At 41.1% G+C, this 138,091-nt stretch overlaps 8 protein-coding genes and 1 non-coding gene across 23 annotated transcripts in view; 4 read left to right on the forward strand and 5 right to left on the reverse strand.

Moving 5' to 3' along the window:
• LOC125760852 (proton-coupled amino acid transporter-like protein pathetic) overlaps window positions 1-7,383 on the reverse strand; it is a 17,016-nt gene extending 9,633 nt beyond the window's left edge. The window contains exon 1 of one of the 2 annotated variants that reach the window (XM_049421395.1): window positions 7,120-7,383. Coding sequence is in view for 1 of the 2 variants with exons in the window: in XM_049421393.1 (XP_049277350.1) it covers window positions 1,165-1,218 (54 nt within the window). In the remaining variant the exon portion in view is untranslated. Of the gene's footprint in view, window positions 1-1,164; window positions 1,935-7,119 lie in introns of those variants that run through there. The other variant, XM_049421393.1, reaches the window with a different exon arrangement.
• A 4,593-nt stretch (window positions 7,384-11,976) lies between these two features.
• On the forward strand, window positions 11,977-25,755 carry LOC125760853 (proton-coupled amino acid transporter-like protein CG1139). Its single transcript, XM_049421396.1, has 8 exons — window positions 11,977-13,235; window positions 23,186-23,254; window positions 23,344-23,742; window positions 23,821-23,989; window positions 24,101-24,292; window positions 24,359-24,537; window positions 24,608-24,783; window positions 24,850-25,755. The coding sequence occupies exons 2-8, from the start codon at window positions 23,196-23,198 to the stop codon at window positions 25,101-25,103; spliced, it is 1,428 nt and encodes a 475-aa protein (XP_049277353.1). The 5' UTR covers window positions 11,977-13,235; window positions 23,186-23,195; the 3' UTR covers window positions 25,104-25,755.
• A 1,330-nt stretch (window positions 25,756-27,085) lies between these two features.
• Window positions 27,086-35,287, forward strand: LOC125760854 (proton-coupled amino acid transporter-like protein CG1139). 3 transcript variants are annotated; one of them, XM_049421398.1, is made up of 9 exons: window positions 27,086-27,283; window positions 32,561-32,782; window positions 32,862-33,134; window positions 33,211-33,295; window positions 33,372-33,513; window positions 33,584-33,714; window positions 33,782-33,960; window positions 34,041-34,216; window positions 34,290-35,287. In XM_049421398.1, exons 2-9 carry the CDS (start codon window positions 32,646-32,648, stop codon window positions 34,529-34,531), a joined length of 1,365 nt encoding a protein of 454 aa, XP_049277355.1. In that variant the 5' UTR covers window positions 27,086-27,283; window positions 32,561-32,645; the 3' UTR covers window positions 34,532-35,287. The 3 variants fall into 3 exon arrangements, with proteins under 3 accessions (XP_049277355.1, XP_049277356.1, XP_049277354.1); XM_049421399.1 differs by lacking the exon at window positions 27,086-27,283 and adding an exon at window positions 28,655-29,059; XM_049421397.1 differs by lacking the exon at window positions 27,086-27,283 and adding an exon at window positions 29,560-29,732.
• A 54-nt stretch (window positions 35,288-35,341) lies between these two features.
• On the reverse strand, window positions 35,342-51,490 carry LOC125760850 (nocturnin). 9 transcript variants are annotated; one of them, XM_049421389.1, is made up of 7 exons: window positions 51,049-51,490; window positions 39,979-40,138; window positions 37,592-37,824; window positions 37,442-37,507; window positions 37,214-37,335; window positions 36,413-37,132; window positions 35,342-36,336 (listed from the first exon to the last, which is right to left on the reverse strand). In XM_049421389.1, the coding sequence occupies exons 2-7, from the start codon at window positions 40,047-40,049 to the stop codon at window positions 36,166-36,168; spliced, it is 1,383 nt and encodes a 460-aa protein (XP_049277346.1). In that variant the 5' UTR covers window positions 40,050-40,138; window positions 51,049-51,490; the 3' UTR covers window positions 35,342-36,165. The 9 variants fall into 9 exon arrangements, with proteins under 9 accessions (XP_049277346.1, XP_049277341.1, XP_049277343.1 ...); XM_049421384.1 differs by lacking the exons at window positions 39,979-40,138; window positions 51,049-51,490 and adding exons at window positions 37,956-38,341; window positions 39,546-39,677; XM_049421386.1 differs by lacking the exons at window positions 39,979-40,138; window positions 51,049-51,490 and adding exons at window positions 37,956-38,341; window positions 39,407-39,665.
• Window positions 44,276-44,347, reverse strand: Trnap-agg (transfer RNA proline (anticodon AGG)). Its single transcript has one exon. It is a non-coding gene; the product is annotated as a tRNA-Pro (tRNA).
• Window positions 51,491-52,582: 1,092 nt separating the features above from the next.
• Window positions 52,583-53,707, reverse strand: LOC125760861 (m-AAA protease-interacting protein 1, mitochondrial). The gene is made up of 3 exons (XM_049421406.1): window positions 53,257-53,707; window positions 52,904-53,199; window positions 52,583-52,841 (listed from the first exon to the last, which is right to left on the reverse strand). Exons 1-3 carry the CDS (start codon window positions 53,680-53,682, stop codon window positions 52,706-52,708), a joined length of 858 nt encoding a protein of 285 aa, XP_049277363.1. The 5' UTR covers window positions 53,683-53,707; the 3' UTR covers window positions 52,583-52,705.
• A 1,678-nt stretch (window positions 53,708-55,385) lies between these two features.
• Window positions 55,386-68,592, reverse strand: LOC125760862 (homeobox protein 13-like). Of its 2 annotated transcripts, none has more exons than XM_049421407.1 (4): window positions 67,089-68,592; window positions 64,783-65,217; window positions 56,903-57,017; window positions 55,386-56,727 (listed from the first exon to the last, which is right to left on the reverse strand). In XM_049421407.1, exons 2-4 carry the CDS (start codon window positions 64,828-64,830, stop codon window positions 56,165-56,167), a joined length of 726 nt encoding a protein of 241 aa, XP_049277364.1. In that variant the 5' UTR covers window positions 64,831-65,217; window positions 67,089-68,592; the 3' UTR covers window positions 55,386-56,164. The 2 variants fall into 2 exon arrangements, with proteins under 2 accessions (XP_049277364.1, XP_049277365.1); XM_049421408.1 differs by having other exon boundaries at window positions 55,386-56,735.
• Window positions 68,593-88,057: 19,465 nt separating this feature from the next.
• On the forward strand, window positions 88,058-106,979 carry LOC125760846 (photoreceptor-specific nuclear receptor-like). Of its 3 annotated transcripts, XM_049421378.1 has the most exons (11): window positions 88,058-89,732; window positions 91,598-91,729; window positions 91,810-92,038; window positions 96,288-96,391; window positions 101,083-101,197; window positions 101,363-101,937; window positions 104,270-104,370; window positions 105,228-105,338; window positions 105,408-105,557; window positions 105,633-105,797; window positions 105,864-106,979. In XM_049421378.1, exons 1-11 carry the CDS (start codon window positions 89,666-89,668, stop codon window positions 106,044-106,046), a joined length of 1,932 nt encoding a protein of 643 aa, XP_049277335.1. In that variant the 5' UTR covers window positions 88,058-89,665; the 3' UTR covers window positions 106,047-106,979. The 3 variants fall into 3 exon arrangements, with proteins under 3 accessions (XP_049277335.1, XP_049277333.1, XP_049277334.1); XM_049421376.1 differs by having other exon boundaries at window positions 105,408-105,797; XM_049421377.1 differs by having other exon boundaries at window positions 91,598-91,726; window positions 105,408-105,797.
• Window positions 106,980-121,354: 14,375 nt separating this feature from the next.
• On the forward strand, window positions 121,355-125,864 carry LOC125760858 (uncharacterized). Its single transcript, XM_049421403.1, has 2 exons — window positions 121,355-121,816; window positions 124,244-125,864. Exon 2 carries the CDS (start codon window positions 124,626-124,628, stop codon window positions 125,847-125,849), a length of 1,224 nt encoding a protein of 407 aa, XP_049277360.1. The 5' UTR covers window positions 121,355-121,816; window positions 124,244-124,625; the 3' UTR covers window positions 125,850-125,864.
• The last annotated feature ends 12,227 nt before the right edge of the window (window positions 125,865-138,091 follow it).

Raw genomic sequence — 138,091 nt, forward strand, 5'->3', positions numbered from 1 at the left:
ATCTGTAACATGGTTCGATTATTGAAGAGGTTTATCAGTGTTCAATCAATCGATTCTGCTCGATAAGGAATGTGGGCCGCAATGTACAATCATGCACGCGTAGACACGTGCTATGTACGATGCATTGATTCTTATCTATCAAGCGGTGTGACATTTTCTTGTGCTTCACCCAACAGTGCGGAAATGCGTGGAATTCGCCTACTAATGATATCACCGGAAGTGCCCTTCCCAGCGTTGCAAGGTAATCGTATCATTTGAGTCAGTTGGCAATTCTTCCACAGTTATTTTGATCGCACAAAAGCTAAGGAAAAAAAAAGTTGAGTTTGGTTCTGATTTTTTGTTGCAACATTATTGCAGCTAAGTACTGTGGATAAGATACGCATCAGTAAGCGCAATCACCACTGGAACCGGTAATGAAGTTTTATGATTCATCAACAGTGGGAAGTAATTGAAGTTCCCTGTCTCACTAAGGTTGCTAATTGAATTTCCAAACTAAGCTTTGACACTTTTCCTAATGCCACGTATTCCGCTCTCTGGAAGGAGTGGCAAGTTTCCAGCCTACAAAGCTCCCAACAGCTCCATCAAATGAAAAAAAAAACCAACAGCGTTTCACTAAGCAGCGGCAACCGGTGATCGTAGAGTGCAAAACTTTTACCTTGCCGAAGCCACTCGTAGGTGACATCGGTTCCCTAGCATTTATGCATATTCAGAACTAGCTGCGGTCGAAACTCGTGTCGAGTTTCCTGCAATAATCGTCTAAGTTAGCGCGAAGCGCCCTTGGGTGAGGTAGTTCAAACAATTTAAACAAACATACGCTTCACTGCGCGACCCTTTCCACGTGATCTTGGGGGAACTGATGGAAGTGTACGATGATCAAGCCTTCGTCGATGAGTATCTTATTTTACAATTTCTTCGAACTGGAGTCACACCGATCGGGTAAGTCGGGTAATGCAACCACTATGAACAATGAGTGCGTTAAGTCGCTCACTTGCGATATATAAACTTCTAGTTCTAGTAATAGGGTTTTCCGCACCATATCGCCACTGTTTACACTTATCAGCTTCCAACCAACACCTGAGCTCACAAATAAACATCATTTTACTGCGCACCATTAAAAAAATAGCGTGGAATTTTAAACATTTCAATACATTCGCTGCTACTTACGGTATACTCCAGATGCTGCACCCGGCCGGGAGTTTTCTTCTTGTAATTATCCATGGTTCTCGCTTATATCCGTGTGCGATCTTTGCCGTCGTCCGTCAAAAGATCAACTGTCACCGTGTAGACTCACGGTCAAAATAACCGTATCCTGCAACACGATGCTACCGATCGAGTGTTCAAATCTTCTCACCACAGACCGGCTACACTCGCGACGCTAAAAACGGATATATCGCACAAATGATCGTGGCCTTTCTCGTGCTCACTTGCAACCTGTCACGGCCGGCTAAACTTTCTTTTCCTCTACCAACGGTTTGTTCCCCGCGGTGTCGTTGCGCCTTGGTTCTCTCGGATGTGTGATTTGGGTGGCACGTATTTTCGGTTAATGTCGAATTTTTCCCCCCCTTTTTGGTGCAGGAAATGGTACACGTTTTCTTGCTTTTAGCCGTTTAATTTTCCACAATATTGTTATTATCTAGCGTAACGCTTCACGCCACAGCGCGGTCGTTCATAGGCGCGGTTTATTGCGATTCGAAGTTGCGCGACTTGCGGATTTCCTTTGCTTATAGCGGCAGTGTGCGTCCGTGTTCGACGATGTTTCGCTGTACAATGGGATGCCGGGCACAGTTAGCAGCCCCTTTAGAGTCGAGCGACCCTGTGTGCGTTTGGGGAGAACAATCCGACACTCGTCGCGTTTGCGCGCCAGGTAGGGTGGACGTTAGTTCGCGTCGCTCGAAAGAGAACGTTCCGTCAAGTATATACAAGAGATAGTGAGAAAATGGCGTATACTAGAAAAGCATCCGTTCCGTGAGTGGGTGAAAATGTTTCACTAATCACCATCTGGTTTGGTGAAACATTTTTGCATGTAAAATGAGCGGAATTTTTATTTAAATGGTTGCATCAAACATGTTAACGGAAAACTTCACTTCTGGAACATTCGGTAGGAATGCCTCGGAGCGTTCTGCAGATTTGAACATTTCCCTTTTGAGCGATGTTCATTATGAATCTCTTTCTTATTTTGCTATTCGTAAACATTCCCCTCCGTAGGCACATGTAACCCACCGTTAAGCGGTTCGTCGGTTGATGTGTTTTGGTTTTCTCTTCGGTTCTTGTTTCCCTTCAGGTCTATTGAATTATGCTTATTTACAACTTTTGGATATATTTCGATCACATTTCCAGTTAGATAAATTAACAATCTTAAATATGCAATAAATTTGACTAACTTTTAAGAAATACGAAAATTGTATTTTACATCAAATGTCTATCGAATAGTTGTTAAGACGCGCTCAACCCGACGAGCAGATCAAGAAGAAGAAGAACAAGATATAAAAATCATTTCTTAGTTTAAGATATCTACAAAATATGTGGTTACTAATGGACCCACAAAGAAACACTACAATACATTCACATATGCCTTGCTATCTAGATAAGATACTCTTCTCGGTCAACTCTCAACTAGATAAGTGACAAGAAATAGTGTCTATTATCTTGGTCAAATATTGCACCAGCTGAAATAATAAGAATGATATATTTTCTTTTCATGAGTCATTTCTACCTATTTCTGCATACGTTATGATGATGATAATGCACAAGTAAAATGAAGAGACACATTTTATTCATATTTATTCATTTACCGGCTGAATTCTGATCGGTTTACACTTAGAAGAAATCCAACAAAATGACCTGACGATGGTAAAAAGACGATCTTCTTCGCACCATTGCTTTCGCCTCTGCATCCGTTCACGGTTTCAAAATTGCAAAAAAAGGCTCAAATTTTGTCCATCCGCTAGCCTTTCCCCACGTTTCGATCGTTTCGTGTGACGGTGCAGCTAGACCAGTTCTTTTTTGCAACGAACAACACATCGGTAATAGCCGCAAAATAAATGCATACCTTGTGTTCGGACATAATAGCGATGGCAGAGCTACGGCAAGATGTGATTGCTCGCCGAAAAGATTGGAGGGTTGGTAGGCACGGCAGGGAAGCTAAACATTAACCAGCGATGTCTAGCTTTTGTGCGAGAGATCGCAACACCTGAGGAGAAAGAAGGGTTCGATACTGGTTGAAACCAGTTTTCATGCTGCCAGTTTCTGTTCCACATTCTTACTTTTCTTAGGTACGTTCGGTAGGTTTCGGCATGGCATCTTCACGTCAAAGCAAGTCCTTCATTCAACCGACCAAGGAGCAGGTGGTGATGAGGGCCAGTGTCAACGGGGGTTCGACAAAAAAAAGCACCAACGGTTTCGTATGCGCTCTTTTCCACCACTACTGCTTTGGGCACGATATTTTGGCTTCAGATTCGCACGGTGAACCGCGGTGGAGCCTCAGGCCTGGGAACGAAACAGTGGAAAATTCCCAAAACATCGCACCGTGGTGAGCGTGTGCCGCCAGGTTGATTGTACTCTTGGGCTGTCCGGAAAGAAAGGGAAGCTTTTGATGCTTGAAAGACGCTTTGATACGTCGATACGGGATGGCGCTAATGTCCGGTGATCAACACTATTGGACGATTGATTTGAATGTTTAGTCTTTTTGGGCGATCCACTTACACCGAAATTCATCATCAATCTATGGAAGTGAATTTGGTGCCAAAATGGCCATCAGCTTCAAGCTTCTTCATTTAGAATCGTTTTAGGAAAGTTTTTATGTCTACTTTCTTGTGTGGTCTTTAAACCAGCAAATCACAGCACAGCATCAGTTCCACCAAGACGACACTGGCTTCGGTACCAAAGGTCGCTGCTGACCAATGCGTACAGCTTGATTGGCAATCAATTGGCCGCCGGCAAATCGGACTGCTTCGAACTGGCGCCGGTTTAAGGCGGATGGAAATTGGCTGAGTGAACTGGAGGAGATCAAATCTGCTGCGAAGCGCTAGTCACGATCAATTTGTTCAATTGAGTTGCACTGGCTATTGACGCGTATCAACCGTGTATTGCTCGCAGATCACTCTCGTGCATATGAGAGTTGTAGCATCCAACATCGTGTTTCGTTTGTATGTAATTTAATACGGAGATTTAGTTAGTTCTACTGATTTTTAATAAAACTTAAACATGTTTCATTTTTTGTGTACTCTTCAACTCTTGTTCCATTTGTTATTTTGTTTGTATTTTTTAAATTATACTAAAATCATAAATAAAATGACGGAAATGCATTTTTCAAGGATGTGAGGAATAGGTTGGTAAAAAGTTCGAACTTCATTCTTACTCAAATACACAAATTTCCAATTAGCTCGCTCTTTCGTCTGATGCTAACGCATTGGCAACTTATTACACCTCACGACTGCGTACCTACGTTAGCATAAATTCATTCATGCAATTCCTGCGTCGTAAGCACAATTTCCTTGCCACGCGCATAACAGATCTTGTGTGGTTTGTCACACGCATCGTTTGCATATCTTGAAGTGCATCGATCACATTTTAAATGGCGCTAAGTTGCAAGAAACACCGAGCACTATGTATTGAGCAGAAACTTTCCATGACGTCATTGTTCGTTAAAAATGCTCCAACGAAGTTGAGCTGAGGTTTCATACTGCACCGGTTACTTTCGGTACACCCGGCACCATCCACTACTACTGCCACTGCCACTTTCGGTTTGTACAAATCTCTGCCAACGTGTGGAACCGGCATCGTCGTGCAAAGTGTCGTTTAATGTGACGCGACAATATTTCTATTTGAACAAAACGCCGAAGCTTATACGGAGAGCGAGAGAGAATCGTTGTAACAGACACCGTGCGCTTAATGAGGGTGTGTCGTAAAGTCTCTTTGGTTTTGTAAGAACAGCTCAAAAATGTATTTTCTCTCTAAAACATATAAAAACGAAAATACAACAATTTTTATCTTATGATTGAAATGCAAAAAGTGCATAGAATATGTTAATCATAATCAACAATGTAATTATGGTAAAAACAAAAACTTTAACTCAGTAACATACTCAGTTTAACAGCGGAACGGTTATCCGAACAGTTGAACAGCTTTGAAATGGTGCCAACATTTACCTCTCATATCGGTCCAATACTAGATCATGAATGAACTCATGCCATGCGGGTTGATTTCTAAATTGAGAAACACTGACATCGCACAGTAGGTATCTTAGCATGGTTTAGTGGACGAATTATGTTTTTATGGTTTATACTTTTACGTACTACCATCATGGGTAAAAGTTTTATTAGTCGATCTAGGTTTGAATTTAGATATTAGAAACATTAGAATTTAGATCAAGACAAGATTGTTGCATTGAATTTTTGTTCTTGCGGTAGACTTGTGTCTACCAATCTGGATAATAATAAAAACTCTGTTGGACCAACTATGAACTGAATGATAAAGTCATTCACTTTACATACAAGACTTATGTATTTATAAAATTTGAAGAATACATAATGGTGTAATTTTGATTGAACTATGGTTCCAAATCAAGAAGCGATTTCAACACCAAATAGATATGTTACTAAGATGTTTGATGTCTGCCTGATTTCAACTTTAGATGGTTTGGAATAGATAAGCGACAAAATTTTAAAGCAGAAACAGGTTTAGGTTACTTATTTAGTAAATGGATTTTATTCTATTTATCAGGACCAATTAGCTCGACTGTGCTATTTGAATCCTAGGCCCGCATTGACACAAATCATGGCCAAATCTTTTGTGCTATCCTCAATCATAATTAATTACTTAATCCTTTATTCTCTCTAATTTATAATTGTTCTTCCTTATCCCACTCTTATTCACAAGTTTAAATAATTAAGATTAGACTTAGTTTTCTCTTGGCTCGTGATTCATCGGACTTCTTTCTTTAAAATACAATTTTGTTTATGTTTTCTTAAGTTTTATATTATCGCACCTGATATCCAATTTTCTCTGAAGGAAAAAAATATTACAGTGCAAACAGTATGTCCGCAAAACAAAAACTTAGTGAGAAGAGTCCACATTTGTCCACTTCAATAGAGAAAAACCATTTCTAAACTAATAGTAATGTTGAGAACTAATGAATCCTTGGTTTAAAGGACTGCTTTGAATGTTGAATAATAGCGGTACTTGTTTTCATGCCACAGTTTAGGTAACAAATTGAATTGTCCCACAAGGTAAGTATTGGTAAGTAAGGTTTATACGGTTACATATTAAAAATGAGACGGTTACATATTAACCAACGAATGACCAATGAAACCAGACCAATAACCATGTTTCGAACATAAGTAAATACATTAAGAAACTATGTCATTAACTGTCATTCAACACAAGTTTTTGAGAAAAAGAAAACAGAAAACAGAATAATTCTTTACAAAGGTATAATTGTACATATGAACACGCAAGTACACATAAGCTCATTATTGAATTGCTTAATGAACGTTTAAGCAACGTTCTGTATTTGTCTTCTCTCAGGGTGTCACTGAGCAAATAAGGCTCGATTACTTCACGCAACACATCACCATCAGTAACAAGTTGGCCATAATATTTACGGTACCCGGTTTCGAACAAGAACCCAAAATTTGTTCAGTACTTTTCCACTTAACTCGGCAATGGCCCACTAACCTTGCATCTAACCGATAGCAACCTCTGAAGATCCAACACTATGTATACACTCAAAGCGCTTACGATTCGGGCTGGCGCAGCTACAGCGCTACACGCCATACTGTCTGCTAGCACGACATCGCGTCTCGCAAAGGCAACCCGCAGCGACCCAAGGACTAGTTCATGATCACCCAGATTGATGAGGGTTCTAACAATTCACCATAGCGGGAACAACAACAGATGGAGATGCTCGAACGGTAAGAAATCATTCAAATACAACAAATAAAAACGATCTTCTAAAATACTGTTTCGTTCCTCTTCACGTAGAATCAACATTCTCATCCTACAACCTTCGCTAGTGCCTCTACCCGATGTGGTAATCAAACTGCTGATGTTTCGCTGATTTTGGTTGAAAAACACTTTAATTTGCATTTTATCCATCGACACCAAGCTTAAGATACTTACCTTGGGACGATCTGATGATCGCGGCTTCGAAACGACTTAATCTCTGGTACCCTTTCACTGAAACTGGTTGAAATCCAAACTTTTTCGACGTCGACACAATATTAAACTTCACTAAAAGGGTAATTTATCAGCTATTTTACACTTTAACAACACACTTATCCTTACGTCGAAAGGACGACTAATCAGCAAAACAACCCATTCGGCGAAATGCCTGTCGATGTATAATGAATGTCCCGTGAGGAGAAATGTCTGAAACGGTACGCTGTCGAGGCTCGACTGAACGACCACTTTAGAGGTCCGTCCCATGTTCGGCAACCGCTTGTCCTGTGTTCGTGTGTTCTGTCAAGCGGTAGGGGTAGCTGAAAATTTATGCACAACATACCGCCAATACCACTCTTCGCCCAGAACCTTCACATCAACACCAACTTTCGGCGTGTGGTGCAAAAACCAGCAACATGAGATCCGATTGTGAGATTGTCGGTTTTATTTTTTTATCACTATCTTTTGGTGTGTGGTGTTTGCAACTCACCTAAAGCGTGAAATTTGATCACATAGTGCCTCTGGGTACTAGAGCGAACCGATTTCCAACCAGCATCTATCGCGATCCGTGATCCTCTCTGCTACTCATCTGTTTGCTGTAAACCATTTGGTATTGGTGGAACATCATTTCGATGATCATAAAGTTTCCGAATGCCGATGACCCGCCGAACCGACTTCCATCTTGAACAACCCTGCAACAAAGCATGGAGTGAATAATTTTGGACGGTTATTGTTTACCTTCAAGTGCAAACGGCCTATTGACGTGGGATCGCACCCATTCGAACAAGGGTGTTCGTGTTGGTTTGATCGCATTATACTCAGTTTGAACGATGAGCAACAGTTGGAGAACATCGACAGAATGGAACGGTGATGAGAAAGGGTACGATCACATTCGTTGTGTTTTATGAATGAAATCGCATGCTGCCTAGGGCGCGCATTGTATCCAGCATCGGGTCGTGTACTTTCACCCTGCACAATCAATTTCAATCTGTGCTAGTTGACATTTATTGCGCCGTTTTGTGCGCGGATCTGGCAAATTTTGGCAGAACGCTTTTGTCTATTGAATTAGGTGAAAATCATAGCACGAAATGTATGGCACTAGGCGTATTCGCAACGGTTTCATTAAAAACTAGAATGATGTTTCCTTTAACATCATTTTAATTCAATTACTTGGCAAATAAATTGCTGACGAATGGAATAGTATTAATAAAAATTACAGCTTCATATCCGAAACATGACGTCAAGCTGATCCAATTTAAGTGATTAATTTAAATGTGACCATACATTGGAATGTCAAAAATCAGTAATATATTAGGATTATGGTTATTTTTTTTCACTCTTTTTTGAGCTAGTAAATTTAATGAAATCTAAATACCTATCATCAAATAAAAAAAACAATAAAGAAAACGTTTATGAAACTACTACTCTTCTAACCGTCCGATCATAATTAAGGTAGATTACACTACCACTATCAATACTCATTTATTTCCAATTATTCGCACATGATGAAGCATTTTAGGGGAAGATTGAATATATTCCAACATTCCGATGACGGAAGTAATGTCAACAAATGGCCTTTGATTATCAATTCAATCAGTACACTTCAACAATGAGATCGCCCCCGCCATGTTGGTGTACAACAGTGGGGAAACAATCTGCATATTGTATTCGGTAGAACTTGCATTACAACAATAATAATGGTAATAAAATTTATTCAAACCGCGAGCACCAAATCAGCTGATCTGTACCTTGCTGAGGCACAGCTGCCTTAGCACCCAGCAACCGTCAACAGGTAAATTATCAGCGTTCGCATATGCAAATACCTCCTGCCAAGTGCCAGCCAGACACACGTATACAGGGCGGGGTGCGTTTTGTTGAGATTCTCGTAAATCGCCAGATCTAGTCGTCGATCGTGAACCGTCGCCCCCGCCATAGTCAAACGGTTGCGATTTGGTGATTTGAAATTTAAATTTTAAATTGCCACTAAAAGCCACGAGTCACTTGCATACGACTACGGGTGTTCTACAGTGGTGTGTCCGTAGATCGGGCAATATTCCGGTACCGGGGCGAGATTGGATTAGCTCGTAAATGTTGCCATCAAATGGGTGAGGTCTAGTTTTTGTCAGCTACACTAGATAAGACTCCCGTGGATGCGGTTTCCACGAACGCTTAGATTTATTTTCCATGTTAGAAAGTATGAGAATTACCTTTGGACGGGTTCTAGCGAGAAACGGTCTACCTCCAAACATGCAATTAACGACCTTACTATACTATTTTGCACATCAAGCAAACTTGCACGCTAGTATCAGCAGCATCAGCAAATACGGCTACATCCATTCGCTTATAGCTTCTCTAGTCAGCAGGTGGTCCACAGCATGCGATGCGAGTGGTTGTCTATTGTTTCCCGGAGTACAAATGCACACATGTGCATTTCGAATTCCGGGACGGACGGGCGACTAAAACAAGCGCTAAGACCATTGAACAACATCCGGTTGGCGAAGTGCCACGCCGGGCAACATTACTGCTGCTTGAATTGAACCTGATTCCGGTAAAATGCGAAATTGCCCTTGCGTACATTACGCTAACAAGATAAAGGTATTCAAATCTGTAGTTGGAACTGTGCGACTATGAAGATCGAAGCTACCACGGGAACGGGCGAATGTGATCATCGCGAAGGACAAAGCTGGAAGTCAAATCCATTTGTACTTTCAAGGATGTTGTGAGCTGATTTAAAGAAAGACATAAACGACAAGCGAAACAACGATCCAGTGGGTACATGGGAGGTGATCCTGTTCGTTTCCAAAAACATACATATGCTCTCATGTTCACACCAAATGTATATTTAATCAAAATCCCACCAACTGCGTGGTAGGATTGATACGGCCTCAAGATTAGCGCACTTATAGTCAATTGAGAGAAATACTTTCGCCTTTTGAGCTTCGGACTCTGGTTGACTTCGCGGCATTGTGGAGGATATTTTTGGAACACACTTGACAGTTTTATTACGACGATCTTGTTTTTCGGCAATTGAGTAATAATGTTCTCCGTAACCATATGTGTTCGTAATACTTATTTTAAAGTTTGTTTAGCCTTGATTCTCGAGCTAAACCTACAAACGTTCAACAAAGTAAGAAGTAGAAAAGGGACTTGCGTTTGCTTTCCACTTCCTTTCCTATCATTCATTTAGTGCACGTGATTTGGAACCGGTGCTGTAGCTTCCTTACACGTTATTAGTCGTAAAACGAAAATGTTACCTGCTGTCCACGCGGACCGGATATTAATTATCCTCCACCAACTCCATGATGTCATGATCGACAAACGCAATTGCCTCCATTGCCAGCGCCAATGTCCGTAAGTACGCTACGTAATGTGTTGCATGCTATGGTTATAGAAAAGGGGAAGAAGAGAGGATGCCCCATGTAAAATGCAAATTCCAATCACATGGCATGGATTCGTCAAAGCGAGAATTTTATTCATTTTGTCGTTACCCTTGGCCTGCGTACATGGAACACCACGTTGTCCAGGTCGGTACATTGTCTTTGATATTCGGATGTCCTCACCAGCGTTGAAGTGATGCGTGTGGCCTTTATCATCCTACTAATATTACAATTCCACCGAAAGATCTACTCAAGGACAATGAAGATCATCAGCAGATATCCTTGATGTTGAAGGAGGGTAAATTAAATGATTTCATAGTAATATACCGATGTTATCCGAAAAGACCGGTTCCTAGTATTCATCCCTTGAACTTAATTTCGTACTTTCAATCTTCTTCAGATTACCTGTGTAACCAAAATGATCATCTGTCAGATAATGAAGGAGACATATCAAGGGCTTTGTGGCAAGGGGTACAATATGTATAGGTGAAGGTTATAACAATCAAGCGAATTATTCTATCTTTGTTGCATAACATAATTGAATAACTGTTGATTTTATTGATGAGAATGAACTGATGCCACATATATTTTGAGTTGAGACCCTATTGTAAGCGAACTATTTGCAGTGCGTAAATTAAATAAATAAATTATATATTTTTCTTCTTCTGAAATCGATGAAGTAAACGCGGAATACAAATAACTTCCATAACCGTAAACATACTTCTGATGAAAATTGCAATTATGGGTGTTGAGCACTCCTCTTGAAATTTTCCATCAAAATGAACTACTCGAGTGATTATTGATCTGATTGATCTGAACTGTGAAGTGATTTTATCTAAGGTGAAAAACAAGACGGCTTGGCTTTCAGCGTCACTAACCTGCAGAAATCTCGCAAAACAACGCGCTTCATACACATGTCAAGTACACGTTACCTTACAATTGCTTACAACAGCTACTTGATGACCATGCGGACTGATGGACCGCAGTAGGGCCCATATCTTATCACGTTGAGTGGCGTTGAGAAATGGAGACGAAAAGAAAATGAAATGAAGAAAAACAAACCAAGAAACAGAACATTGAACAACATTCTCGGATCCAAATTATCCTCTCCACCTTTTGCCAGTTTACGGTTGCCAGCATCGAAGGTTTCAAGCGGCATGACGCTCTCACCGAAATGGAATGCAATTTTCGCCCATACCAAATTTGCATCTTTTTCGCTAATTTACCACGTGCATGTTTTTTTTTACCTCGTCCATCCACGATAGAGCCTTCAAGTGGAAGTGATCTCTCTTACTCGCTCGTAAGTTTACTCTCATGAGGTCGAGCGTGCTCACCGTCTCTTTTACGCTCCACCGCGGTGGACCAAGAGCAACATTAGTAGTATTGGTACAGGTCGTACGAGATACCGCACAGCAGCAGCAGTAGGAGCAGCAGCAGCATCAGCATCAACCGCGCGGTTTAGTAGCATTCGCTTTTCGGACTTTGCAGGTTTTAGTTGATCGTCTTCCATCGCTCCGATCAGTCGTCGTCAGTGCCGCGTTAGTTGGTTCGTGCTTGCGTTCACAAGTCGAAGACCTCGAGCCATTCTCGCATCTAGCACCGGTGCGTGTGCTTTTGGCATTTTATCCGTCCTTTTCGACTGTGAGAAGGCGATCAGGTGACAAGCATTCTTTCACAAAGCGATCAACATCTTCAAGCGGAGCTTAAAACAGGATACAGTGGCAATACTGCGTGCCTGCTTTGTGGGCGTTCGTGCTCCTGTTTGCCTTGCCAACATTAGCCTGACGGAACGATCGAATTAGACTGCATTTGTGACGGAGCACAACGATTTTTACCCAATTTCGGATCAGTCTCAGCCTGCTGGTGAACTAGCGCTTTAGCGATAGTAAAAACCGACGCTTAAGAAAGCAAACAAACCGATCAACTCGAAAGTGTAAACGGTTGGCGCTTCGTACGGATCAACCGCACAGTGTATCCTGAACGGGGATCTATTTTCGGCTAGCTCGGAACAATTTTAAAGTGATCGTACTTGTTTTTCTGTTGTGTTTAGACTGTTTTTTGGCATACGAGTTTGTGTCACTGTCCGTATCACAGTGCGTCAGTGTCAATGTCGGTGACGATTCAAACGAGGACTATTTCTTGTCACTTGACCAACGCCACCAAAACTACCACCAGCAGCCTCTTTCTCGGCGGCACCAGTCACGCTTCGAACGTGACACAGCTCGTGAGCGCATTTCTAGCAACGATTGTTTAAATCAAATATTTATTCCTCTGCGCTGAGGGGAAAGAGCAAAGAAGCAACAAAAGAAGAAAAAAAAGATCAACCAAACCACGCACCCGGATCCATCTAACAGGCGTCTAATATTTTTTATGAGGAAAAAATACAGGCAAAAAAGTAATTTAAAACATCCGCCAAACGGAAAGCGTAAAGTCGTGCAGTGAAGTGTATCGAATATTTTACCGTATGTGCGAGTGGTAGTGATAGCAATTTTACTACAAAGTAGCAACAGTAGCAGCAGTAGCGAGAGCAGCAGATTGCAAGGCAGCTTTTTTTATTTTAAATTAGTAGTTCAACTTTGCTTTGACACTCGACGACCGCCAAAATTGTTGAGGAGCCTCCAAGCGTGTTGGTGCACCACACTCTCCCTCGACGCATTGTATCATCGCAAGTAACTGAAGCGCAACCAAGAAGACAACCAGGTAAGTCACCACCGGAGACGACAGTGTTCCGCAGCAAAAGAATCGTCGATGGAGCTTCCCTCCAAATGCGACGACGACGACGAGGTTCGTTGATCAAAATCCGTGCCCGTAGGTGTTGATGATGACAATCATGATGTTGATGTGTTGGTTGGTGAATTTACGTCCAACGATAATATTGCAGCAGTTGGCTAGCGACCTCTGTGTTGGGGGTTGGGGATGGTAGCGTCCGATGGTGGATGGATGCGTGTCATTTTATGTAAATGCAATTCAACTTCCGATACTAGAAACCGTATCGTTCGTTTTGTACGGCAACAGTCAATCCGCAGAAAGCTATTACATCAACAATATAAACACCGGTTGCCAGCAGCGGTTGTTCTAGCGCTCTTGTACCGGAGGCATTTGGTGAATTGATACGGGTAGATTGGGGTTAGTTCAGCAAAACCGCATCCGACAATCCGATTGTGACGTTGAAGTGTTAAACATTGTTGTTACACACAGCAGCAACGATAGGAAGTGGTAATGATCGATTTTTTTATCGAACTGAAGCTGATCATTTCCTCATGCAGTTGATAGTGAATTATGGCTTGCAAACTGCAAAAATATTTAGCTTTGTGGAAAAAACAACGCAATCATTATTTTGCAGCTAGTAAAACGTGTGAAGTTGACATATTATTTGCTCACTTTTTTCTACCTACCAAGTTATTCAGGTTCTTTTTTGTTGTTGAAAAATGCCCTCTACGCGAAAAATGCTTTCAATGTGGGAATTATGAAAAAAGTGGTGGAACAAACAAAAAAGTGGAAAAAACAAATGTTAGCTAAACCAATTGCAATGCGGTCGATACGCGTGATAAATCATTCATGTTGCCATCGTTCGGCCATAAACAAACAATTTTATTATACTGTTTTGATCGCGAAAAACTATTCCAAAAATATTCTAACAGAAATGTTTTCCCCCACGCTACCGGTACCATTTTGGGAACTAATGTTATTTATAGACCTTTAACTGCAAAATCTTTACACCATCTTTACTGGCAGTGAGCAACGCGTCGATCACTGCTTCACGCCCAACGTTTGACGCAAATGAGTATTGCAAGAATAACAAATCGCTTCTCGCCAAAAAAGCGAACAGAGCTCGACCTGATACGGGGGAACCCGGTAAACCAACAACGAGTTGGCATTGCTTTAACACCGGACAGAATGCGGGAAATAAAGGGAAATGATCCGCTCGGAAGCAACAAGAAGAATGTTGAAAGATCAGGTAGAGATTTCGGACCAAAACAACCCTTAAAAACAAGTAAAAACAAACCCCACTCTTGCATCAATGACGCTCCACACTTTAAGCGATGGTATTGTTTCCCAAAGTTTCCACCATCCCACCCTGATCCTTCCCGTCTCGTTCGCTGAAGCAACCATACAGCAAAGGTGTCGTGTTTGCGTTGACAGTTAGGAGGAGAGACCTTGTCGAGCGTGATCGCAATACAAATGACAGCCCGAACTACTCTGAGCGCCGAAAGCTTTCGCATCAAGATCGAGGTCGATCGGACGGCACGGCCAACGGCCGGGAATTCCCCCTTTAGCGAATGTCCTGAACAAGAGAGAGGGTACGCGTGATTTGGATCGCTAACAAACCCTCCGATACTCGCGATTGATCATACCAACATTGACGTATTGTTAAAAGGTGACTAAGATCACGTGAAGCATGGTCACGAAAACAGTGAGCACATTTTGGTAATTGTGATTATAATTAAATCCTTTCATTCACTCACACACCGTGCCAGTTGATCTCAGAATAAAAGAAGCGCGTGCCAACGGATAGAAGAGATTCCTACTCGGTACCAAAACACAACAAACCATTATTGGGCAAAGTTCCACCGCGTGTATGATCACATCTTGCCACCAAACAAACAACCGGTTGAAATTCTTTGCGAGTGATTTGCGATAAAGAGAAGTAAACATGTGTTTGGGCGTATGATTGATGATTTGCATGATATGCTGATCGTACATTTCTTCTTTGTAACACAAACACACAGAAAAGTTTGGAGATACTTCAAGGATAATCGACTTCTGTACCAACGCAGAAGAAGTATGAAGTGTGATGCAGTCACTCTTACAAAATCTGGCTTTTGTATGATCTTAAAAATGGTCAAGGTAAGCCCTTCTTGGTGAACGAATATTGGTCTTCATTTGGGCAACTCGACTGTTGTCCATGCCAGTGTCTAAAAGCTCCATATTTTCGGTTCTAACACCCAAGCCCAGAAGTGTCAGTCATTGTATGTAAACCAACATCCACCTACCATACGCGCCTTCCTTTCAGTACCTACCTCGTTCGCAACCAGACGGAAATACCCCGAAGTAAACTCGTTTCCACTAGTATCTCGATCCGCCTCTCGATACGCCTATGGTCTGGGAATTACCGGGGCAAGGTCAAAACAGCTATCCTAGGCTTTGGCGGGTGACCGGCTTTGGCAAGCTTCCCACCGTAGCCACTTACCCTTTTTTGCAACGCAGCGAACCAACGCTAACAAAGCCGACCACGCGACTAATGCCGCTGCGGTAAGACAATCCCTAAAGATATGTGGTGCCAGCGAGTGTGGTGGATTATCACTTTTTTACGAGAAGAAAGTGTGCGGCTCATTTGCAACCTGTATGTACTTTTGGTTGGTTTAAAGTTTGTTTTCGACGCAACTTGTACAATGCCATCTAATTGCGTCAAATATTGAGGAAAACTGATTGTCTACTGTAATGAAATTTCGCGCTACGAAGATGACGTATTTGGAAGGCAATAAAAAGCAAGACATTTACTATAAAATTGTGTCAGATGCTACACCCATAAAATATTCAACCAAGGGTTGTTTTCATCGTAAGGCCAACTGGTGGTATGGTTTAATGGATAAACGCCGTAATTTATTGACCTTTTTACTTTCGATAGTCTTTTTGTAATGTTTAAAAAACCTATCTAAAGTAATAAAAATTACCAAAAAACAGAACTAGCAATGTCATGTTTTTGGAGCGAAGTTTTGTGTTCAAGGAATGAAGGAATATTATACGCCTCCATTAAAGTGTTGCCGATACTGCACAATGCGAAATCGAATCCTTTACGATCCTTTTTGGGCATTGATCTTACTGCTGCTTGGCTTATCGCTACGAAATGAAAGTCCCCGAAAATGTGCCCTCTCCATGTAACGTCTTTTGACTGGGGATGGCTTAAAACCGCGAGCGGCACAATAATTGACAGGGTGTTTGGTGTTTATAACCAGTAAACCCGTTTCGATCGTCTGTGTGGTTGATCATGCTGCAAAACAGCTTATTAGCGTTAATTTCGCCCCGCCTCTACATACCTGGATCGTTTCCTTCGTTTGTCAATAAATGAGATTCGTCCATTTCGATCGGCTGCACGGTTGCGATCGATGAACACTGAACAAATTTTAGGCGTAGATGGGCAGCTACAAGTGAGGGTGCCCATCATCACATTCTGGTATTTGTATTAAGAGCTGCTATGAGGGAACCAGTTTCGAGGGATTTCCACAGATCCATTCTTCTAAGGATTTTCCCGCGAGTGGTCTCTTATTTAGTTAACAATTTTATTATTTTCATAAAATCGTACAACGTGCGTATTTTGAAGATAATAAAAAGTCAATGTTTACTAACTATCTTGACCAGCAAAATGTAGTAACAGCAACTTATTTTTCTCCATTGTTTGGAGATAACAATCTGGTAATGCTTGTCCACTAGTAGTCAACATTAAAAGACAAAAAGGTCAACTTTTATAGACCTTGCGTGTGATGAGTGTTTTGTTGTTGTTTTGAAGATCAGTTCGAGTGCTTCTCTTCATCCAGGAAGTGGAAGCATCCAACCAGTAACGTAGGGTGTTGCAGACGTCGGACCAAACTGGTTGGCCGGTTAACCTTGGGCTTTTGGAAAACATTCCCCTTCGGATGGCGGCCGGATCTTCAGATTGCATGCAAGCGAACCCTGAACGTGATGCTAATATCTTAGAACCTGGGATAGCCTTCACACAGGCACCAACACCAAAAGCATGGCGAAGCGGTGGCGAATGTCATGTCCGAATGTCGAATCTGCGCCATTGGGAGATAAAGCACACACAGCAGACATAATGCTGAAGACATGCACCATGCCATGTTCGTGTGATGCCTTCACACAAGCCAAGCTCATCAATCAGCTCTCCAACTTATGGAAGTGCCTGCAGAGCCAGAGGCGACTCTGTGTGTTGGTACACAAATTAAAAGCACGTGAAGACAGCTTTATATCACCCAAAGAAAGAGGTGTGGTTCTTGTTCTGAAAAACGAAACGAAGGCGAAAAAAGTTTATATTTATCTGTTTTTGATAATGAAATTTATATACTTTCATTATAATAAGTTTTAAGATTTCTTTTTTATTTTACATTAACGATCAACCACAATATTTATTATGCTTTGCGAGAGGTAATATTTTACTTCAACCTTTTCATATGTCGTACTCGTCGGGTACATTCTGTTGTTTGAAAAACCGGCACCAACTTGTTTACACTATCAGGGCACTCGTTGCATTTTGTTCCTTTTTTCAGTAAATAGAAATGTTTGATATCGATTATTTTACAATTTCACATATTCCATACAAACTTTATGCTAAAAATCCACATTCAATATTTTATATTAAGTTTTTTAAATATTTTTTTTCAATTCCACAAAACAAAATTGCTACTGCTGTCGACTTGATAGCTTCTTTCATGATCGGTTCATAATTTCTTACCCTCATTTTTCATCGCAACACCCTCGGGTGGCGCGTGAATGCTGCCAATTTTGTAGTTGATATCTTGATCCACTGACTACCATATTTCCACACTGGTTTCGGCTGCACTCACTGACGCCGGTATGATCGTACGATGCACTTCTTCAGTTTAAGCAGCAAAAAAAAAACTTGCCACAAATCTTACCGTTGATGTTGATTTTCCCACACACAGTGCCACGTTCGGCACACCATGGGACTGCCATCAGAGGTCTGGCATTAAAATGAACTACGAAAACTGCGACGCAAAAAGCAAAACCCTAAAGTATCCTCTCTCCCTCACTGTCTCCTTTTTTTCCCCTCCATAACCGTACCTTCCATCATCCTGAAGCGGGAAAGGAAAGGACGAATGAAAAAAGGAAGAGAAAACAGCGCATCAGCTCAATAAAAATTATTTCCCCGTTTCAGCGAGCCAAACTTTTGTGTAGTGCCATTCACAAAGCCAAATTCTTAGCTGTTTATTATTTGCCAAACATGTTGAATTTTATTGACTTTATTTTAGTTAATTTTCATCATGTTTGGCAAGGCAGGGATTTGAAAGCAGCGATACATTTATTACCACTAGGGGTGAGCGGGAAGATAATCTAGCGACGAAACAGATCATTCGTTAACGATCGTTAGCTCTGCTAAGAAACTGGTCTATAAATGTGCTTTTCTAGCACTTTCCTAGTGCTACTCAAGCGTATGTTGATGGAAATGAGATTCCTTGACTATGAAAATACAGTTTTAATTATAGAATATTTTTAAACAAATTTAATTTAGTTATAGCGACGTGTGTTACAAATTACCCTAACTATCATAGAAGTTTAGTTCTTCAATCTTTGACAAAGGAAATTGTGATGATGTTTTTCTTTTGTTTTTCGGCACTCCATGGCATGTTCTTCCGCTAATAGCGTACCCTGAAGCGATATTACATTTTTTCACAAAACCACACGCACCCGAACTCAAATACACACCCTTACCAAAAACAAAATCTCCCAAAAAAAACATCAACGTCCGTTACGTACGCTTGCGCTGATGATCAGCTGCAGGTGCCTTTTCAATTTGCTCGTTCACGATCGTTTCAATCTGGTTTCAACTGGTTTTTTCAAAGTTGGCTCGCTCGTGAATATTTATGATCATCGCACCACAAACACCCCGTCCTTCTTCGGTCTGCGGCACATAAAGACTTTCGGCAAGCGATTGATCATATCACCAACCGTTTGTGGATAGGGGAGGGAAAATGTTTTTGGCTGGCGAAAGTAATGGCGCAGCACAGGTATTTCCCGGCTGCCAGCAGCTTTTATTTGCGCAATTTTAAGCATCTTTGTGGTGTTTGAAGAATGGTTTGATTTTTTCTTTTTTATTGTGAACAGATATTCTACACTCTTGAAGAAAACGGTGGGTTACTCTTGAATAACACGCCAAAATGTATTGATTCTAGCATCACACCTTTTCGTCAAGCTTTGGCAAACTGAAAAAAAAACAACTGCGCATACGCAATCTGGTACACTTTTTGCTCTCTCGAGTTACCGGATCTGCGTATGCTAATTAGTGACCATTCGCATCGAGCTGCAAAACCGTCCGTTCGTCGTGAGCCTTGAGCTGATTGGCGAGAACTTGCAGATGATTATTAGTCATGAACGGCAATGTAGTAAAGATGCCAGAAGAAAGGGAGCACAGTCGGTACCGAAGGCGTATGACTGAAGGTGGCTCAAATTTGGCGCAAAGCGAAAAAAGTTTATAACGCAACAACTCCTAAACTACAAGAAATTGGTGCAACCGGCGAAGGCTTACGAAGGTGTCGAGTGCAGGCGCCATAAAAAAGGCAAACCAAGTGTTGCTACATTGTTGCATTTTGCGGTCATGATTTTTCGCACTATATAGGTACACTATTTGCTGTAGTAAAGTTATGTCCAAATTTTTTGCAAACAAAAACTGGTAGTGACCTTCAGCTTTGGCAGTAGGTGAAAGTAGCATTTGGTTTTTGTGGATTTGTCATAACAGTTAATTCACGTGATTTTGTTTTCAAATTATTTTTTTTTTACACTTCTCTCTTTTAAAAATCTCAACAAGCAAAAAATGAATTAGCGATTTATCTACTACAAAAAAGTGCCTCACATATCGCTTCTGCTACAATTATTTGTTCACCTTTGTTTGCGTTGATGTGCTATGATATGATGCGCAATGCATGCCTTTATCACGTGCAACAACTGTCCGGGACCAATCCAGTGTTAAGCGTAGATAAACAATCGTTTCAAGCTACCGTATCGGTAAGGCAAATAAAAATGTTCACAGCAAGAGTAATCTCATCGCACGATTGCACCACATTCCGTATGCTAAGCGTGCCATTTCGGAAAGAACAATTTTAATTCATATCTTTACAACAAAACCTATGCGAGTTTGCATATTCGAAGAACGAAATGAAATTTGCATCCTCTTTTGTTCTTGAACCATTTGCATGAGAAAAGTTTGTCCTCTTACGTGCAGTGCAATGCACCATCTCAATCACACCGCAACGGGGGACATTTTTCATGGCCCAATGTCAATGTCACAACGGGCAGCGACAAATGTGAGCGATCGTTACATTACCGGTAGCATTAGATTGCAGTAATTAAGCAAACGAACGTTCTTCCCCGCTTTAAATGGTGTCGTCGCGTGTAGAACGGCACATGTCGTTGCGTATGGGGCAACTTCTGCTGCATTGAATCAGCTGTGCCGAAGCTTCCTGTCCTGTCCCGGTATTTTGTAGTGGAATGCATAATGAAGCGCAGCAGTGCAGTTGGTCGTGATTATTCAATTGTTTAGCAACCGAAAGCGTGGCCAGGGATCGTGCGGCACGATGTCATCTGCCCCAGCGTCTTGCTGTCTAGGAACGGTAGCGAATTGATGGTGGGAGTTCACCACATACCAGCGCCTTGATTGGAGAACCCCTGATAACCTGAATAATGACAGGATGCATCGGTAGAATTATGAGCGATCAGTGCAATTGAGTTAGTCGGAACGTTGCTCTGGTTCGGTTGTCGAAGGTCGGCTAAACGGATAAAACAGCAGTTCCTGCTTGACTGGCACCGGACCGCCACGTGTTCGCCCGATCGTGATCGTATTTCTATCGCACGCATAGGGTGGTCACTTTTATTATCATCGCAAATGAATTGTTCCACCAAGGGTTGGAACCCGTTCTGAGCTAGTAACTGTTTCCTAGACGTTACCTTTTTCGATACAAATTAACTCGAAACAGTCGAACCTGTCCAGGTCTGATGCAGTTCGAACCCATGTTCCGACGTCGAATTATTGCCATTCTAAAACATTGTTCGGTGGAAATCTTTTTGAACCGGTTCTATGCCGGCTTCTAGGCCGATCCGGATCTATCGGAGCAAACCAGATTGGATTAGCGACGTGCGACTATAAATCATTAATCGTGTGCTCTCGATTTCTATGCCTCCGCCCAATCCGGTTAACCTTCAGACGGGGCGACATGTCAATACTAAACTGCTATTTTACTCCGATGAAGATATACACACCAGAATGGCAGGCATTGTTATTATAGTTTTTTGTTTGATTCTCTATTTACCTACTGATAATGCTATTGACCTACGCAGCATCCGTTCGAAAACAGCACCATCATTGATGGCGATGGTCACAAAGCCAAAAATGACAGCTGTATCATTCATACAAGCTTACCAAACAGGGGTAAAATAGATAAAACACGACAGCTATGTATTCACCCCCTCATGGTATCTGGTTTTCAGTGATAACATCTATCACAGAATAACAACAAACAATATAAAAGATGCGAATGTTTGAATATGCCAGCATTTTTAGATTACCGTGATTGTTATCTGTTTTTAGAGACGTAATAAAGTAATACAATCGTTAACTTCATTCTTAACCGCCTTTTCAATTGTAATTTTATTTATCAAACACATAAGCTTTATGAACCATTTTAATTTATGAACCATGAGAAAATTGTACATCTCATATCTTATAATATGGCGTGATAAGGCAATGTGAAGAGGGTAGCTCTTGACAGATTATCGATTAGAATGTTATACTAGGCCAAGCAAATAAATAATAACAAATAATAATCTCATGAAGAAATGATCCAACCATTTCAAATTTAATCTCGTTATGAATGTGATACTTTGTCCTTTGTCGGAAAATTCTTTATTATCTATGCATAGTGAATTTTGTATTTATATTTCATTGGTACGATGTAATATTAAAGATAGGACCCCTTTAACGGAATAAAATTGAGCTTTTTTTACATAATTGGGGCTATCAATTTAAATAAGACATTGAGTGCCATTATTCGTAAGAATTCGTCCGGAAGAATATATTGTACCTTGTTCACTGCTATTGGAAACAAATAATTTATTGTGAGTAAACCATTAATGAGAAATGGTAAAATTGAACAAATAAAAAGTAATGTATTCTACTAAGAAAATGTAATATCGCGCATAAGAAATTTCCTTAAAGAGAAACAGGAGAAATTTGAATATTTTAGTTTTTTTGGCTAATAACGTGAAAGACATTTCTTCAGCTTCAGAGGCTGACAATACGGCCGAAGCCGTAATAATTAATTATAAATAAATAAAAATAAACGTGAAAGACTTCTATGAGAGTGACATTACGAAACCAATAAAAAAACACCTCTGTATATTTCACCACTTATTTCTCAATTTCGATATATTTCACTAACGTCAAACAAGTCCAAAAATAGTTTCCAATTGCATACAATAATAATGGATTTATTTTTCTTCATTCAATTTTTTCCTGAGAGTACTCTTAATTTTTACGTCGAAAGAACAAGTATACACGGCACTCATTTTTTTTTAATCTATTTACTATTGTAATAAATATTGCAAGCCAGCTTTGTACTATGTGCTACTTAGACTACAAACAATAATATGTACAATATTTGCCATGCACCTTAGCAAGGTGTTAAAACCACAATGCTTCAGGTCCAAATTTCTCAGAGTTTATTTTTGTTATTAGTAAGAAACACAGCTTATTTGTGGAGATAAAAATTCCGTCTTTTGTCAAATATCCCATCGTTTTGCCAGTGCAATTCATCAGCATTCCCCTCATTCATTAGTTCCAACCCGACCCCGATAATAAGCGATAATCAGCCTTCACCAACGATGCTAATTAGGTTCTGCTCTTGTTGCATTTATTTTTGCAGCCCTTTAACGATGACGGTTGATAAAGGCCACACCAATACCGCGTTCGTCGGTGACGAAGCAATCAATGGGTATGTGTTGCACAATCGGTCAAAGGTGATCGTAGTTTGGTACTGACAAAACGTGTTCCTTTGTTCTTTGTGGCCCGCTTGTTTTGCAGTAAGAAACCAACCCAGGCGAAGACTATCGATCCCAACATGTACACGTTGGAGATCCAGGAGAAGAAACCCGGACTAGAGACGGAGTATGATCCGTACCAGCATCGACACGTTGAGCATCCGACGACAAACAATGAGACGCTGATTCATCTGCTGAAGGGTTCGCTCGGTACTGGCATCCTTGCCATGCCGAACGCCTTCCATCATGCCGGCTGGACAGTTGGTGTGGTCGGTACGTTGCTGATTGGGTTACTCTGTACCTACTGTATACACTTGCTGATTAAAGCGGAGCACGAGTTGTGCAAGCGGAAACGAGTACCGAGCCTGAACTATCCGGCCGTTACCCAAACTGCACTACTCGAAGGACCGGAAGCGCTAAAACCTTTATCCAAAGTTATCATGTAAGTTGTAGCGATGTTTTAGCTGAAGTTGCTTTCTACATTTAATAAATTGTTCCCTTTCCACCATCTATCTTGCAGCCACATAGTCAACGTGTTCCTGCTCATCTACCAGCTCGGTACTTGTTGCGTGTACGTTGTGTTTGTGTCGTCTAACATTAAGGCCATTGCTGACTACTACACCGAGACAGACACTGATGTGCGGTTGTACATGCTGATCATTCTCTTACCGCTCATTCTGATCAACTGGGTATGTAACCAGACTGGCAAGAGTCGGCTCTTTTGTTGTACTAAAAGCTGTACTAATTCCATCGTACGTTCGTTCGCCTTTTGACTGTTACCGGTTCTCCCCATTGTGTAGGTTAGGAATCTGAAATTCTTGGCACCATTCTCGACGATAGCTAATTTTGTCACGCTCGTCTCGTTCGGCATCATCCTGTACTACATCTTCCGCGAGCCTATCTCGTTCGAGAATCGCGACAAAGTCGGCACAATGAGCGGTTTCGCGCTCTTCTTCGGCACTGTGCTATTTGCTTTGGAAGCTATCGGTGTGGTAAGTAACCCGCGTGGTGGGCTGTGATGTTCGGCAATATAGTTACACGTGACTTATCGTTTGTAGATACTGCCATTGGAAAATGAGATGAAAACTCCGAAAAAGTTCGGCGGTAACTTCGGTGTGCTGAACAAGGCCATGATCCTGATCGTCACTTTGTACGTTGGTATGGGCTTTTTCGGATATTTGAACTATGGCTCAGCTATAAAGGGATCGATTACGCTAAATCTGCCTGAGGAAGAAATGTAAGTAGTCTGAATCATCATTGTACTTGCGATCAGTAGAATTATTAATGCTTTTGTTTTCATCACACAGTTTGGCACAGTGCGTGAAGGGAATGTTAGCCTTTGCCATCTACATCACCCACGGACTGGCGTGTTACGTCGCGATAGATATTACCTGGAACGACTACTTGAAGAAGAACTTGGGTGATTCTCCACGAAGCGTCTTTTATGAGTACATCGCACGAACTGTGCTAGTGTTAATCACATGTATGTATAAGGATAATTTTAGTACACAACAGATGTACTCATCTAATGCACTTCTTCTAATTACAGTCCTGTTAGCCGTGGCCATTCCCAACCTGGAACTCTTCATTTCCCTGTTCGGAGCCCTGTGCCTTTCGGCCCTGGGCATTGCATTCCCTGCGTTGATTCAAACCTGCACGTACTGGCATCATCGGCAGGGTATGGCGAAGGTGTGGATGGTTGCGAAGAACAGCGTTATTGGTGTGGTAGCCATACTGGGGCTAGTGATCGGAACGTCGACCAGCATGATCGAAATCATTCACACCTTCGGGCACGACGATTGAGGCTTGCGCTGGCTGTGTGCGTTACCAATCAACAAGCAGCAAAAATCAACATCCGCAACTAATATGAAGTATTGATTCGCCATCTTTTCACTCCATCATTACAAATAAGTATTATTCGACACGTAAACAGCGCACCTGGCGACAGAGAGAAAGTGCACTTTTGAGGGAGGACAATGTCTGTGTGTGTGAGGAGAATGTGTGGGAGAGAGAAAGAGACAGGGTGAAACATTTGGAAAGAAAGGGAAGAAGATAATTGATAAAGCCATAACCATTCCTATGCGAAATGCGTTGAGAAGTCAAAGCGTTAGGTGTAGCTGTCGAACTACTACCATGCTGCTCCTGATCTCCTGATCTTGATGTGAAGGGTGATGCCTACCGGCCTGCCCATCCATTCACCGTCAGCTGTTCAATCATTTCTGTCATATGTGCTTTTGTTTTAAGGTGTTCTTGCACATTCATTCGATGTTCCCTATGATCGCAACGATCGCAACTGTGAAGCGGTGGTTAAAGCACATGAAGCCCACCAGGACGAACATATCTATCTTGTAAGACTAGCTAAGCTAAGCGAAATAATGAAACGGAAATTTGAAAAGTTGTGTACATAGCGTAAGTGAAGCTGCAATAAACTAGTATTTTAAAGAAACACAAGAAATTACTATTATGGAGCGATGTATGCTCTTGTTTTATGTTTTTCTTTTTCATCTACAAATCGCATCTCGAAAGCTTATTTGTATATCTTACGTAGTTAATATATAACTTCAACCTCCTAAAAAATTGTGATTACAATCAATTATTTGTGGAGTAAATTTGTGGAGTAAATAATTTGATTACAGAATTTGCACACAATTTTTGCCTTGTTTTTGTAGAATAGTAGCGCATTTTTTTTATCTTATAGCCATGCACAATTCCTATTTGTTTAAATCCATAGTGTCTTCGTAATATGCTGTTAAAATGTTGCCTCAAAGACTTATAATTTCAACAAATACTAGATCTTCGTCATTAACAAACAATTGATCAACACGGAAAATATCGAGTATTGAGTACCGAGTTGAAGAATGAATAAACTAAAAAAATTAAGTAAAACAAAAAAAAAATAGCTGAAACACCTATACGACTATTACTCGCCCTTCGCAATTAATTTAAGGAGCAATAAAAACTACAACACAATTCAAAAAGCAGTCATTATAAAATATGAACAAATTTCTAGTGTAAAATATTGTGTTTTTTGAATACTTAATAATAAGTCAATTTATTTAGTATATTTATGTTTTTTTTTATACCAATCAGGTATCGTTCGTAATTTTGAATCAAATTACAAATCCATTCAAATATTCATGACTTATAGTATTCTGTTAATCGTTAAACAAAATAAATATAATTCATAATTTATAACAAGTAGCAATAAAAACACTTGTTGCAAAATACATTTATGATTAATTACAACGAAATAACAAAGTGGAATAATCATGCAGTTGTATCACTTTAAACAATAAATATACATTACAACAATAAATAATATAATACGGCCAGGCCGTTCTACATGAAAAACAAAAAAACCAATAAATGTATAGTGGAAGTCTAACAAAATATTCAATTAATTTTTTAATAAACCATGCCAGTTTTACGTGATTACGCATGTACGTAACAGAAATGTCGTTACGAAAAAATAATGATTACGCCTGTGTGTAGGCAATCGAAGAGCATATCTGACGAGCATTACTCGAATGGATAACTTTATTGCAGTTGCAAATAATTTATATTTTGCACATTTCATAACGCTATTATTGCACCGAAATTTGATATCAAAATCACTCATTCATGCTAACGATATTAATTTTATATTTTGCATATTAATTTTAAAAATTACAAGAACATATTCATAATTATGGCAACCACTGTGTATTGCGAGGATTAGTGTAAGTGTGTGCGTGATGTTGCTGCCTCTTGCAACCGACCGAAACACGTCGAACGAATGAGCGCAAAGTACCAGAGTCAGTCAGTTTACGAACGACCAGGCGTCCGCTTCAAGCGACGCCATCATTTTCTGTGCGGCTGTACAGCGAAGCGTTGGTGACCGGAAAAGGATACATACGCGGATAGTTTTTAGTGCTGTTTTTTCTCATTCCCTCACCGGGACGGACTGCACTTGAAGCTTCCGGGTCGAAACGACCGTGCGAGGGGTGTGTATTTTACGTTTATTTGTTTCGATCCTTACTTTCTTCGTTAAGCACGCGTGCTTTATGGTGTTTTCATGCTGTAAGGGCTTGACTCGGTGTATTCGCCACGCAGTTTCATCAATGCCGTGGGTGCAATGCTCGGCAGTATTGTGTGAACGGCAAATGGGAAACGACGGTTAGTTTGTGATGGGGGCTGCCGTGCTGCAAGGACTTTGGCACGTTTGACACGTTACATAATTTCCAACTGCATTTGCGATGCATTCCGGTGCTTTTTTTACCTTCTTTTTAGCTGTCTAGTCGTACCCTAACACAGCGAGCGTATTTTACCTAACTAGAATGGGTGGAAGGTAAGCGCGCAGAATTCACGTGAATGAAAAGATGGCAGAAAATATATATAGATTAATCTCTGGGACGGTTGTGCGGTCCGTGCGGGACAATCCCACGCTAGATTGGTCAGGTATGTGGTGAAAAATCGGTCACTGTATGAAGAAACATGGGCCTGAGTGTGAAACGGAGCAGAAATATGTTGCAAAATCTAGTTTCCCCCCTGGATGTGGGTGGACACTGTTGGGTTAGACACGGAACTGGATGTTGGAGGGAAGGCTTCATTCTCGTAAATCAGCGGATAAAAAAACAGATAGCACGTGAAGTGAAAATCCGATGGGAGGGTGAATTGTATGTACACCTTCTTATGTCTGCGCAAGGAAGACTCACCAATACCAACATCATTCGAGGCAGATGAGTACGAGATGCTATCCCCGCCACGGGATGTGAGGACGAAAGATATGACGCCTTTTTTGTTGTTGTTTGTGTGAGCTCGGGCGGGAAATCAAATAAACATCACGAGGCACAAGGCCTGTTTCGTTCGTTTGTTGCTTCCAAGCTGCAAACCTTGATGGCAATTTAATTTGTCCTTCGTTTTTCGCCATTGTTTTGTCATACTCTGGTGTCGGAAGAATGTGGGCACGGCAACAATGTTTTAATTGGACAGGAGACAATGAAATAATTTTTCAATTAATAAAAACACACAATTTCGCACAGATTAACAAATTACATCAATTGTTGTTTGCGGTGTGATAGCAAAATGGACTGTTTTTTAGTGTTGGTGAAAATATAAAACATTTTTTTATGTTTGTGTTTGTTACCGTTTTGTTGAAAAGTACAATCCGAGTAGGCTTTGCATTTAAATGTCAAATGTATTTTCAAACTTTTATTGATTGGCTGATTTTTCCCTCTCGGAGCGGAACATTTTTTAGAATTTTATAGTGAAAAATAAAATATTAAACAGTTTTATACAACTAACAAGTTACAACAGAATCAACAAAATACAAAGGAATTAAAGAATTTCATGAAGGTTTATAACATCAACATTCAATCGATACTGAGCACAGTGTTCTGATTCGAAGGGGAAATTTGTCCTGACATGATTAGAAGCACAACCACTAGTCGAACAAAACATTTACCCAAACGGTACGTGCACCATACAAAGTTTAAACAAAAGGGCACCACTCTAGGGTCGCCATGTATTCTGGCAAACATCTTCAAGGTTGCATTGACTGACGGGAAGTAAATACACCTTGCTGTTGGTGCTGAACAAGAGAATCAACAAGTACCTAGTGCAGATATCGTATCCCATCTCTCGGAAAACTCAAGTGTACGAAAAACACCACATAAACACGAAACGGAAAAGAACCATTTTACAGGGAAAAGTTTTGAAACCGAACCATTGCAACTAAAAATAGTTCATACTTCTCGGCTCAATTGAAGGAATTATTGACGGTATGTAGAGCATCAATCACCCATCAACTTTTGAGGTTTTCGATAGTACCAACGGCTGTCGCCCTGGCGTACAGTGCAACGCACGTGCAGTCCTATTTGTCGTCGTGCGGCAATTGAGTTACAATCTACAACTATCGTTTCGCGCATAATCAATGACGTACAGTGAGCAGAAGAAATTGAAACCAACTGCTTGTGCTTACGGTGAGCCGCGCGCTGAGAAGACAATTGCAATAAGGGCACAATAATTTCGTTCAATTTACATTCACTACCATCACCTATCACTATCGTCACCAACCAGTGGGCCAACGCGGTCAGCATCCAGTCTCGCATCCCATCCTTCGACCCTTTGGAGGCACGGCTCGCGGTTGCGATTAAACAGACGCGCGCTTGTTGCCACTTCGACCATCGCGTGTTAAAAACGTCATTCAACCACATCCATCCTTCCACCAGCACTGCTAACGTTGCAGCTTCGTCAGCGCGTCGGGACCGTTCTTATAACGATCCGGGCCATACGTTTGTCGTACTGTGCTCAGATGGCTAACGACCGTCGTCGTAAGCGGAAGTGAAGCAATATCGCAGCTGGATTTGAATCGTCCGTTGCAGTGTGAAGTGTTAGTGTCCAAGTGTTCATCTAGTGAATCGTCGAGGGATTGGCGACGCGATTCCTTTATTGGTGCGTTGTACGTTAGCTGCCTAAAGTGATTGCATCGTGTTGCTAGTGTTGGAGTTTCACAGTGCCTCATAGATTATGGCATACTTTAATGGGACTTTAAAATTGCATATTTTTTGGTTTAATTGAAATAAAATACCGCTACAGGTGTCAGGTGAAGCAGGAATTTTATACTTTATGGCTGTTCTGGGCTATATATTCATGGAGTATTGCTTGGAACTTATAATTTTAAGCCATGCTTTGCTAATACAATGAACAGTACTCAATAGTTGTTCATGTTAGTTGATTTTAGTTGATGAAAGTCAGCGCATAAAAATACCATGTTGTTAAAAATTAAAGAACAATGCAACCACTTTTTGTTAATGTAAAAAATCAAAAAATATCCTCCCTTACCTAACGTGATACAATGTACATATATGCAAAGGGCATCTCATCTCTGGTACAACTACACAAAGTATCAACTTACAGCATTCGACACACCCCAACTTCTACGGAACGAAAGCACGGCGTGTATCCAAGAGGGGTCAATTTCTTTTAACAATGTTTCGAGTTTGATAATCCCCAGTTTGATCTCCCATCGGGCCACCGTCCCCCCTGAATAGGTGGAATGGTTTTAGCAAATCAAATAGCAGATCGCTGACATTGGAGCTAATTTTGGCACTGATGACATTAGAGCTGCTTTGCTTTTGTTACTATCTCCCAGCTTCCTCCTTCCCCCTTGCTCCCATCCCTTTCCCCTTTTTCATACTTTCAATCTCACTTACCTTACCCCGCGGGTAGTTGGTTAATCTATTTCAATTAGCGTCAATATTCGAGCCGGCTTTACTATCCGCTCGGTAGTTGTACCGTCAAGCGGGAAAGTGTTTTAGTGCCTGTCGGTGGTCAGTTAGTAACGGTTGCCAAAAATCACAGTAACATATGTGAGTAGTGCAAGTGCCGCTGTACCGCTGTAGCGAAGAATCTTTGCACCGATGACCTAATCGATCTACCCCGTTGCCCGGGTGCGCAGGGTTAATGCATCTTTTTAGTTTGAAATGATTTACTTTGAATTTGTTGATCCATACCACAGTTTACGATGTTTTCTACGTTACAGGTTGGAATGTTTATTGCTCTCGTGGTTATCGTAGTGAGGTCAATATGGATAAATATTTAGCACTCCAATGTTTCTCCTACGTGCAGTGGCCAAATAGATTAGTGATAGTGGCGGAGATGATCTTTACTTGACCTGATCGGTACCAAATATCATCTGCACCGTTCTCCCATGTGGGAGAATCGCCGTTAAGAGTAATTATAATAGAGAAAAACAAGAAATGATAAAGGTCACATCAGATTGTTAAAATACAATGAAATGTGTTCAACTTTCAACCAAATGGGAAAATGATTCTGGAAGAACTAGATCTGGTCGAATGAATCATTTTCATTAAGAGGAAGTGCGTTTAAATAACAGCTGTTGCGCAATTTGCAATTTCTACTATTTGGCGGCAGGTGCAGGATTCATTCTTTTGTAAATTAATCCGTTATTAATTGTACCTTTAAGATATCGAAGAATCCTTGTCGCATCTTTACAATGGTCTTCTAGGAAACGGATGCAGGAAACTGATCTGAGATGTTATCATTAAATAAGTTAAGCAACCAATAATTTCCATATACGGCTTAGTCAGATTTTGTTCGGTTTCCTGCTTCTACTACTGTAAACGACTTGGTTCGAATGGAATAGACGACGGCTTACACTGTTCCATTCCGAAAAGTTTCAATACAGCATGGACATATGTACTTCTTCTGATTCAGCTTCATAGTTCCGGATTCCTGATATTAGTATACGAGGCCAGTACAGCTTAGACCACACGAAAGATTGCATCTGTAAGGTTATGCGGACATGCAAACTATTCAAGGAGTTGAATGAATCTTCACGAGAATCTCTCTCTGCGGAAATTTTTGAGGTCAATCAATCAGCTATCGCCATCGCTAAGTCAGATAATTCGTCACACAAGCATACTCATACTAGCATACTAAAAAGACACAAGCATACTGACGTGAAGTTGGATTTTATGGAGCAGACCGTTCAAGAGGAAAAGGTGACTCTGAGTTACCTACATCCTGACTACGAATCAACCTTCTGCCATCTCAACCAAGGGTCTCTCTTATGCATCTTTTACTCAGCATCGAGCCCTCATGGGACTTCAAAAGCTACAGATATGTTTGCGGAGTAGCGTAAAAGTACAATTAAATTCAACTCTATAGTAGGCTATAGTAGGCAATTATTCAACTCTATAGTAGGCTGTAAAACAACAACTGAGGTGTGAAGCTCGATAGAATACAGTCAGTCAAAATCTTTGTAGTTCAGTGTATAGAACCTGTTGCTTCTTTGCACCTTATATACATTACTTTTACACCGACCGTGATTGTAAAGGCTCACGAAAAAGAAGAATGCTACTCTGGCGGTCGCTAAGTACCGGGAAATAGATTTTAATTACCAAACTGTCGTCTTCATATGTGGCTTCTTGCATAAAATAATAACATGCACATTTCTTTACGAGTGTTGCACCCACGTGTCATAAATTAACAAGTTGTCCCCGTGGGTCAAAATATGAAACATTGCAATGAAGACCACATTGAGCACTCGCTACGGTTTATTATCATCCACCAATTCGTTTTTCGTCACGTGAGCTGCCGTAGTATGCAAGCGTGTAGGAATCACAATGTAAAAAATGCTTCTTCGTGTAATCGAGCGAGATACAACAAAAATATTTAATCAAAAAAAGACTACCAAACCAAACAAACGAGCTGCAATTGAGTTCACTTAACGCTGACTGATTTGTGTTCAATTGCAGTGAACTCTTACGGTGAGAGGTAGGTACTTCGAATAGTGAGCGAGTGCAGAACAGTGCATCCCGTGCACCACCCATCCCACCCAAGATGAGCAGCCCCACCGGTGGAAGTCCCTCGAAGAAGGGCACAAGCGTGGACATGCAAATATTCGCTTCCAATGGCAATACGATCGTAGACGAGAGTTATGATCCTCATCTGCACCGAAACCGACCACACCCGACGACGTGAGTACTCGTGATGGAAGCCGACCGAGTCTCTTGTCTGCATCACTGCGTCACGTACTTTTAACGCCTTTTATTACAGTAACTTTGAAACGTTGGTCCACCTGCTGAAGGGATCGCTCGGAACGGGCATTCTTGCGATGCCGCAAGCGTTCTACAATGCGGGTTACATCTCCGGTTTCGTCAACACGATCCTGATCGGCATCCTCTGTACGTACTGCTTGCACGTGCTCGTTCAGGCGCAGTACGCTCTGTGCAAGCGCCATCGGGTACCGATTCTTACCTACCCCATCTCGATGAAGATTGCACTCGAGGAGGGCCCGGCATGTTTACGACCCTTCGCTCCATACGCTGTGTAAGTGTTACTGTGTGCTGTGTGGTGTGGAGTGTTATACGTTGCTCATCTCTTGACGTTCCACATTACATTCCAGCGTTATCGTCGATGGCTTCATGATCGTCTATCAGCTCGGTATCTGCTGCGTGTACATAGTGTTTGTAGCGACCAACATTAAGCAGGTATGTATGAGAAGGATCTTACACAGCGTAGTCAGATTTTCATAGGAGTCCGTTTGATGTTGTCCATTCCCTGCAGTTGGTTGACTACTATTGGCTGGAGCTAGATGTGAAAATCCACTGCTTGATACTTCTTGTACCACTGATAGGGATCAATATGATACGCAATCTTAAGGTCCTGGCACCGTTCTCAACATTGGCCAACTTGATCACCTTCGTCGGTTAGTACGCCTAGAATAGCCTTAACCTGCAGCATATCAACCTAAAGTAATTATTACATCCTATTCACAGGTATTGGTTTGATATTGGCCTACATTCTGGATGACATCCCACCGATCTCCGAACGTCAGCCAATAGCTGAGTTGGGCAAATTTCCACTCTTCTTCGGTACGACACTGTTTGCACTGGAAGCAGTAGGAGTGGTAAGTCTTGAAGAACTTTTACGTCACGTGTGAGTTTTCCATTGATGGTTTCTCCTCAACCTTATAGATTATAGCACTGGAAAACAATATGGCTACACCGAAATCGTTTGGCGGTACTTGCGGAGTACTTAACGTAGGTATGGTAGTGATTGTCTTCCTTTACGCCGGTATGGGATTCTTGGGCTACCTGAAGTATGGTGCTGAATCGGCGGGCAGTATAACACTCAACTTGCCACAGGAGGAAATGTAAATATGGGCTTCTAATCATTTTTCCGTTTCCAGTGTGTTAAATGTTCCAAACTATTTCCTATTTTTTCCCTTCTTAGTATGTCCCAATCGATAAGAATTCTGTTCGCCATTGCCATCTTCATCTCGTACGGTTTGCAGTGTTACGTACCGGTCGATATTATCTGGAATGTTTATCTGGTGGAGAAGTACCGTGATTCAAACAACAAGCTGGTATATGAAATGTTGGTTCGAATTGTTGTCGTCATTATGACTTGTGAGTAGAAAAAGGGTTTTCGTAGGGGTTCGAAACCTAATGCTTTAAATGGTGTTTTTTTTTGCTGTTACAGTCCTGCTGGCCGTTGCCATTCCTCGTCTGGGACTGTTCATCTCGTTGTTCGGTGCATTCTGTTTGTCCGCGCTGGGCATTGCTTTCCCTGCAATTATGGAGATCTGTGTGCTGTGGCCCGACAAGCTCGGTCCCGGTAAAATTACACTCTGGAAGGACATCATATTGATCCTCTTCGGCATCATCGGTCTGGTAGCTGGAACATACACGAGCGTGCGGGATATTATTCTTAGTTTCATGTAACGCGTCCTATGAATACACCTGCACAGAAAGGGGTTATATGTCACAACACAGGAAGCTCTTTGGTTAGACCCAGATCGCAGAAAGTCGCTATGAAAGCGAACAACTTACAGGAAAAACTACCAGCAACCAACATAAACTATTTATAGCAATCTTTCCTAGCTAAGACGGTTGTGCACTAAGCTTCCTTAGATGAGGGCATTCCCAATGCCATCGCGTTACGAATGAACGGCAGTGAAGTTCCTTTTTGCTGACTGGCCTGGCTCTTGCTGGAAATTCGTACGCTGGTAAAGAAAGAAAATTTATGACATATCATTTGTAGATTTGTAAAACAAATACTCAACTTACTAATTGTTAGCATTAATTAGCGACTCATCAGCCAAAGACAAGCGGCAGATAAGCGCAAAAAAAGGTTCTTTTGTGTAGTAGGGCAGATGAAATTCTGTTTTTCCTTCTCAAGTTTTGTTTTTCTACCAAAAACAAAAACCGCAAAGCAACCTCAAACGATGGGAAGATGATGATAAAGCCTATTTTGGAGTAGATTTAGATTTGCATATAAACGCCAAGCGTTACGCACACGCGTTATCCGTAGAGCCGGTGATACAGATAGCTTTGTACAATCACTCACAACGCACCACTACGGTTACAGTTTATAGCAGCGGAAGTATTCGGTTGAACAAACTCTACTATGCATGTGTGTATGCTTTTACGCGGTGCTGGTGCACCACCCAACAATAAAGGATATATTCACGCGACCAAGCACGGCTCGGCGATGGGTACGTGGTAGGAAAGAACAACAGCAGACAGGAGAAATTATGTTTACGTTTTATTATAAATAGATTATTACCGTTACACACTACTAGGTCAGCATCCGTCTCCACTGCTAAGTGATATGAAAATATAATTTTCTTCCGCCTCTATTACAATCTTCTCAACGTGCTCGTCATCGTATGGAAATTAGTATTCTGCACCTAATGCTACTACATCTGTGTTATAAATATACGGATAATTTGTACACCAATTTCATCCCCGGCCATGCCAAAGATCGAAAGTGGAGTTATTTTTAATTCATTGTTTTGCTGTCGTTTTACGTATTCCAATGTGTCTCGTTGCGAGGCTACGCGGTAACCTCGATCAATAGAGGGTTTTTTTTCTTTGTCGTTTGCACTTTTATGTTTTTTGTTTGCGTCTGAGAGCAACCAGAACTCAACAACGAAACCAATCTGAACTGGCTACACATTTGTTATGGCAAAAGAAATACGAGTTAATGGTACAATAAAAAGGAAAGTTCAATGCAAAGAAAAACGGAACCAAAGAAAAAACGCATTATATCGATTGTACCTAAATCCTACCCTGCCTGTTTGCTTAATTCTGTGTCTGACACCTGTTATGCACTGCATTGTTTACACGATCACAGTAGCTATCACAAAAATAAAACTAAAAGCACTTAACTAAATGACCACTCACACGCACACACTTTAGGTAATTCCATAGTTAAATGGAGACTGTCGCTATCTGACGGCATAGTGGCTTTAAATGGAAGAAATCCATAAAACCGATTGCCCACACCGGTACTAGTGCTCTTGCTGCTTGCCATTTTCCTTCTTATACCATATCGCTGGAAGTACTGCTCAGAACTAAAGCTGATGATTCGGTATCGAGTTGGAATCGCCCGATTGACTATCATCCGTTGCGGGCTTTAATTCAATGTCACATATGAGCGAAAAATGATCGGAAGGATATTGGAAGCTTGGAGTGCGATCGACGCCGATTTCTTCACCGGAAGGGAACATTAGACAATTTTTTACCTGTAATTGATTTGAAACCGAGAAAAACGAATATTACTTTCACTGTACTACTTCCACCTGAAGCCGTATTTCTTACCTTTAGCTTTTCCTTTGTATAAAACACATAATCGATCGTATGACATACTTCACCCTCTTCCCGAATTTTCCACGTGGTGTACGGTGGTTCGTATGCGGCCGACTGTTCCGCTTTCGTCCTGACACCATTGGAAAGTCCACATTCGTCGTTGATACTGTGCGCTGATCCAATACTGCTACGGCTATACCGCTCATCCGGTTTCGTATTTAGTGCGTTCTGATTGTTCTCGTCCTGCGATTCCTCGGCCAGCAGGTCCGAATACGCACTAGCCAATCCGAGGGGTTTATAGTTTAGCACCGTACTATAGATCGGTTCGATCGGTTCAGCATTAAAGTCGCCGCACAGAATTACTGGCCGATTTTCCGCAATACCATCGATAAAGTATAGCAGATCCTTGCCCTGCTCATTGCGCAGTTTCGACAGCAATGCACCTTTTCGTGCCTTCAGATGTGTAGTGGTCACACAAATTTCTTGGCGCGTATCACGCGTTCTCAAAACAGCCGCTATCGCTACCTGATTACTTTGTACGCGCCATACCTCCAGCACGCGGGTAAAATGGTTAACCATCTCTAGTCGATCCTTTTTGTAAAACACGGCACACCCGTCCGGACCATTGTTACCATTGATGTACAGACAGGGCGAGTCCGGTTTGGGGAAGAACACGCCTTCGTAGTTTTGTGTGCTGAGTATCTTTTGCAGAAATTTAAAGTGATCCACTTCCTAAACAACAAGAAAATAAACAAATGAACCGTTACTCAGTACCGTGGCTAGCGTTTGGAAATGGTTCTCGTCTAACCGTACCTGCAGACAGATGATGTCAGGATCGTTTTGTACAATTTCCTCAATAAGCTGATATCGTCTACAATCCCACGTCAGTGCTTCCAACGGGCACCGTACGAATCCGTCATTGTGCATACCGAGCGCTACAAAAAAAAGCAAATCAACCGATTGCGTCAATCAACACCGCCAACAGTTCAGAAAGAAGATCAGTTTAAGCTCCGTTTTGAGGTGGAGGATCACCTTGCTTACTTTGTGAGAGCATGTTCCATTGGAATATTCGTAGCTGTGAAGCGATCAGTGATGGTTCGCTGCATGCTGAAAACGAAAGAGAAGCTTCAATTAGATCCACTTGCCATTTCCCTTTGGCAATAATCATTCGCAGGCATGGTTCTCACTTACTCTTGGATATAGAATCTAGGTGGAGCATTTTGAACCCATCTGTAAGATCGGTCCTGTTTATGTGATCGACTGGTTTCAGAAATTTGCGCTTAACCAGCGGTGGTCTATCGTCACCACGTGCTATTCGGCAGTAATCGACGAGATCCGGTACGGACATACCATCGGTAATTTCCAGCTTATCATCCTGATAGTCCACGTTTTTGATTTGGGGAGCGGACGTGAATGAGCCCATTCTGTGTGAGAGTGAAAAAAGAAATAAACGTTACACTTTATAATACTGTAAATCTTACGCCTATACACTGTTAATTTAATGATGGGTGTTCAACAAAACATATAACTACAGTGCGTGGTAAGCGCCCACTACCTTTGCAGCATCACCCGCTGTAGATGACTTTTCTTCAGTGCCCCATTCATTGGCACACCTCCACGGACGGAGGATGGCTTTTCGGTAAGATGAATGTCACTGTCCGTATCTAACATCCTTTGCGATTAATGCGAAACGTCCGAATTCTCCGACAACCAAACCGGCACTAACCGTACGATCGCACTGCTAGACGAACACGTACCAAACACGGTTCTGGATGATCTATGATAGCGTGCGCGCATATTCTACCTTACAGCAAACAGAGTGGGAGTGGGAGGTGGTGTTGCTTGCCGATCTATGTAGATCCTCCAGTAAGATGCGCTAGTAATATAATTCAGTGACCCCCGTTTAAATGATACTACGGTTATCACGATTCGGGAGACTTTCTATGAAAAAAGGTAAACAACATCTTTTGCTTAAAATATGCAAATAATTATCGCCAACGCCACGACGTCTACAACAGGCGCGCAGACGAATCGATAACTGTTTGTATGAATACATCCGATTCCGGTTTGCAGGCAACTAATAGTTAGCTGGGCTATCGTTACCGTTGAAAATAGACAAACAGTTTCCTATTTTTACAAACATCTTCTAAACGAACAGATTTGATTTTTAAGCTTAAGTTTAAGTTGATTTCTGAATTTTCGCGCTTCATACACATTGGGTGGGGTGTGCCAAAATGTGATAATTTTGCAAATTAACAACCAGACGTAAAAGCAGGTTGTGTTTTAAAAATCCTACCCAGTGAAAGCGTTGGATCGTGTTGATCACGATCGTGAAAATTGACCAAAATTAACCATGTAAATAAACCGAATACAAGTACATCCACACAATTCAATGTGCTGTTTTCTGCATGGTAAAATATCAAAAAATTAAATAACAAGAATGGTTGTATAATAAATAAGGTTTGGAAACACAGATAAAATATTTCGTGAGAAAAGGTTTCTCATAGTAAAGCGAATATAAAATACTCATAAAATTGGCAGGACCAACAGAATTCGAAGGTCAAGGCAAAACAACCGACCCAGGCCAGAGAGTGTGTGGGAGTGTGTTTTTTTAAGGTGAGCTGTAAACAACATTTACTTGCGCTGGTGCAATTATAGTTCCATGTTTGATCGATGAAATGTTAGTTTTAGGATGAATATGAAACTAAGTTCTAACTTTTAACAGGGATCGTGAGATACAGCGATTTGATCGTCTGTTGTATCGTAACTCGTAAACGAATTTGCAACAAAACAACGGCTGATTACAACATTCGTTACGGCTGGTATGAAGTAAAGCTGAACCTTTATTTGGCACACAGAAAAAATAAACCTTTCCCAAAGTTCTACGCAATCAGTGGCAGGCGTTGTCCTGCGTGTCCTTACAATGTCCGCTATTACATCGAAACTGCACAAACTGCGTAGTGGAACAGTGGAACTGTTTCGAGACGACAAAAACAAAAAACTAACAACCCAAACAATCAAGCCACAATCACACTTCGGAGATGGAGCTCCGTTCCGTGGAGTATTCGCAACAAGCACACCGATTTCACCAACATGAACTTTATTTTGATTTTTAAGTAAACGTCGATAGTGATTATTATTGCACCTTTTCCTATTCCACAAGTACGCACACACACGCACGACAGTAGTCAACACACGGCCGATCTTCCTTCTCATCGAGCTACGAACCGAGTTGACCGTGTTTCTGCACCGCAAGAAGAATCCGATGTGCTGCTTTGACACAGCTCATGTTTACATCATCCGCTTGAACGATGCGATTGACGGCGGACGAACGAAGCCGAAGTTTGACAGTTGCATAGCAATGGAAACATTTCAAACTTTCGCCCCAGGCGAACCGGTACGATTCGAATGCTAAATGCCGTTGATTTCGCTCAAGTCATAAATACACACGCAAACACGAAGGATTACACGCAACCACGAGAAAAGCTATTGATAATAAATGTTCCGTCCGAATTTCACTCTAAATGTAAAACGTTTAACTTCCTAAAACAATCACTTTAGTATGTCCTAACAATTACCTTGGAATGAGGAGCAAATTTTTGAAACGCTTCGTCGTAAATACCCAAGTCGTTCGAACGAGAAGATCCATTCTGGCGGGAGATGAGCGACGTTTTTATACTCTATGTGAGTCGCGTTCGCTTTAATTGATTTTGTTTCTTCTCGTTTATTTGCAGCGTGCTGTTTACGGAAAGTAATGTAACGTTAATCTATGAAAACCACAAAATTTGTAAAGTTAATTTAAAAACGTAACAATAAGCATGTATGTGAACCAATAGTGACGAAAACATTTGTCTCGCGTTAACGTATGTACAATAACAAGATAGCAATTTTTACAAGATCAGATCAATCTAGTATAAAGACACAGCAGTTTAATTTGTACTCATTACGATCTGCATTTTATGCAACCATTTTGGAAAGGAATAATTCTTCTTGGTATTGCCATTACAATACATCCTCAGGCGAGTAAATTTTTAATAAAATTTTGTTTTGTTATGTTATTACATATTAATGTGAATAAAACTTGTATTTACAGAATATACTGTTCATTCTTTACCTAAGCATCGTAGAAGTGGCAATCGAAAAACACTTTTTTTAGTTTACTCCAAAATAAATTACTACCTAAGATTCTTTGCAATGATCATTACTACTACCTCTAGGAAGCAACCCCAATGTACAATAAAACGTTCCGCTATTAACATTAGGAATACTCCAAACACCTGTTCTACTTCCGCAGCTTCCGGAAAAGCATGCGGACGGTAGTAGCACAAATGTTGCTACAGGATCATGTCAATGCCCCGACCGTCCACTGAACCTTCACATTTATTCGGATCGATCATTAAGTCGCGTGTAGTGTTGTCCATCAAACAGATGACATCGGTCATCAACGATCACCCAGTGCACGAAAGTGAATGGTTTGCTAAATGGGAAATACACACAACATCTAACGAATATGTTTCCAAAAGTAATCAATCGTACACTAGAGCGGCACATAATGACGCAATATCGACCGAAAGGGAATTCCAAATTTTTGATTGCAGTGCAGGCCATTGGAACGTGCGCGAAACGACCGGAACTGGAGCGATGTTGTGCTTGCCTAATAATCCCGTCCGTTATGATACATGGATCACCGGTGTTAGTAGCACGATCGGCACCTGTTTGAAAGGTAGGGGTTATGACCTAGGTCACGACCTGAAGATCGCAATCACGAACCTACGAACGAATGGTTTAGTGCGTCAAACTGTGAAGGGCTATGCAATGCGGTGGTGCACCAAAACGCAATGGCGTGCCAGGGCGCCATACGGATATGTGTAAGGGGAAGCACAAGTACGTTCGTACTCGTGAAGCATACAGCCAGGCTTCGGAACCGGTTTTTGTGTCGTACTGATCGATTTAAACTGCTTCGGTTCAAATACAATTTTTTTATCAGTATATCACAAGTGGTTATTTAGGCACAATGATACAACTCAACAAAAGAAAAAAAGCCTAACTTTTGAATGCTTAATCATTGTCCATTGTCATGTTTGGTCCATTTGGTGATGAAGTTTTCAAATTTATTTTATAAATATTTATTTTACTTATTTAAACAATTAAATTGTGACCTTCTGTGTTATAAAGAAAATTATGAATTTAATAAGTGACTGCCTAGTTAAGAGCACTTTCCATCGAAACGTGCACGAATATTTTCGGGATGGTAATTAGGGTTTAAAAATAACTCAAGGTACGACATAGAAAATGCACCATGAGCAATTGCCCGGTCCGGTTTCGCCGATTGCATCCCATCCAGCCATTTCAAGGACCGCTCTGTGATCGTGCGAACATGGGCATAGTTGTAATTTATTTTTATGACCACGAGTAACACATTTCGGAAGAATGGTCGACTGTGTCCGCTGGCTGGAGGCAAGCGATCTTGCAAAATATCGTCAAGGTTGCGGGCGACCAATCCGCCCTGCTCTAACTGTAATTTGCATCTCCCATTCCGCTTCCGTAACGGACACTACTGCACCTTTCACCCTTCGTTTTCGCAGCGTTACAGGTACATGCACCGAGACGCGTTGCCGCTCGTAGCAGCGCTCGGTGATGCATCGATCCGATCGGTGCATTTCTTCCGTGGATGCATTTTTGATTAACGATCGTGGTATGAGTGTACCGTTATAGATCGGGAAATCAATGCCTTGAGCTGTGGAAGGGGGGAAAACGTGGTAAATTCTCGTACAGTACCGTCTCCTACTTCCCGATCCCGATCTTCAGTCACGATTGAATGTTCGATCTTCAGCCACGATTGAATGTTCGATCTAATGCTTCCATATGGCTAAAAGTTCTTTCTAACATCAGTCAGAGGCATAACGGTCGAAACGCGATGGTAAACAATGTTGGTTGTGCGTCGTGTTCTATTCTAATCAAAACCACACAAAGCGTAATAAATTCTATTCGCCCAAGACGGAAGCGATGGATTCAAACTTCGCTGCCAAAGGGGTAGAAAAGATATAATTTTTTTTTGTTCTACTGGTAACGGTTGTGTCTATCTTCCATTTTGATCTGAACCCTTGGTCAACGTGCATCGTCGAAGTCATCTAACGCAGGTGACCTTCAAATTGACCGATTCCCAGTTGTTTACGCAAAGATACGAACCTCCGTGGGATCTTGGTCGCGATCGAAGAAGTAGCAAACACGTGTTCAGGGTCCAATATCTGCAAGAGCATGCAAAATAGTAGGAACCACTCCTTACTAAAAGACCCTTTTAAGTAAAAAGCTTCCCGCCAATGACTCGTCACAAAGCTTCCTTACAAGACGCACAAAAAGCTCCTCGGTGAGAGCAAAGGACGGAAAACGGAAGAACCCAATCGTATGGAAGAGTATCCCGAAATGACTAAGGTAAAGTTAACAACATTAGTCAGCGTGCCAGGAAGAAAACCTTGCCAGTAGCAAAGGTTTTGCGTCTTGGACTGAAAGACGTCGATTGTTTGTTGAGAATCGGGACAAAACAAGAAACAAGAAAAAAAACCTTCCCTCTCTTGTTGTTTTGTTTCAAAACGATAAAAAATTATAATGAAACCGCCGGTGGTTGAGATATAAATAACAAAAAGATTTAAATGAATGTTCATCACAATGGTCAACGGTAAACACAACCAAATAAATCAATTAAACTAATCGCCAAGCTGAACAGCCTCGATACGATAAATGGCTGGTAGAATGGGTAGCGCGTTAATATATTATATCCGATGCTTTTATTAACAACCTGCTGCATGATGTCATTTTTATTGTGTTTTGTTTTGTGTTCGGTAAAAGCTCCTTATTACTTTTTAGCTCACGAAAATGAAAAGACTGGTAAACAGTGTCAATTCTGCCGGTAGAAAGAAACATTCATTCAACGATCGTGTGACTTTAGCGCCGGAAAGGTTAATGATCTTGATCAAAATATTAGCCCAAACAATGATGTCCGATTAGCGCGCCCTCTAGTACAGGTCAAGATTTGCATAAATCCTATTGCGTCTTATGTTTGTCACCCTTCTGGACCTGTTTGTTTGGAATTTGTTTACAGGTTTTCTGCTTCACCTAATTCCAACCTAATCCGGTTAGGGGCCTATTTCTGGAAGCATTCTATTCCCTTTTCCAACACACCCACCTACCCACCTTGTGGAAGTATTGCAAATGAAATGATAATGATAAAAACAAACAACCGAAATATTGCAGAAATATTCCCATACCATACGAATACCATTACCATTCCATTCTAATTAAAATGCCATTACAGTAATAATTCTATCAAACAAATCTAACACGTACTATGACGACGAAGAGGACACAGCAGCACGGTTTGTTTATAACTTTCGGGACCTTTCAACTTGACGGTGGGTTTTTTTTCTATGATAAATAATTAATTTTAGTTTGTTTTATTTTTGGAAGCTTCTTGAAAACACCGAAAGACGTCATTTGGTTGTAAGATTGTGCCTGCAAATCGTAATGCACGGTCGACTGAGTAGTACAAAAGAATTAATGATTCGAATCAATCATATCCTAGGATGGGTGAGTAAATTCATCGTATGGTGTATATTCTAGCAACGCTTAAATTCTTCTATGCTCCAAAAAATGTAACCGCGTTAAACCTAATATGAAGCAGAATAGAATCATAAGCAATACTGTTCACGGTTGGTTGCCGGTGTTTGTCGATTGGTGACGATGTTAGTCAGCGAGACCGCATAAAAATATCGTTTTCAACAAGTAGAAAATAAATGTAGCGACGCAGTTGTTGCGAAACGTGACAAATCACAGCACAAAGGCAATAAAAAACAGCGACAAAAAAGCATCGGGAAAGGTGGGCTCGTCCGGGATTTGAACCCGGGACCTCTCGCACCCTAAGCGAAAATCATACCCCTAGACCAACGAGCCCGTTGAATGACCCGCTGCATAACGCCGTACTGTTGCTACGCGGCTGTCGCACATGCGCTTACTTCGCTGTGGGTGAATGTGAAGCACAAAACATAAAGGCAATAGTGCGCGCTTGCCGATGTGCTTGTCAGGAATCTTTATGCTGCAATTCGTTCGTTATAGCGCATTAAGCCATTACACGAATTACAGTTACACAATGGAAAACGGGGTACATAAAATATAATGAGAACAAAACGCATCTGCGAGGATGGGTGAGTTAATCTTTCACCTTCCATCAATCGCACTAATCCGTCGTACAAACTGTTAGCAATCTAACGACACATCTTTTATCAACAAAGCACGGAAAATACCCAACTTCCCTTTCATGAAATGAGTCCCCACGCACGGTGACGTCGTTTTGTCTTTGTACCGTTTCCTTACAAAACTGTTTCTCGCTGATGGCAAAATGCCGTTTAATCATTCGCTTTTTATTACCAAGCGGATGTGCACATCATTGCCACCGACGACGAGACAAACGATTGGCATCAGCACTCCAGAAGTACATGGAAAGCACCTTCACACTTGACAATCTCTCTCATGCGGCAGTTCTAAGCAAAAAGGGTAAGAATGGCTACAGGGTCGCACATTTCTTTGCTGGTTTATTTCCCTTTCTCTTTGTGGATTTGATCACATTGCCACAATTATTGCTGGTAACTGATCACCACCGTAGTCTGTGGTATCAGTCGGGGAGGCACCTGTCCGATTTGTCTCAAAAACACTGCTGCCCTTGGTTATACGTACCTTACCAAGTACATGAGTAGTTGTCGAGGCGGAATACAATCCAATTCGTCGATCGGTCCGGTACTTTCGGGCGGGTACGGCTCACCGAAACTGCCCTCCATTTCCAGCTTCCTTGCTGCCAGCCGTCTGTTGGCCGCGACCGGCGTCATCATAGACGCCTCGAAGATGGCCAACTTTCGCTTAAAGTACGCACGTGTATCTTTTTCACTGGCGAACCGGCTCAGGTCGATTTCGTCGTCATCGTTTCTCGCCTCACCGTGCGTACCGGTAGCGCTTGGGTGTGCACGATGGGTCGCCAGGACCGCACCATCGGGGAACGAGTCTTTGCGACAGTTGCCACGAAGGAAACCGACCGAACCGTCTGGCAGCATCCGCGAGATGGTGCCCATTTTCTCCGTCAGAGCCTTCGGGCCAAACCGGCCCACTGGGAGCAGATCCATCACGTTCGCGTGATCGGTTATTGGTGATCGAAGTAAATGTAGTTACCGATAAAACAAAATCTCAACACTCTATTCACTTTACCCAACCGATCACAGTACTGTCAATCAGTGTTTTCGGTGTCCTGAACAAGCAAGAAGGAAGGAAAGAAATAACTTTTCTTGCTCCAGTTTCACTTCAATTAGTCACGTCTTTTCCACCGGTTTGTTTGAAAAATGTTTTTCGTTATTGGATTACGCACGCGATTTGCTTTTCGATCGAATGCGAAGTGGTTCGCATGTGATGTTCGCTAAACGACGGCCCACAAGTGACTGGCAGCAGTGTGAGCACTATCCAACGAACACGATCTAGCGCGATCTACGTTTTGCCGGTCTTCTTATGTGGCCCCGCGTCCGTGCGGGGATATCTAGCTTACACGCGTACTTTTTGTTTTGCTCACTGTGCAGTGTGGAGTGTTTGTTGCTGCTGATGTTGTTCGCCGTAGTATTTCGGACTCGGTTCGAAAAGAAGTGGGACGCGTACAGGTCTTCTCGGGCCAATGGACGCGAACTGTAAGGGGGCAGCAGAATAACCGGCCGCCCAGATGTTTCGTTTCTCGGGCGCACGATACTTTCCCAAGATCAAGGTCGTTTCTTGGTTAACGCGACACGGTAAATCGTGGTTCCGGTCGTTTCGCCATACGCCGAAAATAAAGAGAAAAAATAACGCGCGCACACCAAACGTGGAAGGATGGCAAATTTACACGATTTTCACTCACGGAACGTTTGTTTACGATCGTCCACTAGAGATACTTTAAATTATTCGTTCTTTACTGGTGCATTTTTCTATTCTAAATGATATATTTCTCGATGGAACCGAGTCCCTATTTGCTACAAACTGCTGCTTTTTGCACTTGATCGTATTTAATTGATTCGATATTGCATCAAGATTCACCTTACGTCACACGAAATAAAACCCACGGCACGACAAGGCACGAATTCAATAATCGATGTTGTAACGAATGCAGGTTCGCTATGAATGTTTGTTTGTTCTTTTTATTGGCGACACATCGGCCAATCTTCGTCACGATCCCGGGCGTTTGCAATTCTGGTCCACCGATCAGGTCCCGATTTCAGTGAGGGGCCCGCTTCGATCAATCACGATAAGTGCATTAGGTCGCATTAGTCACCACAAGGAGTTATGATTATACAATGGCTCCACTAATGAATTACGATTGTTGAGTGACGATCAACTGTCAATCAACATGCGCTAAGAATTCCTCAAGGGAAAGAATTTTTGTATTCCTTCCAAAGTTAGTCGTTTCTAATTGCGATCAACTGTCCACTGCTTTGAACAGTTTCAACTTGTTCACTACTTTGAAAATGTTTTAACATCCAACTTTAATACTGTAGCTTCTTTATACCTTTACAAACAATGCTCCAATAATGAAATGTTTAAGGGTTGCACTTTGTTCGAGACACGACTCTAAATTACTTCCTAAGCGTGGGCACTACCTTTATGTACTGGTCTCAATTATTTTAACACAACGTTCTCCAGTCGCTAGAAGAACATCAAGTTCTAAGCTATCTGAGCAACTAAACGAGTTTGGCGCGCGCGCTTAATAAAAGCGGAAGAAATTAAAAGACAAAAAAACGTGCAACACAGCACGTTTGCTTCCACTTGTTCAACTTAACGTCTCACTTTGGCTAAGAAGCTTCTACGAGTTCGACTAATATAGGAAAGAGAGACACACACGAGATATTGCTCGACAACTGAACTATGATACTGAACGCACATACGGTGCAAACCATTGATTTTATCCATGTTTGTGATCAGCGATCCATGGCAAGTTTGAGGAAGAAATGTACAAGAGCACAGAGGAGCTGCAAACTCCTGGGATGCTGTTTTTGAAACGTTTGTAGTAAAGAGTGATCTAGGACTGTGTGAGAAAAAAAGAGATACACAAAACCCACGGTATAGGACCGGAACACAGGTGTAAAAAACTGAATATCGTTTTGTACAGATTATGCCTCGGGAATGAGAAGATGGGTTGGGGTTGAGATGTAAAAGGGTGCATGTATAATTTGCGACATAAGTTGTTTACAGGATCGTGCTTGGATCATGATCGAGTCAGGATAAACTAATTAAATTCTAATGCGTTCTACCGGTGGTTTTGTGTGAATTAAAATACCCAAGTATTCTCACGCAGTTGAGCAGTGGTCGTCTACCATGTAAAAATAAAAAAAGTCCTGGTCTGGGTCGTTATGTCATTGTCCCAATTCGTTACAAATGTTGAAAACAAGCTAAATCGCATAATAGAATCGCCATAAACACCTACCCCAATGCGTCCAACTGACAATAACATTCACCCGCTATCTGTTCCCCAAACCACCGCCAAGTTATTCCACAATTACTCGGGTTTCGGGCAAACGTAAACAACGTGGCCCTGTAATGGCCCTTTAGCGGCATATACTAGAAAAAACTAGTAGCCGCTTGAAGCCGGCTGTTATGCTTATCACCGGCATGAGCTGGCACAGTAGACGACGTTTTGACTCGCGCATTAAATGCTGATTGGAGCTGATCTTCGATGCTCCCTTTAGAAGAGTAGGAAAAGTCCCAATCAAAATGCACCAAAACAACAAAGTATGGCGACAGAGTATAACACAGAGTAACCTTCTTTTTGAGGATGTGCCATGAGTTCTGCAGATTGATCCATCGTACAAAGGAAATTTATCAAATGTGGTAGCTCCCAGACCGATGGCGCTAAAGAAGGGACTACAGTTATCAATCTTTGGGGAAACAAAACGGTAATTCCAGCGAGGAAGGTCTGAACCGTTCCACAATGGCGCAAGCATTATGAATCAGGTCACGTTTTTCACGTTGTCCGTATGTCTACCTTCATTGTTCGTCAGCGGTTGGAGCGGTTGGGTCGATTTGATAAAAGTGAGCGCTCCGTCACGATTATGCTTAATCACTTGCGCACGTTAGCGTTTTCTGTGCTACACAGTGGCAAATGTTGACGATACTACCGTACATCAACAGCCTGCTAGTAGAAGCACATAAGTCTTTTTCACCTTGAAACGAATCAACCCCTAGGGATCTCTTCTTCGGGAGCTATTCCCTTTGCAAGTAACTTGCGTACAAGCCGTGTGCAATGCTGATGGCACCATCTTTCCAATTCCATTGGACACTTAAAATCCTTGTTATCGGGCACGTTGAATCATGCCTGGATTAAAGCAGCACGATCACATTTCGTGTCCTGGGCTGTTTGACGAAACACCGTCACGACAGGAGACAAAGATCGTTCGCGATCTTCCCGATCTGTAGTGCCTTTCATTTGACCGTTCCATCGATTGGATGCGTAGTAATCAGCAAACAGAGTTAAAGTGAAACCATTTTTTTCTCTACTCGACCTGAAGAGACGTCCTGAGAAGATTACACACGATTAAGCCGAGAACGTTGCTTATCTTTAAGGTGTTCTGTTTTTGCTTTCAGGTTGAAGGTATAAAGAAGGTACATATATGCTCCATCATTTACTTCAACTGCCAGACAGACTGTAAGAGCTGTTGAAATGTTACTTCACTACGTAAATGACTCACTAATGAGGGGCACAGAAACAACCGAATCATTTTAGCGATGATTATGCACGTCTCCTTCGCGGTGAAAAGAGTACATATCCATAGTTTGGCTGGGCATCCATAGCATGGGCTGAGCAAAAACAAACAAAAAAAACCGTCTAAAGTAGTATAAAAACTTTATAAAATTAATAATTTTCTTTCGTATCGTGATTGAGCTACTGTTTAGCCAATCAGTAGCAAGGTGTTGAGAGAACACACATTAAACAATTAAACGCCTTGCAATTACACACGGCACTGCCGATTAATTATCGCGACGCATCTTCTTACAACTGATGCCGTTTGAACCGGTTCGCGACAAGCGATGCAAAGAAACTGGCCAGACGGTTAAGTGTGCGATAAATTGCAGCCTGACGTTCATTATTCCGATCGGTTCGTCTTTCTTTCCAACACAGTTCGCGTACACGCAAACACGCGCGGGTGATGAATCGTTTTCCGCCTTCTCGCATCTGATCGTGTTCCAAGAGGAAGGAGTGCAATTCGCTGCCGGGTCAAAGAAGGTGTGACTATATCGTTGGGATGCATGCAAGTTGGTTGAACTTCCTGCTTAATCGGTTAGTTAACGTTGCTGTTACTAATTGCATCAAGGTCAACGGGAGAAGGTGTTTGTACAGGAGAAAATACTCTTCGATTGGAGTGGTAAGTGACTGGTGTAATGAATATGGGATGTAGAGTTCAATGTGCATTTACTTGCTTTTGTGGCGAATGTTTTTCAATTTAAACCAATGTATTCGCATGGACGACGATTCTATACAGTTGTACAGTGTTTGGCCCAATGTCCGGTTTTTAAAGATAACCTCTCGGACCGGTAATGGTCAACCGAACCCACAACAAACGGTGATAAGCTGCACCGTAAGCGAACGTCCTTGGGAGTAACTTTTGGATGGTTTGTTTTGGCAAATGCGTTTCCTTGAACTGCGTTTCATTCACATCCCATCAAGTGCTTGCAAGGGTTTACAGGCAAGATCGTTTTATTAAGCGTTGATTGATTTCAAGTTGATCATACTTCCAGAAACAGGCTTGAGGCAGTCATTAATTACGGAAATCATTGTAACTCAGTTGTTAAGGGTACTTTAGTCTAGGCTAGAAGTTCCGCGCGCTAATTCTCGTGACATGAGGACACGATTACGATCGGATCAATGCGTTCCTTTAGCTCTACAACAAAAAATGTAATGTAGTGATTGAGCTACTTGCTCGAGACGAGAGCACTATCCGAAAAAGGAAACTTGACCTGCTTGTTGATGAAGTCAGTTCAGACTCAATTCACTTCCACTTTACCGATATTTACTCATCGATACAGGTTATCGACGCTTTGCAGGTCGAATCGAAGTGAGACTTTAGTTTCGAAAACGCTTGATCACTTTTTATCCTTTAAGCGCAAAGTTTCAGCTCCAAATTTCTATTTCTTCCCGTGTACATCGTTTTTTTTTCTCGCAAGATTATGTTAAACAATTGACGAAAGCTTGGTACGTATAGAGCGGTTCCTGTCCGGTTACATTTGCACGGCAATCTGGCTAATGGGAAAACAGATAAGTAATGCAGAATCATTGCCAAACTGATCGCACGAAAATGAAATCCCGACATTTTCGTCAGTTATAACCGGTTCAAACTACTTTGCGATCCTCTCTGTTGGTACACGACTCGCGCCAAGCATTTTGATAAGCGCGGTTCGTCGGTCGACATTATCAGTGGGCTTTTACAAGCCTCAAATAAACACAAGTACCCTATACAGAGAATCGACACATTCGCAAGTCGTACGCCGTGTGTGAAAACAATGGCATATCCTTGGTTCAACAACGCGGTCTGTCACGTTTGGTTCACATGGGTGCTAATTGCTCAGCGAGATTTGAAAACTGGTACACAACTTACCTGATGGCTTTGCTGGGCTTCAGAGAAATGATCCTGTCATTATCAAATGATGGTGATTGATCAGAACACACTGGTGAAGATTTATTGCAGCAAGATTGTAGCTGCTGCTAAAATTATCACACTTCAAGCGTCAATTGGTTGATATCACCTTGACTCATTGATCTTTCGACTTTGTTCCCGAAGTTTCATTGGTTCTGACAGACGATGGTACTATTTGTATCTTTAAGTTTAATTAACCACAAATTGCACACACACTAGTCACTACGCACAATCTGCCGGTTTCGGTAGCTAAAATGAGCCGCGATGCTGCGGAACCGCACAACCGCTCGGTACGAGGCGTTTGAACGAATTGAAACAGCCCGGCCGGTACTGGGCTCGTTCCAACCAGGGAGGACCCACGGCTTGCTTCTTATCAGCTGCAGAGAGGAACATTATCACCGATCAGTGTGGTCGAGAGAATATACAGCTGATGTTAATGGTATTTGTCCTATGTAAGCTCGCGGAAGACATAATCAGTGTGGTTGTTTTTTTTTTTGCAACGATCCATCACAGCACTTTCCATTACAGCTGTCCCTCGGACAAAAATGCTAGTGCAAAAATCATTTCACTACGACTAGCGTAATGTTAGAAGTAGAATGATGTTCCTCTCCCATCCACTTGTATTGGTATCAGGACCGTGCTTAAATAAAAAAAGAAAGTATATAATGTTACATACGCCACCAGACGCGTGTCGTTAGTGGGTCACACATTGCAAAGATTGTGTGAATTGCTGCTGTGTTGTAATCATGTTTAGAAATGTTTGTCCTTGCTGTAGTCTTTCAAGAGCTTCCAGCGGTCTTCTTCAGTCACGATCTTTGCGCATGAGAAAGCGTGTGATGATATATATTTACTATACGCAGCTCGCTAATGATTACAATCACTAAAAGTGGCAACAATTGCAAGATAATGTACTACGAGTTTTGTACGCGGAACTGGGCCATACTGTGTATATGCATCGGTCGACAGGTGAAGTTTCTGATAGGGGTAATCTAGCCAGACAGCGTAAGTAAATGATGCAAGAACCGACTTGTCCGGCTAGTCCGACTTGCAATTCAATGAACCGCAAATGCACTTGCAACAGAAGTAATTGAGTAAAACTGTTACTAATAAAGCTGAACATCTGTTGTTCTTCGAGGTCCGCTACTCTAGCTTTCAAAGAGCAGTCCTTGGACTTGGGTAGCGGTGTGATAAGAATAACCATGCATTACTCTGCTCCCGGATGGGTTTGATGAACTCTGTGACTGTTCTAGGTCACGAAGATAAGTTACAGTCAAAATTATTCAACACAAAATCTATTTTGTTCAACATATAGATAAACGGAAATTCACTAGCAATGTTCAATCACTTTACATGTTACGAAGCTAGATGGAGCCAGTTCAACCTTCTGCTGGACAAATCATTTGGACAGTTATCACAACATCGTCTTTAATTTCTCATCAGAGATAACACTCGAATGGTCACTTATCACTTCGTTTTTTTGCTTCACTAATCATCCTCAGAGGGGACATAAACATTTGTCTTCTTTATTGTTTCTACATGCAGGATGCATTTGCGGCGCTGGTTCCCATCGTAATCCTGGTTGAGGTGTTTTGTGGTGTATATGGACCGATCGGTACGGTCATTCTTCAACGTAGTCACTTGGCTTGAAATGGTTCACTACGTTGACAGTCCAATCCGAGTCGACGCCTTTGGTAAATTCCTTGATAAATCGATAATTGCAGATGCTTATTTTGTCCCGGAACTCTGGAAGGACGCTGTGCAAGATAACAATGAACAATAGTTTAAATATGTATGTTAGAAAAGCAAGCTTCCTTACCCCACGTTCAGCGGCACTGTTTCCCCACGTTCTATCATCCCTTTAAGACCTCTTAGCACGTGAAAAACCATTGTAATTTCGACGAACCGTTTCTGACTATCATCGTTCGATTCGTCAAACATCACACCGACTTGATAGGGAAACGAGAAGTATACATCTTCTTTGTCCACTTGTACGTCATATCGTTCGGCAACGGACATTTTAGAAATCGACTGCTTTAGATCGGCTATTGCGGCCCGGTCAACCAATCCTTCTAGTTGTTTTACTTCTCCGCCGGCAAGCGATGAAGATACGACCTGTAAGTTTTTATGACCATTAAGTTTCGTGTAAGTTATGATCGGACACAAACATACCTGCAATGCTTGTTTCGCTCCCAAAATGAAATCGGGAAGCGCAAACTCGCGGTCAAAGTACGGTTTGATAATGAAGTGAACCATTATCCAGTTCCGGATGGTTTTTATCACCGAAGGCCACACCAGTTGCGGGAAATCCATTAGCATAAGAGGCTTACGCATCCGTTGCCGGGAAGACTGTTCATCGGTGGAATTCCATCGCGCTTGCACAATGTTGTGATTGTTGTTTACCACTGACGAGCCGCTGAGAACACCTTTCGTGCCTGGAGACCACACGGCCGTTGTACGTTGAACATATGTGCCACATAGCGGCAAATTGATTCCTACAACTATGTGACTATTTGCAGTGCTGTGAAAGCGCGTAAAATTATTAAAACTTCGGGTAAATAGCTTTAACTTTACCGCACCACTTCTAACAACAAACATTGTCGATAACAAATAGCAAGAAAACGCTTAGTACATGTCATTTTAGAGAAACGCTTCAAATGTCAATTCCACGCTCGACAGCGGATTTGTGCTAAAAATGTTTTTTGATTTGAAAAAGTCGTTAAATATTCTTTTTCTGTAAGGTTAGCCAGATTGTATTGGCTGATGTACTGTAGTTTGCTTAAAAAAATATATGTGATTTGATCGTAGATTTTTTAGCCGAATAAATAAATCCAAAGGATTGTGGATAAATATTTTTTTAAAGTTCATCAGTTATTTTACTCGCAACAATTGATATTTAGTAGCATCAACAGAATTTTTTCAATCGTGGTACTCTTTTGATTAGTTTTGATCTATGCAAATTGATATCTGATAATTATGAAAATCTAAATCGGTACATAGCTGCTTCCAAACAGGCTAATTATTATAATCGTGACGGGGCGATGCGACTACTAAATCGCTACTAAATTCTATCAGGTCTATCTCCGGAGCATTCGATCATTTTGAATCGAGAAATATGTTTTTACTACTACCAAATATGCATTTTCTAATCAAATTGGGACAGCCCGCTGGTTTACAGGTAACAGCATTTGAAGTGTATTACCAGATCTTATCAAAACCAATTCCCTAACTGCAAGACAAATTTAAAAGACCGCCTGTAATACCATAGACCAGGGCTCTCCAAACTACGGCCCGAGTGATCCCGAGATTGGCCCTCAGTGGCTATTACACTCAAAGCGGCCCGCCATCTAAAATGTACTGCATCTTGGTCCGTTTGGAGGCTCCTGCCATAGACCATAGCAGATCGTAGGACCGTTAACAGATCATAAAGACAACAAATGAGGTTGAAATGGTTAATTCTAGTCGAAGTAAAAAAAACTGCATTTTAACTAATTTATTGTTGTTGCAATGTTTGTTTTTACAATCAATTGAATTAGTAATAGTCTAAAATCCTGGAAAAAATATAATTTAATTAAAAGATTTGAAGCATTGTGGTATTTTCGTTAATTATATAAAATCAACCATGACATTTCTTTCATAATTTGATCTTTACTTTTTTTTAATATACAATTATCAGTGTGGTGTAATGGATCGCGATATTCTCGAAAATCATGGATAGATCTTCAGTATATACTATTCTACACTGCTGAATGTTATTTTGTTTTTGATATATTTCTCTAGGTTTTATGAATTTTTTATAGTCTCATTTCAATTATACTATTTGAAGCATACCATTGAACTGTAAAAATATAAGAGGTTTTCTCTAATTTGAACTTTACAATTCAAACAATGTAATTTTCATTAATAGTACAAATCAAAACATTGAAGTGACTCCTAAAATACATTGCAGACTAAGTAAAGAGCATTTTTTTCCATCACCCTTCCGCACCATTTTTTCTAACGGTCAGAGCTGCGAACGTGACGGAAACTCCAGTGAAGTTCAACGATTAAATAATTGCCCTTGGAAATTCTCCTGTTGCGCGTTCTGGAGAATATTGTACCGCAGAAATAAAAAAGGGTTTGTGTTGTCATTTTTTTACAATCCCTGAAGTGTGACACCGGATCAAACTTTGGACGATGGAGGGTTTTCGGATGCGTTTTGCGATAATCCTTTTGAGAGTTGAAATTGCACATCTGAGATTTTCACGAACAACAAGCAAACTCCGGGAATGATTGATGAAGAGAATGATACGCCTGATGAAGGGTCACGTTAAACCATCAATTAGAAATTGAATAAAAGGCAGTTAGCATTAATTGTTTTAATATATTTATTCACGATTTTTAAACAGTTGAACTTAAGTGACATAACTTAATCTTGAATACTTTCATATCCATTACTGGACACTGATTAATTTCTTTTATTTAAGCTACCATTCCGAATTACAGATGTAATTCACATTCTGAAGGGATATGATCATAACTTTCATCATAATTGTCAAACGCACTCGGACGAATCAGGACAAAACAACATTGGCAATGCCATAATCCTCCGGTATCCTTTTTCCAGACGACGGAATCATTTAGCATAACAGCATAATGATTTACCAACTCTACCCTTGCTTGTATACTGAAACTCACTGAACTTCCAGTCTATCTCTGACCACACTGTCTCCCTATTTACCCTTTTATGTAAAGGGATCGCACGACCCCGACACATTTCGTAGCCTCCTATGAAACTATGACTCGCCCTACAATACCAACTCCCAAACCAACTAGTCCCGACGACCATTCCAGCAAATGGTACGAGGAACAATTATTTATGCGATATTAAACCACCCCGAGAAAGTGACAAATAGTTATTTTATGTCCTCTGGGGTAACTCTTCGGCACCTCGTGGCATCCGACGGTTTCGCCGTGTGGTACCGATTCTCATTAGTCAAATTAATTTTACCGAAAATCGAAGCTTTCCTATGAGCCTGTATGCTATTTCTCCACACAATGGTTCTCGATCAACCAAGTAATCGATTAAATTATGATTATATCATTTTATGACTTTCTCTCGAGTTCCCGATGGATGGAATGCGGATGGAAGGATGCTGATTGCGCAACAGTCAATTGTGATTAAAAGTGATAAAAGTTCCATCAAACAAATGGTGGGACAACCACCTGTTCCGAGTCCATTCGCTGACGTCCCGTGGGCAGGTGAACCTCCTCCACTAGGTGACTGATCGCCGGCCATCGAATGGTTAGAGGACGATGTCGTATTGAGGTTCTCGGTCGAACCGGACGAAGGGTTTTTGTTGTTGTTGCTATCACCACTGCTGCTGTTCATCGGAACGACGGTGTCTCGGTCTCGATCGGAGCCATTTCCAGCCGAATGCATCAAACCGGACGTTCCGTTGTGTCCCTGCATACCGACACCGTTGAGATTCATGCCTAGACCATGCATAGCGGCATGATGTGGATGGTGAGGATGGTGGTGTGGTAGACTATTTACCAGCGAGGACACCTGGCTGTGATGGTGCAGAAATTGACTGGTCGGTAAGGCGGGTGTTGGCAAGATACTAGGACCGTAGCGGGACGGTGAAAGCAGTGCCAACGAAACTGGAGGCCTATTGGATGAGAATGGAAACGTTTTCATTTAGTTGAGTAAAAGGAATGCGTTGTTGCACGAAAGTAAAAGTAAATTACAAAAACTGGGTAATAATACTTCAAATAATCTCACAAGGACGTGGATAAGAAATCGAAATCGTATGAATTTCTATCAGGCAACACTCACCCAAACACTCCGACGGCAACGGCTGCTTCTCGCAAGGCCCGACCCTGCTCCATATCCCGCAGAGCTTCCGGCCGGATTGTTGCTGTATTTCGTGGTTGACGCTCATTTTGCACAGCTGAAACGAAATAAAAGGACACACATTAGGGACGAGATAACGTGGGAAACTTCTAACTTTATCGCTAAATGGAAGGCATGATCATCCACGCAGTTTGACACCCCTTTCATCACCTCTCCAGAAGATGTGGAAGGTCAGAATCACTTTTATGCATAATTAATGTCGCCATTTTACACCCGCGGGCGTGTGTTTTGGCCAGGCGTTTACGTTAGCGGAGGCATTTGGCACTCAACGGGATCTACATTGCTCCTCATTACCATTAGTACTTGGTCCGTGAAATCTTTTTTTAAACCCCGACACAACTTCATGATCTTGCCATATTCACACCTCATAAGTGTCCACATACGACCATAAAACGGCACGTGTCATAGACACAAGCTTCGGGACAGCAGGAGATCGTGCCCAAAACGGTGGTTAAATTATCCACAAACCCAAAAGAAACCACTAACCCGACCGTTTTATGCAAACGACCTCTCACGGATGCACCTCCACCCGTTTTTGGGAACCGATCTTTTGACATGATTGCTCATACAACCCGCAAACACCTCGCGCACGTACAACGAAATGCCATGCGGCGATGTCTTGTTAGCTTAGCCCTCCTCCAACTCTCTCTCGTCACATCAAAAGACAAACCAATTTGTTACACAAAAATAATTAGAACATTGTTCACGTCATTCCCTCCAGAAAGGCGCAGCGAACGCGTGCCAACGCTTTGTCCCAGCCACAAGAACCTGTGGCATCAGTGGCCTTGGTCGACGATGGCCGTCGATGGTGCTTGTTATGGATGCTTTACTGAAAATCGAAAGTATGAGATCATTTGAATAAACATACATACAAAACTGTTCGCCCTACAAAGGGGGGCGTTTGAGTAAAGCATGAGGAGTGGAGGAGGCAAGGCCAGTTATGACAGTTTGCCTAACCTAGTGCGCTGAGGGAGGATTAAAGAACATAAAACAGTAAAGTTAGTAGCAGGTGGTGCCGGTGGTTACCAAATACGTCAATAATTCCTTTCATCTGCTGCTTCAAACTCCCTACGATGCATTGTATTGCTTTTGTTGTGAGGGTGAAAAAGAGAGAGAAAGAAACAGATACAAATACGAAAGTAGCTCAGTTGTGATAAGAATTTGGCTCAAAATGAACAACAATTAACGTTACAGACTTTGATCTTTATCTTAATAGTTCCAAAATCAGCTGATCCTATATTTATCATATATGAATTACTATTATTTACATGACAAAAAGTTGTTTTGCAATTTCACACAACTTATAATCAATCCTTTCCTTTAATTGTGCAAAAATTCGGTATATTAGATGATGTTCCAGAAGCAACAAGTATATTTCGTTTTAAATTTCATGCCTCGATTATAACGCTTTCCCATCAACAGGTGTTTCGTACTAAGAACACATTCTTTCTTGCATAAGAATCTTTAAAATATCCTTAAGGAAGCTTTCATCCCTTACGATGGAAAAGAACCGTGCCCAGACCGTGCGCCATTCTCGCGTCATAATCTTTTTCGATTGTTTTCTGGTCGACCTACTATAAGCCGAGCTCCAACATTTTATTTTTCGTCAGGCCTTGTTGATGGATCATTTGCAAGTTCTAAAAACGTAATTTGTAATGTGTATTTAATAACAAGCAAAACGTAGCTAAGTGTTATTTGGTTGACAAAGTACGCTTTTCTTCTTTTCACGCTTCATATTGGTTCAGCTTTACTACAGAAGAATTGAAACTGTGCCTGAGTGACTCGACGATGAGTACGTGCGAGTTTTGTGCCTCATTTGCGTGTGCCGTGAGCGTAATCAGTCGACATTGCCGCTCGACTTTGATGGTACTATTAATGAGCAAACTGATGGACCCCCGGGGGCACCTTGTGAGCTTGTTTCAACATGGTACGACCTTCGGTTAGCAGCTACACGAGGACGAAACCGGGCACGTGTCTTGTAAAGTTTACATTACCCCAAGTGTGGAAACGAAACAACACATAGCCACACTCGAAATTAACACTCCGGAACGGGTGTGATGATGGCGGACATCCTCAAACAATGTTGATCATCTCTAATCACAGCATGAAACAAGTTTTTGCTTTGACGTACGGTTACAATTTTTGCATTTGCTTGTGTATAACTCTATTCAAACAAACACCGTGTCATGTCCGCAGTATTTCTAACGGGGCAGCTTTTGATTGAACCAACGGGGACCATAAGAAAACGTGGATTAGAACTCTCTAATCAAGTTTTGTGTTCTACCGTTGTCTGTTTTTTGTGTTAGTCAAATCCATGCTACTGCATGTATTTCTTTGTTATTTTGGCGTAATTTCCTTGGTGTACGGTTTGTTTCGCATCAGTCACCTGTTTTTTTATGCTGCTGTTGCAAATATTACTCACGGACACCTGCAGAAGTGTTTTTATGAAGCTATAGATGAGCTTGAAAAAAATCCCACCATTTTAGTCTCTCAATTTGTAGCATAACAACGTAACACAATTGTCAGAAAATTTTATTTCAACCATTCTTTGAAACGAATACAGACCAATTATCGGAAACGGATGCGCTATGTATTTTAGTTTCTGGATGGATAGCTTAAATTAGAGCTTGAATTGGGTAACGTTGCTTTAATATGGGGACTTAACACCGTACGATTGTAGTATGGAATAGGAGCCTCAAAATGGTCCAAAACATTTTGCATTTGGAAAACTGAAAAGCATCATAATTAAATTGCCATATCTAGAGTTCTTAGGCACACTAAATACACCACATTCAAGAGCTATTCAACGACGAACATGGGCAGAAAATTGCAGAAAAGCTCAAATATTTAAGATTTTTTTCATTCGTAAGAAACGGTCAACTGGAGCTGTCGATATTTTCTAGCCATTTTTCGTAAAAAACGTCCCTTATTAAAGAGAGCAGCGAGTTTGATGTAGAAAATAAAATGATTACATTCAAATAATATTATCACGAATACTATATTTTACAAATGAATATAATACTTCATGAATTATATGTAAATCAAAATATAAGAATTGTGGATTTATTTCAAGTCTTATAATTTTAGCATCAGCTCCATTATCAGATATTGTGTTTTTTAATTTCTTATGTATTATCATGACTTCCTACGCAAATATCTAATAAATATATAGATAAACATAATAATACATGCTTGTTGCAATTGATAATACTATTATTGCGTATGTTTTTACTATAAAAAAGGGAATGATAACAAAAAAATCACAGCTTAGGTCTACAAATGAAAACATTCATAATTTTTTTTTTTTTTTTTTGCTCGGTTAGAACGGCCTGGCCGTATCAAGACTTATTTTACCACGTAGCAGGATAGTCAGTCCATGCTACGGGGAGACGGTCCGGATGGGATTTGAACCCGGTCCCTGCCGTGTGGACGGGCGCCGTTTTTCACATGCACCACCGGGCCCCGCCCCAACATTCATAAATTGTTGCAGGAATTTCTGTAAAAAGAATTCGAGATCTTCACATCTTTCCAAATCCTTTCAGCCTTTAATAGCGAAGGTGGAGAAAGATGAGCAGCTTCTGGACGAAAATAAGTGACCACTATAAAGTATTAAATCGTCATATAACAACATTCGATTAAAAGCAACATAAGCATGAATACTCAATCATTAAAGCAACGTGTTCCAGAACGACCTTGCTGAACACCTTTCGTGACATATGTGACCCCGTGACGCGACTCTGAGATCTTCGTGTTAAAGCCACAAGCTCAATCAAACTCATAGCCACCAAGCGTGCAGCGATTATAGCCCTTCCAGGGAACACACAGAGTAAATGCAAAGCTACGTACCTATTCGAATCTATTCTCTCTGACAACTACCCTCTGGTCCGTTTGGTGTTCTTCCTTTTCCATTCCAAATGAACAGAATTACAAGTACTCTCTCAGAGTTCCTCCGTACCGCAAAAGAACGTTTAATACCGGATCAACTCTTTGCATTTTGGTGGCCCTGGCATTTGTAGCATCGGTAAGCCCTACAACGTCCCTTTGAAAAATCGAATCATCACTCCTCCAAATCAACGCACACCCTGGGATTCTGGAGTCTTCTAAATCTCATTAGATAGAATGCCGCTGAAAGGGAGTTGTTAATTGAAATTGAAGTGTTCGTATGCGTTCACTCTTACTGTCTAATGCTCCACTCGGAAGGGACGGACGACAAAAATGGAGGACTCACGCCAACCAGGCAAAGTTCAATGTGCCAAAGTGGAAAAGCGAAAACGCAATTTTCATTCCAATAAATTGAATTCAACGAACACTGCTCGATCCTAGTGAACATCAAACCAAAGCACAGACGAAGGCCCCAACTGATGCGTTGCCATTTTGGATAGGATTAAGTGGTGGCCGGTGTGGCGATGTGCAAAAGAGGAAACAAATGCGATGGAGATCTGGCCTCTACCGGTCATGAAATTTTCGATCCCTGCCGTTCGACTGTTTGAGATGGCAAAATGGTGGATACCGTACGGTAAGGCAGAATGGTTGCAACAACAAACAATGAAACAATATTTAATCCGTACATTTGATGGCGCACTGCTATTGACTTTTCGAACCTCAATTCCTTCACGTGAACAAAACATATTGCAATTTAATGTGATTCACTTGACGCTGACAATTTTATTAAAAAGTAACTAATTTTACTTTGCAATATTTCTTTACGAGAGCTTTTTAATACATACTAAGTAAATTTAAAAAAATCAATACGGATGATTGAAAAATCTTATCAAAAATGTACAAACTCAATTATTAAAATATTATTCATAGATGCACAACATGAATTCAATTAAAGGTGAAATATTTTTCTATCGCTCAATTAGTAAAATAAACAATTTAACGAGTATTCATAATGCAAATGAAAGAAAGCAGGACAGTACAAAATACATCAACGATTTAGTAATCTAAGAAAAAGAATCATTCTAAATGATGTTTATATCAACTGAATGTTATCTCTCCTTAATCATTTCATTTCAATTTCTTTCATTGCCGTTAGCAGTAAAAAGCGTTTAATTCTCTCATCAACTCAAGAAAATGAAAAATTAGCCAGAGGGTGAACATCAGATATGTTTGACCACGGTAAAAAAATATCCATTTTGGTTCGTATCTGGTCTATGTAGCATATTTTCAACAACACTCAAACCGATTTCATAGATTCCATAGAATTCCATAGAATTCCATAGATTCCATAGAAAAAAATAATTTATCAAAATTATCCGTGATACGGGTAGAATAATTTCTGATATCGTCTTATAACGATTCAACAGCTAGAAGCGAATAAAAAATACACTCCCATGGTTTGATTTACTTCTTTGATCTTGTTCGTCAAATCTGACGTTTTATACACAAAAGTGTAGAATAAATCACCTTTTCATAACCATGTTCTTTCATGGAGAAATAACCCCGGCGAAGGCACGTTCTTGTCAGACCGACCATTGACCAACAGCGAATATTTGCGTTGAGAAGGTACGCATACAAACCAAAACCGCTCCTGCAGTCTAATGGCTCCCCAACGGATTTATCTCGACACTGACAAATCAACTTCAGCTAGTACCAACCATGCCGTCCATCGACTACATTTTGAATCCTTTCCAATCATTTGTCTCGCTCCGACCCGACTCTCACTCTTGACAGTATCAATCTACCGACTCGATCTACAACTACATATCTATAGCCGAAACGCATGCTCAGCACAGCACAAATATCAAAATGTTGAATCAAAATTTATGTCCACTCTGCCTTCTCTATCCCACTGCTCCCCAGAGTTAGGCATGGATTACAGTGGGATTACGGGTTTGTATGATTTATGGATCCAAAGCTCCGAAAAATGATAATGTTCTTGCTGGAAGCCCAATTCCCTGGACGATTCTCGCTCTACCAAGGCTCAGGTGGAAAAGTCCATCGAGTTTATGTGACACTAGAACATGAAACAGATTACACGTCAGGTCGGGCTACGTCGGAAGCTATCATCTCCTGCTTTCCGTACGCGATGATAAAATGGAACCACGCTTTCCCGCTTTTTATGTTGCCCCATAAATCTGCTCCAGATGCGCTGAGCGAAACCCTTCGACAGGGGTAGAAGACATGGAGTACCGCCATTTGCTTCCGAAATTGGAAACTTTGCAATAATGGCAGTTGGGAAAACTCCGCTGCCATCTTCCAAATACACCGTTTTGGGAAATTGTGTCTTATCATTTTATCTTCACTTTTTGCCATCATGGTTGTCGTGAAGCTCAAAAGAACTTTGGCTCCCGGGAGTTTCGGGAATTTCGAGACCCATAAAGCTTTGGAAAAATATAACAAAAATGAGGAGTTAGAAGGAGAAAGCTTTGGGATTTTTTAAAAGAAAACACCTCCAACCATATGTTTGATTACAAACTTTCCTACCATCGTGAACTTCGCCAGGCTACCAGAGCTATGTAAAACCATAAAATATCAATTAATCATAACACCATTTAGTGGCGGGGTAATCGTCTAATGCAAACGCCCTTCGATCTTTCGGTCTAAAAACTGGTTCCCTTTCACGCCTCGCACAGTTCTACCAGCGAAGCGGAAACCAACCTGACAGAAGGCAGAAGCCTCAATGCCTCAAAGGATCAGTGATGAATCCTTGCACAAATCCTACACCAACTGGTGCTAGTTTACACCCGAAAAGATACAGGGACTTTTTGCGTGATGGTCTTCCCTTTATTAAATATGCCACACAATTTTCACGCTGGTCATTGTCAATCGTACCCAAGAGTAAAGTGCATTAACTTCACCACGCATCCGGCGGCATCATCCCGGACACAATTGAATGGTAACATCTGATCGATTTCCGCCTAATCTGTCGTCTACCGGGAACAACCGGGAAACTATTGCTACTTCAACAACGCAACCCGACCTGTACAGAGTAGAACAAGCTGCGCGTTTGCGAGGGGTGCCGGGTGAATTGTTGATTAATTAGAATTTAATTTATTGAGTGGCACTCTCGCACTAGCGCTACCGACAACAACCAAAGCGCACCCCTGCTGCAACTCCTATCCGACCAGTCATCAGTCACGCCAACTTGGCGGTGTGCATTGATTCCGCGAGGGGTTTCTACGTTAAACTGATACGGGGATTAAGTTGTAGTATTTCGGACGCACTTCGAAATCTGCCACCAATATTCGTGAGTCCTTTCCGTTGCGTTGAGGTGAGCAATAATAACAGGGGAAAAAACATAACGTGGATCTCATTTCTATTCACCCAACTAGTTCTACGACAAGGGTGCTTCTCGTAGAGGGAATGGTAAATATTTACCAGATTTTGCTTGCTCGACGCGACCTCGCTTGAAGGCATTAGCTGGAGGGACCACACTGTGTCGCTTTTCCTCCTTTGTTTGATTCGATTGTTATCGGGTAACGAGGAGGTGTTTTGATCGGAAAGCTATTATTCTATTTACCAAGGAAATCGGGTTGGTTTGTTGTCTTACGAAAGCACCAACATCAAATATGATGGATGTCAACATAACAAACGCGTGTCGGGATTAGGGCCACGAATTGTTTGCGTTTCACGGAGTCTGATGTTATGGATTGTCTTTTTTTCCATAATGATGGAATAAATTTATGACAACATGGCTTAGCCTTACATATCCATACAATAACAAAAGCTATTTCAAAGGATCAATTAGATACAACATATATTAAACTTGTTCTACTTCTTAACACGACTGGTCTCACAGTGGCCATTTTTTAGAATGACATTATTGAATTTTTTAAATTAAATGCTTATCTACTTACCGATAAATTAATTTTCTTCGAACACTGCGCTTGAAGAACCCCGAGCATCCATTACAAGCCAATATGCCATAGTGTTTTCCAGAGCTGGTATCTCCGCATACTACGCATATCAGACCGAGATTCTGAGCTTTCCTGGCTGAGGAACTCGAACTTTCGTTCACATGCTGTGGAGGCCATGTAAAAGTCGATTTTGAGGCGAATAACACGAAATGGGTGAGCTCCGATGAGGACGAGAATGAGAATCAAAACAACATTGAAAATGATGAACATAACCATATCAATTGACACCACATACAATCTTACCACCTTTTCCGGACATTCCATTCTCAATGCGAGCTAATCCTCCGTGAGTAGCATCATCAATGCCGAATGATCGACCTCCATCATCCTTCTCAAGCTTATCGTAGAAATCCGCAATGGAACCTTTACTGAATCCTGCAACGAAAGCCATTCGGTAATGATCGCGATCAGTACCTTTGTCTCGCATGAACAACATCGCTCTTCCTCGCTAACCATATTGTCACGCCCCATGTATCCTTGATTATCATCTCTCAACGTATGTTTGTCCAAATACCTCTACTCCTTTCCTTCCAGCTATACCATTGACCTCGACACATCACCTCCAACCTACATCGGCTAAACAACCATCTTGCTCGACTCAATAAACAGCGGATCGGTCGGTGAACAAACATTCATATCTCGCATACCCTGACGCTACTTCACGTACTGATGCGTTGTAACACCACACCGAAACATCTTCCGCTACGAATAAGAAATTAACTACTGTTTGTTCAGCGGCCAATACTCAAACAGAGACGGTTACTTTGTAGCAGTGTTTTACGTGGCTTCTCGAAACGTCTCATTATTTGAGGTCCATTTTGACTCTTCTTAACTAATTTTCAAACCAATTTTGTGTCCTGCATCGTCTGCTATGTTCATTTGATTTAATGTAGACCTTACTCTATCCCCTAAACCCTAAGGACCCTAAACACTTACCTATCCTTATCTGGGAGGAAACGTTACTGCCATTACCGAGTATCTAATGCTAATCAATTATGTCTGCAATCAAGCGGATGCTAACATCATTTCTTTCACGTCTGATAAGCACTGAGGCTACCATTTTGATTTCAACACTTCACTTCACGTCATATCATCACTAGCTTAACGAGAATTTCAAATTTGCAACTCATCTTTAAAACAGCTGTAACAACAAACCCATCGTTCGTATTCAAAAGGCCTATCATCCAGTTTCGATGAGACGAATAATGCCACCAAGAAGAATTAACATCCTGCTCACTGGCGAGACTGTTAAAACACACAACACATGACCATCTTTTTTGTTTTGTTTTAATTTCGCAGCCAGAGTGACAGTACAGTGCGTGCAATACTGTTCCAACAATATTTAATCACGCATCAGATTGATAAGCGCTGATTCAACAAAGATCCATGAGAGCGAGTAAACCCCCAAAGGCCTTTATTTCGAAATTCTTAAGGCACGAGGCATCTTTGAACACCTCCAAATACTTCCAACAACTGTATCAATACACTGTTGGATGATAGCAGCTAGGTGGATTTGCTTGTTGTCATCTCTTTGCCATGACAGTTGGTAACAGTGTGCCCCCCGATTACAAATGGAATGGTTGGGACTACAATTTGGAGGTTATGCCATCATAATTTTACCTACTTTTGTACTTTTAAGTTTTTATCTATGAGGTTTGTAAGCTCCGAGCAAATGGGTCATTCATTTGATTAAACATACAGCTCTTTCATGTCAGTTAGCTTAAATCTCATTTGCTTAAAAAAATATCGATTTATGTTAGCTATCATGTGTTATGAGTTATGAAAATTAAATTTTAATATTTATTAAACAAATCTTCTTACAATATCTGCTGCATTAATTTATTTTTTTATACAATATAAGAGATTTTGAATTTTTTGATATGTTTGTATTACACCTATATCTTTTCATGTTCAATTGTTTGAACATAGTTTCTTTTTCCTATGTATTTAAATTCTTGTTTTCAAACTTTTTCTCTCGCTTTCTGTTTTCTTGCCCTTCCGACCTTGCCTGATTGTGACTGGTTTTACATGAATTACTATTTGTATTACTTATTCTAATAAATGATGTTTTTACTTCGGTACTTCGGTACTATTTTCTAAACGAAAATTAAATTGGAGAAATTTATCTTATCGAAGCTTTACACATGCATTTATTTTAATATTAAACTTTATTAATTTAATAGCATAATAGCATAATAGCAAGCATAAGAATGGCTTGGCTGATATCCTTTTACTAGTTCACTTACCACTCTTGTTATCTTGCAGTACGGTCGAGCTGTCCATATTACCGTTTTTCTTGCTGAACCGAAACATTCAAAACCACTTGCACAAAACCTCTGTTCAGTAGGATGTACTACTATTAGCATCACATTGACTCTTGACGTGCAGGATTAGTCCGGTCTCGTTCGCGGTTCTATGCTATCATCAGGCGTTGAAGAATCAAACCCTCAACAGTATGCAACTTCACGAGTGTATTCGCTAATAGTCTATTGCCTATTGCGAATTCGACCAGACCATACAAGACAATGCCAAATCCAAATCGAAGGGCTTAGTGACACTTCCCACTATCAGCCGTACATTCGTTTATTGCACTGATTTTCCAAATGTTCTTTGTTCGTCCACAAAAAAGCACACCACACAAGATGAAATAAAAACTATCCGAGGCTATGGAGTCACACGTACTTGCAGAGTCACCAAAACTCGTCTAAACAATCCTCAACATATACAGAGAACGGTACGGAACAATCGGAATTCTGTTCGAAACTTAATTAACTTCCGACACGCTCAAACCAACAAATGCACTCACAGCAACATCCAATGCAAAAAGTGCAATTGCACACCATGGAGAAATGACGCGCAGCAATTGTTTTTATTGAAGAATGTATTTTTTGTCGTCGAATTTCTTGGTCTCGAGCTTGGCCCTGGTTCAACGCACTTTTTCACTTCAGCTCTTTGATGCGTGATATCTTCACATAAAGTGCCTTTTGGTCCCAAGAAGAAGCTGTCTTGCTTGGCAAATAATACACTGCGTTAATCCGACGGTATGCCACTGGCCCTCATCAACAACTTCGGTGACGGTCGTTCGTTCTGCTACTAGAAATCACTCCGTCACATCGAACACACCGAACACACCAGCCAACACCTTCGCCAGTTCCGTTGACACAACTGCCAATCTTTCGACACCGAAGCCTCGTCACACTGATGCTTGTGCTGCTGCCTGACGGGCTGCTACTGCTGCCTGCGTATTCTCGCTGACAGCAACTGACGATCGGGGCGAAAATTCATGCAATCGGAAATCTATGATTCGTCCTCTCTTGATGTCGAAAGTCCACATTTGTTACCTTTGCCACTTGTAAGCCCTAAGCTAACTCCTCCCTTATTGGTCGTTTATGTACATGGCGCGCGCGGAAAAGTGCGGTGAAAAGCGAGACGTCGGCCAGGAGTACTCGTGGTAAGCATTTTCCACCCCTCGCGAACTTCACTGGGAGGATGCTGCGGTAGTCTCTCTGCGTTTCCATTCATGGCGAAGGTTCTTTCGCTCACTCTGCTTGCTAACTCTGCGCCAGCCAGATCGCTCCGAACGAAGGCTACATCAAACGGTGCGGTCTGGCGGCGATATTGTTGCTCTTTGTTGGCCGTTATCGCTCTCCTTTTCTCGCTATTTTCCATCTCCCTATCTCTGTCGTCTGTGGAGTAGTACTACTGTGTTTGATGATGAACAAGACGTAACAGCCGCTTGGTACAGACTAAATGCCAAGTGAACGTATGACGCCGGTGAGTCTTTTCCGAAGGGCTTAGTCGAAAACGATTATGACAGTAGCTGTGACAGTGACTACCAAATAGTTTGTGAATCTGTTGTATCAATATACGGGTAAAAATATTAAATAAAGTTATCCAACATTGCATGACCAAAACACATGCTGCAGCCATGGTCGTATCCATACTTGATGTCATACTTACTTAACATACTTATACATATTTTTCTTAAATTACCTATCTTGTTGTAGTTTTGGGTACGCATATCCAACACCAGAAGTACAACAAATCAATTTCAATTCTCTAGCGAACCATTTTAATACTAAAAAACAAACAAAACAAACTCATAACAACATTTAACATAATTCAGTGTTTAATGCCATGTGAAAATTGTACACAATTCAGCCATGCGTCATACGTAAACATAATTAAATTTAAATTCTTAAATCAGTGCTTTACGATATAAAATAAGGAATTGATACTCATAAATACACATGTTTCGATTAACATTTTTCGACCAATCTTCTTCTTCTTTTGTGGCAACCTCAAGAGGTCTTGGCCTGCCATTACGGGCTTTCCTTGACTATATTTACCCGTAGCTGGATAGTCAGTTTTGCTTAAGGAGATTTGGCCCGAATGAAATTTCATCGCCGGTCCTGTCGTGTAGTGAATTTCGTCAAATCATCCCTTAGTAAACACTTTCGCTCCATACTGAAAGTATTGAGAAACAATTCCTCTCTGATTCTTCCTTTATTCGTCACTGTAAAATGAACGTTTGACAACAGTCGTAGACGCTGCCACAATGTTGAACGATGAATCTGTTTCATTTTGCTTCCTATACAGCTGTACTGTAGCAAGCCTCCACCAACTGGGTATACATAAAGTACTTTTTTCATTGTTTTGGACGGCGAGAATGTCTTTCCACCACATAGTCACGAGGACCATACGACGATGACATTTATTACTAGCGTACAAGTGGCGCCTTTTAGTCCGATTCACATTCACATGCAGCTTCATTCCATCTAACAACAGCACGGCTTTTACTCTGTACATTTTGCTCTCCCTATCATGTCATCTTGCTACCGGCCATCTTAGTGCGAAGGGTTATGCGCATGCCATTTCTCGCCTAGAAACTTTACGAACTGCACTGGGGCCTCTCCACGACCGCTACGACGGACGAGAATAAAATGCGTGTATGGGAGCGAACGAGACTCGTACGAAGAAAATTAAGATGTGAGGTTCAAAGTTTCTCAGATGAATCGTCGCCATTTGTGTTTTTGTAGATCAGAATGGACATGGCTGAAGGCTGGCTGGAGAAGACGAAAAATGCGAGTAGTCAGCTGAACTATGACGGGCGCTTTTTCCTGGTTCTGGACACTTTGTACCGAACATCTCCTTCGTCTCTTCAGATTCTTGCCTGTGACTCGCGCGATGTGCTGGATCGCCGTCATGTTTTATGCTATGGCTGGTGCAGACACGCCTCTCAAAGTAGGCGGAGCTTACACGACGAACGCTCGTTTTGCTCAGGAAAATCTCTTTTATCGCGCTTTGTGCGTTTTCCACAGCTGGAAAAACCACTGCCGACGCTTGATGTGGGTTCGTGCAAGAGAGCAAGAACGATACAAAAAGTCAGCTTATGTATCTACCAAAAGCCTTACACCATAAAGTGGGATTTCGTGCGACAGTTGCTGTTCAATGTGGCACCAAAAGCACATAAAAACGTTGGTGCGGGGCGGTTAGTAAGGTTAAACATAGATCGAAAAAGCAAAGCATAAATATTCAACATTGCGAAGGATGTGGACCCACAAGGTCTGGATTGTTTACTGAACCTCATTTTATTTTATTTTGCGTTGTGCTCGTTTTTCCTAAATGGAAAACCTCTTTCTAGCATTCGTTCGGTTCGGTTCGGTTCGGTTGAAAGTGGATTGAACTGATTTCTAGTCGTTATCAGACCCTTTTCCACCGTCCCACACTTGTGTTCGATGACGCAAAAGGCTCACAATCACCGAACAAGAGTCAGGGATCCATCCTCAGTCCCCCTGCAAACTGGGTTGCTCATTGGATCCCTTATCGATCCATCCAATCCATTCTCTCCAATGCGGTCAGTCGTTTAGCGTTCTACTCCTTTTGTGTTGATGTATTGATTTTTCACTAAAATAAACTCAATTTCTCCTTCGTTGCAGCGTTTTTTCGGAGGTTGAGATTTTTGTTTGTCCCTTTTTTGTGGTATGCAGATTATTTTTAAAGGCTTTGTCTGCTCGTTGGTCTTTGAGATATCGTTCCGAAATCAAAGTGAGCTCGACGAGAATCGGTGTCAATTGTCGTTCGTATCGTTCGTACGAAACACCAAAAGCAAGCCTGTAGGTCGACCGAAAATGGTCCACCAGGACGTGACTCTATTGGACATCGTGTTGCACTTGCATTCTGTCGATCTGCAGCTTGCAGATTGATTTTTTACTGCTACTCTTTCGGCATGCTGGTGAAGAACAATCGATTGCACTTTGAAATGGCGTGCCGATCGAACGGACATGTGTAATTTGCGAACCGGAGACACCTGATAACTGATGCCATTTGCACCGAACCTCGGAGGCTTGGCAGTGGACTTCGTAATTGGGTTTGCTGCATCGTCGATAAACTGATTAACGGCAATCATCATGACACTGACCGGTGGCCGTTCAAAGAACCTGAAAAGACCGTCCAATGCAAAACACGATCGCAACGTACAGTCTTGTGGCTCGCGGTCAAAATACGTTTTATTTGTGCAATGATGACCATTATTGATTTCGAATGCTCAGCATGCGAACGTGGGACGATGGCCGTTCGCGATGAGGCTCCAAATGGACTGGAAAATTAATCGTCGCGTATTCAGTTTATTGTGATTTCTTTTCAGTTCGATTCTTGTGTGATGGAGGATTCTGTAGAACTTTTTTGTTTGGACGACCTATTGTTGATTCAGCTTGAATGGAGTTTTGGATTCAACTGACTATGGAACCATAGTTTTTACACACTGTCATTACTACTACAAAACAAACACACATGTATGAAGTATGTTTGATCAAATAAAACCAACATTATTGTAATTTACATCCATTGCTTTACTTTTTTTCATATATCTAAGTAACATTTTGTTTGGTAATGGCTTTAGTGAAGACGCTTAAATTTAAAACTAACCGACGGCTCTAAGCTTATTAAATGATTTATGTTTCATGCATCGTATTTATTATTTGCTCAGATACTTCAAACTTCCAAAGCCAAACCGGTGTGCGTCCTCCAACGTAGGTTACATTTTGCAACAATATCTAGACCTAATTAGATCCAATAGCGGAACCAAACAGCGTTTTCATCCATTCTCAGACGAACTCCATGCCGGTGGTTGATGGCAGATGTAAATTCACTCTTGAACGCATTTATTCCCATTCCTACCGCCAGAGATACCGAAAGGGAAACATTATAAATCTAACCCTTAATACTACTTAATCTTTCCTCGCTTTCCTTTCGCTTTGCTTTGCTCCCAACAGCCATTTTCAATGCGCACTAGATTGTTCACTAAATCAGGTCCTTGCTCTGAAACATCGTGCTGTATGTCTGTGTGTGTGTTTGGTTGCCATCAGTCAAATATGTAGTCTCGCCCTCATAGTATCCTAACATTTCCTCTAGCATACTCGCTCGTCTGCGGGATGGTAACGCTAGGCGACAAACGTAACATACACCAAAGCCCCAGCAAATCACCATGACGACGAGATGAGAAGGGAAAAGTTTTCCCCACCATCGGATCCGGTTCCGTATTTCTTCTTCGTTCTAATACGATTTTCATCTCTCCCTCCCTCTCCCTATGCTCAGAATACAAATGCGGCCATCGTAAATGTCAGGACACCGAACCAAATGGAGACTATAACGTTCGGTAGCAAACGGTAATACGATGCAAAAGTGCCATCAGAGAGCTGTTGTGGGCTTAAACCGGTGTTGGGCGTTCGCTTTTATCGCCACCCACCCATCGCGGGACGCCTCACGTTAATGGAATATTGAAAATTTGTCACAGATGTTTAATGGCGGCGGTTTAATCTAATATATAAGCACCATAGAATATAAATTATACATAAAAGATAACGTTAGAAAAATAATTCCTGTTGATTGAGTGGCAGCCTGGGTCTGGTATGGTACGGAACGATAGTACGATCCCATCGTCATGTTCCAGCACGAATCGCGAACAGCGACGCCATGAAAGAGCGACTTCCTCATGCACAGTGTGGAAGTATGGCACCATCATACCAAGGACAACGAACGATGTAGAGTCGACGACCGGACCGACCCAGTCCGCACGATGATGATGAAAGACTTTGCGGAAACCGAACCAACGCAAAGGACCGAAGATTCAGGGCTAAAGGACGAACTTTTATTGAAGCGATCTGTGCCCGAAATGGTCGGCCATTTTCCGCTTTCCACCTTTCCGGACCACGATGACAAATGTTCATCGATGTGCCGTAGAAGCTTTTGACTTCATTTGCATATCCTTCGTTCGAAACGGTTCTCTGCTGGATGTGGAAAACCGAGCGTCGAGAGACATCAGTGCGATAGGCTTTGCCTGCCGGTTTTGCATACAGATGAACGTTGGCTTCATGTGCACTGAACCGTGCGAGGATTGCAATCGAATAAATCCGGATTGCTTTATGATTGATAGGGCAAAAGGCTTGCTATTTTGTGCCCGATATGTCAGATGTAATCGAGATTCGGCAGTGCATTTGTATCGATCGGTAGCTGAATTGTTCGTCTGTGGCCGTAATAATATTTCTGTCATGATGATATGAGGAAATGTGTCCTGATTGGAGGTCTATTTGCAACTCCTCATAAGGTGGAAACGAATGGATAAATTAATATCGCTTGTTCGATGTGAATCTTATCTTCAGATTGATATTACTTCCTCCAATAGGGTGATATTCTCCAACTGCTTTTAGTGTTCTCTATTTAAAATTTTCATGTAGCATCATTGCCTTGAAACGTAAGACAAATTACTGATGGAACTTTGAGGAAAATGACGTTTGACGACTTATCGCTCACAATATTTATTATACGAGAAAAATGTTTAGTTTTACAAAAAATCACTTCTTCTTCAAACATAAGCAGAGGTTGTACAGAGGTCGGAGGCTTTTTCTCCAATGAGTTTGTTTGTTTAAGACTCCGAATTACACTGTCGAGTACATTTGTTACGGCACGAGATCCAAAAGTACCTTGCGTGTTAATGCAATACAACGAATTGAACAATCTCGTCCAATTTCCCATTCCCCTGTTGGAGGGAATCGTTTGTGTTTACTTTTCACGCTGAGTAAATTATTAGCTAACGATGGTTCGCTCTGAGCGTTAGGTATGGGCTTTTCGATCCATCCTCCCTGTAGCATTTGCCAGTGGTTCTATCCCACCCTTGCACGGACAATTAAATTCGCTAAACGTGTTGTTTCAATACTTCATTTTCAGTCCAGTGGCCGGGGTTAGTTTCGCGTTGCATGCGACCTATTGTCTCCTGATTGGCAGCAACCGTTCTTTACATCATCATCATCATCCTCATCATTATCATCGCTGGTTAGCAGTTTTGCACCAGTTCCGCACAGTACATCTAGAAAGGTCAAAATCGATATTGAAATAGTGCACACGCCCCGAGACCCCACGCAGTCGACCGGCTCGACGATAGGGACACGGAAAAGCGGAAAAACAAACACTTGAACCCTTGGGATTGGGACCTAGAGTCAGTGAGTCAGTCAGCTTCGTTCGTCCGGCAGTCAGTCAACCAGTCAATCTGCCCACCTTTGCCACGTCTGCCGTCAGTTCCATGGGAGGTTTATGTTTTGGAGGTTAGCCGAACGGAAAGCAAACTGCAATAGCAACCGCCACCGTCGTGGCGCATGCAGGGATGTGAAATGAATTTCATCAAATTTTTCCATTCCTGTTTTTGACGCGTTAACCCTCCTCTCGCACTCGGCCTCATATCACTCCAGCCCACTGATGTTCTCTCTGTGTGTGTATGCCTTTTTGGTTGGCATGTTTGCATTCGCATGGGTGGTTTCGTCGGTTTTTGGGACGTTATCAATTCTATATTTCATTCACGCCGTTATGAGCATTAATAGTCTGATTTTATTATACCAACAAATTTTCGCACAAAGCCATAACGAGAGTGGTTTCCCGCCGATCGGTTGTAGCCATACGCCAAAAGCACAAAAGGAGGAGGGAATGTTGTGTTGGAGGGATGGTCAGGATGCAGGAGTATGCCTTCTAATCGAAATTACGCACGCGTGTCGAACATGTATGTACAGACCGGTTCACCTTTGTCATATTATTCTATTCCAGTTTTTAGAACAATGTGAAAGACTGACCGAAACGCTCGATATTCAATCGACTAACAATAGAAAAATCCAAAACGGTGTTTAAGAACGCAAAAGAAACTTATTAGAAACTGTTAGGTGTTTGGTTCTTTCAAAAGTTTAGAACAATGTCAAAATGGCATGTGTTGAGTCAACATCTAAAAGAACTTGTTCAAATGTGACTCATTTGCATTATAAATCGGAAACAGATACACTTAGCAGTTTGTTTTTAGTCGACGCATTGACCAGGGTATGCTTTTGATAGACGGAAGTTCATTTCAACGAAGTGATTGAAATGGAAAATGACTCTGTTATGACAGCGCTCCGTCCGCTTCAAACAGTTTACACTCACCACATCCTGTAGGGTCCTGTCCGCAACAGTAAAGTCCACGTTTGTCCATTTGCTTTTCTCCGATATTTTTTTCTTCAACCAAGCGATAATTTGTTCGAACTTGCGCGTGGGCTGACCAGTTTGATGAATGCGCTCTGTTTCTGACCGCCGCCGGCAATTTTTGTATGGTTCTGGCATCAACAGCTTATAAGATCTGGTTGAGTTGCAAAATGGTAATGGTAGATAAAGATAAAAACAGAAAGCAATCATCTCGCTAAAACAAAGGTCAGCATATTTCTTGCAGCTCGCACCAATGCAATGGCAGCCACATGGCGATGAAAGGTTCTATTCGCTCATCGAGGAGCCATCTTTAGTGTCAAGTTTGTCCCAACCCATGGAGCATCACAAATGCTGAACTTAGCTCACCCGATTGACAAAACTGTAATTTATGTTGATTGAATTACGCCGCTCTCCGTCGCCATCGTCACCTTCGCTAGCACAACCGACTTCTGGCGAGATATTGACTGGAATGTCAAGAAGAGCTGTCGTTCGGATTTGGCACTCGAAACAGGCACACGATTCGCTGAGCTGGAGGCAACTTTGAACTCAACAAATCAAATCAAAATAAATCAAATCACCGACAAATAAAAAGCAACCGAATGCCACAACCGAGGGACGTACGAGCTGGATGAACTTTTCTCCATGGCGTACAATGCGCTCGTACAATTTATTCCTACTGCTCACGTTGTTGCCGGTTGTTTCGCTGGTTTCCCAGTACAATAAACCCATCTTTGTTGAAGAAAACTTAAAAATATCAAATAAGCAGAATGCGTTACGAGTTAACAATTTTTACGTTCAGGTAAATACTGATTCACGTACAGTTGAGTGTCTAAATGTGCCATGAACAAGAGAGTAATTTTATATTAATGGTGTTAATGAAACTGGAAATTTAAACTGCTTAGTATTTAAGACACGTGGAGTACTAAATACATACACTCGAAGCTCTTGAAAGATAAATATTGTGAGGTTTAAGTTGATCATAACTCAAACCTGGTCTAACTCGTTCTCTACCTTCCAGGTTAAATTAGCTTTATTTATAACCTTTTTGCATGCGTTTTGTTTGCTTATTTATTTATAGTAATACAAATATTACAACGGCGCACAACTGTAGGTGCTTGCTTTCTGTTGCTCCATACCTGCATTCCGTACTCGTCTCCGACACACACTCCCTACCTCTGCTCCATGACGTCCTTATAGTAGTAAGTTAACAATTGTATAGTCTAGATCCATTGCGTAACCGAAGGTAGGTAATAAGTAAAATAAAATGTATGACTATAATCCATTTCCAGGAAACTTGGTCTAGGGCTGCAGTCTTCCATCCACGACTGCATCCGATCTTCGACAGGTTCGACTCCACCTGATCCAGAAAACAAGCTCGCGGTGCTCCTGTACATCTCGTGCCAAACAGATCGCTGATGAGCACCTTCCTGTTGGGGCATGAGTTCGGCACGTACCATCGTATCCTTCCTGCTTTGACAAAAGTCAGGATATCTGTACAAACAGCTCAGCTAGCTCGAGTGTCATTCTCCTTTTCCATACGCCCTGCTCGCACACACCGCCAAAGACAGTCCTTACCACTCGCCATTCGAAAATAGCGAATGCATTGGCATCCTCCGTTAGTAACGTCCAGGACTCGTACCCGTAGAGCAGTGATCCGCAACCTATGGTCCGCGGACCACTTGTGGTCCGTGGCTTAAGTAGAAGTGGTCCGCGGAAGAAATTTTCGGTCGTTGGACCGAACACTTTTTTAGCACTTTTTGTTTATCATTTCAACATGTGGGCCGCGATATGCTTATGTAGAACAAAAAGTGGTCCGCGGTACTAAAAAAGTTTGGGGAGCACTGCCGTAGAGGACTATCGGACGTATCAGTGTGCGATATATCGTGCTTTTCGGGTGTTGCTGGAATCTTCTGGGTCGCAGGAGTTTGTGGAGTCCGTAGCAGGCACGATTTCCCTGAACAATGTACCTTCGGATTTCACTGCTTATGTTGTTGTCCGAAGTTACGATCGTACCAAGGTAGCAGAACTCCCCTACCAGCACTATGACGGTCACAGCCTATCAGGTACTTTTTCTTCGTCACATTGATCCTAAATCCAATTCTATCGGCCTCCGTCCGAGAACATCGATGTCATCCTCGAAGCCGAGAATTGGAGAGAACGGGTGAAAATCGTCCCCTAGATGTCGCAGCCTGCGCTACGCATGACATCTTCCAGAGCGAAGTTAAACAGCAAACAGCACAGTCCGTCTCCTTGCCTCAGACCTCGGTGAGATTCAAATGACTCCGACAGCATGTTCGAATATCTTCCCCTTGCACTGCACCGCATTCATAGTGGTCTTCAGCAGTCGTACCAGCTTCGGTAGTTCTTCCTGTCGGCAAATGGCGAAATGGCGGCAAGCCATTTCAGCTGTTTGATGGCCCAAGGATGGCGAGGGCACTTTGTCATCCTGCTGGCTGTCGTAGTACTGCTCTTCTCTGCTTCCTGCGCCTGGTTCGGTATCTCTTGCATCTTCGATGCTTCGATGACATCCGTTCAGGTGTCTGTCGAAGTAGCACTTGCACCTTTCGATCATAACTCGCTCCCTCCTCGTTGCGGCACATAGCGGTCATGGGAGTAAAACCACCTCGTGCCGTATTCAACATCCTGTAGAACTTACGAGTTTCCCCCCACTGGGATAGCTGCTACATCAGCTGCTCTTCCGGCTCTTCGAAGCTGCGCTTCTTGTCCTGGAAGAGTCGGGACTGCTGCCTTCTCAATCGTCTGTCCACGTTCTGCCTGGTCTCGCGCTGGAGCATGCGAGTACGCGCCTGCACTCATCATCAAACCATTCCTTCCTCTGACTACGTGTTACGCGGCAAATTGTTCGGTCGGCCGTACTGCTGAAGGCTTGCTCCATCATACGCCAATGGTCATTAGGGGACATCGCCTCAAGGTGGTGGTGTCCTTCGGCAACGATTCCACAAGCGCGGTCGCGAAGTCCCTCGCCACATCAGCTTGCGTCATCCGATCTATGTAGGGCCTTGGGGTGGACTGATAGGACAGCTTATTGGTTACGCGCAGTTTCTGTCCTTACTTAACCATAACCAAAGAAATGGCATGAGTTAACATTTGCTCCCCTGTACGTACGTACGTCGTTAATATCCGAGAAGTGCCTTCCATCGATGCGAACGTGGTGATCTCCAGGTGTCGCCAACAGGGTCACGGCGATAGAAACGTCACATACCCCGTGATCCGAGACATAAGAGCTGCATTGGCATTTTGGGTGCAGTGATTGATCGCTATTCGCGCCCCAAGTCTGTGCCACGGTTTTCGCGACGTCAACAATTTGGGTGTTTCGATCGATCGCAGCCCAAATACCGATGCATTGGTGATCGAACGCAATCGCACTAAGAAATATTTACAACGGCCTTGCGTCATCGGTAATTTGGGTGACGAGTAACGACAAACTAAGCCAGCAACAGGCGGTGTGCTTAGGTTAAACATGATTGATAAGTCAGCAAAAACTTAGCATTTTTTTAAAAAGAAGTTAGTGCACGAGTCGACGTGAACTGCGCCTGTTTCGAAAAGTTTTATCCGAAACAAATTTCGCATTAACTACACCAGGCTGGAGCGAGGTGCGTGCTGGAAGAAGGTACTGCGAATTGTTATGTGCTTGGAGGAGGCGAAGTATCCCTCTCCAACTGCGTATAGAAGATCTCCTTATTGTCAACGCTGCTTCCAAGGTTCGGGCTATGCACATTAACAAATAATGCTCAGGTTGAAGAACCTTCCACGAACCCTCAACCTGCTCATCCATTCGTTGATCGTCCACCATCCTATCACCCGATTTCGTATCACATCTATGACGAGGAACGCGGTAAAGAGTTCATGTTTTTCACCACCGAACTGGTAGATCATGCAATCGCTGCGATAGGAGCGCTCCCTGGCTCCTTTCCAACGCACCTCCTGAAATTCTACTATTTTCAAGCCGAAGTTCCATGTCCCGAGTTTCCAAACGTAGTACTTTTTCAGTAGCTTGGGTCGATATCTTTTATTCCGATTTTACATTTCCTTTTGAATATCCGTTGCGTTTGTATTGCGGGTGGGTTGCAAGGCCTCTCACCCAAACCCCCTGTCTTGTCGGAGGGCCTACGCATCCTAGCTGTTGAAAGTCTCGTAGGATGCCAAGACAGTAGGGACATCCGCTCCGCTCAATTTAGTCATATACCCCATATTACCAAGGTGTTGGGTTTCCTTGTACTCAAATATTTTGAGAGATATGTAACTGCTCTGTTGGACGTGGACGTATTGAGTCGGAGATGAGTATGGAGTGTCTATATTATCCTTCGAGAGGCTTGGGATCCATACCCATATCAGTGTGGTATTGCTACATACATTAATATGAGAACGATGGTTCTATTTCTTTTTATTATTAACGCATTATTCATACAAAAATGCCTATTTGGCTATCTTAATAACAATAGTCTTAATAACAAGTGTCAATTTACGTTTACGCGTTAGTCATCAGGGTCATCAGTGCTGCATTCTTTTAACATTCCCCAATTAAGTGGGATACTGTGTTTTAATTTTTGAGCGTGTCCAACGTAGTTCCATCATTCGAAATAACAAGAGAGCATCCTACTCAAGAGTAATATTAACTACCATTCCCCAACTTATCCGTCTTACAATGTGAAGGCTTTTTCATCACGCACTTTCTTGCATAGCAGCAATCTTGTTCGCACGGTGAAATCGCGTGCTAAGCTGGAGTGGGCATTTGCGGGAATTAAAAACTGTTTCTATCACGCGTTTACCTATGTTGGCAACGTATGTCCTAGAGTTCGTATTCCACCGTACGCTGAGACTGGTCCGACCGTGGCTCAAAAGGAAGAAAAGATTTCCGTCTCACGGTTACCTGCGCTACAACGTGCTCTGTGACATTATTAGGCTCATATCATCACTGAGGTCAGCGCATCGCCATAAAATGCATTAGGTTATCCATAAAACACTGGAACTATAGTACATTCCTAGATAGAGGTGACTTGGAAGGCCTAGATAAATGATTGACAATTATAATCGTTCATATACTTATTAATGGTTTACAACTCTATTTACAAAAAAAGATATGGAAATAAAAATATGTTCATTTACTTTTTTCATTCAATTACGAACAAACATAACAAGAATTTCATTCCTTTGTCAAAGCCAGCACATTTTCTCTTGATCTGATTATTTAAAAAATTAGTGGGAACATTACTGTTATTTCACTTAATATACATAATATAATTGACCAAAATAAATTAATTTGACATTATTCAGGCCACAGCAAAAGTAAAAATATAAAACTCATATGTATAGCTAGTAAGTATTAGCAAGCATGTACCGGCAGTGTTAAGAAAGTGAAATTCGTTTCTTTTCAAAATAAACGCATACGATTGCTTATAATCAACTTCAACCAAGTTTATTGTACTGGGAACAACCAGCGAAACAACCGGCAACAACGTGAGCAGTAGGAATAAATTGTACGAGCGCATTGTACGCCATGGAGAAAAGTTCATCCAGCTCGTACGTCCCTCGGTTGTGGCATTCGGTTGCTTTTTATTTGTCGGTGATTTGATTTATTTTGATTTGATTTGTTGAGTTCAAAGTTGCCTCCAGCTCAGCGAATCGTGTGCCTGTTTCGAGTGCCAAATCCGAACGACAGCTCTTCTTGACATTCCAGTCAATATCTCGCCAGAAGTCGGTTGTGCTAGCGAAGGTGACGATGGCGACGGAGAGCGGCGTAATTCAATCAACATAAATTACAGTTTTGTCAATCGGGTGAGCTAAGTTCAGCATTTGTGATGCTCCATGGGTTGGGACAAACTTGACACTAAAGATGGCTCCTCGATGAGCGAATAGAACCTTTCATCGCCATGTGGCTGCCATTGCATTGGTGCGAGCTGCAAGAAATATGCTGACCTTTGTTTTAGCGAGATGATTGCTTTCTGTTTTTATCTTTATCTACCATTACCATTTTGCAACTCAACCAGATCTTATAAGCTGTTGATGCCAGAACCATACAAAAATTGCCGGCGGCGGTCAGAAACAGAGCGCATTTATCAAACTGGTCAACCCACGCGCAAGTTCGAACAAATTATCGCTTGGTTGCAGAAAAAATATTGGCGAAAAGCAAATGGACAAACGTGGACTTTACTGTTGCGGACAGGACCCTACAGGATGTGGTTAGTGTAAACAGTTTGAAGCGGACGGAGCGCTGTCATAACAGAGTCATTTTCCATTTGAATCACTTCGTTGAAATGAACTTCCGTCTATCAAAAGCATACCCTGGTCAATGCGTCGACTAAAAACAAACTGCTAAGTGTATTTGTTTCCGATTTATAATGCAAAAAAGTCACATTTGAACTAGTTCTTTTAGATGCTGTTTAGAATGTTTAGAAATCTTCATATCATCTATGTTTCTTTTGCGTTGTTAGGCACCGTTTTGGATTTTTCTATTGTTAGCCGATTGAATATCGAGCGTTTCGGTCAGTCTTTCACATTGTTCTAAAAACTGGAATAGAATAATATGACAAAGGTGAACCGGTCTGTACATGCATGTTCGACACGCGTGCGTAATTTCGATTAGAAGGCATACTCCTGCATCCTGACCATCCCTCCAACACAACATTCCCTCCTCCTTTTGTGCTTTTGGCGTATGGCTACAACCGAGCGGCGGGAAACCACTCTCGTTATGGCTTTGTGCGAAAATTTGTTGGTATAATAAAATCAGACTATTAATGCTCATAACGGCGTGAATGAAATATAGAATTGATAACGTCCCAAAAACCGACGAAACCACCCATGCGAATGCAAACATGCCAACCAAAAAGGCATACACACACAGAGAGAACATCAGTGGGCTGGAGTGAAATGAGGCCGAGTGCGAGAGGAGGGTTAACGCGTCAAAAACAGGAATGGAAAAATTTGATGAAATTCATTTCACATCCCTGCATGCGCCACGACGGTGGCGGTTGCTATTGCAGTTTGCTTTCCGTTCGGCTAACCTCCAAAACATAAACCTCCCATGGAACTGACGGCAGACGTGGCAAAGGTGGGCAGATTGACTGGTTGACTGACTGCCGGACGAACGAAGCTGACTGACTCACTGACTCTAGGTCCCAATCCCAAGGGTTGAAGTGTTTGTTTTTCCGCTTTTCCGTGTCCCTATCGTCGAGCCGGTCGACTGCGTGGGGTCTCGGGGCGTGTGCACTATTTCAATATCGATTTTGACCTTTCCAGATGTACTGTGCGGAACTGGTGTAAAACTGCTAACCAGCGATGATAATGATGAGGATGATGATGATGATGTAAAGAACGGTTGCTGCCAATCAAGAGACAATAGGTCGCATGCAACGCGAAACTAACCCCGGCCACTGGACTGAAGATGAAGTATTGAAACAACACGTTTAGCGAATCTAATTGTCCGTGCAAGGGTGGGATAGAACCACTGGCAAATGCTACAGGGAGGATGGATCGAAAAGCCCATACCTAACGCTCAGAGCGAACCATCGTTAGCTAATAATTTACTCAGCGTGAAAAGTAAACACAAACGATTCCCTCCAACAGGGGAATGGGAAATTGGACGAGATTGTTCAATTCGTTGTATTGCATTAACACGCAAGGTACTTTTGGATCTCGTGCCGTAACAAATGTACTCGACAGTGTAATTCGGAGTCTTAAACAAACAAACTCATTGGAGGACAAAGCCTCCGACCTCTGTACAACCTCTGCTTTTGTTTGTAGAAGAAGTGATTTTTTGTAAAACTAAACTTTATTCTCGTATAATAAATATTGTGAGCGATAAGTCATCAAACGTCATTTTCCTCAAAGTTCCATCAGTAATTTGTCTTACGTTTCAAGGCAATGATGCTACATGAAAATTTTAAATAGAGAACACTAAAAGCAGTTGGAGAATATCACCCTATTGGAGGAAATAATATCAGTCTGAAGATAAGATTCACATCGAACAAGCGATATTAATTTATCCATTCGTTTCCACCCTATGAGGAGTTGCAAATAGACCTCCAATCCGGACACATTTCCTTATATCATCATGACAGAAATATTATTACGGCCACAGACGAACAATGCAACTACCGATCGATACAAATGCACTGCCGACTCTCGATTACATCTGACATATCGGGCACAAAATAGCAAGCCTTTTGCCCTATCAATCATAAAGCAATCCGGATTTATTCGATTGCAATCCTCGCACGGTTCAGTGCACATGAAGCCAACGTTCATCTGTATGCAAAACCGGCAGGCAAAGCCTATCGCACTGATGTCTCTCGACGCTCGGTTTTCCACATCCAGCAGAGGACCGTTTCGAACGAAGGATATGCAAATGAAGTCAAAAGCTTGTACGGCACATCGATGAACATTTGTCATCGTGGTCCGGAAAGGTGGAAAGCGGAAAATGGCCGACCATTTCGGGCACAGACCGATTCAATAAAAGTTCGTCCTTTAGCCCTGAACCTTCGGTCCTTTGCGTTGGTACGGTTTCCGCAAAGTCTTTCATCATCATCGTGCGGACTGGGTCGGTCCGGTCGTCGACTCTACATCGTTCGTTGTCCTTGGTATGACGGTGCCATACTTCCACACCGTGCATGAGGAAGTCGCTCTTTCATGGCGTCGCTGTTCGCGATTCGTGCTGGAACATGACGACGGGATCGTACTATCGTTCCGTACCATACCAGGCCCAGGCTGCCACTCAATCAACAGGAATTATTTTTCTAACGTTATCTTTTATGTATAATTTATATTCTATGGTGCTTATATATTAGATTAAACCGCCGCCATTAAACATCTGTGACAAATTTTCAATATTCCATTAACGTGAGGCGTTCCGCGATGGGTGGGTGGCGATAAAAGCGAACGCCCCACACCGGTTTAAGCCCACAACAGCTCTCTGATGGCACTTTTGCATCGTATTACCGTTTGCTACCGAACGTTATAGTCTCCATTTGGTTCGGTGTCCTGACATTTACGATGGCCGCATTTGTATTCTGAACATAGGGAGAGGGAGGGAGCGATGGAGAGGAAGGGAGAGATGAAAATCGTATTAGAACGAAGAACAAACACGGAACCGGATCCGATGGTGGAGAAAACTTTTCCCTTCTCATCTCGTCGTCATGGTGATTTGTTGGGGCTTTGGTGTTTGTTACGTTTGTCGCCTAGTGTTACCATCCCGGCAGACGAGAGAGTATGCTAGAGGAAATGTTAGGATACTATGAGGGCGAGACTACATATTTGACTGATGGCAAGCAAACACACACACGGGCATACAGCACGATGTTTCAGAGCAAGGACCTGATTTAGTGAACAATCTAGTGCGCATTGAAAATGGCTGTTGGGAGCAAAGCAAAGCGACAGGAAAGCGAGGAAAGATTAAGTAGTATTAAGGGTTAGATTTATAATGTTTCCCTTTCGGTATCTCTGGCGGTAGGAATGGGAATAAATGCGTTCAAGAGTGAATTTACATCTGCCATCAACCATCCGCAAGGAGTTCATCTGAGAATGGATGAGAACGCTGTTTGGTTCCGCTATTGGATCTAATTAGGTCTAGATATTGTTGCAAAATGTAACATACGTTGGAGGACGCACACCGGTTTGACTTTAGAAGTATGAAATATCTCAGCAATTAAAATTTGCTTTACATAAAACATAAATCTTCGAGCCATCGGTTAATTTTAAATTTAAGCTTCTTCACTAAAGCCATTACCAAACAAAATGTTACTTAGATATATGAAAAGAAGTAAAGCAATGGATGTAAATTACAATACTGTTGGATTTATTTGATCAAACATACTTCATACATGTGTGTTTGTTTTGTAGTAGTAATGACAGTGTGTAAAAACTATGGTTCCATAGTCAGTTGAATCCAAAACTCCATTCAAGCTGAATCAACAATAGGTCGACCAAACAGAAAAGTGCTTCAGAATCCTCCATCACACAAGAATCGAACTGAAAAGAAATCACAATAAACTGAATACGCGACGATTAATTTTCCAGTCCATTTGGAGCCTCATCGCGAACGGCCATCGTCCCACGTTCGCATGCATTCGAAATCAATAATGGTCATCATTGCACAAATAAAACGTATTTTGACCGCGAGCCACAAGACTGTACGTTGCGATCGTGTTTTGCATTGGACGGTCTTTTCAGGTTCTTTGAACGGCCACCGGTCAGTGTCATGATGATTGCCGTTAATCAGTTTATCGACGATGCAGCAAACCCAATTACGAAGTCCACTGCCAAGCCTCCGAGGTTCGGTGCAAATGGCATCAGTTATCAGGTGTCTCCGGTTCGCAAATTACACATGTCCGTTCGATCGGCACGCCATTTCAAAGTGCAATCGATTGTTCTTCACCAGCATGCCGAAAGAGTAGCAGTAAAAAATCAATCTGCAAGCTGCAGATCGACAGAATGCAAGTGCAACACGATGTCCAATAGAGTCACGTCCTGGTGGACCATTTTCGGTCGACCTACAGGCTTGCTTTTGGTGTTTCGTACGAACGATACGAACGACAATTGACACCGATTCTCGTCGAGCTCACTTTGATTTCGGAACGATATCTCAAAGACCAACGAGCAGACAAAGCCTTTAAAAATAATCTGCATACCACAAAAAAGGGACAAACAAAAATCTCAACCTCCGAAAAAACGCTGCAACGAAGGAGAAATTGAGTTTATTTTAGTGAAAAATCAATACATCAACACAAAAGGAGTAAAACGCTAAACGACTGACCGCATTGGAGAGAATGGATTGGATGGATCGATAAGGGATCCAATGAGCAACCCAGTTTGCAGGGGGACTGAGGATGGATCCCTGACTCTTGTTCGGTGATTGTGAGCCTTTTGCGTCATCGAACACAAGTGTGGGATGGTGGAAAAGGGTCTGATAACGACTAGAAATCAGTTCAATCCATTTTCAACCGAACCGAACCGAACCGAACGAATGCTAGAAAGAGGTTTTCCATTTTGGAAAACCGAGCACAACGCAAAATAAAATAAAATGAGGTTCAGTAAACAATCCAGACCCACAAGACCCGCATCCTTCGCAATGTTGAATATTTATGCTTTGCTTTTTCGATCTATGTTTAACCTTACTAACCGCCCCGCACCAACGTTTTTATGTGCTTTTGGTGCCACATTGAACAGCAACTGTCGCACGAAATCCCACTTTATGGTGTAAGGCTTTTGGCAGATACATAAGCTGACTTTTTGTATCGTTCTTGCTCTCTTGCACGAACCCACATCAACCGTCGGCAGTGGTTTTTCCAGCTGTGGAAAACGCACAAAGCGCGATAAAAGAGATTTTCCTGAGCAAAACGAGCGTTCGTCGCGTAAGCTCCGCCTACTTTGAGAGGCGTGTCTGCACCAGCCACAGCATAAAACATGACGGCGATCCAGCACATCGCGCGAGTCACAGGCAAGAATCTGAAGAGACGAAGGAGATGTTCGGTACAAAGTGTCCAGAACCAGGAAAAAGCGCCTGTCATAGTTCAGCTGACTACTCGCATTTTTCGTCTTCTCCAGCCAGCCTTCAGCCATGTCCATTCTGATCAACAAAAACACAAATGGCGACGATTCATCTGAGAAACTTCGAACTTCACATCTTTATTTTCTTCGTACGAGTCTCGTTCGCTCCCGTACACGCATTTTATTCTCGTCCGTCGTAGCGGTCGAGGAGAGGCCCCAGTGCAGTTCGTAAAGTTTCTAGGCGAGAAATGGCATGCGCATAACCCTTCGCACTATGATGGCCGGTAGCAAGATGACATGATAGGGAGAGCAAAATGTACAGAGTAAAAGCCGTGCTGTTGTTAGCTGGAATGAAGCTGCATGTGAATGTGAATCGGACTAAAAGGCGCCACTTGTACGCTAGTAATAAATGTCATCGTCGTATGGTCCCCGTGACTATGTGGTGGAAAGACATTCTCGCCGTCCAAAACAATGAAAAAAGTACTTTATGTATACTCAGTTGGTGGAGGCTTGCTACAGTACAGCTGTATAGGAAGCAAAATGAAACAGATTCATCGTTCAATATTGTGGCAGCGTCTACGACTGTTGTCAAACGTTCATTTTACAGTGACGAATAAAGGAAGAATCAGAGAGGAAATGTTTCTCAATACTTTCAGTATGGAGCGAAAGTGTTTACTAAGGGATGATTTGACGAAACTCACTACACGACAGGACCGGCGATGAAATTTCATTCGGGCCAAATCTCCTTAAGCAAAACTGACTATCCAGCTACGGGTAAATATAGTCAAGGAAAGCCCGTAATGGCAGGCCAAGACCTCTTGAGATTGCCACAAAAGAAGAAGAAGATTGGTCGAAATATGTTAATCGAAATAATTGTATTCATGAGTTTCAATTCGTTATTTTATATCGTAAAGCACTGATTTATTTATTTCAATTTAATTATGTTTACGTATGACGCATGGCTGAATTGTGTACAATTTTCACATGGCATTAAACACTGAATTATGTTAAATGTTGTTATGAGTTTGTTTTGTTTGTTTTTTAGTATTAAAATGGTTCGCTAGAGAATTGAAATTGATTTGTTGTACTTCTGGTGTTGGATATGCGTACCCAAAACTACAACAAGATAGGTAATTTAAGAAAAATATGTATAAGTATGTTAAGTAAGTATGACATCAAGTATGGATACGACCATGGCTGCAGCATGTGTTTTGGTCATGCAATGTTGGATAACTTTATTTAATATTTTTACCCGTATATTGATACAACAGATTCACAAACTATTTGGTAGTCACTGTCACAGCTACTGTCATAATCGTTTTCGACTAAGCCCTTCGGAAAAGACTCACCGGCATCATACGAAGTCGCGTTCACTTGGCGTTTAGTCTGTACCAAGCGGCTGTTACGTCTTGTTCGTCATCAAACACAGTAGTACTACTCCACAGACGACAGACATAGGGAGATGGAAAATAGCGAGAAAAGGAGAGCGATAACGGCCAACAAAGAGCAACAATATCGCCGCCAGACCGCACCGTTTGATGTAGCCTTCGTTCGGAGCGATCTGGCTGGCGCAGAGTTAGCAAGCAGAGTGAGCGAAAGAACCTTTGCCATGAATGGAAACGCAGAGAGACTACCGCAGCATCCTCCCAGTGAAGTTCGCGAGGGGTGGAAAATGCTTACCACGAGTACTCCTGGCCGACGTCTCGCTTTTCACCGCACTTTTCCGCGCGCACCATGTACATAAACGACCAATAAGGGAGGAGTTAGCTTAGGGCTTACAAGTGGCAAAGGTAACAAATGTGGACTTTCGACATCAAGAGAGGACGAATCATAGATTTCCGATTGCATGAATTTTCGCCCCGATCGTCAGTTGCTGTCAGCGAGAATACGCAGGCAGCAGTAGCAGCCCGTCAGGCAGCAGCACAAGCATCAGTGTGACGAGGCTTCGGTGTCGAAAGATTGGCAGTTGTGTCAACGGAACTGGCGAAGGTGTTGGCTGGTGTGTTCGGTGTGTTCGATGTGACGGAGTGATTTCTAGTAGCAGAACGAACGACCGTCACCGAAGTTGTTGATGTGGGCCAGTGGCATACCGTCGGATTAACGCAGTGTATTATTTGCCAAGCAAGACAGCTTCTTTTTGGGACCAAAAGGCACTTTATGTGAAGACATCACGCATCAAAGAGCTGAAGTGAAAAAGTGCGTTGAACCAGGGCCAAGCTTGAGGCCAAGAAATTCGACGACAAAAAATACATTCTTCAATAAAAACAATTGCTGCGCGTCGTTTCTCCATGGTGTGCAATTGCACTTTTTGCATTGGATGTTGCTGTGAGTGCATTTGTTGGTTTGAGCGTGTCGGAAGTTAATTAAGGTTCGAACAGAATTGCGATTGTTCCCGGTCCGTTCTCTGTATATGTTGAGGATTGTTTAGACGAGTTTTGGTGACTCTGCAAGTACGTGTGACTCCGTAGCCTCTGATAGTTTTTATTTCATCTTGTTTGGTGTGTTTTTTTTTGTGGACGAACAAAGAACATTTGGAAAATCAGTGCAATAAACGAATGTACGGCTGATATTGGGAAGTGTCACTAAGCCCTTCGATTTGGATTTGGCATTGTCTTGTATGGTCTGGTCGAATTCGCAATAGGCATTAATAGACTATTAACGAATACACTCGTGAAGTTGCATACTGTTGAGGGTTTGATTCTTCAACGCCCGATGATAGCATAGAATCGCGAACGAGACCCGACTAATCCTGCACGTCAAGAGTCAATGTGATGCTAATAGGAGTACATCCTACTGAACAGAAGTTTTGTGCAAGTGGTTTTGAATGTTTCGGTTCAGCAAGAAAAACGGTAATATGGACAGCTCGACCGTACTGCAAGACAACAAGAGTGGTAAGTGAACTAGTAAAAGGATATCAGCCAAGCCATACTTATGCTTGCTTCGATAAGATAAATTTCTCCAATTTAATTCTCATTAAGAAAATAGTACCGAACGAGGGGAAATGAATAAAGGGGTCTAGATGATCTAAAAATAATAATCAAATCGTCTCTCACCAATCGGTTCAAGGTGAATTGTTGAGGATCGATTTAAAAATATCATTTATGAGAATAAGTAATACAAATAGTAATCCATCTTAAACCAGTCACAATCAGGCAAGGTCGGAAGGGCAAGAAAACAGAATGCGAGAGAAAAAGTTTGAAAACAAGAATTTAAATACATAGGAAAAAGAAACTATGTTCAAACAATTGAACATGAAAAGATATAGGTGTAATACAAACATATCAAAAAAGTCAAAATCTGTTTCATTGTATAAAAAAATAAATTAATGCAGCAGATATTGTAAAAAGACTTGTTTAATAAATATTAAAAGCTAACATAAATCGATATTTTTTTAAGCAAATGAGATTTAAGCTAACTGACATGAAAGAGCTGTATGTTTAATCAAATGAATGACCCATTTGCTCGGAGCTTACAAACCTCATAGATAAAAACTTAAAAGTACAAAAGTAGGTAAAATTATGATGGCATAACCTCCAAATTGTAGTCCCAACCATTCCATTTGTAATCGGGGGGCACACTGTTACCAACTGTCATGGCAAAGAGATGACAACAAGCAAATCCACCTAGCTGCTATCATCCAACAGTGTATTGATACAGTTGTTGGAAGTATTTGGAGGTGTTCAAAGATGCCTCGTGCCTTAAGAATTTCGAAATAAAGGTCTTTGGGGGTTTACTCGCTCTCATGGATCTTTGTTGAATCAGCGCTTATCAATCTGATGCGTGATTAAATATTGCTTGAACAGTATTGCACGCTCTGTACTGTCACTCATGCTGCGAAATTAAAACCGCTACAAAGAAGATGGTCATGTGTTGTGTGTTTCAACAGTCTCGCCAGTGAGCAGGATGTTAATTCTTCTTGGTGACATTATTCGTCTTATCGAAACTGGATGGTAGGCCTTTTGAATACGAACGATGGGTTTGTTGTTACAGATGTTTTAAAGATGAGTTGCAAATTTGAAATTCTCGTTAAGCTAAAGACGATATGACGTGAAGTGAAGTGTTGAAATCAAAATGGTAGCTTCAGTGCTTATCAGACGTGAAAAAAATGATGTTAGCATCCGCTTGATTGCAGACATAATTGATTAGCACTAGATTCTCGGTAATGGCAGTAACGTTTCCTTCCAGATAAGGATAGGTACGTGTTTAGGGTCCTTAGGGTTTAGGGGATAGTGTAAGGTCTACATTAAATCAACTGAACATAGCAGACGATGCAGGACACAAAATTGGTTTGAAAATTAGTTCAGAAGAGTCAAAATGGACCTCAAATAATGAGACGTTTCCAGAAGCCACGTAAAACACTGCTACAAAGTAACCGTCTCTGTTTGAGTATTGGCCGCTGAACAAACAGTAGTTAATTTCTTATTCGTAGCGGAAGATGTTTCGGTGTGGTGTTACAACGCATCAGTACGTGAAGTAGCGTCAGGGTATGCGAGATATGAATGTTTGTTCACCGACCGATCCGCTGTTTATTGAGTCGAGCAAGATGGTTGTTTAGCCGATGTAGGTTGGAGGTGATGTGTCGAGGTCAATGATACAACTGGAAGGAAAGGAGTAGAGGTATTTAGACAAACAAACGTTGAGAGATGATAATCAAGGATACATGGGGCGTGACAATAGGGTTAGCGAGGAAGAGCGATGTTGTTCATGCGAGACAAAGGTACTGATCGCGATCATTCCCGAATGGCTTTCGTTGCAGGATTCAGTAAAGGTACCATTGCGGATTTCTACGATAAGCTTGAGAAGGATGATGGAGGTCGAACATTCGGGATTGATGATGCTACTCACGGAGGATTAGCTCGCATTGAGAATGGAATGTCCGGAAAAGGTGGTAAGATTGTGTGTAGTGTCAATTGATATGGTTATGATCATTATTTTCAATGTTGTTTTGATTCTCACTCTCGTCCTCAGAACATCGGAGCTCACCCATTTCGTGTTATTCGCCTCAAAATCGACTTTTACCATGGCCTCCACAGCATGTGAACGAAAGTTCGAGTTCCTCAGCCAGGAAAGCTCAGAATCTCGGTCTGATATGCGTAGTATGCGGAGATACCAGCTCTGGAAAACACTATGGCATATTGGCTTGTAATGGATGCTCGGGGTTCTTCAAGCGCAGTGTTCGAAGAAAATTAATTTATCGGTAAGTAGATAAGCATTTAGTTTAAAAAATTCAAAAATGTCATTCTAAAAAATGACCAGGGTGTTCCACTGTGACACCAGTCGTGTCAAGAAGTAGAACAAGTTTTATATATGTTGTATCTAATTGATCCTTTGAAATAGCTTTTGTTATTGTATGGATATGTAAGGCTAAGCCATGTTGTCATAAATTTATTCCATCATTATGGAAAAAAGACAATCCATAACATCAGAATCCGTGAATCGCAAACAATTCTTGGCCCTAATCCCGACACGCGTTTGTTATGTTGACATCCATCATATTTGATGTTGGTGCTTCCGTAAGACAACAAACCAACCCGATTTCCTCGGTAAATAGAATAATAGCTTTCCGATCAAAACACCTCCTCGTTACCCGATAACAATCGAATCAAACAAAGGAGGAAAAGCGACACAGTGTGGTCCCTCCAGCTAATGCCTTCAAGCGAGGTCGCGTCAAGCAAGCAAAATCTGGTAAATATTTACCATTCCCTCTACGAGAAGCACCCTTGTCGTAGAACTAGTTGGGTGAATAGAAATGAGATCCACGTTATGTTTTTCCCCTGTTATTATTGCTCACCTCAACGCAAAGGAAAGGACTCACGAATATTGGTGGCAGATTTCGAAGTGCGCCCGAAATACTACAACTTAATCCCCGTATCAGTTTAACGTAGAAACCCCTCCCGGAATCAATGCACACCGCCAAGTTGGCGTGACTGGTCGGATAGGAGTTGCAGCAGGGGTGCGCATTGGTTGTTGTCGGTAGCGCTAGTGCGAGAGTGCCACTCAATAAATTAAATTCTAATTAATCAACAATTCACCCGGCACCCCTCGCAAACGAGCAGCTTGTTCTACTCTGTACAGGTCGGGTCGCGTTGTTGAAGTAGCAATAGTTTCCCGGTTGTTCCCGGTAGACGACAGATTAGGCGGAAATCGATCAGATGTTACCATTCAATTGTGTCCGGGATGATGCCGCCGGATGCGTGGTGAAGTTAATGCACTTTACTCTTGGGTACGATTGACAATGACCAGCGTGAAAATTGTGTGGCATATTTAATAAAGGGAAAACCATCACGCAAAAAACTCCCTGTATCCTTTCGGGTGTAAACTAGCACCAGTTGGTGTAGGATTTGTGCAAGGATTCATCACTGATCCTTTGAGGCATTGAGGCTTCTGCCTTCTGTCAGGTTGGTTTCCGCTTCGCTGGTAGAACTGTGCGAGGCGTGAAAGGGAACCAGTTTTTAGACCGAAAGATCGAAGGGCGTTGCATTAGACGATTACCCCGCCACTAAATGGTGTTATGATTAATTGATATTTTATGGTTTTACATGGCTCTGGTAGCCTGACGAAGTTCACGATGGTAGGAAAGTTTGTAATCAAACATATGGTTGGAGGTGTTTTCTTTTAAAGAATCCCAAAGCTTTCTCCTTCTAACTCTTCATTTTTGTTATATTTTTCCAAAGCTTTATGGGTCTCGAAATTCCCGAAATTCCCGGGAGCCAAAGTTCTTTGGAGCTTCACGACAACCATGACGGCAAAAAGATAAAATGATAAGACACAATTTCCCAAAACGGTGTATTTGGAAGGTGGAAGCGGAGTTTTCCCAACTGCCATTATTGCAAAGTTTCCAATTGCGGGAGCAAATGGCGGTACTCCATGTCTTCTACCCCTGCCGAAGGGTTTCGCTCAGCACATCTGGAGCAGATTTATTGGGCAACATAAAAAGCGAGAAAGCGTGGTTCCATTTTATCATCGCGTACGGAAAGCAAGAGATGATAGCTTCCGACGTAGCCCGACCTGACGTGTAATCTGTTTCATGTCCTGGTGTCACATAAACTCGATGGACTTTTCCACCTGAGCCTTGGTAGAGCGAGAATCGTCTAGGGAATTGGGCTTCCAGCAAGAACATTATCATTTTTCGGAGCTTTGGATCCATAAATCATACAAACCCGTAATCCCACTGTAATCCATGCCTAACTCTGGGGAGCTGTGGGATAGAGTAGGCAGAGTGGACATAAATTTTGATTCAACATTTTGATATTTGTGCTGTGCTGAGCATGCGTTTCGTCTATAGATATGTAGTTGTAGATCGAGTCGGTAGATTGATACTGTCAAGAGTGAGAGTCGGGTCGGAGCGAGACAAATGATTGGAAAGGATTCAAAATGTAGTCGATGGACGGCATGGTTGATACTAGCTGAAGTTTATTTGTCAGTGTCGAGATAAATCCGTTGGGGAGCCATTAGACTGCAGGAGCGGTTTTGGTTTGTATGCGTACCTTCTCAACGCAAATATTCGCTGTTGGTCAATGGTCGGTCTGACAAGAACGTGCCTTCGCCGGGGTTATTTCTCCAAGAAACGACATGGTTATGAAAAGGTGATTTATTCTACACTTTTGTGTATAAAACGTCAGATTTGACGAACAAGATCAAAGAAGTAGATCAGACCATGGGAGTGTATTTTTTATTCGCTTCTAGTTGTTGAATCGTTATAAGACGATATCAGAAATTATTCTACCCGTATCACGGATAATTTTGATAAATTATTTTTTTCTATGGAATCTATGGAATTCTATGGAATCTATGAAATCGGTTTGAGTGTTGTTGAAAATATGCTACATAGACCAGATGCGACCAAAAATGGATATTTTTTTACCGTGGTCAAACATTTCCAATGTTCACCCTCTGGTTAATTTTTCATTTTCTTGAGTTTATGAGAGAATGAAACGCTTTTTACTGCTAACGGCAATGAAAAAAATTGAAATGAAATGATTAAGGAGAGATAACATTCAGTTGATATAAACATCATTTAGAATGATTCTTTTTCTTAGATTACTAAATCGTTGATGTATTTTGTACTGTCCTGCTTTCTTTCATTTGCATTATGAATACTCGTTAAATTGTTTATTTTACTAATTGAGCGATAGAAAAATATTTCACCTTTAATTGAATTCATGTTGTGCATCTAAGAATAATATTTTAATAATTGAGTTTGTACATTTTTGTTTAGATTTTTCAATCATCCGTATTGATTTTTTTAAATTTACTTGGTATGTATTGAAAAGCTCTCGTAAAGAAATATTGCAAAGTAAAATTAGTTAATTTGTAATAAAATTGTCAGCTTGTCTTCAAGTGATTCACATTAAATTGCAATATCTTTTGTTCACGTGAAGGAATTTTGGTCCGAAAAGTCAACAGCAGTGCGCCATCAATTGTACGGATTAAATATTGTTTCATTGTTTGTTGTTGCGACCATTCTGCCTTACCGTACGGTATCCACCATTTTGCCATCTCAAACAGTCGAACGGCAGGGATCGAAAATTTCATGACCGGCAGAGGCCAGATCTCCAACGCATTTGTTTCCTCTCTTGCACATCGCCCCACTTAATCCTACCCAAAAAGGCAACGCATCAGTTGGGGCCTTCGTCTGTGCTTTGGTTTGATGTTCACTAGGATCGAGCAGTGTTCGTTGTATTCAATTTATTGGAATGAAAATTGTGTTTTCGCTTTTCCACTTTGGCACATTGAACTTTGCCTGGTTGGCGTGTGTCCTCCATTTTTGTCGTCCATCCCTTCCGAGTGGAGCATTAGACAGTAAGAGTGAACGCATACGAACACTTCAATTTCAATTAACAACTCCCTTTCAGCGGCATTCTATCTAATGAGATTTAGAAGACTCCAGAATGCCAGGGTGTGCGTTGATTTGGAAGAGTGATGATTCGATTTTTCAAAGGGACGTTGTAGGGCTTACCAGTGCTACAAATGCCAGGGCCACCAAAATGCAAAGAGTTGATCCGGTATTAAACGTTCTTTTGTGGTACGGAGGAACTATGAGAGAGTACTTGTAATTCTGTTCATTTGCAATGGAAAAGGAAGAACACCAAACGGACCAGAGAGTAGTTGTAGGAGAGAATAGATCCAAATGGGTACGTATCTTTGCATTTACTCTGTGTGTTCCCTGGAAGGGCTATAATCGCTGCACGCTTGGTGGCTATGAGTTTGATTGAGCTTGTGGCTTTAACACGAAGATCTCAGAGTCGCGTCACGGGGTCACATATGTCACGAAAAGTTTGCAGATTCTTACACACTGCTGTATTATGTTGCTTTATGAATGAGTATACGTTTGAGGATGTTAGAACTTTTAATCGGATGTTGTTAAATGCTGGTGACGAAGGACAATTTTAATTGTGAGCGTATAATCTAATGAGCTAATGCATACTTTGTTTTTGTCACTACAGATGCCAGGCCGGAACTGGAAGCTGTACAGTGGACAAGGCACACAGGAATCAGTGTCAAGCATGTCGATTGAAAAAATGCCTTACGATGGGAATGAACAAAGATGGTAAGTTTAGAGCAAAATGATACAATATAATTATTTTGAGAGACCAGGAGGGAAGAAAAGTTTTAGGAAATTTCCTTTCAACTTGTTATTTATAGTATGTTTAAATTATAGAAATATTTTTTTTACCATTGAAGGGTTGCGAAAAATGAAAATTTCTGGGGAAAATTGAAAAAAATTATAAAAATTATTTGTTACAAATGATCACAAGTACATCTTTAAAAAATCCAGTTTATTCATTGATTGACATGGAATATAAAGTCGTTTGAGTGTAATAATTGTAATTATTAACAAAACCACGACAAACATTTTCTGAACTTGTATGTATCATTAGCTAATCAATGTGAAAGCTATGGTATTTTCGACAACAATTTTAAATTTAACATCGTTGTTGGAAATTTGGATTATTAAACCGATATAAAAAAAACTAAATGTGCTTAGCTGGAAAACGGCTAAAGGGTGCAAAACACAAGCAAAATAGAGCATATTTATCCTGGCTAAATGAGTTATCTAGCAGTTGAGTATGTTAGGCCAATTCGTCATTTCATAGCTTTTAAACGTGATGTTCTAGAATTTTGAGCATTGAAATTTAATTACGATTCCATTCGATTTCGCAATGCAAAATGCTTTATGTTCGTTTTGACGCATGAAAATAGTTTTGTTTTTTCGTGTGTGAAAGATTTGAAATCCAGACCACAATCCTACGACTTACTGCGGACAGACATACCGTTCAAGGCGCCAGTGAAAAAAATAATACTGTGCTGTGGTAAAAGGAAACATTATCATACCGTCCGAACACAAGCTAAAGAGATTAACAACCTAAAGCGCATTGCGCATCCATCTCTAATAATTGATTCGTGTTCGAATGGATGGATATTTGAAACAAATGTTATGACAATTGTATTTCGCTCCAGTTTGCGAGGAGAAAATGGTGCATTTCTCTGGTTGTTGTTGAGGTGTATGAAGTGTTGAACATGTTGCAAATTAAAAAATGTTTTTCTTTAATCGTTTATTCGGTACGCTTAGTTAGATAACAAAAAACTATTTTTTATATTATTTAATATTAGATTGCAGAACGTTTAAATCAATCAAAGCATCGTTTTTTCAATGGTGTAGATGATATAATTTAATAAACAGTTTTAAACCCATACCCTCATGGGTTGGTCTAATTCCATGCAATAAGAAGTAAGCAAGTGTTGAAAGTTTAATTTCACATTTGGAAGGATAGTTTTAATTTGTTGCTCAAATATTCTTAAATCGAAGTTATGCCGTTTTCAACGCATCCTTGCTTTTAAGTAGACATTCCTTATATTTCACGTACATATTGCCTAAGAGGACAGGTGCTTTAAGGTCCGGGGTCCAGTGTCCTCCGGGGTCTCGCGAAAGAGCAAGCTCCACTTCCACCCCCAAGGAAGTTGTCTATTTGTGTGGTGATCGTAGTCATTGAGCGAGCGACGCAAATTGAGGCAACATACCAGATTTTTGGTAACAGGAACGTGTTTAATACGATAATTTGTTGGCACTGATTTAGGTTCCTTACCCTGTGGTAGAGTATCAACTGCCGGAACATTTGAATGACCATATCACAGATGCCTGCGGATATCATTTGCAAACAATTTTCCTAGCAGTCAGGGACGTTATTCAGTACAAAGCTACGTCGAGGTTAAGCAGAGCACCCGAACAGATACCGAATGACTCGATCGCCTCCCTTACGCGCTCTATTTTAGATAAGGAAATTCAGTGATGAGCGGATGTAAATAACGGATAAAGAGATGCATTGACAAGGGATCGCCCTGCGTAACGGAACGTTGTATGGGAAAAGGATAGTAAAGGTGTCCATTCACAAGTATTTGGGATGAAGACCGGTTGCCTATTGATCGTAGAAGCTCAACCAGTCCTGGATTAATGCACAATCAGATCATCGTCTTCCACAGGAAACCTGTCAACTCGGTCAAAATCCTGGAAGAGGTCAAATGAGACGAGCTTACCGTCAACTCTCTTTTTTCAGTTTAAAAATGCTTTCCTTGACGGAAAGAACCGCTTCATAGATTTTATGTGGTTTGTTGCTACATTTTTGTGCTTGAGAAATCATTGTCCATACATCAATAGTCCCAGGCACGCGTATTTTTAGCATTCTGGATAACAAATAACATTCTGGAAAACGACAAAGAACATTTGCATTTGCTTTTTTGGACACAATCACCACATCGACAAAAGAGCTAGGTATATTTCCTTAAAGGGTGTCATTGAGGACGAATGTCAGTTCGCGCTTTTTTATGTCAAGCGTTCGTTCCTTGGGAACCTCGTCAGGTCCAAGGGACTTTCGAGATGCTGAGTGTTTGATTGAATGTAATATTTCACGTGAAGTACAATATTCCAAACAATTTTTGTTGATATTGCAATGTTTAGGTAATACTTTTCGATAATAGAATACAATCGTGCACAGCAAACAATAACAACATGAAACGAAAATCACGAATTTTAGCTACTCTAGTTGATAAAAAAATTAATAAATGTCACGGTGCTTTTTTATGCACAGAGTTGTGCATTACAAAATGCAGGAATTCAAATCGTACGTGAAAGCAAAAACTTGTTTCATGCTGTGATTGGAGATGATCAACATTGTTTGAGGATGTCCGCCATCATCACACCCGTTCCGGAGTGTTAATTTCGAGTGTGGCTATGTGTTGTTTCGTTTCCGCACTTGGGGTAATGTAAACTTTACAAGACACGTGCCCGGCATCGTCCTCGTGTAGCTGCTAAACGAAGGTCGTACCATGTTGAAACAAGCTCACACGGTGCCCCCGGGAGTCCATCAGTTTGCTCATTAATGGTACCATCAAAGTCGAGCGGCAATGTCGACTGATTACGCTCACGGCACACGCAAATGAGGCACAAAACTCGCACGTACTCATCGTCGAATCACTCAGGAACAGTTTCAATTCTTCTGTGGTAAAGCTGATCCAATATGAAGCGTGAAAAGAAGAAAAGCGTACTTTGTCAACCAAATTACACTTAGCTACGTTTTGCTTGTTATTAAATACACATTACAAATTACGTTTTTAGAACTTGCAAATGATCCATCAACAGGGCCTGAAGAAACAGGGCCTGCTGCTCGGCTTATAGTAAGTCGACCAGAAAACAATCGAAAAAGATTATGACGCGAGAATGGCGCACGGTCTGGGCACGGTTCTTTTCCATCGTAAGCGATGAAAGCTTCCTTAAGGATATTTTAAAGATTCTTATGCAAGAAGGAATGTGTTCCTAGTACGAAACACCTGTTGATGGGTAAGCGTTATAATCGAGGCATGAAATTTGAAAAGAAATCTACTTGTTGATTCTTTAGCATCTTCGAGAACACCAAATTTATGGACAAATGAAGGAAAGGATTGATTATCAGTTGTGTGAAATTACAAAACAACTTTTTGTCATATTAAATAATAGTAATTCATATATGATAAATATAAGATCAGCTGATTTTTGAACTATTAAGAAAAAGATTTTGATATCCAATTAATGAATTGCTACAAAGCCTGTTACGTTCATTGTTGTTCATTTTGAGCCAAATTCTTATCACAACTGAGCTACTTTTGTATTTGTATCTGTTTCTTTCTCTCTCTTTTTCACCCTCACAACAAAAGCAATACAATGCATCGTAGGGAGTTTGAAGCAGCAGATGAAAGGAATTATTGACGTATTTGGTAACCACCGTCACCACCTGCTACTAACTTTACTGTTTTATGTTCTTTAATCCTCCCTCAGCGCACTAGGTTAGGCAAACTGTCATAACTGGCCTTGCCTCCTCCACTCCTCATGCTTTACTCAAACGCCCCCCCTTTGTAGGGCGAACAGTTTTGTATGTATGTTTATTCAAATGATCTCATACTTTCGATTTTCAGTAAAGCATCCATAACAACCACCATCGACGGCCATCGTCGACCAAGGCCACTGATGCCACAGGTTCTTGTGGCTGGGACAAAGCGTTGGCACGCGTTCGCTGCGGCTTTCTGGAGGGAATGACGTGAACAATGTTCTAATTATTTTTGTGTAACAAATTGGTTTGTCTTTTGGATGTGACGAGAGAGTTAGGACGAGGAGGGCTAAGCTAACAAGACATCGCCGCATGGCATTTCGTTGTACGTGTGCGAGGTGTTTGCGGGTTGTATGAGCAATCATGTCAAAAGATCGGTTCCCAAAAACGAGTGGAGGTGCATCCGTGAGAGGTCGTTTGCATAAAACGGTCGGGTTAGTGGTTTCTTTTGGGTTTGTGGATAATTTAACCACCGTTTTGGGCAGAATCTCCTGCTGTCCCGAAGCTTGTGTCTATGACACGTGCCATTTGATGGTCGTATGTGGACACTTATGAGGTGTGAATATGGCAAGATCGTGGAGTTGTGTCGGGGTTTAAAAAAAGATTTCACGGACCAAGTGCTAATGGTAATGAGGAGCAATGCTGATCCCGTAGAGTGCCAAATGCCTCCGCTAACTTAAACGCCTGGCCAAAACGCACGCCCGCGGGTGTAAAATGGCGACATTAATTATGCATAAAAATGATTCTGACCTTCCACATCTTCTAGAAAAGGTATTGAAAGGGGTGTCAAACTGCGTGGATGATCATGCCTTCCATTTAGCGATAAAGTTAGAAGTTTCCCACGTTATCTCGTCCCTAATGTGTGTCCTTTTTTTCGTTTCAGCTGTGCAAAATGAGCGTCAACCACGAAATACGGCAACAATCCGACCGGAAGCTCTGCGGGATATGGAGCAGGGTCGGGCCTTGCGAGAAGCAGCCGTTGCCGTCGGAGTGTTTGGGTGAGTGTTGCCTGATAGAAATTCATACCATTTCGATTTCTTATCCACGTCCTTGTGAGATGTATTTGAAGTATTACCCAGTTTTTGTAATTTACTTTTACTTTCGTGCAACAACGCATCCCTTTTACTCAACTAAATGAAAACGTTTCCATTCTCATCCAATAGGCCTCCAGTTTCGTTGGCACTACTTTCACCGTCCCGCTACGGTCCTAGTATCTTGCCAACACCCGCCTTACCGACCAGTCAATTTCTGCACCATCATAGCCAGGTGTCCTCGCTGGTAAATAGTCTACCACACCACCATCCTCACCATCCACATCATGCCGCTATGCATGGTCTAGCGAACGGATTGTCGATGAATCTCAACGGTGTCGGTATGCAGGGACACAACGGAACGTCCGGTTTGATTCATTCGGCTGGAAATGGCTCCGATCGAGACCGAGACACCGTCGTTCCGATGAACAGCAGCAGTGGTGATAGCAACAACAACAAAAACCCTTCGTCCGGTTCGACCGAGAACCTCAATACGACATCGTCCTCTAACCATTCGATGGCCGGCGATCAGTCGCCGAGTGGAGGAGGTTCACCTGCCCACGGGACGTCAGCGAATGGACTCGGAACAGGTGGTTGTCCAACCGGCGGGTCAAGCATGAGTGCCGAGAAGCATCCACAGCACAGCTCGTCATCGTGCGGATCGGCTAGTCCTATTCTGGAACAGGACAACATGAACGATAACGACGGTAAGTGTCTCGAGGTAGGACGGAACCTAAAGCACTTGCAACAACTGTCCGTTGTATTGTGTTGTGTCTCATGCCACCGAGAACTCAATTTGTTTGATGGAACTTTTATCACTTTTAATCACAATTGACTGTTGCGTAATCAGCATCCTGGCATCCGCATTCCATCCATCGGGAACTCGAGAGAAAGTCATAAAATGATATAATCATAATTTAATCGATTACTTCGTTGATCGAGAACCATTGTGTGGAGAAATAGCATACAAGCGCTTAGGAAAGCTTCGATTTTCGGTAAAATTAATTTGACTAATGAGAATCGGAACCACACGGCGAAACCATCGGATGCCATGAGGTGCCGAAGAGTTACCCCAGAGGACATAAAATAACTATTTGTCACTTTCTCGGGGTGGTTTAATATCGCATAAATAATTGTCCCTCGTACCATTTGCTGGAATGGTCGTCGGGACTAGTTGGTTTGGGAGTTGATATTGTAGGGCGAGTCATAGTTTCATAGGAGGCTGCGAAATGTGTCGGGGTCGTGCGATCCCTTTACATAAAAGGGTAAATAGGGAGACAGTGTGGTCAGAGATAGACTGGAAGTTCAGTGAGTTTCAGGATACAAGCAAGGGTAGAGTTTGTAAATCATTATGCTGTTATGCTAAATGATTCCGTCGTCTGGAAAAAGGATACCGGAGGATTATGGCATTGCCAATGTTGTTTTGTCGTGATTCGTCCGAGTGCGTTTGACAATTATGATGAAAGTTATGATCATATCCCTTCAGAATGTGAATTACGTTGGTAGCTCAGAGTGATTACTTAAACTAAACAAAAGAGATTTTTTTGTATCTGGAAAAGGCTTGCTTGATTTTGTTGTTAGATGAACGTACCGTGTATTAAACATTTTTTTTAATAGATTTCTTTACGGATAGACTTGAGGTTTTCCAACAGTTATTATTTTTGTAATATGTAAAAATTGTTCAACAATTATAATAATAATTTGTTGACATTGCTCAGATTTACATGAACAATTAATATTGTTGTATGGAAAACATTTTCATTTGCTAAATCGTCCCATTAATCAATCAGCTTCAAGCATTGGCACGTCAAACGTGAAAGTCTCAGATGTGCGATTGCAATTCCCAAAAGGCTTATTAATTGATGTATCATGAGAACTCGAACCGCCCAAAAGTATGATCCTTCAGAATCGATGCCACACGTCATGGATTTTTCGATAGTATGAAATAGCGAACAAAAAAACTTAAATGGAAAGAAGGGAAAGAGGTGTAACTGCAAACGTTTCCTCTTGGGACATGCGGGCTTGCATTACTGTCACGTTTCGCGTAGTAACGATTGTAAAATTTTCAACAAAAAAAGATCGTTGGTGCGCGAGGGTTCGCGTGTCAATGAAAACTGTTTTTTGTTTGGCTTAAATGGAAAGGAAATCGTGCGAATTGCAGAAAGCAGAAATCGTTTCTAGGGGCGCGGTAGATAAATGTACTTTTAAAACAGTTTGATCGAACTTTTTTCAATACGTAAACTTTGTTTCTTAACGGTCATATTGATGCGGAATATTGAGATCGATAAAAAAACGAGTTTTGCGTTGATAAATTGTAAAACTTTGTTTCACAATGTTAACGAATCGATTAGCACTAATGATAGCAAAACGATTATAAGCAATTAAACGTCAATTTTACGAAACCGTTTCGGCAGAAGCATGAAGCATTGATATTTGAAGTATTTGATGTTTAAAACAGATCAAGGACTTCTTTAAATCCTTTTGACGTTGATTTTATTTTGTGATTGTTCAAAATTGTAACGAAAGCGTTTTTTGTTCAAGTTTATGATAAAAAAATAATAAAAAACACATTCCTGAGGAACACGGACAAGCGTCTTTTTTCTGCACCCATGAGACATGTCATGGTTGCGATAGCTTTTCTTTTGATTGAATTTTTATTTTTCATTTCCATCGTTAAGACCCAATTTGCATATCGACCCTAGACGACCGACGGCGTCTGCGGTATATTAAAAAAATCAGAGCCCAATTTTTTTTTATCTCGGTTTCTAGAAGAATCGTTGGGATGTGTATCTCTTGTACACATGGTGGTGTAGAAAAAGGTTTCCTTTTATTTATTTTAGTCTTTTTTACTGGTGCCATACGGGGTAGGAGTGGCTGGAAAAAGATCGTTTGTCAAATGGCATTGGTATTAATCCAGTTGAATCGCCAGCAACCAAATGCATAAAATTTCACGTCAGTTTTCCGAGATTAGCATTAGGTCGAGGAATTAAAGGAAGGGATTAAGTTAATAGTTACTTCACCTGTTATCTTTCTCGGCAGATGATTCTATTGACGTGACCAATGATGAAGATACAGATCCGGCACAGAATAACAATACCATACCGAGCCTGATGAATCATCCATTTTATGGACAAGGACCTGTAAGTATACGACGAGTTTATTTATCTATTTATCTTTTAGCTTTGTTGTTTAGGTATTGTTAAAAGCCTGGATTTGGAAGTTTAAACAAATATAATAAATATGTAATAAATTAATACGTTAGAAATTTTGATATTTCATTCGTCTTAATATCAATTCATAAATTTTATCATATTTGTTCGAGCTTTATAACATTTAGCATTTTCAAAAATACCGTTTAAAATTACTAGAAGATTACCAATAATAGATTTTTTCGAGACTTGTTTGCTAAACAATCCTTCAAAAAGTTTAAATTTAAAGTTTCTCATGTGATTATATTATTATTGCATTTCTTAAACATCTGTTTCTTTACTTAACTATGTAGCAATCATTCGTAAATACGAAACTATTCGAAAGTTGTGCTATTAGTATTATCAAAATATTTTATTTGTAAATTTGTATGGTAAGATTTATAACATCATTTTATGTAAACTAAGTCTATGGTAGGTACAACTTTAAAAGCTTTATTTACTTATCTGGAAAGGCCTTCGTGGACGTATCATTCTGGAGGAGTTCTCCAAACCGTTATCTCTCCATCTCATATTGAGTTAATTATGATTATTATTATTAAAACCGGCATATATAAAATGTCCGTTCCAATTGTAATACATATTTAGTCTTATAGCTTTTTGATATGATGTGTATTAACTTTCAAGCACTTTATGAAACTCTTAGATTATTTTAAACAACATTTAAAAAAAGTCACGAATGAAAATCGACTTTACCGATTTTATCGATATTAATTTGATCGACAATTGAGCAACAGCAAAACAAAAGTATATTTATATTAAAATAATCTGGTACACAATTTCTCTTGCAGATGTTCAACTTTCAAGAAACCATTTACGAAACCAGTGCTCGACTATTGTTTATGGCCGTCAAATGGGCCAAAAACCTTCCCAGCTTCGCTAGCCTTACGTTTCGGGATCAGGTAAAAGATTTCACCGGTTATCATTTAACGATTGATGCTTATTATGGTTATTGCTTCCATTAATTGTAGGTTATCTTGCTTGAAGAGTCTTGGGCGGAGCTGTTTCTACTGAACGCTATCCAGTGGTGTATGCCGATTGATACGACTGCATGTACGTTGTTCTCATTGAACGAACATTGTAACAGTGCAAACAATTCCGGCTTTTTTAAACCGGGCCAGGTACGTGTGAAGGAAGTTGCTTATATATTTTCCATTCAAGGAATGTCTATTAAAGGATTGTTTATATTTTTCCAGCTAGCACAAGATCTACGGATTCTTAACGACACACTCTGTCGATTCAAATCGGTGCTGGTAGATCCGGCTGAATTCGCTTGCATGAAAGCCATCGTCTTATTTCGTTCCGAAGCGCGAGGTCTCAAAGATCCGGTACAGATTGAAAATCTGCAGGATCAAGCACAAGTGAGTACATCCGTGTGCTGCTAAAGAGAAAAAAGCATTAAAATCTCCTTTTTACATCTATGTTAGGTAATGTTGGCTCAACACTCACGAACACAATTCCCGGGACAGATCGCACGGTTCGGACGATTGCTGTTGATGTTACCCTTGTTGCGAGCGGTCAACTCGCATAAAATAGAATCGATCTATTTTCAGAAAACGATCGGAAATACACCGATGGAAAAGGTGCTATGTGATATGTACAAAAATTAACTTCACCCGGTGTTCGGTGCGGATGCTGCAAAGAGTCGGTAGTGTTTACCATTAGGAAGAAAAAAAAGATCGAATGTGGAGAACAAGCGTGGTAGATGCCTAGCCAGGGAGGATAGTATTGCAAAATGCCTAATTTTTCTATTCTGCGCTAAATTAAACAAAACAAAACCGGCACACCTTTTCGCTCGCAAATTATTTAAATTCGTGTATTAATTCCTAATCAATATGCAGTTAATGTCCTAATCGTGCGTTTGATTGAAACAATTTGGCGTAACACCACTGGTCGATTAGTTCGAAATTGGAGTCTAGATGCATTTTCATTTTGCTAGAGTGCCTGGTGGGTAACTATTATGGACAGACAAAAGCGGCCGTACATGGAACTGATTAGAGCTGCGATCGAGAGTAAATTATTAGTAACAAAAAGGCGAACGGTAAAAGCTGTGTTTACTGTGCGACAAATATTTTGTTTCAGTTAGTCATTTGCTACGACCAAGTACGTATGTGGTCGTAGTGCAGAATTGCACTTTCCCAATGAATTACGCTAGTAATTTGTAATTAAGGTGACAACCACCAAATAGAATAATAATTATGCGAGACAAATGCACCGTACGGCGTGGTTCGGATATACATTTTGGCAAGAGGAATGGTATAGAATAGCGCACTGAATTGTCACTGAACTTGTGGTAGCCTAGTCTAGAGCGAAGTATGAGGATTGGTTTTATGTATGCATTCTAAATTAGAACTTTTTTTAGAAGTATAAAATTTCCAATGATGCAAGGGAATGGCATAGAAAACATAAAGAGTAATTATTATTCTGGAATCTATTGTGGATTATTCTTTTGATTGGTTTCGTACGTGCACCGGCGTAGCTTCAATGAATGCAATTATATGTATTTAAAAGTAAACGAATAAATAAGTAATTGTTTAACTACATGATGAGATTGTTGAATATGGTTTGGAAAAAATATCACAAAGCTATGTTGTTGATGGTGTAAAAGCTAAGCTTGCTTTAAGAGCACACGATAAGCTATATCAATTTCATACATTCCTTTAATAAGTTGAAATATTACAGCACTGCAATATTAATCTGCTGTAATGCCGCCTTTCGTTTATTGTTGTGAATTTTCGCCGTTTTCGTTTCGTTTTCGGAATCGTTTTCCTGCCCCTTTACCAAGCATGTTACCGTTGTTATTTTTTGTGGTCGGTGAGCTTATGTCTTGTCTTTTTATGAATTGGATACATTTCTGTGCAATTTGTAAATATAAAAAAAATACCTGTTATTAGCTGGAATCCTTCGACTTGTTTTAAATACATGTAGCATTTCAAAACGATGTTAACTCTTGATTTGTTAAAATAAAACTAATGATTATTCATCATTTTACATATGATTCACGATTCTTAGTTTTGAACCCACTAATTTCTCAGATATGTAAGTAATCTAAATGTTTGAGCTAAAGGCTATGTTTCATAGATTGTACATATTGATCAATCGACACGTACACGTAGGCGTGTCATGCTGCAATAACGGATGTATATGTTATTTAATCGTCATTATAAGCGTCATTTATAACTACGAACTAAATCAGATCAGAAAGAAGTCTATATATTTTCACAAAAAAATATATTTCATGTCCTAAAAAAATATAATATTTTTCATGTCTCCAAAACTTATACAAACATAAAACCACATCAAAAACCGTCGTTGGATGGTTCATTTATTGAATTTTAAATATTTTGCAAAACCACGAAACACTTCCACGATGAAACTGTTATACGCCTGGTTTTATGCAATACGCATTGCATACCACACAAAATACCAAACGCATACAAAATCCCTTGATGTTTCGGTGTGCAGACCACAGATGGCGCTCGCAAAGAACACGCTTACACAGTGCATTGATTTGAATGAAATTTAACGAAAATTTATATTTTCTACCGAAATCATTTTATTTTTTTCTCAAATAATTTCAAAATATACAATGTAAATGAACAAAATGTCAATATTTTTTTGGTTTTATTGGTTGAAGTGTTTTTGGTTAATTCACTTTATTTGATTTTCCTCGGAAACATGAACCACTGCGTTCACTATTACAAGCCAAAGGTACTTTTAATAATGATAAATGTTCTTTCAATGTTAAAAATGCTTTGACCGCTTGAGTTATTTTTTTTTTTCATGTACTTTAATGAACCAACAATGATAAGTTTAACTTTTTTGATTGCCATGACATGCCAATACAACACCTTTGAATTTTACCTGAACAAGTTAGTGTATTATAAATACTTGTTTTGTTTTAGGACCTGCTTGTTATCAATCATGAAAAAACAAAATGGAGATAGAATGAAAAGAACCACAAATTAAAGAAATTTTAATAAGAAACTGATATCAGAATTTTGTAGGGAATCTAGTAGGGAATCACCTTGCATTGATGCGATGCTATTGAAAATAACCAATATTTCAATAACTGGTACGTCAAATGGAAGTGATGAATTGTCTGCTGTTTTATACACATTGAAAGGATTTCCCCTGGAACAATATTACTGTTTAGTGTCAACTGGAACCCTTTCTACTAGTGCGGACGTTTGAAAACCGCAACCAATTATTGTGAAGAGAGTATAATTGCCGTATTTCTTTCTATTCAAACGGAACTACCCCAAGTGTTTTGAGCTGTATCAAAGCTTAAGATGAGTCTGATCGAAGCGCCGTCGCTTCCTGCTGTTTGCTGGAACCAGGCAGGCGGCCAGGATCAGCCAGGGATGCATGATTGCCTGGGTTTTACTGTGCGCTTTGCCCAGCATAATAGCAGCAATCATCTTAATGATGATATTTTCACGGTGACTTCTGCTTCCGGACATCCTTCGTCGGTGTTAGAATTTTCTGCCGCATGTTTGCCACCATTCGCAAGAATGGCAAACCACAGTGCCTTCGATAGATGTTTCCTATGGTGTGAGTTTCCCCAAGTCGAGATGATGCGACTCTTGCCGAAATCTAATTCCGTTAAGCTGTGCCAAATGGAGGCAAAGTATTCACCGCACCAACAACGGACGCCTTCATCGTGCCGCAATGAGTGGGAAGAGTCGTCGCCGATGGCGTTTCGCTGCAAGTGTAAAAGTCTCGAGACGGAGATTTTTTTTTCTTGTAGTTTGAACGTCTATTTTTTATATGTTTGTGTCTGTGTATATGTGCGGTGACCTTTGATGATGGGAAAACAGCATTTCCCCAAAGATTCGTAAGAGCAAGTTTTGAAGAAAAGCGAATTTCCCTTGCCGCGCTGTGTTCTGCATCATTAACGTTGAATTGTGTTGCACAACACTTGAGTTGGCACGAGTGGATAACTGCACGAGGATTTCTTTATGTCGGGTTACGGGGTATCGGGTATTGAAATACACTATGACATCCCACTGTGCTGCGTCGTCGAAAGATAAGACGCTGGCGTTCAAACATACAACTTTTAACAATAGTTACGATGAATGGCAATCGGTTGGTTGCAAGAAAATAATGCCGGTGTGCCGAAAAAGAAGCAAAACAAATGATCATATTCAATATGTTCATTACGCACGATGGAAAAGGAAAGAGCTACTTACACATAAAGATTGAAGAAGATGTTATTGAATTGCCATAATCAGCATACTTAGCACATGTGTTGGTCGTACTTAAAGGTTTAAACACTCAACTTTTCTATGGCTTGTTACGAAATTGAGCTGCCATGGAAAAACGAGTTCACATTTTGGTACATTAATCATTTGTCCATATATAATAAGAAAACGTGTATTTAGATAAAAAAAAATTAGCATAATATTAGTATTAATAGTATTGCCACGAATAAAAATAGAAAATAACCTTTGAACATGCAGGTTGAAGCGGATCTAATTTGTTCATTAATACGATGAAGCATTAATGTTTTTTTCTCTAATTTCTAAATTTCATCGAAAGATTTATACCTTTTCCAGAATTATTATTAAAAAAATGTGCGAGTTCTTCGATTTTTTCACCTAAAATTGTAAAATAAGTATGCAATTAAATTCCGTACTACATTTCGCAGCTATCAATTGGAATCGTAGAATGGAATTAGGAACGTCAGCATCCAACAAACCGTTCATCTTTTCTCAACTTTTCACTCGCTCGTATCGTCCTTTTAAATTTCTTTGTTTTAATTCATTATTCCCAAGGGAAGCAGTTGTTTCCATCAATTATTTCGCTTGTGGCGCATTTGATGTTTGCCGACAAACTTCTCACCATGTGAAGATTTCTCATTTGCAACGATTGTTTACATGTTTGCACTAAATCTATTTTGTCTCTTTTGCTGCATTTGCTACACTACACAACACCACATAACCACACACACACACACACACACACACACACACACACACACACACACACAGAGGGAACTATCACACTTCCCTATCAAACGGTGCCAAACATCAATTAATTTCAATGATCTATTCTAAAGCGGAAAAGCACAAAGGCGGGACAGATTGTTTGACGGGTTTTGCTTGTTTGTGTAGCTATTTTCTTCATTCATTCATGTGGGACGTGGGCGGAAGCACGGAATGGAAAGTGTCCATTCATTTGTCTTCTCTAATTCGTTCGCTCGGTCGGTTGCTCGTTAATTGCGAGCTGTATCAGATAGAACCCCGTACGGTAAACATACAAGCGCCATCGAAAGAATTGTCGCCTTATTTTCTCCCTTCGGGTAAGGACACTGCAAGCGTGAAGCATTTCCTAGTGTTCGATGAAGTGTATATATGTGTGAGAGTGTGTTTTTTTTCTGTTGTTTTTCGTCAACCTTACAGCAGCGACTAGCAGCCAAAGAGTATTTAAACTCTTGTTTCTCTCTGGTTGATAGACAACAAGCACCGCTCCACATGGTACAATGTCGAATGTGAAGGATATTCGACAGAAAAATCTAATTAATTTTCATTTCACATGCCGCCCTGACACGGTGTGCCGTACCCTGTAATTGATATTAATTGTGTCCGATTGTGTGATGGAGGCGATTAAATTGATTGCGATGCACCGATACCGATCTCGTGCATGAATGACTGTTAAATGGGTGGCTTATATCGCGTCGCAACCGATGGCCCTTTCTGGTCTGGTTCCCGGCCCAGTTGAGTTGGTTTGAGGTGAATCATTTTTTTTCAGTTATTCTACTAAAACCACCTTCAGCCACCATCTCCACTGGTTGTCTATTACCGGCCACGGGAAAAAATATTTCCAGGACCGACAGCATGAAGTGGCGTGGCAATGCTTAAAAAAATGGAATCATCCAACCGAGCGCCACCATGTACAATGAGCAGTGGACAAACAGCATGGAAAACATGGGAAATGATGAACTTGCAACAATTATCTATCTATCGATCTTATGTATGTTCCATTGGCAGGTTTTTCTTTACTCCCCAATGACTGCATGACGGGATAAAGGGAAGAACTCGTATGGTCATAAATTTATACAAATGCTGGCAGACATAGGAAAATATTCTCAAATTGTTTATGATATACGGGAAAAAATCGCTTTTCCAGATTTTTTTTTAATGTAGTAAATTTACAATATGTTTTTCAAATATATTTTTTATAACAACAATCTGAGAATCACTGTCCCAATGTGTGAACAACAAAATAGCATGCAATCATGGTTTTACAAGCATGTGAGAGGTTGTTGTGTTTGTGTTTTTTACTCTTCATCTGTGGATTTTTGTGAAAACGTGTTTGTATCTATTTGTAAGAGGTTTTTTTCTTCTCTTCGTTACCCTCCAATATGTCCGTGGTCCAATAAGCACGTCCGATGGCGCCATTCGAAATTGCAAATCAAATGACAGTGACTGCAATACATACACTTGCCATCGTTTCCTTTTTTTTGTGCAACGCTTGTCAAATTTATCTGTATGTTTTTCATTTATTACGATCGAAAGTTGTCGAAGTTGCCATTTTCGGGAAAATTTTTACTTGAGCATCATTGATTTTGTTCGATTTCGGGTTTCTTTTTTCCGTTTATTTGTTTTTTATTGTTGTGATATTTATGTTTTGTTTGAAATATTTTCACCGCTCATTTAGTACAGCCTGGTCCAGCATAAGTTGGGAGCATGAGGATGTTGTGTAAGTTTAATGAAATGGTGCACAAGCAAAGGAGAAATAAAATACTGTTTTTGCTCATCAATTACATGTACAGTGGTACCTCGAGATACGAGATTAACGTTAGAGTCACAGGACCAAACATTTAGATTGTAATATTTTATTTATGTCACTTGAATTTTACGAGTCAAACAATTCTAAATTAATTGATGTTTGACGTATCTGCCTATCTATCTGCGCTGAAGTTTGTTATTTTGTTATTTTATTTATTAAATTCCGAATGTTTCACACTTGAAGCGGATTTTTTCGTTCAAAAGTTACATAGAATTACGTTACATTTTTATGCATACGTATTGTTTTACATTTAACAAGCAATAGAACGCACTATACGTGTACGGTTAAGGAACACAGAACGCGACAAGTCCGGTTCAAACCGATCACAAATGGCTTTAAACTCACGGCACATGACGAAGAACGGCCAAAACGAGTACACCGTTCCTCTGCGTCTAGTAGTCTTCTAGCACTGAGCGATCTTTCAGGGGCTTTTGAACTACAAAATACCTTAAAATATAATCCAGCTCTTACAAATTTTCTATTCATCATTCGTATACATATAGTTTATGATGACGGCTTTTAGAATTATTGTCAGTTTATCATTCGTATCTCAAAGCATTTTTCCCCCATTGAAATTCATTCAAATGTTATGAATCGTCATTTACGATTAATCCTTTAGTAATGCTATTGTTCCATTACTACATTAAAACAAATTATTACATAAATTTCTGTTTTATGCATCTGTATTTTTAACTCATAGACTCGCTAATGACCCTTAGATGTCATGTGCAGTGATGTAGTGTACGATTCCTCACATCTCGAATCAAGGTGAATTCCTCGCATCTCAAAGCAAAATATCGGTCGATCGGCGTCATATATTTCAAAATACTCTTATATAAGGACACTACCCCGTATCTCAAGGTACCAATGTGTATAGAGAAAAAAAAAACCATATCTGTTGATAGGAAGTGTTCCACTAGTGTATGCGTAATCGTAGGTTTGCTATCTACTGCCATGTACGGTATTTGCATCGTTGTGGCACGAGCTCACTATTGACAGACGCCGTGAAAACGTGCCTGCGGGAAACACATGTTTTTGTTTCTGATTAATCACTCGTTTTCCCGGTGCGTTTTTCCGCGTCCGGTTCCGGGCCGTGCACCTGCCTGAGGCTGACAGCGCATACCGTGTTGCCGTGTTTGCCTCGGCATTTTCCTCCATATTATTTATATCGGGGAGTTTTGCGCTACCGGTACCGGTGGTGGCATTTAAAACGGAAGTGGTAAACGCATGGTAAACATTGCACGCACTATGCGAATGGTGGTGAAAAAGGTACACACACACACATACACTCACGCGTACACATTGCATTCTGCCGATTCCCTTCACTATCCTGAAGTTGTTAAGGAGATCGTGTATGTGTGTGTGTGTGTGGGGATCGTTTAACAGTTGGGAAGTACGGTATTGGGGAGGCACGTGCACCGTCATTGGATTAATTAAACAGTTTTAATTGAATCGCCAAACCAAGCTAAGTGCATCCGGCGCCCGATTGATCCACCCAAGGTTGCACATTTCGCAGGAGCTGCGTCAGGCCAAAGGGCACATTGTGGCAATTATCAGGCGTGTTGAAAGTAAACTCTCAGTATTAAATCCCTGTACCGGCGAGGGGAAGAAAAAATAAACCTTACTATGGTTGCCACACAGAATGTATTTAAATTAATTGTTTCGATGAAACGCACTGCACACGGAAGGTGAGAAATTGAGCGATTTATGGATGAAAACACTGTACAATACGATATTGATTGGATTGAGGTGGATTGAGGCGTTATAGGTTGAGGCATGAACGTAATTCTGTTGTGTAATAATTTTCATATTACATACTTACGTTATGATTTAATGGAAAATATTATTCAATGGAAACATTATTCCATTGAAAATTTCATGTACAAGCATAGGTTTACATCAACGTAAGGCTACTTTGGCTTTGAGCTAGTCTGAAATTCCTTTGAGCATCAAATAGCATTGACAAGGTGTTAAACATATTTTTAAATGTTCCTTAATTTATACTAATAAAAAATTAAAGCATTAACAAGGATACTTGTTTCAGAACAGAGAGAAGTACGCGGTAAAAATTCAAATCAATAAATTGACGAAAAGTTAAGCTTTAGTCTAAAGAATAAAGCCATCCTAGTCAATTTTCCAATTTCCTATTTTCCAGTTGGTCAAAGCCAACTACCCAGATAAGCTTGAGAAAAGATTGATGTTTGCTGTTCGAGTTTTTTTTAATCTTTTGCTATAATCTAACTGTACAAATTTTTAAATTATATTATTATTAGTTTATAAGCAAAATATTGATCAATTTTCAGTCTAAACTCCAAATAGGGAGCTTAAATCATATTGTAAAAAAATAAATTGTTTTAATCCAACTCGTAAAGTTCTTTTTCTTTTGAGGCGATTTCTAATGAAGTCTTTTCAGTGTTGACTTTATCTAACAATACCCGGATAGTCCGTCCTGTTACGGTCCGGATGAGATTTCATTCTGGCCGTATATAAATTCTATGCTTGGTTCGTACAGCAACTGCATTCAAAATATCTTCCAAATATTCGTAAAACATCTCTTTTCATAATACCTGTTTTCCATGATTTTTAGAACTTCTAGCTTTTGGTGATTTTTGCTCTTTTTGCCTAAAATCCTTTCGTCATTCATTATCCACTTTGATGTTTTTAAACAGTTTCATTTTTGCAGTGAATTTCTTCCCTTAAAGTATATGGTACTAGTATACAAGACTTTCTTTCTTACCATCTTTAGATTGATTGCTTTTCTAAATAAAGAAATCATACTCATTGAGACGATAAAACGGTATGCATTACTGTTTAGCACACCGAACAGAGGAAAATCCCTATTCACATTCAAATGCAACCGAACCGCTGAACGGTGTACATTGCTGTTCGTAAATTGAATAGCATCACAAGCAATCGTCGTTGATTCACGTTCGTTGATTCCAGCACACCCGTCGAATCCTTATCGGAAATCCCACCCAGCAAAAGCGACGTTTGCGACCTGCAACACCGTAAAACAGAACCTCCGCAAACAATACATAACCCTTCCAGCGTACCGATGTTGTCGGTTACAATGCGTTGTGTTGTTCGCCGTACGGCGGCACACCGTGCAAGGGAGCACGCGACCGTGCCCATTGCATTTGCCTCGAACCAATCAATGTTTGGTGGTGAAAGTGGTTGAAAAGTTGCAAAGTTTTCGCGTTCACAACGCAACCACCACAAAGGACACAGGCGGCAAGCGAGCGACATTTGCAACACACCCTAAGGACCTTCGCCAACCAATTCTGGCCACGTGACGTTGGTGCTTGTGGCTACGTTCCGGCACCGCTACGCTCTAACGAAGTAACGAAATTCGATTGGAATGTTTCCATCCCTGGAGGGGGTGCACGCTGGCCACCCTCTGTGTGTGTTCCGGGGGATGGAATGTATTTTTATGGTGCTTTTTTTGTGCTTGTGTTCTTCCTTCCCTTTTTCCGTATGCTCTCATTTTTGTCGTTCCGGGTGGTTCCTTCTCCTGGGAAACGGATATTGCGATGTGTTTGTGACGATGTTAGACTTCGTCTGCTGCTCCCGTTTAACTCGCTTTCCCAGCAAGCGGCGAAGCAACGGGAACTGCCTGTCCCTGCCAGATGGAATGTCAAACGGTTGGTTTGGCACACCCGGCGAACTGGGGATCGGGCCCTCCGCATAATGGTGGAAGGGAATTTTATTTTTCACTTTTCTGTCAGACACTTGAGCAGTAATCGGTGCTAAATGTGCTCGAGGGCCCTCTCGACAGCCGGTGAAGATGGTGCTTGTGTATTTTTCACTCGTAACGAACCGCGAACGCGCTTACAAATGCGAGCAAATGTCCTTTTTTTGTTATTGCTGCTGGCCGGGTTTGCTGTTGGTGTGTTCCCCGGCAAAGCAGATGGTTTCGGAATTCCGCAATCCCGGGCGACAAATGGCCACCGTTTGCGTGAGCGATTTGTTTCCGATTTCCGTGCGCAAGCCGATTGTGGCCTCTTACGGTCGGGGGAGCGAGTGAAGAGGTTGTTCTTCTTTTTAACGAGGAATTAATTGCGCTTTATCAGATTGCTCATGTTCGTTCCCCAGGCACGCAAATAAACCTGGGAAATTATGGACGTGTTTTTTTTGCTCTGTGTACGACTACAATCTCACTTGAGGTAAGCATTCCCCGAAGTTCACGTAAGCGTCAAGTTAACGATTTGTTAAATTTAATTTTGAGCTGTCATGCAAATGCCACCTGGCAATAAAAGTTTCCTAATTGATTTTATTTTGATTATTGCTCATTATCATAAGTAAAGGTGGGCCAGTGATGTTTAAAAAAAGTAGACAATGCAATTATGAAGGTAGATAGAACAAAAAAAAAACGAAAGGAAAAATGAAAGAAAACAGAGCATAGTAAATCAAATGAAATTGAATTGATAATCTTTGTTGCATGTAGCAAATCTGTTGTCTTCATGAAAATTTAATTTTCTATCAAGATAAGGCTCTTCCTATAATGCTATGTCAGACGAATGTTGTGGCATTAATGTAGTGTCTTCATTGCAATGTACAACGTGGTACTGTTCCTGGTGATGACTTTTGTACCCTTTACATGTTGTGTATTAGCTCCAGTAACATCTGTGGACGAGTCTAGTTTGCAGGCACTGCAGCAAGGAATCGACCGAATATGTAACGCATCGATTCTGAGCGATATGTTTCTAATCAGCAATGAAGATCCTTCGAGAGGATCAGTTTTTATTTCCCGTTTCAACTTTGAGCGACCCGTTACCCTAAGAGGTGTTCGGTTCAAGGGCAAAATTCACCCGGATTCATGTATCATAGCATTTATTACGACAAGCGATTTATCCGAAGTAAGTCTCAATGTGCTCTACCGAAGCGTATCACTGACTCTCCTCCTTCTATCCTAGGTGGTGGAAGATCACATGGAGAGTTTCGCCATTTTTATTGCAGTGCTGCCCAACGATGCAATAGAAAGTGTCCGTAGTGTGGCCAGCATGCTGTACAGGTGCGTGATCCATTACTTCTTATACGATCCCGTAACGCTTACTGGAGTTTGGGCTATGGAAAGAAATGGACAAAGGATACATTTAGTGGATGACAATAGTTCTGGATGGAATATGCATGGGCAAACGATGATTTTTCTCAACATGAATCTTGAACGCGAGACGACACACGACATAGCGATGGGACAAATGATTGCAACGCGCCACAATGGAAGCTTTGCGATGGCTCAGAGCTTAATGCAATGCCATGACTATATGTTCAGCGGGATGTACGCGGTTGCTTTAGGGAGTTTCGTCACGTTACCGGAGTTGATGCAGTTATGTTTTATAGTACCGAAAAGCCAACCAAAAACCATTTTCTCGATCCTGAGCGATCCGTTTGACGTGTATTGCTGGGGTGCGTTTCTTTTTACGATCTGCATGATTTCGGTGCTGTTGTGTTTGTTTGGTGAGTCTTACCGGAGGTACAATGTAGGTATGATTTTTTTGGAACTAGTAATGCACGCACTCAATGGACCGTCCCATCGTTTCCAAGGCAGATTTGAGGTGCGCATCATAGGACTGTTCATGGTGATGAACATTGTGTTGCTATCTTGCTACCAATCGTTGATCATTTCGCTGATGTCATCGGATCGCTATGAGCCGGAGCTTGAAACGATTGAACAAATCAACGATACATGCCAGTTTCAGAGAGAAATATTTTTGGAAAGTTTGGGCTACAGGTTCAAGAACACATTCTACACCTTCGAATTGTATGGCACGTATGAGCAAATTTGGGCTAACAAGATATGTCATATGGTTATGTGCAGTGATATCAATACGGGACATACGCTTATTGAAACTCAAAGCAACAATTACGATGCCAACGGGTATTCGTTTGACGATTACTTTCGCTTCTCAAAGGCGCGTATACGCTCTTCTGCAGTGATGTACCTTATCATGCCATATTCTCCCATGCGACCCTTAATCAAACGTTACGCGACATCATATAACGAGGGGCATTTGCATCATTTACCTCTGTTGAAGGAGCGCAAGAGCAGCTTTCTTAAACAAAACACGCATGTTACCATAGTGGTAGCTTCCATGCAGGCCAAGGATTTGATGATTGTCTGGCTCATCTTTCTAATTGGATGTGCAGTGAGTTGTTTGGTGTTTCTTGTTGAGTTATCGCTGATCTATGTTCCTAAATTATGTCAAGTCGTTAGATCAAGAGTTTGTAAAGATATTGTACAAATTAAAAGATCGTTCACAAGAAGGTTATTTTATAATGATACAGATAATTGAAATAAAGCACTAGATTAGTATATGTAGAAAAAATGAAATTAATATATCTTATCTTGGCAGCATAAGAACTAATGCATTGAAGAGTTGGACAGTGATAGCAAGAGCTATGTCAGTCGAAGGAAACCCGTCTCACCTCTGAGAGGTGATCAAGAAGAGGACTTCAGAAACAAAGAAGAGCAATGTTGTAAAAAAGATAAAACGTATCCACCGACCTTCAACGAATGATAGAACGAACATGTAGCATCTCAAGAAATCTGTAGTAAGAAGCATTAGTCTGCAGTAAAACTATGCAGTTCTCTAAGCAGTGCTCTAAGAATCTTTTTAAACAGTTCCTTCCGATGTATTTAAAGTAACAGACTTACAATCTGTTCATCAACTTTGAAACAGGCTGGCCAAAATTGATTCCAAATTGATTTTGCGAAATTCTACCAAAATCTGAAAAATTTGATTAAAAATTAATGCCATATTTAAAAATTATCAGTCACCTTACCTGCTTGCCAAAGGCCTTATTCATAATAGAGCACGACTGTATCGCAGATTATCAGTTAAAGGCGACTATCTCGACGTGCAAGAAGACAATGAGCTCGAGAGTAGGACAATAAAAAAAAAACTCGTCAGTCGAAACGACATTTTTGCTGATCATAATCGTTGATGGGTTTTGAATCGCTACAATAATAATATATTTATGCACAACATGTATTCATGTATTATTTAAAAAATTAAATTAATCTGAATAGTTGTAGATTCGCCTATGTTAGTTCTAATGTCGTCTGTCATTGTTTCCGAACACCTACATTATGATGTTGATTGCTTCGATAGTTTCCCTAGTGGTGTTATGTTTTCCATTTAGCTTTGGGACACTTTCTCCTGTTCGATCGGTTGAAGAGTCTAGTTTAAGAGCCCTGCAACATGGCATCGATCGCATTTGTAATGCAACGTATTTGGGTGAAGTGTTTTTGATAAACAATGAAGATGCTCCGCGAGGATCGCTTTTTATTTCCAAGTTTGTGTTCCAACGACCAGTAACACTGAGAGATGTGCACTATTTGGGAAAAATCGTTGGCGAGACATGCTTTGTTGCTTTTATAACGACAGACAAATTTTCGGAGGTAAGAATAAATATAGTATATGCATGTTTACTTTATAAACGAATTAACTCAAAGAATCGTTTAGGTGCTACGAGATCACATCGAAAGGAGTGCAGTATTTATTGCTGTAGTGTCTAATGATCTACTGGACAGTTTGAAAAAGTACGCAGCAAGACGATACAAGTGCATGATGCACTATTATCACTACGATCCGGTGACATATGTCGGTAGTTGGACTATTGAGCAGGAGAGTAAAATGATATATACACTAGAACAGGTTGGCAGTGGTTGGAATCTTCGAGGACAACAGTTAATTTATCTCAATGCTGATTCGGATCGCGAGACACCGATTGATTTGGAATTGGGAAGAACGATCGCACAACGTCACAATGGCAGCTTTAAGGAAGCGGATGGTATAATGGAATGTTACGACTACATGTACAGTCAAACGTATGGGATTAGTATGGGAAGTTTCACAATTTTGCCTGAAATGGTTCAAATGTGTTTTATTGTTCCAAGAAGCACACCAAAATCCATATTTTCGATTCTGCTCGATCCTTTCGATCCCTATTCTTGGGGAGCGTTTGGGCTTACGGTCGCAGTGGTTTCGACTTTACTTTCTTTGTTCGGTGAGTCATACCAGCGCTACAATGTAGTTTTGATATCATTGGAGCTTGTGATGAACGCTCTCAATGGCCCAACGCATCAATTCGCGGGTCGGTTTGAAGTTCGCATGATTGGGTTGTATATGCTGATGAATGTTGTATTGATATCCTGTTACCAGTCGCTAGTCATTTCACTGATGTCTTCGGTTCGCTATGATACGGAACTCGATACGATTGAGCAGGTAAATGAAACGTGCTACTTTGAGCGTGATCGGTATCTAGAAATTCTAGGCTACCGGTTTAAGAACATATTTTATACCTTCGACCTGTACGGAACGTATGAGCATATGTGGACGAACAAGGTATGTAGGGTAATTACGTGCAGCGATGTAAGTATGGGTCACATGCGTTTGGAAACCCAAAGCTTAGGCTTCGACGATGAAGATGATCCCGACTTCGATCGGTATTATCGATACTCAAAGGCGCATCTTCGCCCCTCTGTTGGGATGTACTCAATCGTCAACGATTCTCCCATGCGAAATTTTATCAGTCGCTATGTTGCGTCATACAACGAGGGACATCTGCACCATTGGCCTTTGCTGAAAATGGGAAAATTGGCATCTATGCGACGAGACACGCATGCAAGCATAATTGTAGTAGGGATGTCAGCAGAAGATTTGATGTTGGTTTGGGTTATATTTTTGATAGGATGTGCTGTGAGTAGTTTGGTTTTCGCTTCCGAATTAATAATAGTGTATGTCCCCAAAGGATGGCGATTTATCAGATCGAAGGTCTCCAGGAAGATGGCAACGTGTAATCAAATACTAAAGCAGTTTTTCCGACGATAGGCAAACAATTTAATATAAAAAGATTATAATTGATTATTCGCTTTTGATGATTCGCTAATGCACATAAATAAAAATCTAATGGCGGTTTTGCAAATTAAATTAAAAATCTAACAAATAAATATGTAAATAACCCACATCATTGATGTTGATTGTCATTCTAATCAAATTAAATATTCGTATTGTAAAGTACTACCAGCGAAACCCATGGTTGTTTATCGCATATTTCTATTACATTATATTTATTTTTTAATCAATTTATACAAAAGCTTTATCACTTTAAGTGAACTAAAAACAATAAAAACACAATGTTACTACATTTTTAGGAATTGTTTTTCATTATCAATGCACGATGTCTGTGCCCTTGCGTAGCGTAGAATTGTTGGACATAATGCATTTTAATAACTTGTGTTGCTAGTGAGTTCCGTTCAATGCTTTTGTTATTCATATTAGTAGCCACATTCCTATTGGTGTATCAAGTCCTGTTGTACTGCATTCGTATATACGCAATTAAACTTAAAGTTAAACAATGTTCATTTCCTTCAAATGTGTTACTGCTTTCGGATTCGTCTGTATGGTGTGGTTTGTTTTTGTGTTCGGCGAACTTCAGCCAATTATTTCGCCAGAAGATGCCACTTTATCACAGCATAAACAATTGGTTGAGGGCATTGATAGAATATGTCCTGAGCATCGATCATCCAAAATTTTATTACTCTATTATGACGATGTAGTGGTCACATATTCTTCATTCTCAGGTGTAGCTCGTTGGATACCGGTTTCATTGCGCAATGCAGCTCATTGGAAAAGTTACGTGGATTCGCGCATAAAGTGTGTGATTGGATTTTTCAATGGAACTGATTCGCTGAAGGTAATGAAAAATTGAATTGTTTTTAAAGTGTGTTGAAGATTATTTTAATCCCATTTTAGGTAGCGGATCGTCACTATTACCATGCAATAACAAGAATATTCATATTTCCCGAAAGCGAACTGGATAGCTTTCTAAGCGAAGTCTCATCTATAAAAACTTGCATTTCGTATTTGTTTGCTTACAATCCTCACACATTGAATGGTTCTTGGACTATTTATCAGTCAGCAGACATTACTTGGACGCTTGAAGAATTCTCACAGTTCAACCAAAACATGCGTGGCTACGATATCACTTATCAAATGATGGACTTTATGCGTGATACTACGTACGATCTAGAAATCGGGAACACGATCGCTCGGCGTCATAATGCGACCTTCACACGGGCTATGGGCATTTCACTTAGCAAATGTATTGACTTTGAGCTTACTCCTGTATATATAGGAGAGTCTCGATACATTCCGCTGCCGGATAAAAGTGAGCTGTGCGTCATTGTACCAAAGAGTGCTCCAAAGTCGGTGTTTTTAGTTTTAATAGATCCCTACGATCACTTCAGCTGGATAGCATTCGGACTGACTATCATTGCGATATCATTGGTGTTGTTCTGGTTCAGTAAATCTTCGAGACATACCAATATCATATTAATTGTTTTGGAGATGCTTATGATTGTGCTGAACGGACCTACGCATCAGTTAGATGATCGATTTGAACGATTCGTTGTAGGACTGTTTATGTTACTAAGCATCGTAGTGATTTCCGGCTATCAGTCATTAGTGATTTCCTTCATATCCTCACCTCGCTATGATCCTCAGCTGGACACATTCGACGCTATTAATGATACTTGTTTGTTTTTATACGACGCACAGATGGTTAACTTCGGATATAATTTCAAAAATTTTCACCATACCAGGGAGATCTTCGAATCAATCGAGACTATGTGGAATATGAAGTGGTGTGGGTTAGTAACCTGTAGCGAGGCACAATACGTCATGACGCATATTGGTGCAGTGGGTCGACCTCGAGAAATGAACTCATCAACGGTTCCACTGCTCAACGAGGAACAATGGAAACACATTATACATATGTTTACATACTTTCGCTACTCAAAGGCTCGTGCCCATTCTATGATGGCGATGTACAATGTAGCCGAAGATTCTCCCGTGCATCATAATTTGGCCTTCTACACACAGGCGTTCATCGAAGGAAGGTTAGAATACTTTCCAGTGCTGAAAAAAAGTACACCCATACCACGTGAAATATTAGAAGACACTGTGGAGACGATTAGTGTGCGGCAGACCAACTTAGAGGATTTGCTGATTGCCTGGATGCTTTATTGCTTAGGAATAACGTTGAGCATGGTGAGTTTTATAGTAGAGAAGGTGACGATGTATAAAAGAAAAGTTGAACAAAAAACAATTGACAGGTACAATCAAACAAAAAAATGTATAAAATTATTTACGGTACAAGTTAAGGCCAACCTAAGATTTGTGAAAAAATAGTCGTCGTAGATTAGGACCATGCTAGAATTAAGACAACGTTGCAATTCCATAGTCGTTTAAAATGTCCTGAGTGATTATCTTTGAAATTCCCATCTCTTTCTCAAATTAAAAACTTTTGTTAGGTATCTGATAAATTGCACCTATATTGATTACATAATATTTCATCCAACTAATGAATTCGACGTCTGTAACTTGGATCAAAATGGTTTAATCAAACTTCATTGATATTACTTTATTTCTACACAAAATATATACAATAACATTTTATTTTAAATCGTCTCAAGTAAAAACTCATCACAAATGTTAATATTTCAAATGAAATTAAATTTTCTAGCGCGTGCATAATTGAATTGATTGTTGATGTGATGAAATATGATTTTCATTATTAATGGTGGATGTCCGTGCGCTTGCGTAACGTAGAATTGTAGGACATAATGCATTTTATTAATTTATGGTCAGTTACTAGTGTGTTACAAATTCCGTATAAAATCTCAATACGTTTAGTATACGCAAAAGTAGGAACATTCCTATCGGTGTATCAAGTCCTATTGTACTGCACTCGAATATACGCAATTAAACTTAAAGTTAAACAATGTTCATTTCCTTCAAATGTGTTACTGCATTCGGATACATCTGTATGGTGTGGTTTGTTTTTGTGTTCGGCGAACTTCAGCCAATTATTTCGCCAGAAGATGCCACTTTATCACAGCACAAACAATTGATTGAGGGCATTGATAGAATATGTCCTGAGCATCGATCATCCAATATTTTAATACTCTATTATGACGATATAGTGGTCACATATTCTTCATTCTCAGGTGTAGCTCGTTGGATACCAGTATCTTTGGAAAGTGCTGATCATAAGGGTATCGCAGATATGGGCATAAAGTGTGTGATTGGATTTTTCAATGGAACTGATTCGCTGAAGGTAATGAAATATTAAATTTTTAGAAAGTAATTTAATGAAAATTTGTATTATTTTGATAGATAGCAAATCATCACTATCATCTTTTGGTTACCAGAATATTCATATTTCCCGAAAGCGAACTGGATAGCTTTTTAACCGTAGCTCCATCGATAAAAAGTTGTACACCGTATTTGTTTGCTTACAATCCTCACACATTGAATGGTTCGTGGATTATTTATCAATCAACAGATATCACTTGGACGCTTGAAGATTTTCCTCGGTTCAAACAAAACATGCGTGGCTACGAAATAAGTTACCTTAGTACGGACTTGTTGCGTGATAGTACGTACGATATAGAGATAGGTGACACGATCGCTCAGCGTCATAATGCGACTTTCAAACAGGTGTTGCAGTTTATGCCCAGCAAATGCATTGATAATATCTATAGTCCTATGTATTTAGGAAAGGGTCAATACATTCCACTGCCGGATACAAGTGAGTTGTGCTTCATAGTACCAAAGAGCGCTCGAAAATCAGTGTTTTTAGTTTTAATAGATCCCTACGATCACTTCAGCTGGATAGCATTCGGACTGACTATCATTGCGATATCATTGGTGTTGTTCTGGTTCAGTAAATCTTCGAGACATACCAATATCATATTAATTGTTTTGGAGATGCTTATGATTGTGCTGAACGGACCTACGCATCAGTTAGATGATCGATTTGAACGATTCGTTGTAGGACTGTTTATGTTACTAAGCATCGTAGTGATTTCCGGCTATCAGTCATTAGTGATTTCGTTTATATCCTCACCTCGCTATGATCCTCAGCTGGACACATTCGAAGCTATTAATGATACTTGTTTGTTTATGTATGACCCAAGTTTGAGTAGCTTGGGATACCATTTCAAAAACACTCACTATACTTACGAAGTGGTCGAGTCAACAGAGACTATGTGGAATGTGAAGTGGTGTGCATTAGTGGCCTGTAGCGAGGCACAATACGTCATGACGCATGTTGGTGACGTTGATAAGCCCGGTAAGATTGACCCAGGATCGATTCCACTATACGACGAAGAACAATGGAAAAAAATGAAACATCACTTGAAATATTTCCGCTACTCGAAGGCTCGCGTGCAATCAATGACGGCTATGTACCATGTATCCGATAATTCTCCTGTGCGCCATCATTTGGCCTTCTACACACAGGCGTTCATCGAAGGCCACTTACAATACTATCCGATGCTGAAAAATAGTAAAACTAAGCCAAGTGAAATTTTAGAAGAGACTTTAGAATCGGCAAATGTAGAGCAAATGATTATGAGGGATTTGTTGATCGCCTGGTTGCTTTATTGCTTGGGAATGTTGTTGAGCTTAGTAAGCTTCATTGTAGAGAAGGCAGCGCTTTGTATGAGAAAATTTAAACGTATCGCAATTGAAAGGCACACAAAACGAAAGGAATGCAAAAGCATGTTTTTCATACGAGTTAAGACCAAACTAAAATTGGCAAAAAAGTAGTGATAATAAATATAAGCGGTCAGGTTGATATAAAAATAAAACATTTGTATTCGAAGAGAACAAGTAGGGTTACAAACCGAACTTCGACATCTTATTAGTGTTAGTTCTCCATCGTCTAAAACATTAATTTGTTTCTAATTTACATTTTAAAGCAATACATGGTTCCCTACATTCATAGTTCAGTCGATAGACGTAGAAAACCAAGGATCAGTGTTCTGAGAATCTAATTTCTGAGAATCTAAAAGTTCTGTCTCATGCGAACTGTTATGCTATGTTCTCAATCAATGCGCAATGTGTATTTAATTAATTTAAGCTTCGAGGTCATTGCTGGTTAACTAATGTTGTTAATAATTTTCAAAAAATAAATAAAATAAACTATTACTTTCATTGAAAAATTATGTGCCTAAGTAATCAATAAAAAACATAAATAGTGTGATGGTTCTTTTCTTTGTTTGACTCTACAAATTCTGCAGTGGTTGCACCCAGTGCGCCAGTGCGACCGCTGGCTTCGATCATTTGACCAAAGAGGTCGCTACACAACTCGATCGAGGGGTGAATTTGACGAATCCAAAGATTTCCGATTGCGGAGGAGCAATGACTAGTGGACTGAGAGGAGTGAATTAAGTTACATAACATGGAAAAATATAGATGACTGAGAAGGCAGCAGACTCGACTTTTCAGGACAAGAAGCACAGCTTAGAAGAGTCAGATGAGCAACTGATGCAGCAGCTATCGCATTAGGGAAAAACTCGTAAGTTCTACTGGATGTTGAATGTGGCACGAAGCGGTTTAACTCTCATGACCGCTATGTTCTGCAACGAGGAGGGAGCGACTTGCGATCGACAGGTGGAAATGCTACTTCGACAGACACCTGAACGGAAAACAGACCGAATCAGGCACAGTAGGCAGAGGACAGCAGTACTAGGACATCCAACAGGATGACAAAGTGCCTCCGCCATCTTTGGATGAAGTCGTCAGGCGAAATGCGAAAGCACACTGTTCAGGAAATTTGCAATAAACGATTTTTAATAATGAAATTGACCGCTAAAATAAGTCCTAGGTGTGTTTACTACTTTTTTTTGTTAGTCATGTTTTATGTGGAAAACGTAGCTCTTGCGAGTTGAAAAAATGCCTTTTTTGGTTGGGATAACTCATTGCTGACTAGTAAATTCAGGATCAGGAGAATCAGTTATCCCTTACAACTTTAAACAACATGTAAAATGTACATAGTAGAATACAAAAATGAAGTTCCTAAAATAAAAAGAATATGAAGTAATGTAATAAAGTAATAATTAAAATATGGTAAAATAAAAAAAAAATAAAACAGGAGAAATCAACGCCGTTCAAAACAAAATAGTATTGATGCCATTGTTATACAACCCTTAGTCGAAATATTACATCTTATGGTAAAAACCGTATTTTGTAAGGATTCGGCAAGGAATTATTTTCCAACCAAGACTGAGTATACTTTTTCTCTTGCACACCAGGACACTAAACGAGGGGAAGGATAAGGGTAACCATTACCGTGATCCATTGAGTGCTTTGTATGTGGCCGTGATGTACTAGACAGCGGTGTGTATTGGGCACATTGATTGCGGCATAAATGAAGCGTCATTTCAAATCTGACTTTCTGCGTCTGGTGGAGATACGTTCCTCCACCGTGAATGGCGTAGTTAGTTGGCCCCTCTGGATTCGTTTTTTTGTTGTCAAGCAGTGAACAAGCAATAGGAATGACACGAGCGGGCGAAGGATGCTCGTCCATACGCTGAAAAAAAGGCTCATGTTTATGACAAGTATCAAAGTGGGGTTTGCCTGAGTCGTAGCTTGAGAACAATAGCGATCGCCTTTGTGTCTGTATGGCGTGTTTGCTCGCTTGTTGAAAGAAAAGATTTGGCTCTCTTGGAGTACATTTTTTGTCTGTTGTTACGATACTCTTCCCTTCGAACAAATATGCCCTTTGCTTGCCAGTTTTCTTTGGGCTATATCCATGCCTCGGCAAGGAACTCACCCGTAGTGTCGTGGTTGGAGCTGAAACCTTGGAGCATACGCATCCATTGTTCGTGATGGTGGTGCTACTGATGGTGGTAGGATGTTCATTTATTGTTTGTCGCTTTCTTTTGTCCTTTGGCGATGCATTCGGTTGCAGAAAGCGAGCAGGACTTGTTTGCGTTTATGCTTCCCAGATCGGTGCATAATGCTGCATGAAGTTGAGATCTGTGGTATTAGCTGAAACACACTCTACGTAAGCTGCCAGTTGACGGATTTTAGTTGACAGCAAGATGGTGATGGATAGACAGAGCACTACAAAGGCAAACGAGCTGGCGAATTGGTGAATTGTTAGTCATTAGAATTTTGTAGCTTGCAAGTAATGCAATATAAAGAGGAGATTTAAGTTGAGTTGAGTTGATTAACATAGAATAAAATCACTCAACAATTCCTTTTTTTTAACAGTTAATCAGTTAATAGTGTCTATAGAAAATCTAAATGTTGAGCCAAGATCTTATAGATCCAAAATATGATGAAAATAATGCTGTACTCGGTATAAACTTTGGATGTTCGGGAAGCTGGTATGATGTATTGAACTGCATTTCAACTTATTCTTCATCGGCTCTCATACTGATAGTCAATCCCGAAAAATATACTTGAATCACCGTTGGAATCATCGTTTTCCCAATTATTTGCAGACAACATACATTGTTATCTTAAATGTACCATACGTAACGAACAAACGGCAATGCTCACAAATCATTAAACACTGAAATCAGCTAAGCTAGAAATGAAATACCATTCAATTACACTAGTTCATGCGGGTTTGCGTGAGCAAAACGATACTACACTGACTCAATAAATCTAAATGACCGAAATCTATCGATCAACGTGTGATTTCTGTTCGGCTTTTCATCGTCCATGTTTTGCTGCGGAAGCAAAACAAGGAATCCCCTATACTCTGTTTAATGGGTTTGCTAAACGATTGACCGTCCCATCCCAGTCAAATAGATTTCGTTTTAGGCTGCTGGTTCATCCCTATCGTCGTTTTTCGGAACTATCTACTGCAAATAAATCGTACCGTTCATCCCATGTTTGATCTACCCCTAACAAAAAAAACAGCTCAAATCTTCCTCCCTGTCTACTGTTTCCGACAGCCGTAAACAACTTTTGCAATTGCTATTTATCATTACCGCATTGCTGCTGCCGTAAGTGTTCGGCGAAAATCCCGGTCGAATCTTTTGGAATCCACATGGCATCCGGGGGCGAAAAGCTGGCTTCTTAACCATCCCGGGACACTACACCGGCAGCGATCGAAATAGAGGCAAGTGCGATGCATCCTCCTCTATGGCACGATCTTTTGATTCCGGTCTAGAAGGCCATCACCCGAAATCATAAATCGCTAAACATTCACCCCACCGGTGTTGAGTGCCAGAACGCAGAGAAGCACAAATGTGGGCTTCTTGAAGAGGCACCCATCGAAGCCACATCACTTCCGAGCTGCGAGTTTCAACCGAAGAGAAACAATAAACGCTCCCTCAGGTCACGGTTGTCGCCTTTACGCCAAGGGTTGTTCGGCTTCCGGATTCCTTCAGCGAGTGCACGATGGTCGGGCAGACCGATGAACAACGATGACGATGGATTTCAATAAATTATGTCGTTATGGTAAAGTTGCTTCGTCGTACGTCGTCGACCGATGTCCTGGCAACCGTACTCGACCGGAGTGAAGGATCGTAAAATTATTCACCAAACTTTAGCGACATCACTTCTGCCCGTTCCGTCGTCGAAGGGATGTCGTGATGTTTCGGAAGGTTTGGCCAGGAATGGGAAGACGCTTGTGACTGAGTTTTCTTCCATTTCCGAGTGTGCTCTTGCGTGTGGATGTGTTTTTCATCGTGTTTTCGATGCGTATTTCTACACATTTTTCGCATTTTTTCACCCTTGTTCAACCATTCCTCCCTTTGAGACATAGTGGAAATAATTGTTTTATAGACGGATTTGTCTCTCGCATTCGATTCGCGTGCAGGCGGACGATCTTGGGCCCTTTGTGATAGTTTTTATCTTGCCCGTAACAGAGGGAAGGAAAAGTTGCACAGAAGAAGGATCCTATTATGGATTTCTTTCTTTTTCGAGCTCCTTCTTAAGTATTCTCTATATGGGGAGGAAAGAAAAATTCTATTCTACAAAAAGTTTTGAGGTAAAACAAATCCGATAGTATTTTCCGCTATCTGCGCACTATCTTTGTAAGGGTAGTTCCGATGGATGGAGACCGGGACACGTCGATAGTGTTGGGGTTGGTATGAGGGTAAGTACAAAAGTTTCGTGGATGGTTTGCGTTTACGATCAAACATCGCATCCGATTATTGGAGCTAGAATTTGTTCGATTGTCTTTAGAACATTTTAATTTTATTTGAACGCATTTTGCAGCACTATAAAAACTCCGAAAGGCAAACAAATTTAATTTGCGGGTAAAATTAAAAATGTGCAAACAATAATTTTGAACACTCCCACCAGACAAAAAGCGTTGTTCAAGGGGAATAAAATCGGAAAATTCAAACAAGGAGATTGTTTCTTCCAAGAGACAAAAAAAAACACACACACACAACGACGGCACTAAAACACAGTACATTTCAATTACTTACGGTATGTGCGTTAAAGTTTGATGTTCGAGAACTAAAAGGGGGAACTAAACCCTGATTTCAAGCCCATCAACCAGACACACCATGGCGCATTTGGGAATCGAGTGTTGTGCGCTTATGAGCAGACACATTTTGCAGTAGCTACAACAGCAACAGCAGGAGTTCCTCTTGAAGGAAAGATTTGGACGAAACAAAAAAGAAAATGGGACACATTATTCATAAATCAAACGGAGCATGATTTTTGGCACGTTGGTGATTGTTCGAGCGGAAGCAAACGGAAGCATCCTTGCCGATCAAAAACTCCCGATAGCAAATGCTCCGTTGCTCAAATGCGTTGCTCCCCTGCCGTAAGCGCCAGATGCTGTTGTGCGGAAGCCAAAAAAAAAATTGGGATTAAATATAATATAAATTTCATCGGAGACAATCAAAAGTTTGAAGTTTTCCATTTTTTTGTTAGTAAAAGTCTGTATAGTTTTTAATACCTCATCCTGTTTCTATTTTAATCTTTCGATTCCACCCACACTGGCAGGTTACTTTTATCGGTGGTGGTTTTGATTATTTCCATGGCGTTTATTTATTTTTTGCCTTCTCTTTCGTTGCTGCTCAGATGTTTCTATTTTATTTAAATTTAAACGCAAATGAAGCCATTCCGATGGAGAGTCTGGACAGCGGGATGCAAAGCAGGACATATCGACAACGAAGGAATTAAAAAAAGGATAATAAAAAAAGGAAACACCAGCAACATCCTTTCGGATCCAACACTGGGCGCTCTGTTCTTAAAGTAAAGTTAGTGCATAATTTATAACTCATCCGAATCCGGGGAGACCGCGCACAATCGGTTCGGTTGTGGCACAGTGATAAAGGAAAGTTTTCCATGCCTTCGATAATGGGGCTCATGATTTATTTATAAGTTTAAGCGGAGGAAAACTATTTCCCCCCTTTTTTGTCTTCGTGTGTCCCCTTGCTACCGCACAAATGGACCGCAAATTTCCATCACTCACATAGGCGTCCATTCTTGTTTTGCTCCGACTGCTGCTACCGGCGTCACCTTGAGTGCAGATGATGCAGGTCGCGTCTAGGTGAATCGGCCACTTACTGGGCGTTCACACGATTGGATTGGGTCGCGGATTATTTGCCTTTCGGTGTCTCGCTCCGACAGCACAAGTGCCGCTAAATCACAGCGAATCGTCGCGCTAAGCTGTCGAGGTAAGAGAGCTTTGCGCACTAAATTGCATGATGAATTCGTGAGAAGGACAATTTATGAGCGGCACGTGAACGTTTGCGAAAAAGGGTTGTTTTTTTTTGTTCTCTTGCACAAACACAGTGGTACCGGAATTGATGAAGGGTTTCAAGCTTGCACGAACGCGCTTACATACACCACTCATACATCACAAACACGCTTCATTCATAAAGAAAAGGTGAAAGCAGTGCTCTAGGGAGAAAAACAAACCGTGCAAAACCTCTAGGCATCAATCTGTGCCGACATTGTTGAAGACTTTTCTTTATCAACAAAAAAAAAAAAACTTTTTTGCACACTGCTCTACCCTGCAAGTGATGGTTACTTTACTAATGATGTCAGGTTTGCAACATTTGTTTTAGGTTATATCGTTTTTATGTGTGTTTTCTGCATTTCTCCAAACAGCGGGAGTAGCAGGAGTAGCAGCAACATCTCTCGCAACACTCGGTGGATGGTGGATTGAAAATAATTCATGTTGACGGCATCCGGCCAGCAGGGCTGGATGAGCATTATTTATCGTTGGCAATAAGTCAGCACTTGCACTTTAGCGAAAAACCATAAAATTTATCATACGTATGCTATGGTTTGGAAGGAATTAGGTTAAAAACGTGGCAAGTGGAGCTTTCAACCGTGAGCAATGGTGAAAAACTGAAATTTAAGTCAAGTAACAACCATAAGAACTTGAGCTTAGATTATTTTATTATTAATTTTACATTCAAAAATTAAGCTTTACGGTTAAAAATCAACTTAAGCAAGAGATCTAAGCCAGAAACATGAAAAATGATCCCCGCTTTTAATCGATACGTTTTTCCATTAGTTTTGAAGGATATTTGGGATGATTCCAATAACATTTCCAAGGAGAAATTAATTGATTTGCATAATGTAATAAATGGTACCGTTTGTCCGATACATTTATTTGCATATTACGTACCGCTTTGTGCAAAATGCAATACAGTGGAATAAAATCGCATTCACAATCGAAGACAAGGGATTCCTTACAAAGCTGCTGGTGAAACATAAACCGTTTCCAAATGCAATATCTGGCGCTTTACAACTTCATCCGGAAAATACGGCACTTTTTGTGATGCTCGAGGCTGCAAACTATCTTACCATATGAAATGAAATCCTTTCCGGGTGTCGATCGTATGCAAAGCGCATCCGTTAGCATCATCCCTGTGGTCTGAGCCGAAAGCTACCGGAAATGAAAAATTATCCAACATTTTTCGTACGAAACTATTTGAAGGGGAAGTTTGTGTGTGTGTGTGTGTGTGTGTGTGTGTGTGTGTGTGTGTGTGTGTTTTTTGTTGGTTTTTCCCGCACAAAATAAGCACACCACGTGGGTAGAGACGTCGCACTGGTTATTTCTTAATTCGCCTAAAACCTTCTCGGCCATAGAGAAACCATCCAGCGAGAATGGCCATGGACATTTAGAAGAGTGAAAGCCAAAAAAAATCAAATGCTCGCACAGAACACGATGCCCTCAGGCTCGGGTCGTATTGTTTTGTAAATTTATGACAGAGGCTATTCCGGTCTTGGTACCCGGAGCTGAACGGGAGTAGATCCACGGGTGAGGCACATTTTGTGCTCCGGAAAACTATTTTCCTCACGGGAAAAACCAACACGCTTCTACAACGGTGGTTTCCAGTAGTGATGGTCCTTTTTTTACCTCATAGCAAGATTCACCAAGCAAAAGGGCACAAGGGGGGCCAGGGACCGTCTAGGAGGAGACGATAATAATTATACCATTCAGAAGGGAGAAAAGAGATTCATCCTTGCATGCTGGTATTATTTTTTCATTCATCTTTTATGTTCACTTACCATCCGCCACGGCTCGGCACACAGCCAGCGCTAGGCGATCTATTCTTTTTGCTGCTTCTTTCTTTCGAACCGGTGGATGAAGCAAGCAATCCCGGCCTGTCCAAAGGACACAATCCCGACGATAAAAGCTAATGGCCGGGGGGAGACGTTCAAGGTGGGCTCATGCCGGCGCTCTGCCAAAGAATACAGGTAGGAACATGTTTTATGACACTCCACCAGCAATCTGGCAACATTGAATGTATATCCCACTTTTATACCGATGTTTTCCACCTCATACAAACGCGTGGTGGTTCACGTCCATTGTACGTTCCGGCACCGTAAGGGCTATGTATTTAACATTGTTAATCCTTGTTGCACATTTTTCAGCAGAATGACTTCATTGTTCTGAGGGTAGGTGGAAATCCCGAAATGGTCGACCGGATGCCGGAGTGTAGCGTCAGATTCAGGTGAACGAGCACAATACACCGGTGTTGAATGCGGAGTTTGGCGGAGTCGTATAATCCGGCCGACCGTGTTTGTTGGGGCGGCGAGGGGAGCAAAGTTTTGCAAAATCCAGTAATGATCTAAGCTAGTTTCGGCCCGATAGACGACACCGGATTTCAGCGCTTGTCCCCATGGGTTGGAAAATGGATGACGAACGGTTTCGGTTCGGTGGGTAGTAGCGCTTGTTCGGGAAAGTTTCGTGTGTACCGGTGATTTCCGGTGATTGCAATGCACGAAAAGTATTCAACAAATGGCATTGGAAGGACGCCATTTCGCAAGTACGGTTCCGTGTGCACATGCTCGGATTGACTAATGATTTTCAGGTTTAATATTAACGGCAAAAATGGCAAAAAGTTTTAAGCGCCACAAAACCGGCGCATCGTTTGCACCATAACAATAAAGCGTCATTGTTGGTAAATTGAAATGGACAGTTTCATCACACAAATTAGCCAACCGAGCCACAATCATCGTTAGTGCAGCGTGAAACGGGAAAGCGTTGAAAATGATATTCATCGCAAAATTTCATTCCAAAAACCCATTTTGAATTATAGCTTCGGGATAATTCGACCCCAAAAAACGATTAAGCGATAATTGCGGATTAGGGAATTGTGGATAATAAATGCGCTTTAAGAAATGTGGCGAGCAAACCAAACGCGGCCCGGTACCCAGAATGCTGAAAAACGGGATAGTGCAAGCATTTGTGCAATTTTCGCCCGATTAAGTAACGCTTTTGCTACCGTAATCGATTTCCCATTGCGCTGTGCTGGTGGAAACCAATATACGCTGCTTACCGTTTAATGATAATCTGTTTAGCATCCGCTGGAAAATCTGCGCCCCTTTTCGCATGTGATGGAATGTGGATGCTGTGCAGTGTCGGATTGCTTCCGATTTGTTGGAGCATTGAATACGTTCGATGTATTTTCCACAGTGAAATGTAAAAAATAGGAGAACGAACTGAAAAACAAGAACCATTCTTGCCAAGGTTGGAGGCACCGAAACCGGACTAAAGAGCGGTTGAACATTGCACGCTGTCAAAATCGAACCCGAACCACAAATCAGTGGCGATGTTCCCGCGGCGTTCAACCTCACCCATATAGAGGCCGGTTTGCATCATGAATATTAAAACATAATGATTTTATTGTTGCCCGAGCACTGCTGAGTTGGCGAAATCGGCACTTTCGGCCGGGTCGGTTACGATTTTTGTGGCCCCTCGGGGGCCGATCGCGATGGGCGATGAAATGTTACCATTCTGTGGTGTGGCTGCATGTTATCGCGGCCGGAAAATCTAGGCTATCGCCCATCAGTATGTCAATGCGCTTTCCGGCCATCGTGTAGCTGCTTTACCACTTTCCTCTTAGTGGTATAGACATTTGCGAGAACAATTTTCACACGATACCAAAACCCTTCACGAATTCGACCGAGTTGGAATATTTTTTGGGGAAAGCTACCGTATGCCGTGTGTGTACGTACGTGAGTTGTGCCGATAACACAATAAAGAGCTTGCTTAAGCTAAACCACCTTTAGCTTCCTTACCGGTCGATACGATGCGGTGTAGAGATTATTACTGCTCTGATAAGATTGTTGCGATGCTGGGATGCTACAAAATGGAAACCGGCTTACGAAGGGTTAGACTAAATGAACGCTGTAATAGGGATTTTACCTCCACTTCGGTTGCTTTCCCTTACCGAGCCAGCACACTGTTTTGTTTGTACAGTAAACTGGCACGTTAAACAAGAATTTTAAAAGTAATAAACTGTCACAAGCGATGCGCTGCAGAAATCGTAAAATCGTACGTCGTACCACACGGACTGTTGCGCTCTGACAAGCGTCATGTGTTGGGAGTTTTTCGTTGTGTGTACCCAAGGGACACCACAAAAAGCATGGCGTTAAGGTGTAACCATGTGTGCGAGTGTAATTTAAATTTAATTTAAGTAAACGGTGTACCTGGTTTAAATGATCGTTTCTCGGTTTGGCATAATCGTGTATTATGCTTAAAACAGCACAACACCATTATATGGCGGGGAAGAATGGCCGCTAGTGCGGCACCCATTGTCCGCTGGCTGCTGGGAAGTTTTGCAATGTGGAATGAAAAATTAAAGCTTGCATCAGGCCGGAGAATGATAAATTATTTAAATTGACAGTTAATTGTTTAATGCAGTTAGTAGAGTAAACCACACAGGAATGTGACAGTTTGCCCAGGTTTGTGATGAACTCGCGAGCTGAGGTACTATTGAAGGAGTAAGTTTAAATGAAATTAAACCATTAGCCCGGTAGGCTGTAGCCCGCATGTTAGATTGGCATGGTTGCTAGCGAGTATGGCTTCAACGGGCACAATGGAAGGAAAGTCAGGAAGTAGATTCTTTGGCAACAAGCTAAGTAGCTACTGCCCGGCCACACTGTACGTTCTTCCTGTCGCTTGCAGCTAATTAATAGCAGCAGCAGCAGCGACAACCGTTGAGAATTTATTGTGTACCAGAGCAAGAATCTGATCCAATTTCCGCCACCATTCGGTATTGTTCCCGTTTGGCAGATTCGTCTGTACTGTTTGCTGCTTGCTGTTGTATCCGCACAAATCAACTCCAATTCCTGCCCAGCAACTTGATTCCCCTTCCCTCGGTTTTTTGGTGGCTCTTGGCAAACGAGGGATATAACTTTTTTTCCACCTATTTCTTCGAGCGGAAGCTGCACGATCCGGTGCGAATGCTGTCGAAGCCAAGGCAATCGCATTCTCCGATTGAATCGTCATCGGGCGGAGCGGCGCCATTTTGCCCATCGACCATGATTGGGGAGGGTTTTTTTTCGTCTACCCCTAACCCTGCGTTCGTTCTCAACCTTGTCGGCTTGAAAGCGGTGGACGACTTTTCCCCATCGTCACCATCGATCCAAATCTCCGGAATGTCTTAATTGAAAAAGTTGTCGCTTTGTTATAATTCTTTTGCCTGCTTCCGGATCTGTGTTGTACAGCGTGTTTTTTGTGTCCTGTCCTACCGATACCTTTCATTCCGATCCTTGGTGAGGGATGTGCAGGACAAAAAGCGAGAGGATTCTTTCGGTATACCGTCTGTCAGAAGGCCGTGGAGTCGGAAGTGAGAAAAGCGATTCGAAAGAAAACGAATCAAGAATTGGTTGGAACGCTCATCGTCACACGGTTTGGTTCCTTTGTGACCGGAGGGGGTTATGGGTTTCCCGCTTTTTTTTTACAGCGCCTTTGAACAGTTTTTCGGGTACTGATGGAAAGGTTGTGCGGCAGAGTGTAGTTTTTCTTTTCATTACCACAGCAGTAGTACCCGCTGCGGGGAGTGTTGCCTTTTTCGTCCTCACGAGAATGACGTATCAAGGCTTGGTAGCTTTGAAGATTTGCTCTGAGAGCTGGATTGTTACGGCGCTGGAACCGTGTCTGAAACGGGGAGACCCATGATGTGTGCCGGTGATGAGGTTGATGAGGTTGTAATGATGACAGAGGCGGCTCGGCATTGGCAGAAAATCCGCATAGGTGAGTATGCTTTTGTCATCGACTAATGCGGGTTTCGATTTGAGGAGTTTTCAAAGAGGATACAAATTTATGCCTCAAGCAAGGTTTGCTTTTTTTGTGTGAATTTGACAGAATATTTTCATTTCGAACGAGGTGTGTTTTGTGATAATTTGAAAGCATTCTCAACCCCCCGGAGGCATAAACTTGTTGATCATTCAATATATTCGTTGTTGTTTTCGAACGGTGTCTTGTTGTGATTTAAATACTATCGTAAGAAAACATAGCGAAGTGGAACTTGGCTGTAAACTTGTGAATTTTATCAAATTTTAACTTTAAGTTTGAAATAATTTTTTTTATTGAATTTTCCAGAAAATGTTTTTAATATTTTAATTAATAATATTTAATATTTTTTTATATTATCCTGACAAAAATCTTTGATAAAAAATAATAAGATTGGTTATTTATCTGGGAGGTTCAAACATGAATGTCAATATTATGCCCTCCTTTTCTATTGATACCTTTAAGTACTTGTGAAAATATCATGGCATTCAAAAACATAATTTGTTTGTTTCAAAAACATAGGAATTTTATTTTACGTTAAAAAAGA

This window comes from Anopheles funestus, chromosome 2RL, assembly GCF_943734845.2.
Source record: "Anopheles funestus chromosome 2RL, idAnoFuneDA-416_04, whole genome shotgun sequence".
In the NCBI taxonomy this organism is placed as follows: domain Eukaryota; kingdom Metazoa; phylum Arthropoda; class Insecta; order Diptera; family Culicidae; genus Anopheles; species Anopheles funestus.

Excerpts from the sequence above, each read along its gene's own strand:
- LOC125760850 (XM_049421383.1), bottom strand. The coding sequence starts at position 45,567 with ATGGATCTGCTCCCAGTGGGCCGGTTTGGCCCGAAGGCTCTGACGGAG. Across the intron at positions 37,508-37,591 it reads CCTAGATTCTATATCCAAGA|CATGCAGCGAACCATCACTG; the intron begins GTAAGTGAGAAC and ends TTTCGTTTTCAG. Across the intron at positions 36,337-36,412 it reads ATACAAAGGAAAAGCTAAAG|GTAAAAAATTGTCTAATGTT; the intron begins GTAAGAAATACG and ends AATCAATTACAG.
- LOC125760858 (XM_049421403.1), top strand. The coding sequence starts at position 124,626 with ATGCGTGGCTACGAAATAAGTTACCTTAGTACGGACTTGTTGCGTGAT.
- LOC125760846 (XM_049421376.1), top strand. The coding sequence starts at position 89,666 with ATGTTTCGGTTCAGCAAGAAAAACGGTAATATGGACAGCTCGACCGTA. Across the intron at positions 92,039-96,287 it reads CGAAGAAAATTAATTTATCG|ATGCCAGGCCGGAACTGGAA; the intron begins GTAAGTAGATAA and ends TTGTCACTACAG. Across the intron at positions 96,392-101,082 it reads GATGGGAATGAACAAAGATG|CTGTGCAAAATGAGCGTCAA; the intron begins GTAAGTTTAGAG and ends TTTTCGTTTCAG.
- LOC125760854 (XM_049421398.1), top strand. The coding sequence starts at position 32,646 with ATGAGCAGCCCCACCGGTGGAAGTCCCTCGAAGAAGGGCACAAGCGTG. Across the intron at positions 32,783-32,861 it reads AACCGACCACACCCGACGAC|TAACTTTGAAACGTTGGTCC; the intron begins GTGAGTACTCGT and ends CTTTTATTACAG. Across the intron at positions 33,135-33,210 it reads CCCTTCGCTCCATACGCTGT|CGTTATCGTCGATGGCTTCA; the intron begins GTAAGTGTTACT and ends ATTACATTCCAG.
- LOC125760861 (XM_049421406.1), bottom strand. The coding sequence starts at position 53,682 with ATGTTTGTTGTTAGAAGTGGTGCGGTAAAGTTAAAGCTATTTACCCGA. Across the intron at positions 53,200-53,256 it reads GAGCGAAACAAGCATTGCAG|GTCGTATCTTCATCGCTTGC; the intron begins GTATGTTTGTGT and ends AAAAACTTACAG. Across the intron at positions 52,842-52,903 it reads ACAGTGCCGCTGAACGTGGG|CGTCCTTCCAGAGTTCCGGG; the intron begins GTAAGGAAGCTT and ends TATCTTGCACAG.
- LOC125760862 (XM_049421407.1), bottom strand. The coding sequence starts at position 64,830 with ATGCTCGGGGTTCTTCAAGCGCAGTGTTCGAAGAAAATTAATTTATCG. Across the intron at positions 57,018-64,782 it reads CGAAGAAAATTAATTTATCG|CTGTGCAAAATGAGCGTCAA; the intron begins GTAAGTAGATAA and ends ATTTCGTTTCAG. Across the intron at positions 56,728-56,902 it reads GTTGCCGTCGGAGTGTTTGG|TTTCGTTGGCACTGCTTTCA; the intron begins GTGAGTGTTGCC and ends ATAGGCCTCCAG.
- LOC125760853 (XM_049421396.1), top strand. The coding sequence starts at position 23,196 with ATGACGGTTGATAAAGGCCACACCAATACCGCGTTCGTCGGTGACGAA. Across the intron at positions 24,293-24,358 it reads CTTTGGAAGCTATCGGTGTG|ATACTGCCATTGGAAAATGA; the intron begins GTAAGTAACCCG and ends TATCGTTTGTAG. Across the intron at positions 24,538-24,607 it reads AATCTGCCTGAGGAAGAAAT|TTTGGCACAGTGCGTGAAGG; the intron begins GTAAGTAGTCTG and ends TTCATCACACAG.